The sequence below is a fragment of the Rousettus aegyptiacus genome, unplaced genomic scaffold (assembly GCF_014176215.1).
Source record: "Rousettus aegyptiacus isolate mRouAeg1 unplaced genomic scaffold, mRouAeg1.p scaffold_m13_p_5, whole genome shotgun sequence".
NCBI classification, from domain to species: Eukaryota; Metazoa; Chordata; class Mammalia; order Chiroptera; family Pteropodidae; genus Rousettus; species Rousettus aegyptiacus.
In genome coordinates this window covers 92,062,796-92,206,974 of record NW_023416308.1, presented here as the reverse complement: position 1 = coordinate 92,206,974, position 144,179 = coordinate 92,062,796, and the positions used below count along the sequence as shown (strand labels likewise).

The following is a 144,179-nucleotide window of genomic DNA, read 5'->3' as shown; positions in this document are numbered from 1 at the left end:
TACAAGCCTTCCAGACCCATTTTCTTCTTTCCCAGTGCTCCCTTTCTCCTTACACCATGCAGGGCTTCCATGCAGTCATGTGGCTGCTCCTCCCCACACCACCCAAGGGTGCCCCTACTGAGCCCACCCTTACTCAGGAGCACCTCTTTTCACAATTACCACCTCTCTTGGCATTTATTTCCCTTGGGCTTATTCCATCTAAGAATGAGTACTAAGGCATATCTGAATTAGCCCAGGTCTTGGGTTCTAGCCCCAAACTAGATAAAGCAAAAGACTTTCTCTAAATCTCTATTTTTTTAATGGGAATAATGACCCTTCCTTCTTCATTCTACCTCACAGTAATGGTGCGAGGATCAAATAAGGGAGAATATCTGGAGACATTTTGAAAACATGTAATATAGAATAAAATATGTATAGTTACTAATGATCTGGTATGTTTACATTGAGTTAAATACTTCCTCTTTACCAGGAGCTTCTTGAAGCACCACTACCTTCACTCAACTAGAGAAACCTGAAATCCCTGCATTGGTTTGGCACCTTATAAAGATTTACAAAGCTTACAAATCAAATCTTTCACTTAATGTTTACCGCAATTTAGTGAGCTAGACATTGTTATGCGTGTTTTGCAGGTGAGGATACTGAGCTCAAGAAATGAAGTTGTTTGCTCATAAGTGGTTAGAAGTGTGATGTGCAGTCAAGTCCAATCCTCATCCTATAGTCCTTAACAACTCCTAGTGAAGGGGACCTTTTGGATCACCCAACCCTTTCTATGTTTCTGAAAATAAACCCTAAGTACAGGCAGCTGTATTGTCCACCATTACTGATGAAAAAGTATGATTTTGACATTGATAGCCCTCTGGTGATACATCAAGTTTTTATTTATGTTTCTAGACACATCACAAAGAATTATATTCTGTCAGGAAAAGAGAAAGAAATACAATGAAAGAAAAAGTCACCAAAAACGATGAGAATATAGTCAAAGCTTAAGTTGAATCTACCATTAAAACAAATCTATTGTTCCCTGGGTTGAGTGTATTGATTTCCTTGAGAAAAGAGACTAATTTGGGGATACTTCTGGAATAAGTATGTCCCTAGATGTGAGAAAAAGAAAAGTAAAAAATTGGAAAATTTTGTTTCCTCTTTGTGTATAACTTTGAATTTCAGACAGGGTTTTGAAAGAGAAGAAAGAGAAAAAGTATTATTTCATAAATATTGCGTGTAGTTCTTTCTTCCTACTTTTGGAAGCCAGGGGCAAGTGGATCATCCTGCCTTGAAATCATTATGCAAGGTGCAGAAAGCATGAATCATGTGTTTGTCAATGTACTTTGATCATTCGCATCTGCTCTTGGGTTTGAGCTGTGAATAGATAGCTAAAAAACTGATGAATATGCCAAACTCATGTCTTAACATCTGAAAAGCACCATGATCCTCTAGGCAACCATGTCTCCTCTCCCCCATGTCTTCCTTGGAATTCTTGTACAGAATCTGCTTTCAGTCTTTCCCCATTCCTGTTCAACATTCTGCAAAACAGATCTGATCATCTCAGGCTCCACTAAATATTTCTTCAATTATGAGATAACATTTAGACACATTAGTCTGACATTTAAAGCACTGCACAAGCTGCCTAAATGTCTAATTCAGCCTCAAATCTACTAAGCACCCTTGACAGTCCATCATAACACCTGCTCGCTCCTCCAAACATACCATGATAGCTACAGTGCTATGATCCGCTAATGATGTGGCCTCTGTCTCTATGCTTTTCCTCCATTTAAAAGGTGAACAAACATCTATTCCACTTTCAAAGTCTACTTCAATGTCTTCCCTCTATCTTTCCCTGACTTCCCTTCTGAAAAGAATAATTAATTTAATGAAGAGGATAATATCATTCAGCTTGCTTATGAAATATAACTATTCATTCTTCCATTCATTAAGTATTTGTTGAGTTTCTAATCTATGTTAGGCAGTGGATATAGTATAGAGAACAAAAGACATGCTTATGGCATTTAAGGATTAGTGGAATAAAAATATGTTAATGTTATAGTTTTAAACAAATAAATAAATTGCTAATTGTAAATCGTGATAAATCATATATAAAAGTGTTCAGAGAACTCTAAATTGATATACTTATGAAAGGAATGATTATGAATACATTCCGATATGCAGAATTTGCTGCCCAAATAAGAGATTCTATATACACAAAGTTGTCTTTTAATTTGCTCTGATTACATTCTATACCCATTTCTATTTCTATCTGTATTTCCTCTAAATCAGAAGTTTCTCCAGAACAGAGACCTTTGTATCTTCGTAGTACAATTAATAGGCCTGCACATAGCTTAACAGATGTTGAATGAAGTAATGATGGGCCAATTTGTTCTTGAAAAAATGTTTTAGTACGTTAGATTTAGCTTAGCTGATTAGTATTTCTACATATTAAATAAATCCTTCCTCTACTATATGTAAACCTACTAACATTTAGGTGCTAACAGTAAAATACTTACCAAGTTTTTTCTACCTTAAGATCTTTGCAAATACCATTTCCTCTTTCTGAAACTCTCTTCCTGTCATGCTCTTTTGCCAGGCTCACCTTTGAGGTCTCAAATTATACGTAACATTTCTGAGAAAATTTTCTTCATTCCGTAGACTAGGCCAAATCCTGTTTGAACTTCTTGAAGCACCTATACTTCTCTTTCATGGCATCTATCTCAACTGTAATTAATTTTTCTGTTCATGTATTTACTATCTGCCACCCCCACTGTGTAAAAAGTTCTATGAAGGCAGGATCCATTTAGTCTTTCCCCCCACTTTATCACTAGTACTTGCCACATAATGCATTCTCAATAAATATTCACTGCTTGACAAACTAACTTGCTAAATGAAAAAGTGGTTCTTAATTTCTCAAAAGCACTGTTGTAAACCCCAAAAAGTAATTTCAACCTCAGCTACTAACTAGTTGGTGGATTTTAATCGGCCACTTCTAGCTGTAGCTTCCCCATCTATAAAATGAAGGGACTTGAGCATAGATTTCCAGCATTTCTAATGTCAGGGATTTATAATATATCCCATTAAACTAGTAAAAGTTGAGCAAAACCTGTTATTAGAACTTAGATTCATGGTTTTCGCATACAAGGATTTCAGCTCATTGTAGGATATTTAATTAGTAGAGTTCCATAAAATTCTCAAATCCAAAGTTCTGTAAAAATGTGTAGGGTGTTTCCCCATAAGAGGTAGGAAGAAAAGGGCATCACAGAAAAAAAAAAATCCACCAGGTGGTAAGGATCTCCAATTTTGTCCATTCTGTTACCTATTGAGATGGGTGACTGATTAGAAAAAAAAAAGTCAATAGGAATGCAGGCAGAAAATAAACATTTAGTCTTGTATGTAGTGGAATTCTAAGAACAATTATAATACTTATTCAAGTTCACTTGAGGAACTCAGCTATTTGTCGGTGAGAACAGGGTCAGAGAATTTCAGAGCTTCAGAGCTGAGAAGATCTTTAGAAACAATCAAAGCTAACCAATCCCTTTATTTTCCAGCTGGGGAAGCTGAAGCCCAGAGAGCCGATATAAAGGTGAAGTGGCAGATTTAGATATTGGAACCCAAATGGTTCTGCTTTTTTCTGCTACCCCACCACAAATGGAATTGTCAGAGTAAATATGCCTATAGAATTATGACAACATACTAATTTCCACCCTGCATTCATGAACAGAGATGTGCTTTCTAGGACCCCCTCCCTTTTTTTTTTAATCTTTGAGAAGCAGGCCAATTGACTCTGATGAGATCTGTCAGAAAGGTGGCTTTCATCTGTGACATTTATTCTCATGCACACTTTTATTAGCTTTGTGCAGAAGAACTTCATTTGGATTCATGAACCTGTTCATAAATGTGTAAAATTCTACCTTTCTTTAACTTGATTTTATAAAATAAAATCATTCTTGCAAAGTTGTTGCATTACATTCTATGGCTTCAGAAAACAGTCAAATACTTTTGAATATCATGACAGTATCTTCATTGACAGTCTAAATATTAAAAAAAGAACTAAAGAGAATAAGACTTGTGTTTTCTGGAAAAAAAAATTTTTACCTTATAATACAGAAAAGTACCATGAAAAGTATAATAAAAGGCCATATATGAATTCTAAAAATAAATAAATATTGATATATTCTCATATTTGGTTAATATCTTTTCTAAATTAAAAAATGATAAATTTAAAATTTCTTTTATGCTTTTCCCAAGTTCATTATTTCTTCCTCTCCATATGCAACTACTATCAATACTTTTGTATTCAATGCTTCCAATTCATGTCTTTATCTTCTTACTACATAATATATAGTATTTTATATTTTTATAAATATATAGATTTTATTGATTTTACATAAATAGCATCTTATAGCATCTATTGTTCTATGCCACATAAAATTTATAAAATATAAATGCAAAAATAACTTATCAACCTGAGTAATTTATGGCAAAAATATAAATATCTCAAGATAATTTCCAAAATGGTCCATTGCGATGAATCTGACACTGAAATTATAACTGAGGAGTTAATACTTCACATTTACTTAGCATTATGGGAAAAGTGAAGGAGAAGTAACATTTGTTAAACTCTTACTATTGTGCAGGGTGCTGTGCTAACCACTTGATATTTTATTTAATTGCAAAACTAGCTACCAATTTGGCTTTAGAGTGCCAATATCATAGATGAAAAAAGTGCATCTCAGAGAAATTAAGTAACTTACCAAAGTCACACAGCTACTTAGAGGCAGTGATAAAAAGTATAGGATCTGGAATCAGACAGCTTGTATTCACATTCTAACTTTACTCTATTAACTATATGATTTTGAGTAAGTTACTTAGCTTCCTGTGCCTAAGTGCCTTCATTTAAAAATGGAGTTAACAATAGTATCTAACACAATGGGTTATTTTGGAGATTATGTATATATGATATAAATATATATATATTATAAAAGATAAATTATATATATACACATATATGTATAAAACCCTGAGAACTGTGTCTGGAATTTTCTAAACCCTATAAACATGATTCATATAATTATTATTGGATCCCTATTCACTCAAAAATAAATAACATCTAAACAAACAGTAAAAATCAGAAACTAAATAAAAATAAGGGAGAGAAAACACAGCAACTGAGCCAAAAATATGTTTCTCTAAGCTTCTTGAGAAGGAAACAAAGGAGACATGGTAGCGCTCATCCTTTTATATCTATTTGTTGAAAGAGCTCTAATGCATCAGGAAAGCATGCCTCAAACTCTTAGAAAGGCAGGGATCTTCATCTACTGCATATTGAGCACAGTAATAAAACAGGTCCTCAAATATGATTTAACAAAATTGGAGAGGTTTCTTCATTTTGTTTCCTCTTGGTGAAAGCCGAGAGTTTCACTCAATAAAAGCTGCTAAATTTGGATAAGGAACACAGGAGTATTTCCAGATTATGCAGCTTTTAGGTGCCTGGCTGCATTCAAGGGGGAAAGCTTGAAGAAGCTCGAGCATTTGAAGGGATTGAATAGTATAGACCAATGTTCATAAATAATTTTCGACAGCAGCTGAATTAAAATTCAGGTTTGAGGTCTTGCATGGAAATCAAGAGGAGACAGAAAAAATGATAATTACATCACTACAGGAAGAATGAAATCTCAATAGCCACTATTTGTGGTTAAAACTGAAGGAAGCAGCATATAGGTGAAAGGGAAAAAGCAGAAAGAGAAAATGTATATATAGGTCCTTAGAAACTCAGGGGACAAACAGAAACAGAGCAATTTGAAGAACTGGATGGAAGATACTCTGAAGTTCAGCCCATCTATCTCTGCTGTTGCAGAGATGCAGGCACTGGAGATAGTTTACTGGTCTTCCCCCAAGGCCGAGAGTTCCTGCAGCATGGGGATGTTGGAGGATGAAAAAAAAGAAAGCTTCCTTAACTGAAACTTAGAAAAAAAAAATCAATATGAGGAGCATCTGGAAAGCAGCCCACCTTTGAGAGTGTGGGGAATTAAGAACAATCCTTCCTCGGGAAGGTTAGCAAAGGCCCTGTATTTGAAAGCCTCTTTCAGTCACATCTGTGTGGACTGACTGGGCAGCTGAATCTGCTACAAACACCTTGGGAGGGGACTAGACTGTAGGGTCCATAAGAGCAGAGACTGGATCTGTTTTCTTACCAATGTGTATGCCCAGTGGCTTCCATAGTACATGGACACTTTGGTGATTTCTTTGTTTTTCATAGAAAAAATTCTAGAAATATTTTAATAATGATTACCTCTGGATGTCAAGATTATCAAAGTATGTGTGCAATTACCTTTATTTTCATTGTTTTTAATGCTGTTCTTTAGCTAATGAAGGTCCCCTCCCACCTCATCCTATATTTATAATCAGAAGAGTAATTAAGTGATTTAAAAGCAAAAATAAATTACTCTCTTACTGTGGCCAGATAGTTTGTATTCTTGTTCCAGCCCTGCCTAAGGAAACTTTAGGAAGTTAATTACCCACTATTAGACCCGGGTCCTCTTATTTAGAAAATATAAATACTAATATTAATATGCGACCTTTCAATTTTACAAGGCAGATGTGTGAATGAAATGGGGTAATGCATGTAAAAGCATTTTTTCAAATGGCAAAATACTAGATATATATACTGAGCCAGATTGAAATAGGCAGTGGGATGAGAAGGAAAATATAGACAAAAGGCAGGACAAGAAAGAGAAGGGGAAGATGACTTTGCATTACTACAAAAAAAGAAAATGTGTGTGGATAGTGGTGATATTAGGATACATTGTTAGAGCAATTTTCTACAGGAACTGTAATGTTTATATTATGGAATTAGGGAACTTGCAGTATTAAATTTAAGACATTTTTATTCCTGCCATCAAGTTATGCAAAGATGGCATGTAAGCCACCTTAAGAATTAGGTGTGGTCTCTGGCCCTTGTGTCTCTATGTAAAGGAATACAGGAAGAGAAAATATACTCCCTCACCTACATTCTTCCACCTTCACCCCATACACTGAGATTATGTGAGTGCTGAGTATGGGGTATTGGTTGAAGCAATAAATATTCTTTAATTCCTTAAGCGAAAACTGGCTTAAAATGAAAATAAAAGTAAAAACAAAAGTATAGCTAATCAGGACAACTTTTTTTCTAAATCCATAACATCTTGTGTCCTCCTAATCAAGTCAGTTTCTCTTACTGACCTTCGGTGTCCTGCCTTGTTATATAAGGGATGTCAACTACATCATCCCATGAAGTCCCTTTAAACAGTAAAGTTCTAAGACTCTCAGATATCAGTGCTATATAGTTACAGTCTCCCCTTTCTATACATCTGTGAAGTAGGGAATCTGTGCTAAATGACTGCCCTTCTAGTGACAACGAATATTTAATTAGGCTGCCTTGATAAATATTGCTCACTTCTGGCTGGTTTGGCTGACACGTTACAATGTAATGTCATTACCCTATTTTACCTTGGAAAAGTTATTTAAACTTTCTGAACTTTAGTTTCTTCATTGTAATCTGGGAATTAAAAAAACCTACTTTGGAGGGTCAGTGGAGTTACATAAGATACTTTGTATAGAATGAATAGAGCAATGCCCAGCCACAACATACGTGCAGTCAAAGTTAGGTAGTATCGTTGACCTGACGAGCTTCGAATTTTTTCCTAAATTTTTCTTGAAGCTTAGCAGAAGTTGTGGAAAGACTGTCATTGAAAGATAGAGTTTCAGTAACAATAACACACACACACACACACAAATGATCCAATAAAAAAATGGACAGAGGACCTGAACAGACACTTCTCCCTAGTGGACATACAAATGACCAACAAATATATGAAGAGATGCTCAACATCGCTAGCTATTGGCGAAATGCAAATCAAAACCACACCATCTCACACCTGTTAGAATAGCTGTAATCAACAGAACAAGTAATAACAAATGCTGGAGAGGAAGCAGAGAAAAAGAAACCCTCATACGCTGCTGGTGGGACTGGAAATTGGTACAGCCACTATAGAAAACAGTATGGAGTTTCCTCAAAAAACTAAGAATTGATCTGTCATATGATTCAGCAATCCCTCTAGTGGGTATTTACCCCAAGGACTTGAAAACCCATATCCAAAAAGATATTTGCACACCAATGTTCATAGCAGCCTTATTCACAGTGGCCTGGACATGGAAGCAACCGAAGAAGTGTCCTATGATAGATGATTGCTAAAGAAGCTGTGGTACATATACACAATGGAATATTACTCAGCTATAAGAAAAGATGAAATACTGCAATTTGCGACAAAATGGATGGACCTCAAGATAATCATGCTAAGCGAAATAAGCCAGACAAAAAGTTGAAAATCACATGATATCACTTATATGTGTGATATAAACTTAAAAGCAACAAATGAACAGGACAAACAGAGACTCATGGACATGGACTATAGCCTAGTGGTTACCAGAGGGTAAGAAGTGGGGGAGGAGGAGGTAGGTAGACAGTTAAAGAGGATCAAATATAGGGGAATAGGGAGAAGGTGAAGTGGGTAAAAGAGATCAAATATATGGTAGTTGAAGGAAACTGGACTTTGGGTGGTAAACCCACAATAGAATATACAGTTGTCAAATTATAACATACACCTGAAAATTATATAATTGTATTAACCAATGTTACCCTCAAGAAACTTAATTTTTAAAAAAATGAAATAAAAGGATAGAATTGGACTCAGAGACCTATTTCTTGATGTAAAATTCTATCTACAGAATCATATCACACACAATCTAAAGAACACCATGTTCTTCCACTAAAATCTTAAAGTGACTTAAAAAAATGTTATTCTTGAGCCTAGATTTGACTCTGTTGGAGCATACACAAGCTAAATTCACATTAAAACTACAACTTCAATAAAATAAACCCAAATTAATGTATTATTTTCTTACAAAAGGATAAATAGAGCATTTTATTAACACTTTTTTTTGCAGCAACAAAATGATAGTTCACATCTTTTCATTCAATACAACAAAAGCTATGATCACATTACATCACTGAGACACAAAGCAAAAGTTATTTTCATTTTAAGGTCAAGAATGGTTTGCATTTTTAAAACAAAGTTTATGTTTTGTATTTGCAGCAGCAGAGCCTCCAGTCACTAGCACAATACAATTAACAGATCAAATATCCAGAATAGACAATTAAATACACCAATAATATTTTGAGTTGAATTGGGAAATGCATCATTATCATTTTAGAACATTATAAAGAGGTCTGATGTTAACTTTTTAAAAGAAAAAAAAAATCATTCCAACCACCCAAAAAGCTACCACAAGCAAAAAAAGAGAATATGCGGACAGGAAATTTTATGTATTGCACTTATTGCTTGGTACACAAATGTTGCAATTCCTGTGAGTTATATTAAGAAATGACAAGCAAAGTGCCTCTGCCCCATCTAAAATTCAATGACTCTATGAAAGTAGAAATTGCAGTCCCCTAACCCAACATTAGGTGTATGCTATTTTTGTTTTTTGTGTGTGTGAAGATTGTTTATTATGTTTCTGTGTATGAATATGTATAAGATATACAGATATATAGAGATATAATTTTAATATAATTTATTGTCCTATATATTTAAGACAAATATATTTTAAATGGGACTTTAAATAATAAAATTGTCTACTTACAATCTATTAAATTTAACTTTTTATATTATATATAGCTCTGTGGCACAAGTTTCATATAGCATTTAATTATTAAGGAAGAAGAATATCTAAACCATTTCTATTTCTTTTGTTGTTAATATTGCATTTTCAGGGTTATATTTCCATAGTAAATTTCTTGTTAGATTCTTTATGGTGATTGCATCTTTTTTAATGCAAGTTACAACCTGTACAAAGTTGTAATAAAAAATACATTAAAGTCTATTTATCTTTTTATATTTTTTTTTGCAAAAAAGTTATGTGATATGCTACATGAAAAGTCAGATTTTATTGAAATGTGAAGTGTTATATACTGTTAGGTAAATGAATGGAAGAACATGAAGCATACCCCTCACTTTACAAGTTTTCTTTTACAGATATAAGTGGTTGTGCCTAAGCATTTCATATAAAACACTGCAAGATATTCTTTTTGATACCCAACAAAATATTCCACATTATGTAAGAACAACAATTATTTAGTATGCCTTGCTAGTTGCTAGCCCACAATATTCTTCTCTAACTGAGAGATATCCCAACTTCATGATTTACACTCAATAAACGTTGTCAACACCTGATACAGCCAACATGACAACTTTACTTTTTTTAAAACAGGACTTCTGCATAAGATCTTGCAATACAGTGTAACAAATATATAAGTGCATTTTACATGGTCAAGTAGCTTTGGTTTCCTAACCTTTATATGGTGAAATGTGCCAACTGTTTTAGTTGTGCTTTATTAAATGCTGATGAGTTTCAGCTCATATGAATCCAATGAGTAATTACTTGCTTCTACATTTTTTACCAGTCAACCTTTAAATCATAAACACAAGAATAGATGACCTGGACGGAAATGATTGATTTTCACAACTTCTACAGATTGCACTTGATGGTAACTTCATGAGTTTGTTTTGATTTCATTTTTATAGCAAGACTTGCCTGGTTGATATGTTTACATGTTTACACCACATATTTTTAAAATTTTTGTTCAATCACAATTAATTTAATCACAAACACTAATCCAGCCAATAGCTTTGTTATGAATAATCATCTCGGTCTTTATAGGTGTATGAGTCATGTACTTCTTCTTGTACAAATTCCTCTTTCTTTTCCCAGCCATTGGGCCAACCTCCGTTGGCCTGTGTCGTCGCACCATAAGACTTGGTGGTACCGTAATTTATATAATTTTGAGTAATGTCCCCTGTTTCCTCATCAAGTTCATCCTCATGGATAAATCCACATTTTTCTTCACTTGTTTCCTCAGGGTCTGCCCAGGGTTGCTTCTCTCCTGAGGCAAATATTGCATAAAATATAACTCCACCATAATGGACTAGGGCAGCGATCAGGAAGACATACTGCCACTCTTCACGTGACTGTAGTGACAAAAGTGGCACTGTGAGAACAAACTCCCCATGTTAGAAAAGCCTAACATCTTCTTTAAACGCTCCACCTTCAAGCTTTTCATAAAATTCTATCTTCAGGAGAAATCTTATTATGATTATGTAAAACAAATACTGTGACAGAAACTTTTTATAATACTATAACTTTCATCATTTAAAAAATTTTAAATCTGATTTTATAAAATAAAACTACCTATAAAATATTCACAATTTCTTTTCATTTCTATTGATTTACTTATTTTTTTCTCCCACTCCTTTTGTTTACTACCTTCTGGTAAAACAAGATTTTGAAGCTCGACATATAAGGACAAATAGTTGGTAATTACATTATTCCACTGATAACTGCAGAAGACTCTGAATTGAAGTTTGCAAATAAAACTCAGAAGATGTTTGTTTTCCTATTCTACTAATACTGTAGAAGTGAAAGGTTATTTTTTTTTACTACATCAAAGATATCAGAAATATTAAAAGGTATTCAGAAGCATATTGCTTATTGGTTGGGTAAAAGGGCTCACTCCGAGTTTCTAGAGATTTTCTTCCGAGCCTCAATTATTTTCCTTATTCAGAGGTATGGTGACTGAACCAGAAACGAAATGCCAAAGTGACTATAGTAACCCCTTCCCCAACCATGAGAGAGAATCTTCTACAATCGAATACCCGTTTTGTTCCATCTTACCTTATTTTTGGTCATTGCACCAACAATGATAGGGCAAACCATTCCTGACAATGTTCCAACACCATTTGAAATACCCATTAAGATACTGGCATATCTTGGAGCGATATCCAGATGGTTCACATTGAAACCTGAAATATATACATAAGCTTTGACTAAGAATCCTAAACCTCTTAGAAGAATCTATAGAATATTTTCTACTATACTCACTATACTCCTTAAAAGACAATAGGTACATAGTATGTGCTCAATAACTACTTTTGGATAATCCAGCTCATGGGAATGAAATGAGGTATAATTTCTTATCTAATATACAATATATTATACTCTACAGAGAAGAGATATGTTCGAAGAAGAAGAAGAAGACGACGAAGAAGAAGAAGACGAAGAAGAAGAGGAGGAGGAGGAGTAAGCCAAGAGAAAGTGAGTAGTAAAAAACCTAAATAATGATTTCTAAATGTTTTATTATTTTTGTTTTATTTCCTAGTGGAAATATGTTGAGTGAGCTTTCTCAACAGTCAAAATACTAAAGAGAAAAGTAGAACATAGAAAGATTAATAGATGATAGATAAATCATCTTTTATCACTAGCCGAAATCAGATATCATAAGTACAAATTTTAAAAATGTATATTACCAGATATAGCAAATCCACTGAATCCCACTGCAAGTACCAAGAACGAGATTGCTACCCCTCTAGTGTGAGAATAGCCGACAACCAGAAGCAGTGTTGCTTCCATGCCAAAACCTTCAGAAACAAACACATGACAATACTTCAGAAATTTGTGTCAAATTTTCCAATGAGCCCAAAGTGCTAAAAATGCATATACTAATTGACCTAGCAAACCACTTCAGGGGGGTCCATCTTAAAAATAAAAACATTAATAATTTCTACACAGAGATTACTGAAGCCTCCCTTGTGTTTTAATAAAAACATCAAAAACAACCTTAAGTTTCAATGGTAGGAAGGGGTCAAGTTTGTTATGCAGTTATTTAAAACTAGGAGTTATGAAAATCTTAAGATGGGAAAATGATTATAAATGAACAATGAAGGTGCACATTTAACTGCATATTTAATATGTATAGAAAAAGTTATTTATGTAGATCAAAACTTCGTGAACTAAAAACACATCCTTAACATCTCTTATGCACTTACCACCACAATTCATAATCTTTCTTACTGTAGTAGTGGAAAGAATTTGCTTGCTTCTTAGAAAATCTGCAATCTGCCCTCCAATAGGCACAATAATAGTCATTACTAAGTGTGGCACAGCAGACAGCATGCCAACCTGATGAAAAACAAAAAGAGGAGAAATATACGTGACCATAAATAATGTGAGCCATTTAATGGTCTTAGTTTTCTGAATCCATCATAAACACTTTATGGACAAAGGAAGGAAAGATGCTGTCTCCAAATGACCACTTACTCATTCCTAGAATAAGTAAATAACCTTCACAGAATAAACAAGAAAAGCTAAGTAAATTTACTTTGATCCCTTTTTATCTTCTCAAAGAGGATACTTTTTTTCCTGTGCCACGAGTCAGTAAATTTTGGGTTTTACGACTCTTTTCACAGTGATTCACATTTATGTTCCCATTTTATATTCTTAAATATGTTTGCAAAAATTTGTCATTAGCCAGGGAGGAGAGTGGAAAAGAAAGACAGAGACAAAGACAGAGTGAGAAAGAAGAGAAATCCATTTGAAAAACCTTGAAGAAGCTGTATTTAAAATTCACTTTTAACTCATAATAAGGTTAAAAATTCTTTATTGGGTTTTAAATATATATGAGTGTTATATTTAGTTTCTATAAATTAAGAGCCCAGAAAATACAAATCAATTATTCAATTTTAGGCATTTTCTATATCAAAAGTCAATATTTGGTCACATCGTCATACAGTATAGTTTCTGTACTAATTTCATAGTACATAGCCCAAACTAAACTTTAACCCACCAGCGTCAATTCAACACAAACTGTTTGACCAATAATTATGTGCAAGGCACTGTTCTCTAGGCATTATTGAGGCAGGAAGTATAAATAAAATGCATTTTAATCATTATTACCACATACATGGACTTAGTAAATTTTAAATATAAACATACAAGGAAGTTTTTTGCTAAGTATAATTTGAAGAACAATTCCTGGCAAATTGTAAGTATTGGATAAAAGTTTATCATCTGGTATAAGTATGTCTTTCAACTTTGATTTTTGAAGGTTCAAGAGATAAATATTGTGTTCTATTTTACAATGGTAAATAGTGTGGAGACCCAACCATGAATTGGGGTTGTTGTGATGATTAATTGAGGTAGTGAATGACTCTATAATAGCTTAAATGTCTAAGCAATTTAATTTTCTCTTTCATTTCAGATGGAAGTGTTTTATATTATTATTATAGTGTATTGCAGAGCTTGGATTCAGAACCATATGAGCCTAGATCCAAACCTCATGGTTTATTTCCTCCATCACCTCCTTCACACATTTTTCAGGTAAATCAAGAAACTGTTTTTTAAAACAGTAAATCAAAATCTTCAAGGCAATCTGTTAGTATATAATTTATCCACAATTTGAGCTGAAAACATAAGTGAATCGAATCAATGCATCTGGTTATTATATCATTGCTTTTACTCAAGCATTTTCAATTAATTGGAGCTACAGGGCCAGAATGACCATACAGGTTCATTAATATCAGTTGGCTCCTTCACTCTCCCCTATGAGACCTGACTTTATTAATAGCCTCTCAGTGTCATATTTGTCCTAGATTATGAAAATGGACTCACACCTCCAGCAGCTTTTGTTGAGATGTATAACACCTCTCAGAGCTCCCAAAGGCTACCCTGCAATGTTTGATCAGCTCCATAGAGAAGAGCCCTGTCTAAAGTAGCCATTCTTCTCAGCAATGGAGGAAGCAGTTTCCTTAGAAACAGGGATTACAAAAGAGCTCTTAGAATAGCTACTCCTAAACTCAGGTTTTCTTCAGTTCCAGGCCTCAGATAATCTTTCATGTAGAGACAATATGAATAGCGAGCCCAGCTGGACTTATGTAATGATATGAAGAGAAATGGCAAGTCCTTTGCCAGCATAGACAAGTGTATTCAGGACTCAGCAAAAGGCTTGGTATGGAGATGCTGTTTAACAAATACTTGCTAAATGCTTAAATGAACATATGGTTTACCTGAATTTGAATGGTATAGTAGAGAGAATTGAAACATAAATCAAGGGATCTGGGCTTAAACTTGAGTCTGTCATTTATTTCTAGCTTGGGTTTAGGCAATTTAAATATTCTCCCTAGTTTCTGTTTCCCCATCAATTCAATAGAAATGGCGATAGTTATCTACCTGGTCAACCATACAAGGTTGTGCACGAATATAAAACAACCTATAAATTTCAAACCCTCATATATAGTAGTAGTAGTATGTTTATTTTATCCTTATAGAAAAATCTCAAAATGATTACATTTTCATAAGTATAGTACATGTCTGTAGCATTAATATGTTGTGCTCTAATTGGTAACCTATTTTTTTTTTATCTATACCACCAAGCTATGATCTCTTAAGGACAGGAAACATGAACCATGGATTTTATTTCTGAATCTAACACAAAACTTGGCATATCATGTTCAACAAATCCTTGTTAAATTAATAAATTGGATAAATAACATACAAGAATGTCATCAGGAAATTTTTGCTATCCTGAAATCTTTTAGCCAAGCAGACTTCTGAGAGCATTGAAGAAGAGTTAGATTGTATTTACATAAATAAAATTCCATCTTAATAAGACATTTTTTTACTCACTGTTATATTGTCTTTTCCTGAGACTTAAGGGAAGTTATGTTTACTGGGAAAAGGGTACGTTGCTGCCCACCCAACTGAGATGTAAACTCCATGAAGGCAGAGACTAGGTCTATCATGTCTATATTCCTAGTAACAAAGAACAATTTCTAGTAGAGATCTGAATGGTAAACGCTCAAACACCTTACTTAGTCTTCATTTCCTGAAAGTTATTGTTGAATAACTAAATGAATAACTTAAGAAGTTTAGAAGATAAAATCTTGGCAAAGAAACTTAATATTCATGTAAATACAAAAACAATGGGTTAAATAGAGATAATTTTTACATACCTTGCTGATTTCAAACCCAAAGACTTCCTCAAAATATGCTGGCTGACTAATAAGCAATAGATAAAAAGTCCAACTTCTGCAGAAGTTTGCAACAATTATTGCATAGACTGGCATTGATGTAAAAAATTTCCTCCATGGAGTCTTGAATTTCTGAAATTCCAAAAAAGAGAGCCATTATAACCATTTTTAATGTCTTGTAACCTAAATAGGAATGATAGGGGCTTTGTATTTTCAGGATGTGTATGTTGGGACATGAGTAGGAAGTAGGCAAGAGGTAGTGAATCATTAATTGCAATAGCCTAGTTAAATTTAGCTGCATGAATGATCATTTGAATAGAAAAAAGAAATATCAGTCCCTTCTTTTGATCAAATTGTTTCAGTGTTAAGAATACACAAGATTCTACATTTTTAGAAAACTAATTCCAAAAGCATAGATCTTAGTTTTTAAGTTTTGTTTTGTTTTTTGTTTTTGTTTTTGTCTTTTTTGGCAGTGATAAATCATGGCTTGGCTAAAACTCACTGCCAAATCAGTGACCTTGTTGGTATCCAAAATATTTTATCTAAAATACTGAAAATTCAATGTCATTAGGAGGATAAAAATAAGAAAAATTAATGGTGCAAAAATTCTAGACATTCTAAAGACAATGATACCACTACCAACTGATAAACTCTTAATAGCCAGTGAATATCAGTATAAATTCTGTGACACTGGCATGCAAGGATCTATAAAATCACACAGTAAACATTTAGTTAAAGCATTTGGCCACCCAGCACTCCAGGGGCACATCATAACCACAGTCATGCATCGCATAACAAAGTATACAATATAGATGCGGTGGTCTTATGCGATTATAATGAAGCCGAAAACTTTGTTTTGCCTAGTGACACTGTAGCCATCCTAATGTTGTAATGCAACACATTACTCATGTGTGTGGTGATGCTGGTGTAAACATACCTACCGCATTGCCAGTCATATAAAAGTATAGCACATACAATTACAGTCGTAGGCTGTATCATCTAGTTTTGTGTAAGTGCACTCGATGATGTTTGCACGACAAAATCACCTAACAACATATTTCTCAGAACAAATCCATTGTTAAGCAACATATCACTGTAGTTATTTGATAGTCAAAACATTCAAAATTAACAACCTAAATATCATTGGCTTTGCTTATAACACCCATTAAAAATTACATTTAGTGTTCTTAAGATCTTTATATGCCCAAATATAAAACAAGTGTCTTCCCCTAAGACTAAGTTTTACACCTCAAAATGCCTCTCATATTTTGAAATACTTTCTCAATTACTTTATTTTGAACACCAAAATATTGTTTGGCGAAGAAACAAAAGCCTGAAAGAACTTTGTTTAATGCTAGCTTGGGACATTTTTGCCTGATCAAATTAGTAAAAGAGGAGGCAAAACATTTTTTAAACAGATTTTATAATTATTTTGGATATAAAACCTTATAATTGTTTGTATCAAGAATCTAATTAGGCCTTTTAGAGATCACTTTAAAAATAATATAGTAGGAAGTTATATTGTGATCACAAACACATATGATAATAAACAAACAAAACAAAAACAAAAACCTGTCCTAATAATATATAATGAGCACTATATGGCTTTGGATAAAAATTTCTAGTGACAGTATCACAGGTGGGTTCAAAAAATGCAGGGTTTTTTCTTAAATTAAATATATTCTGGGAAAATGGTACCAGGTGAATATACTTATTCACTGATTTAAAAAATGGTCAAATCCAGGAATGTCTGCATTATAGTATTATGTTTGCATATGAAATAATTTTAGAATATTATTAGAAGTAAATGACCTTTTCCTGCAGGGAAGGCATTTCTTTTATATATACCATCTCTACTAAGAACTTTATTCTTCAAATTACAAAACACTTTACCAAATATAAGTGAAAAGTATCTAATTTTATATCTTTAAAAATTTAGGGGGTCCATAGGAGGGTTTATGGTATTCTGATAGAATGTACTGAATTGGCTGTTTTCTGCACAGGGGTATTTAGTTTGCAAAAATTCAGCACACTGTTTGCTTATTATTTGGTGCATATATTTAATTAATTTTTTAAAGAAATAAGAGAGATTTAAAAGACATTATAGTCAGCTGCAATGTGTGATCCTTAATTGGATCCAGACTTAAAACAAATAGCTACAAAAGACATATGAATATAGACTAGGTATTTGAATTTAGACTGGATATTATAAATTTGAATATGATCTAAGTGTTAAATAAAGTTAGGAAATTATTTATAATTAGGCATTAAATTAGGTATTTTAAATTATATATTAATTAATTATTTTTAGGTATGATAGTACATAGATTGCAAAGGAGAATATTATTGTTTTTCTAAAAATACATGGAAGGGGTTTGTGGATAAAGTTCTTATATTTCATTTATTTTCAAATCATTCAGCAAATAAAAGTGAAATAAGACAAAGAGTTAACAACTGTTGCATCTGCGCTGCGGATATATGGATGATGTTACTGTTCTTGCATATTAAATTTGTTTGCAAATAAAGTTCAAATAAAAAGTCAGAATAACTAAAGCACAAATTCTATTCCCATATTACCTTATTTTTAAAATTTTACTTTGAAGCTACAGAAATGTGTAAAATATTAGTAAGAAATAAATTATTGTGTTTAGAAAACCAGTAAGGTATAAAAAATTGGGAGTGTGAGATTATCTCTGCTGTTTTATTAACCTACTGGCTGTTCTTTTGGTTTTTTTTTTTAGAAATTGGTTTTCATTTAGACTAAATTTCTGATTGTTTTTAAAAACTTATGCTTGATCTAGACATATAATTTTTCAAAAACTGATTAATAAAAGAAGCATATTCAACTATGTAGATACAGGCTGATAAGATTATTTTTGGCTAGAAATCGAAGCTAAATTCTGAACTCACCAGCCTATAGTTAGCTTTTGGTCATGGCAACTCCTCCCCCACATCACCACTTGTTTTCTGAATAGCCACCATTAGAAAGAAGTTATCAATCCATTACAGAAACAGAAAGGAAAAAGTTCTAATGTTAGTCTATTCAGCTCATGGAACAACTATAATGCAAAAATTATTTTTAAGTACTGAAATTTAATTTCTGATTAATATCCAATATGGGATTTTTTCTTATTCATTAAAGGCCAAGATACCTCAGCAACAATGGGTGACAGACCAGTTTACCCAGAATTAGATGTCAAAGACGGCCCTTCTCTAACAAATGAAGCAGAAAAGCAGAGCTGGAATAAAATACAATTAGAATGGGGTAAGGAAGCCTTTAAAAGAACAAGGAGAAACATGATGTGTAAGGGGCACTGGTTCCTCAGCCAGTACATGTTACCTTCCAACTCTTAGAATAATGAAATTAAATTATGCATTAAGTGCTGAATTAACCTGTCTAAATGCATTACTTATGCTTACCGGTTTTTTCCTTTTTTATAGTATCATATGGCTACTTATTGGTTATATTTATGATACATTAATGTCTCATGAACTAAAGTATTTGCATTTTTGACATAGAACTGCCTTTCACTCTTCATAGGTAGATCCTGTCTAAGAAACCAAATCATAATTATAAAAAATTCTTTACAAAATTATCTTATAATACTTGATCTTCATAATAATAATCCTGAAAATTGGTAACATTTTATCAATAAAATGATTATATTAAGAATATTTTCATGTCAGCTATCTACTATTGGCATTCTAATGCTTTATATTTACTAAACCATATATGATATAAATACACATGTATAAACCTACATTTAGATTATTCAATAAACAAAATATAGCCTTTTCAATGACTGTGTTAGGTGATTTGGCATGTCCTACAATCTAAAATTAAAAACAATTTGTTGAATTTGTTTAAATTATGGACCACACGGAACTGTTTTCAAAAACTTATTAGGTTTACAGTCATAGCTATAATCCAGGGCAAAATCTGAAGATATTTAACAAAGATAAAGAAAAAGAAATTATAGATAGAGGAAGTAGCAGTCATGCCTAAGTAAGTTAGGGAATAGGGATGAAGTAAAGAAAATCATGATTCATACCAAACTAGTTTTGTTTAATTGAATAGTGACTTATAAAATAGTTTGGTTGGTTGAAGGGAGATGAGATGGAGAATTAGAATAGAAATGTACACCATAATAAAGTTCTTACTTCCATTGCACCTAAAAGATTTGCACTCTCTCCAATGCTTTCTTCTATGTACCTACGTTCTTCATCTGTAATAGTAGGATGCTTTGCAGGACTCTCGTAAGACACCAAAAGCCAAAACATGTACCAGATCATTCCAAAGCTTCCTGCAAGCCAGAGTTCAAAAGGAGGAAGTCAAAGAAAACCATTATAAATACTGCCATTTAACAGTCATTTGCCAGAATAGACTACAATAGTTTTGTGACAAATACATTCTATTGAATGTGAATTCGAGTATGTGTCTCCAACAGACTTTAGTCATCTCTTCTTGTCTTTTGCCACCAGACGTCAAGATTCTTGAAGGCTCTTCCTGTAGTTTTATCTCTTTGCCTCTATTAAATAATATTGATACATGGAAAACTCACAATAAATAATTATTGAATGGTGTGGTTCAGAACATGTTTATACACTCAACAAATATTTACTGAGTAGTTACTTTTGCAGGCACTCTGCTAAATGAGAGAAATGTGATGAACAAAAGAAAATTCCAGTCCTTAAAGAATTTTTCTAGGAGTGAATCCTTTTACCTTGTTGCCTATCTTAATTATATTAGAGTGGTCACTATTTTAAGAGGAAAGAAATGCTTGTTTCCCTCTACTGTTAGCACTTCCAGGTCTAGTAAACAGACTACTAAATAAAATCTAGAAGATTATTTTACCTTGAGTGGCTACTGTACATTTAAAAAATGGGCTTCTGTAATTAATGTAATAACATTTTAATATGTATAGCATATTATTTTCAGTACACGCTATTACATTTTGGTCATTCTTTGAGCAAATGAAAGTTATAAATTCCAGTACAATAAACCCTTTGCAAGTTTTTTTCATTACCTTCTTTATATAGCACTCTTGCCATTAAAGTATGTCCTTATTGTGCAATATAAATGTGGAAGCACTAATGACAGAAAGAATTTTAAGTGATTTATTCTGGTTTCCCAGCAGCTAGCCATTTCATTTTTGTGTTGTACTGTTCTTTTTCCAGTGGGTAACAATCTGAATGTCCCTGATCACCATAATTCTTGTTTTGTTTTGTTTTTCCTCGTTCAGTCTCTAAGAAGTTTTCCTTAAAAGTACAGCTTCTGATGGTCTATGCTTCTTTTAATTACTGAACACGATAGCAAATTTTGGGTCATGTAGTATGTGAAAATTCGGTATAGTGTAGTGAATATGGAATACGATCTCTCAGAGTCAGCTCCCGGCTGTGTCACTCATTAGCTACATCATCCGATCAGAAACTGAATTCTATAAACTTCCACTACAAAATGACATGATAATTTTTATGAGATTATGGCAAAGAGAAGTTAAAGGAGATGATTATAAAGCCTCTATCACAGTGGATGGCACAAAATAAGCACTCAATAAATGAGGCTCTTGTAATTTAGAAATAATTATCATTACCACTAACTGAATGCATCTAAAGTGCCACTCAGCTAATTGCTTTATGTGCATTATCTTTTTAAACTTAAGGTACTGTATGGGTCTTACCTTGCTAAATTTTAAAATATCCGTATTGAATGTGTGGCTCAAAGACCCAATTTTTATTATACATAGCAAGTACTATGGTATCATACTTTCAGATTATCCAATATTAAAACTTTGTACCATTCAATGATAAGTATTAAATAAGTTATAATTTGAAATAATAACACTGGTTTTTATAAGTGCTTTGTGGAATTAGCATCCTTCTTTTAAATCTACATCATGTCTTCATTTAAGTAATTGATGAATGAACAAATCAAGAGATTTAATGGATGGCCATTGCAACTTTACTATACATTCTATAAATAAATACTTTAAACCTCTTTGAACTATGAACTCTTGAAAATCTAATGAAAGATATGGATTAAAATTTGAAAAAAATGTACAAATGCATATATGGCTTATAATTTAAGCATTCATAAATCCGAAACCCATTCATGGCTTTTGACCAAGGGTAAGAGCCTCTCCTATAAAGTATATTTAGTAACATTTTACAAACATAAGTATTTGCTCTGACAAAAACATTTCAAAATGGAAATGGATCATGGCAGATTTGGAAGCAGCTAAATACTGTTCTGTTCGACTTCATGAATCTTTCAGATTCTCGTGCCCATGTTCAAAAATGGTATTAATCAGTGACAAGACCAGTTAGAATCCAGCTCTCTTATAGTTCTCCTTTCCTCATTAAAACTGTCTCTTAGAGGGAGATTTTAGGGGTACTTTGAAGTGGTGTGCTTTCAGTTTACGGTTAGAAAGTCAACAGAAAGGAAGTTTAAGCTTAAGTTTACTTATTTTTTATTGTCATTTGAGGCTTCATCTCCTTTAATTCTGGAAAAATAAGGACTAAAATGTGATGCTGCTGTAGGTGACTGATAATATTTTATCACAAAACTGAATTGTTTCATTAGCATTAAAAGCACCATCCGGCTTTCTACCCCTATTCAGTTATGAGGAAGCACAATCAGGGGAATGAACTAGACAGTAGCATAAAAGAGGAGTGGGTACAGCCTAGCCCTTTCTCTTAATCAGCTTTAAATCGAGAGCTAATTTCATTTTTTTAAATTCATAATAATCAAGGACAATACTTGTCATATATTACAAAGTTTCCATCAGCAATGTGGTTGCTTTTTTAAATAAGTAACAATGTAAGGAAAATAATAGAGAACATTTTCCTTGAGCTTCTTAGAATATAAGGAGAGGATTCTTTACGGAAAAAAAATAAGTGAGTAAACAGAAGTATGTTTAGTGATCCCTTTGTTTTAGCTTATGTACATTTCTTTTAATTCTATTGCATAGAAATATAACATACCATAGACATAGAATACTGAAGACCAGCCAGTATACTGTACAAGAATGCCAGCTAAAGGCATTGCAATCACAGCTCCAGCATAGGAACCTAAAGTAGAAGGGAGAATGGGAGAAAACTAAGTGAATTCAATAAAAATTTTTGACTTTATATCATGTTCCTTGGTTGGTTTCCACAAATACACACTTGCACACGGGTGCATGTGCACTCACACCCATACACTTCTGAACACACACACATATCTACACCTACATATTTAGCCAGTAGAGGACGGCACAAGTAGATATAACTTACCCAGGACACAACATACATTTAAAAATAATAAGACTATAATAAAAAATAAAAGACTATAATAGAAACCATTCATTAATGTCTTTGGAAACCTAGATGAAATGAATGAACTAGAAAAATATAAAACACAAGAAAAACTAGAGGATTTAAGGAGTCCAATAAAAATTAAGGAAATTAAAACAGTGGTCAAAAAATTCCTCGCTTTCAGGTTGCAGGATGCCCAGATGCCACTCCTGAGGCCAACACCGCTGGGGCAGCGGGGTACGAGGACTAGTCTCTCTTTCAATAAAGTTGTTGATCCAACTTAAAACAAAAAACAAAACAAAAAAAAATCTTTTCCTCATGTACACACACATCTAGACGGTTTTATAGCTTTACTAATTTTCAATTCTTATTCAAGTTGTTCCTCAACTTTTACCCACCAGCATACAGTACTCACCACAAAAGGAGGTGGTCGCCAACCTACTCCTTTCTAGCGGAGGGGCCCATTTGCTCCATATCCCATGACATGCTGGGTAGGTAACGCCCTGTGATAGGGGAAGACATATATCACTGTTTAGGATCCAGGGTCATTGGGAGAAAAGCACATTCCCTTCTTTGATGCTCTTTCCTTTGAATGGGCACAGGGGAACTGCTTCTTGTGGGCCTTTACTGATTCCCTGAAACTATTTTTGAAACTTAGCCCAAACCAGGTAAAATATGACCCCTTTTCAGTGACCTATTCGAATTCTCTCCACCCTTCAAGTCTTCCTCTGATCTCAATTTTCTTCTAATTACAGCAAAATAAAAGATCTTCTATTACTCAGTTCATTTGCAATTCAGAACAGTTTGAGGTTTTGGAAGGTCTTTTGTGTGAGGCATTAAGCTCAGAGATACCCAAATATAAAGAATTCATAAAAAGGAAGGTAAAGCTCACACTCCCTAAAAGTAGTGTCTAGAACTCAAGATGTTTAAAATACAGTCAGCCCTCTGTATCTCCATGTTCTGCATCCACAGATTTAACCTACCTCCAACCTCATGTCTAAGTAATCTGGAGACAATTTAAAGTACACAGGAGGATGTGCATAGGTTACATGCAACAATGCTATTTTTTATAAGGGACTTGAGCACCCTCGGATTTGGGTATCCTCAGAGAGGGGGAATCCTGGAATGAACACCCTTCAGAATCTGAGGAACAACTGTCAGTTTAATTCTATTGATTTTTCCTTCTTTTTGGAGATAGGAGGTGGTTTTCAGTGCCTTAATATTTTATCTGTTTTATCTATTCCCACCATACTTCATGGAAAGAGAAAAGGCAACAGGCAGGCCAGTCCCAAGTTTTTAAATGATATTCTTCCAAAGGCAGTAGGTTGATAGAGCAAATCGTTAGAGTTAAGTGCCCAAAGAATATATTCAAAAAAATATTTTTATGAAAAATCAAATCATGATTCAAAGCCAACAGGGACTTTTATAAAACTCTCAAAAGGTATTAATTAAGGGTTATCACCAACAAAGGGTAGACTCAAACATTTTTATCACAATCCAGTAACAAAATTGCCTTTTCTTTTTTCTAAGTCATTCACTAAACATTTCTTTAATACTACTCAATTCTAAAGAAGGAGAAATAATCAGTAACAGTTGTAATTTAGCATTATTTAAAGACACAATATCTAATTGTCTAACTTTTCCAATTTTTTAACATGATGTAGACATAACCTAATAAGACACATCTATTTAAATCAAGAGAAAAATGCCTAATGATTCTTAATAACATGCCAACCTTAAGATGATGTCATCTTACATTTCCATACCTCAACAAGTCCCTGCAATATTCTAACAAAGATGACACACCCATAATGCACTCTGGCTGCTGATGGGATTAGCATATTGAGGGTAGAGGTAAGAAGTATGGCAGCTCCAAAAACCCTGAAAAAGAAAAGAAGTTAATAGAGCTAAATTCTCAAGTTAATTACAAGAAATTTTAAAGTAGATTGTTTTTTTCTGAAAGAATAAAATATGTTCTGGACTTCATTGCTAGCCATTGCAAACAGACACTTGAACTATCTTGAAATGCTAGATTACTTGAAGCACAAGAAGTAAAAGAAGGAACCAGTAAATCTGGTTATACTTACTTGTATTTATTTACTTCATAGATATAATTGCAAATAGTAAATGTGCAATGAATCATTGCATATTTTTTGGTCTCTGTCTCAATTTATAATATAAGCTGCTTAAGGGCAAGAGCTGGTTTTCAGATACACTATTATACCTTCAATACCTAGTACGGTGCCTAACACATAGCAGATACTCGCAGAAGAGTTGATGAAAAAATAATAAATGGCTGCATGGAGCTCTGCCTCACATCATACAACTATTTGCAACTTCTCTTGATATCTATAAAAATTTTATTAATGTACTCATATTTTAAATCTCATCATTAAAAATACATAATATTCATACTAATCAAGAAAAACAACCCCATAACTGAGTAACTTTAGAAATATTCTCTTATGCAAAAGTTTTGAGACACACTATCTCTAATGAGCTTAGCTGTGTGTTCTGTACAAGTTTTCTCAAGTCAAACATTGTGCCTTTAATTCAGTCAAAATTGGTTGCCTCATAGAAGCTCTAAGTCTTCCACGGGATACATTTAAATGTAACTGTGAAAGACTTGAGTTTCCAAAAGGAGTCCTGAGCGCTATTAATCCGCTACTGAAATTTGAAAAATGACTTTAGAAAGTGGAACGTCTCTTTTTCTATGAATCATAGACTGGGTCAAATACTTTTGTTTACTTGATGCAGCCTTCCATCTGCCTGTCCTTAGTGGCTTCTCTCTCCTGAGATAGTCACTCAGACGGTGAATGTTCTGTTCCATTTTTTCCTCTGTGCTCTTTGCTGAACAGGTATCTTTGGGTTTTTGTCAAGAAATCATTTATTTCCCAAATGGCACAAAATAGAAACTATTCAATTCTAGAAATAATGACTTCCATGAAGATGCCACATACCTAGTGGCATTAAATATCTGCCAAATATGGATTTATTTTTCAGAAAATAAATGCAAAAATTCCATAAATTGTTTTTGTAAAAGAATGCAAAATTGTTATAAAAACTGATTTAAAATATATTTTAATTCTTGATTATTACTTTTAAGTTGAAAGAATGTTTGCCTTTCTTAAGATGGCAAACCAAATGTCCTTGTGTGCAAACCCCAGAACACCTTGGAGGATTTCTTTAAGGCTAACAGGAAATAGGAGAGAGAATATGGGGCGTGTTTCCTGGACCTAGTGGTAAATGGTCCGTGTTCCCAAAGGCCAGTGTGGTCAATATATCTTTCCACTGCTCTGAGAGTTTGAATGTGGTATCTGTGCAACAGAGAGGGATAAAGGCTGAAAGGGTCAATGACACAGGACTTTTGGTCACATGAGTAGGCTGCCTGGGTACCGGCAATCTTATGATGACTGTATCTTTCTGTATTTTCATCTCACTTAGCTTATTATCATCAATAATAATGAGACTGACTGTGTAAGCCTTTAAGGATAAAGAGAACCAGAACTACATAAGGCTACAGGATTTTTAAAAGTGTTTACGTGAGTTATGCATTCAGCCTTTTGAAAGAATTCTTTCAAACTGTCATCCCTGAACCAGTTGCATTGAAATTGCCTGGAGTGTTTATTAAAATGCAGATTTCTCACTCTAGACTTCTTGAATCGGAATGTGCTGTGAGGGAAGCTTGGAAATCTGTAGTCTAGGTGATAATTTTGCATACCTTAGTATGCAAAAAAAAAAAAACAAAACAAAAAAACAAAAAAAAAACACAGTAAATGCTTTATCAGGGTTTATCTAACAGGGGTGTCTTCCAATAATATTTTGAAGGTATGATGCATAAAGTTCATTTTCTATGAATATAACTTTCAATCACTGTTTTATACCTTTTTGAAGGGTTTCTAAATACTGCTATCTCAAGAAACGCTCAAGAGATGAATTTTACCCATTCCCTAGCTTGAGTTTTCTCAGCCTCCACATTATTGATATTTTGAGTTGTATAATTATTTCTTGTTGAGACGCTGTTTTGTGCATTGTATGATGTTTAACAACACCCTGGCCTGCGCTAGATACCAGTAGCGTACACCCCAAAACTGTGACAATCAAAAATGTCTCCAGCAATTCCAAAATGTCTCCTAGGGAACAGAATCACTGACCAGTAGAGCTAAATCAATTATGGACTATTGTTGAGTGCTTAATATAGTTGGCTCTAAATTTAATGAATGCTCAACTTGCTACACACTACGCTAACACTTCATATACCATAAAGTCCACAACTGCCTAATGATATTGGTGTTACTAATATACCCATTTTATATGTAAAGAAATACTATGCCTGAGATAAGTGATATCACTTGCACAAGTTGTTCACCAGTTCTAAGTAGAGCCCTGTTTCACATCTAGTCTGATTCCAAAGCCAGTGGACTTTGCCACTAGGATTTATATCTAATGATGCACATACTCTGTACTTAGTAATGCATTTCAGGATTCTAATTGTAAATTTAAATAATAATTTTCACAAAGCTATTTAAAATCAACCTACTAATCCTGAAATGAAACTTTAATAGATCCCTTTCAATGTTTACTTTCTACTCTTGCCCTGAATAGTATTTCAAATGATCTAATCTTACAACATTTCTAAATACTCCCAACATAAAGTTCCTTAATTCCTGTAACAATCCTCCTATTATTATTATTAGTGGTCATTGCATCATAAAAATGCATTGACTTTTTTCTAATTGTTTTAAAAATAAAATCCATTAAAGTTTTCAGAATCTCATCTTCTCTTTAAATTTAGCATAATTGGTATACAAATGAATATCTAAATAATTGAAATTCCGATTATTTAAATTATTGCTCAATATGAGAAGGCTTTGCACCTTTTCTTTCTATACTATACACAGCCCAATTGAAGCAGCCATTTCATTCAGCATTCATTTATGCTTTCACACTCCACATTGTTATGAGACTATATTTAGAGCAGGGTATTGTGCTGAGGAGGAGAGGGAAGCTAAAATTCACAGAACACTTGCTATACTTTTTACACCTACAGTAACCTAATCCACATGACAACTTTTTGAGTTACACTCCCCTCTCATTTTGCAAATATGAAAATGCAGACAGAAAGTTATACAAGAAAAAATCAAGCAGTGGAGCTAAGATTTGAATCCAGGGCTCTCTAACATGAAAATCTGTGCTCTTTTATCTAAATAATGCTACTAGGCACTCAAAAAAAAAAAAAAAAAAAGACAAGAATAGCCATTAGTGTAGTAGAAGAAAGAAGTAGCCAAGAGGCAACTTATGTCAATGCTATAACAGGACTACAAATGGAAAGAAAAAGAGAAAAAAATCCATTCTAACTGGGGTGACCAGGAGGCAAGCCCTTCATAGGAAACTTTCAAGTTGGGTATTGGAAAATGAATTAAAAAAAGAAGAAAATATTTCCAAAAAGAAGAAATGGATCAGCAAAAGTTCAAAAAATGGAAGAGATTAAGTTATATATCAGAATCTAGGGCAGTATTGAAAATGGCTGGATAGAGTGGTATAGGTGATAGAAATAAGAATGTCAGGAGTGAAATGATGAACAAGAACGGTGTGTGTGTGTGGCGGGGGAGGGGGGTGTTGAGGAAATGTAGTTAGGACAAGAGGGAAAGAGCAAAGTCCTTAAGTCCATGACATCTTGGAAATAAAGGAGTTTAGGGTCATAGAGGATAACAGAAGATTAAGCCACTAAGGCGAAGTAAAATATGAAACTTACAAGAATTAAAAGCAGAGGGATCTATGAGGCCAGAGAGGAAGAAGGTGATCAGGATTCATTTAAGTTCATGTAAGATGATGGCATGAGAGGAACAAGGGGCCAAAGTCACTAAAGGTAGAGAAAAATAAGTGGCGCAATATGGTGTAGAAATTTTTGTAAGACTCTAACTTTGTCACTTAATGAAGATGTGACTGAAAGTTACTAACCTTATAGGCTTCTGATTAGTCGTCTGTAAAAAGGGCTGTGTATGGTCAAGAGCATGGTTTCTAGGGCTAGACTCCCTGGCTTCAAAGTTTGTTTCTGTTACTTATTACTGGGGTTATCTTGAGTAGTTTATTTTAGTATTTATGCTTCATTTCTCATATAACAATGGGGATATTATGAGTTACTACAAGTAAGGCACCCGGAAGAATGTCTGGCAGATCCTAAGTATCTAAGAGGTGTTAGGACTTACACGAGGATGATACTAATATGTTATGTTTCATAGAACAGCTGTGAAGCTAAATAAAATAATGCACATAAATGGCTTAGTCTGGTGCCTGGTGCATAAAAGTAAACCCAGAAATGTGAGTCAGTCAAGAAGAAATAATAATAGCTTATGGTTGTTGAATTGTTACTATTGTAGATTCTTGTTTTAAATTAACAGCAATGTTAGAAAGCTATTACTGCTATCCTTACTCCACAGACAGAATAACCAAGTCCTAGTGAGTTTAAATATCTTGCTAAGGTCACACAGATACAAAGAGGAGAGCTACGGTTTATATTTACTCAGTCTGGTTGTACATCCTGATGCTTAAACACTAATCTCTAGTGTATGTTAATAGCAGCAGGACACTAGCAATGACAGCAGAAGCAGACAAAATGAAAACTTTGAAAGACAAAAACATTATTGAAAGATGGATGGTCATAGCATTGGGGAACAGAACAGGACCCAACCCCATCCCTCATTAAGGGAGGGTTTTGGTCTTTTTATGAACAAAATCTAGGTTTCAAAAAAGAAATGGAAGAAGTAATAGAACTGAGTATGGAAAAGAAGTTCCAGAATATAAAATGTTTAGCTCAGTGATTTTCAAGCTTTATCCTATGTAATAATCATCTCAGGGAGCTTGTTCTAACATGGATTGCTGGGCAGCAGATCTTCTGATTCAGTCGGTTTGTGTGGGATGGAGAACTTGCATTTCTAGAAAGTTTCCAGGTGATGCTGATGTTAATTTTTCTGATTTGAGAATCATGGGTTGACCAGTACTATGCTAGATATTCCCCCTAGACATCACCACAAAGACAGATCTGAGGCAGAACAGGCCTACAATGAAAAAAGCTAGACATAGCTGAACTAAGGGTCTTACATTTTATTACAGAGGAAAGTGGCAAGTGTGGAATGCCACTGAAAGGGAAGATGTCCTTTACAAAATATAAACTGTGATTAGACCATTTGATCAGGATCCAAAACGAAGTTCACTGGCCTGGTTTTAATTGTCTGAATTGACCAAAATGACAGAGCAGCTGCCATGTTTTTCTTAAGGACAAACTGGCGATTGCCAGAGGGAGTGGGTTGGGGGCTGGGTGAACGAGGTGAAGGAATGAAGAAGTACAAATTAGTAGTTACAAAATAGTCATGGAGATTTAGAGTATAGCATAGGGAATATAGTCTGTAATATTATAATGGCTGTGTGTAGTTCCAGATAGATGTTAGAGTAATCGGGGGGATCACTTCATAAATTACATAAATGTCTAACCATTGTACTCTATACCTGAAACTAATATAAAATAATAATAAGAAAAAAAAATACACTGTGTGAATTCAAATTCCAACTCTAATTTCTTACTAGGTATGTTGTTGGGCAAGTTGTTACTATTTAAATTCTCTAAGCTTCAGTTTCTACAGTTGTAAAATGGAGATAATAAATATTCAAAAGATTGTCATGAAGAAGGTTAAATAAATCAGTTATGAAACAGGACAGTGTCTGGTTCATGGTAAAGAGTTTATAAATATCAGCTATCATTACATAGAAATTTCCTAACATTCAATTGAGTTTTCAGAGAATTGTTATTCTTTGTCCTTTTCTTCCAGAATATTTTTGTCCTAAGTAATCTATTTCTATATCAACAGAGTCAGAATTATTCCATGTCATCCTGAAATTCTAGCAGCTTAAGTTCATGAAGGCATACAGTGGGAATTCTATCTCCCATTCTGAAAGCATATATAATTAATCAACATGCATTAACCTCTCAATCTGTGTTGCAATAGTTGATCTAAAATATCACACAAGAAATAAAAATTTAAAAAACAATTAAGAACCTTCTCTAAACCAATTACACCTGTTTTGGTATCCCCTTACCCTTATCACAAATACTTCCATTACACACACACACGCACATGCGCGCACACACACACACACACACACACACACCCTCTTTTCAAGCTAATCTCTTGTAGATATTTCTAAAGCCCAGTAGAGCACTTGTATAAGACTTAACCCAAGGTATCATGTGTCTCTCTACCCCTAAGTTATTTGAGTCTCTTGGAGAATACAGTCCAGATCTTTATTCCACTTCTTCAAACCCCATGATGCTAGCAGAAGGTTTTGTATATAGCATGCTGTTATACTTTTGTATAAAGACTTTAAAGGGAGGGCAATGATAACCTCTTTTTCTGAGGTGATGTAGGTGATAGCAGAGTTTTCTTTTTTGAACCTTCTTTATTCTGATATTTTATTCAATCAACTGGCCATCTATTTGTTCTTGAGCTTTTAATGGGGACAAACTGCTGTTCTGGGTATCCTAACAATCCTAGAAAGCTGAGTTATTCTCACAGAATAACTATAGAATGGCAGCTATAGATTAGAATTTAGAGTACCCCTGTGGATAAATCCTCACTTGAGATAGTTGCTGAGTTCAAGTACATGGCCCCGTCTGGCCTCATCCTTAAGTCTTCCAAACAACACTGTAGAATTTCCTGAAACCAACTACCATTACACTTCTGTTCATCACAACATCCTGGTCAGCCTCGGAAACCATTGTCTCTGAAGCTCTGCTTTCAAAATTAAATTAGATTGTAAAGCTTTAGAGGCAATACATTCTCCTCTTAAAGAATCTCATCTCTTTTCAATACTTGATGTTGTTGCGTATATTGTATCATGCTTGACTGTCATCATTTTTGTTTGGCCTGATTTAACAAAAACAAACAAACATGATCATTGAGTATATTTTTGATATCTCAACATACAGAAGGAAATCGATTATGTACCAAGAAACATTTGATTTTCACATGAGTTTTATTATCCCTAACATTGGTCTCAACTTTGACACATATTTGCATTTCACAGCACTGCTGCCTTGAAAACAATATCCACCATAATAGGTTTTTCAAGTTTATCCTTTTATTTAAAGACTTGTCTAAAAAAGTAAAATCATGCAAATAAATAAACCTTTTAATTATTCCACAGCTCTAAATAACATAGTGTTTTTTTAAAGAGGCTGTAAAATAGTTTTGGGTTTTTTGTTTGATTGTTTGTTTGTTTGTTTGTTTGTTTAAGAACATGCACAGTAAAGCTATTCGACTGGAGAAATCTGTTTAGTAAGAAAGTACATCATTTGAAGTCAGACACACAGGAGTTCATACCCCAGCTTTTCCTCTTACCAGCTAGTAGTCTTTGGGAAAACAACTGTGCTATTCTGTGTTCGGTTCTCTCATCAATAAAATGAATATAAGAATGTCTGCCTTATAGAGACGCTATGAGGAAGAAAGATGGTATATATTAAAAAGTTTAGTGCCATGTATATTTTTATTATTCTAATCAATTCTAATTTCATCTACTTCCTAAAATGGAAAACTAAGACAATTATTAAGACAATTTGTAATTTATATCTGCCCTCTTCCCACCCACAATGAAAATGCACTGTTTAGGGAGAGGTAGAAATTTTATCCCAGAATAATCTACTTCACATTGATTAAATAAGCTCTTCTGATATTCACTTACCCCTGTCCACTTTGCATGGTTAGAGTAGCTCTTCTGTGTTTCTACTCTGTCAAACTGGCTTTCTAATTTTCTCCATTTTAATCTAACAGCAACACTTCTAGACTCTTTTTAACCACAGGAAAGGAGAAGGCATTCTCTCTTCCATTACATAAATTAAGCAATCAGGTTACTGCATGCCTACAGTAGGCATAAAGGGAACATTTGCATGGTTTTTTAGGTTCATTTTTACAATCTTCTTGTTTTTTGAAATCTTACTGTGGATTTTTTTTAGGTGAATTTTTAGTGTTTGTCTAGGCTAAATGTTAGATTTCATAATATCAAATAATTATGTCATTTATCTGAGACCATTTTAATAAATTGGTAACTATAGAATAGAAAATTAAGTATCTTTTCAATACAACTAAACAATTACATATTTGTAAAAATCTGACTTCTGATTTCTAGTCTGGGTTTCAGTTTTGTTTTGCTTTCTTGCTTTTTAATCAATTTGAATTAAAAAACTCACTCAAGGTCTGATCACTACTTCTTCCAAGTAAAGGTAAATAATGTAAGGAAAAATAAAGAAATATACTTTATATATATACTAAAAAATTTTTTAGAAAGAAATAAATTTTCCCAAATAAACATTTGTCCATTTTGATTTTCTAAATTGTAAATCTCAGTTCTCTATATGTCAAGAAGTATCTGTATCAGTATGTTTACATCACTACTATGTATAAAAACAAACCATAAATGAAAATTCTAGCAAATTACACATTTTCTCAGCAATGAACTAAACTAAAATAGTTATTGCTAAACAAATAATCAAATCATATAGTTATGAATTAGGTAGATATTGCTGAACTTGAAGTTCCAAATAGCAAGTTGGATCTCCGATAGAATGATATTTTATTTTGCTTAAAGTCCTTCTCCTTATAATTGGCAGATAAAGTGCTACCTGAAAAGTCTACTCCTGGTGTGAATTTAAGTCAGGGATGAGTGATCAGCAATTAGGCTGAGAGAAAAAAAGGAAACACAAAAAAATGTGCAAACTAAATGTGAAAAATCTTAACTTTTCTATGGCTGAAGAACAGGGTTAGAAATTGATGGGTGCTCTCAATTTTTCAAAGAACATCATTATAACTTCTGTGAAATAAGGGCCATTTGCTTATTAAGATTGCTTTTCAAATGATAAACCACTTGAAAGCTACTTAAAATTATTGTTTTCTTATGATTTCCTCTGCAGAAAATGACATACTAAAATGAATTCGATTTCTTTATTTTCAAGTTGAAACCTAATTTTGACTTGCTTTTTCTCTGCTTATTACACACACACACACACACACACACACACACACACACTTCTTTACTCACCTTTGTCTTACAGTATGAAATAATTATATTTTCTTATGTATAATCACTTTAAAAACACTGATATGTATGTACATTGTCTGTATGTGGTGCAGGAGGCTCTATGTTAATAAACAGATTGCCAAAATTGAGAGGCATACAGTATCCTTAATATGGAAATGTTTGGAAAAACAAACATTGTTGTCGAAAACCTGCAGCACATCTCTGCCTAATGATTAATATTCAGTGTGGCCCAGGGTGAGTTAGCTGTGAAATTCCCAATCATTTCTTTTTTCTATGACCCATAGCCACACACCTCTCTCACATCAAGCCCACCCCACAAGGATTTTCCCAGAAGAGGCAAAAGAAACACTGGTGACTTGTCACTTTTACAGCTTATATCCATTTTCCCTGAATCAATCAATCAATTTCCATTTGGGCAGTGGCTTGTCACTTAACAAGGAACTAGTGTTCCTCCCTCCAGGTGTGGCACTAATCCTCTCCTAGAGGGTATGTAAGAATAGACTGATTCAGGCTGCTTAATCTTTTTAATCTAATCAAACCAGAGCTCCATACCTTCCTTTGTCACATCTGATGCCCCTACTCCCATATTTAAAAAAAAAAAAAAAAAAGCAAGGAAAGAAAGAAAGATATACACAAGCATGAGCCAGCCCTCCAGGTCCCTTGGTACATCATTAAGTTGTAAAAAAATGACTTCATCACTCACGACAGAGAAATTAGACAGCCCCAACAGTGGCATATGGCAGCAAGAGAATCATTCTACCAGCTGCCCACCTGACTCTCTCCTCCCTCAAAATCATGTTTCTCCCCTCCAGAGGCTGCCTCTGCACTGCGGTAGTAGGATGTGGCAGCCACAGGGCAAGCTAGAGCTAGTACAGGGTGAGAGGAAAGGAGAATGGAAGGAGGAAAAAGCTGAGAGAAGCTCGGGTTAGCAAAGCACGTGCAAGCCCTTTAGGGACCCCTCCCCGTCTTGATCCATCTATTCATCTTATGTAAAGGATATTTTCTTTTGTCAGAAAAAGGAAGGCCTCTTCTGCATTGCCCTAGATACCTAACCCACAATAGGAAGGCAGCTAGATGTTTTATAGATGAGTGAGATAGAAATAGTCACCTCTGGCCCTAAAAGACGAGGCGACTATAAACTGTTTTTCAACCATAGAAGGATGGTGGTCCCTTGCAGCATGCTTAATGTTCATAGTTTAAATTATATTCTCACACAAAGAGGAATTTGCAAACATTTCTCACTGGAAGGGTTAAGGAGCCCTAGCTTGCAATGGAGGTTGGAATAGATAGATAAGCAGAGAGGGAAAAAAGATGCTAGATAGATGATGGATAGATGTGAAAGACAGACAGAGAGATAGTGTGTGTTTGGTGATGCGACTTAAAAATTTATTTTCAGTAAAAGCTTATTTCAATAAATAAAGCATGTCTTTATTGTTTTATTTCTATGAAAAAAAAAAGAATCATGGCAGTAAAAGCATTTCTTTCTGGGTTTAAAATCTGAAGATGTTGTGTTCAAAATAGGTTTGTTCCTCTCTTTGTGAAAATCATTCTCACAAGAGGACTTTCCATAACCAGGCTATCCAGAATATTTACCTAAAGTATATTAAATTTCATTTTTATAAATGCAAATGCACATTAGTTGTTTTAAAATCCATCCAGTTAAATTTGTTCATTTTAAATATAAATTAATCCCCCTTTCGTATTAGTAGTATGAATTAAATTGTGTCATTTGAAATCCTAAGGAAAAATCTCTTTTTGCAGACAAAAGGTCCAAACTACCCCCACCTCAGTCATGCTCACACCTCTGCAATCTTCTAGAAGCCTAAACTGAAAAAGCGGCTAGGTAGAAACCATGTTTTCTGTTACAGATAATCATACTATTTAATTCATTATCAAGTTTGAATGTTGCCTTTTGCAGAGAAGAGCTGAATCAGTCATGTTGTGGTCAAATAGTTTGGGAGCCAGTGCACACACAAAAATACAGTATATTTCTCCTGCCACAAAAATCGAAAGATCCCTTGGGCCTGCTAAAGGCTTCTCTCTCTAATTCGTGGATTTTTGTCCAGGATTTGGGACATGATAGATTGTAGGCACTCGTTCAGAGAGCAGATGGCTCAGCCTGCTACTGAAAGTGAACTTTGCAGTGAAACACATAATCAAGCAGAGATATTAAATTTCAAAGTAGATGTAGCCTGTGGTCATGTACTGCTGGACATCTGAGTTTTAGTCATAATCTCTTCTTTCCTGGTCCGTAAAATGAGAGGATTGGATGAGATGAGCCCTGTCCAGCTCTAATACAAGTTCTTTCTGTCATAGGGAGTTCATCTTATGATACAGACACATGCAACCCTCAGTCTTTTATTCAAATAAGGAACTATTTTTTCTTTAGCAAAAATCATTAGAAACCCAAGAAATGCTTGAGAAGACAAAATGTTATCCTAGGAACTGAATCTTATTTAAATAAAGAATAGGGGCAGGGGAAGATGAACTGTAACTTTCGACAGAGAAATCTAATCTCAAACTTAAATGGATTCCTCTAAATGTATTTATAATGCCTGGTAAGAATTCTAACATTGCATACACTGAATTACTAGCACTCTCTATACTGTTGGCTAAAAATATTTTAAAGATAGCTCTTTAAAGGCCTTCAAATGAGATTTACATTTGTGGTGAACAACAAAATTAATCGAGAATAATGTGTATGAGAAAATAATTTTAAAGGCAGAAATCTGACATGTGAAAAGAGGCATTTTTATCACAATAAAAATAATCCTTTTGTATTGCTAATACTTAAACACAAGTAATTCTGAATGATCATAGTTTTTTTCTTTTAATTTCTTTCTGAATTTAAGATTTTTATTAATAATAACAGGAAGTTATTGAGTGTCAAGCACTTTTTTACAGAATTTTACATGTCCTCTTATTTAGATGTCATGATAACCTAACCAGGTAAGTACTTCGATTAGTCTTCTTTTATAGAATTATAAACTGAGGCTCAGAAAGATTAAATAATGTTTAATGTCACTAAGTTATTAAATAGCACATTTCAGGCATCTGAAAACATGCAGTTTTGTTTTAGAACCTATATCTTAACCACTATGCTATGCTGCCTTCTTAGTTTTTTCAAAAGCCCAAAATATTTTGTTATGATGTTCTTTTTATTTATTCAACAAGTATTGATCATCGGCCACTCAACCTCTGAGATGCTAGGTATGTAGCAATAAAAATAACAATGACAAAACTATTTCTTTTTGTCATGAAGCTTACATTTTATTGGAAAAAGGCCGACATTAAACAAAGAGAAAAATAAGTAAAATATTGATAAAACAGGTGACAGTAAAATATTGATATGACAGGTGGCAGGGCTGGAAAATCAGGAGGACAGGAGCTAGATAGGAAAAAATTTTAAATATGGTTTAAGTAAAATTGCCACCAAAACAAAGGCAAGAAGTCTTTGGTATACAATATTACCATTAAAAACATAATGTCGACCAAACTTCCTTTGGTAAATCTGACTTTCTTGGGTTATGCCAATGCAAAAATTCTGTTGTTTCTCTCATTTAATACTTGTCCAGGTTCCTCATCATTCTCTAAATGCAAGGTAAAAGTAGCGCTTAGCAATTCTGCATTTATAAATATCTGGATTTCTATAAGTCTTATACCCCATTTTATTTAAAGACAAAATTAATTTGTCCCCACCACTTTTTAATCACTGTTAAATATGTTATTATTTGAAAATATTACAGATTTTCCTGAGGAGTCTTTCTTTGGCTCTCCACCTACGGCCCTCCACGAAGGTGACTAATCCACCTGTCCAAAATGTGCAATAGTTCTTTAATGAAAGACAAAGGAAAAAATGATGCAAGAGCTCTCCTCTGAATTTCCTCTACCCAGGACTCGCTCTGCTCCTCTGTTCGATAAACAGGAAAGCATGGATATTTATAATTTGGTCAGAAAAAAAACCAAAACTCTATATTCTGACCAAGTATGAGACTGATTTTGCTTAATTTATAAAATAGAGACTCCAAATCATTGTTGTTTGTTTTTCATTAAGAAATATGCCAGGAAGCATAACCAGGAGCCCTTCTCTCTTGAGGAGCTGTCTGCACACATCTCAGTTCCTCTGCTACAGTTCCACCCACAACAGTGAGAGCAAACACTTTCCAGAGTGAACTTCTTTCGTACCTAGAGGGAAAGGAATCTGTCTCCAGTCTCCCACCCAAGGGAGATCTTGTTCTATTATTAAATGATCCAATGGGAGAAGCTGATTTGAATGGGCATAAAAAACTTGTAGTGGAAAGCTGGTCTCGCTATGTTATTTTTACTATTTTTGAAAAAGAATCATAATAGAAAATATACTCCTTTGGAACCAGTTTCAAAACTGTCAGATTTCGTGTTTTAAAAAAGCCTTATAGATAAAATTCTATGTAGCACGTATAGGACTAATTGGACATTCACCAACATCTAACTAATAGGTGTCTCTGGGTGATTAAATTATTTATGATTTTTTTATTATCCTTTCTTATATATATATATTTAAATATGTAATACTTTCATAATACAAAAGGGGATGCTATATATGTTTAAAACAGGAGGCTTCAACTGTATTGTAACTTTTGGTTATATTTTAAAAATGACGTAAAGATGTTAAAATCCTAAGATGCAATAAGGAAGTTAGTCTATAATCTTCTACCTGTTCCTAGTACATTACGATAAAGTTTAACATAATTTTTTTCAGTCTTGTAGAACACAAAACACTGTATGTAAAAATGTTAAGTTTCTGTCCTTTGAATATCTATTTAAAGGTAAAGTAAATTTGGATCCAAATAAAAATTATAAAATTCAGAAATGTTTTCTTTGAGGGAAATCTACCAAAGGATTTGGTAGCATCAGTCTTTTCTTTATGAAAGATAACACAAGTGATAGCAGTGAGCTTGCCCCTTTTTTTTTTTTTTTTTTAAACAGGAAAATCTGTTTATTGACCTCCTACTGTCACAATTAGGAAGGCTGGGGCATCCATGGTGTTTTTTTCCTGGCAGGAAAATGTTATCATTTTAACATTTGGCAAGCTGAAGGCTTTGACTCTGAAAAAAATACTTACTGGCAAAGCCATTATATTTCCACTTTACATTACATTGAGCTTCCTGTGTCGGTTTCAGGTTTTGGCAAATTATTGGATATTTTCCCCTGAAGTGAAAATATTTCCTATATGTATGTTTGGAGTATCTTTCTGGGGGAGTTTATTTTGTTTAAGGAAAAAAAAAAAGATTCGAGACACTATGCATTAGGGATATGAAAGTCAAAAATGTAACATGCTCATCATCAATAATATTTAAGAAAATATTTCCTTCAGACTTTTCTGCCTGATATCAGTTGTTTTTAATTTATCTCATTCATAAAACTGGGCTTTCTACACAGTTAATCATTTTCATTTTAAACAGATTCTTTAAAAAAAAAATGCCTCTTGTTCTGCCTGAGTGCTAATGCTCCATAATGTCAGGCTAAAGATAATATTCCTAAACTATGGCACTCTCATCTCGAACTCTTGAAAGACTGTCCAAAAATCCTCATCCTATAGATATTAAACCTAAAATAAATTTCCTAGAATTCCTTCATAGGCCTTGGAAAAGACAAAGAAATCTTGGACAAGAAGACACCTCTGGTGAATGAGATTGAAGCCACGGGAAGATTTCATTGAGAGCTGAGGAGGGACCAGTTTACAAAAGCAGAGAAGAGATTAAGACTAGAGAGATACCCTTTCTTAAATTACTTCCCAGGTTTTCAAGGGAGGGAGAGGGTGAGGTCATGCGTACAAGGTCTGAAGGAAGACCTGAAGTCTTTATTTGGGGTCTCTATGAAGCAATAGCTGCAGGGCAAACGCATGTGTTCTCGCTCAGTTTAACAATTAAGATTTAAGGAGCAGGTAGTTTTATTATGATACACACAGTGAAGCAAATGAAGCTCTCACCCTCCCAGGGCCAGGCTGTGCTCCTTGACACCATCAGTCCTTAGGCCTCCAATGTCGAGGTCCCTCTGCAGGTGGCGCTGGGGACATTCCTGAGGGCTGGCGCTAGGACCAGGACCTGCAGCCACTACCGCAGCAAGGCTGGAGGCTGCTGGTCGCAGTTGAACGCCTTCCCCGCCCCGCCCCTACTCTGCGGAGCTCATTAACAGGTGGAATCGCCCCCCAGGCTCCTGAAATCCCCCTTGCCTCCATAGAAACAAATCCTTCAGACACAGAGCACCATCTGGACTGGCTCCCCGGCCGTATTTTCGACGTGCCATGCCAGGAGGTCAGCCCTGCAGGGAGCCGGGGCACCCTGGGGACCCGCAGGCGAGAGCGCAGCACGTGTCGCCCCCACCTCTTTGTGCTCCAGCCTCACAGTCGGTGCTTGGTCAGCCCACTGCGGGGCCTCAGCTCCTCCTAGACCTGAAGGCAAGGCGACTATTTTGTGAAGGGCTGGTTGGGCCAGAGAAAATAGGAAGCGACAACTAGCGCCCTCCCAGGAGAGCCTCAATCCTTTTGGGAGCCTCATTACGGAAGGAGGCACCAAGAGTTACCACTTCGAGAAGGAGGTGCCAGGGACCTCGCCCAGGAGTTCCCAACCACCGCATGACTGTCGTCTCTTCCCCCAGCCTCCTCTGCGCCTTCTAAGTGTACAAGCACCACGATGTCGAGCCCCCAGCCCTGCCCGGCGCGTTACCTGTTGGCTGCCAGCCGAGAGGCGATGTAGCCGCCCGGAATCTGGGTGATGATGTAGCCCCAAAAGAAGGAACCGTGGATCATCCCTACGGTTTCTGGGTCCCAGTTGAATTTGGCTTTCTATGGGAGTAGGAAAAAATAAATAAAATTAAAAGCAGAGTGGAGGGAGAGAGCAGTCAGTGCCTGGGCTATGATTTTCGTTCAGTAATTCTCGGGCCAAATAACCTCAATCCTCCCCTTTCCCCCCTGCCCCGCCTCCCCCCACTCTCTCCATTCCAGACATGGGAGTTGCTCAATTTTCGTTTCCTAATAAAGTTGAATCTATACCTTCTTGTAGGGAAGAAATACTTCTTTTAACCGAAAAAATAGTGCTCATTTAAAATCTATTGTGGTTAGTAGCAAATTGCCCACCCCCACCCCCCAACCCGGCTTTGCTCTCAGAAAACTGTTGGGCAGGTCGTATCACTTCATCTCAATGAATGAGGAATCCTCAGGACTCCAGTTTGGGAAATTTGGACTGTCCAAGAAGAGATTCCGTTCGCTGGCTGGGGATAGAGACATCTGGCAGGGTGCATTTAGCCAACGCCTGTCAATGAGGACAGTGGTGTCATCGCTTGGAGAAAGGAACCCAACCCAGGAAATTCCGAGGAGAGAAGGCCGGGACCTTAACAGAAGGTGCGGAGGGGAAAGATGGTCCCAGCGAAATGGGGATCGGTGTGGACCAGAATGGCTTGGAGTAACCTGGAAGATTTGCAGAATCAGTGGAGAGAGAAGCGTGCTTTGGGTCAAGAAAGCGGGAGGGGTGTGTCTGAAGGTTGGGGCCTAACTCTTCCCTCACCAGCCTGAGCGGCTGCACTTGACGAACCTTAAAGTAAATTGGGGTGAAATATCTGCGTCAGAAAGGGAAAAGAGTGCTTATTCCGCGTGGGAAAATGGGGCTCCTTTTTTTCCCCTCTGAATAAAGATTTGAAACCAAACACATTTTACAAGGTCTCTCAGAATCCCCCTAGGGAGTCAGCGCTCACCGCCCACGTACGCAGAGTGCGTCCCAAATTACTCCTCCTAACCCTTGCTCTTCTTGGCTTATGATCACTCAGATCCCTAAACGGAAAGTACGGACCCACGGGTTTCTGTGACCTTGACGTTGACTCTTCTCCCTAGGAGTCACCCAACACACACAAATGTAGGACTAGGGTACTGGACTCCTGAGACCGCGAGACGCGCCTGCGCTGCGGCACCATCTCTCCCCTCCCAGCCAGGTGGAAGGCTCCTGAAGACTCCCTCGCGGGAAACTGTCCATGTCTCGCGGGAAACTGTCCACGTGCGCATTGTGGATTTAATTTGTTTGTTTGTTTGTTTGTTTGTTTTGTTTCATTTTGATTAAGAATGTTTGGCGGGAATTGGAAGAAGTCTGAGGGAAATTATAACACGCTGCTCTATTACTCTGAATAAATGAAAAATATTTCGAAGTAGATTTAGAGGACATTGCTAAGCATCGACTTCTTGTATGAAGTCACTCTTCTCAAAAACCTAGTGAGCTATATACTATTTTCCACTCTGAGGTAAGAAAAGGAAGGCCCAACGGGCAGAAGCGACTTGCTTCAGGTACAAAAAGGGAGATGATAATACTAGAAGGGCCCGTTTTAGAAGAGCATTGCTGGAAGGGGACTGAGTAAGCATCCAGGCCTTCTTCATTCAGTCGGGAGGGGGGGGGGCGGGGGGGGGAGGGACGGGGGAAACGGGGCTCAAACGGGCCATGTGGCTTTGCACAACCACTCTGCCAGCTGTTGCCCACCTCCTTTATGACCTTGCCCCCACGGTGGATGGTGCTGTTGTTGACCATGTCCACGATGGCCACGCCCAGGTTGCAGCGGATGCCGAACGAGATGCAGAAGCCGAGGCCGCTCATGATGGCAATGATGTAGCGACGCGGCAGGCCAAAGCACGTGCAGTCGCACAGAGGCGCCTTTTTCTCAGGCACCTCCAGGGGCTTCCCATCCTCCGTCAGCTCGATGGTCTCTCCGGCCTCTTGCTTCTTCTCCAGCACCCTGCGCGGCAGAGCGGGGAGAGGCAAGGACGCGTCAGGTTAGGCACCCCTGACGCTGGCCAGCTCCCAATCCTCTGGGCCAGTCAGGGCTGAGGGAAGGGGCGCTGACCCGTTCCCCTTCCTCTGGAACCAGGGAGCTAGAAAGACACCAGGCTTCAGGACCTCACGGGCTCTCCAGGCTCTGCCAGTCCTCCTCCCTTCTGCAGCATCTCTTCAACTTTAATACTTTCTGGCCTCTGGTACCCAGTCCCCATTCCCTCGGGATATACCCCTCAGCGCCTTGCTTCACATATACAGGCGGCTTGGGCCTAACTTTCTTGTGCGCTCTGCAGTTTATGAAGGTTACCCTAAAGGCGCCTTCTCAGCACCTGTTTAGGCGCCTCCCACCACAGCGGTTTACCCCGGCGACAGAAAATTTATTCAGCCATCCTGTCTCCCGCAAGCCACTTGGCTTCGGGCGGGCGCAGCCACGGGCCTGCACCCGACCTATCCCTTCCTTCTCCGTCAAGTTGAAGCTTTCCCGGGTGAGAACATCGCTATTCCGCCCCCAAGCCGAGGATGGCGCCCGCGGGGCCTAAGGCCTCCCCAGTCCAGAGCCCATTCGGAGAAGGTTTGCGAACGTTCTCTGGGAGTGTCAGGCACTCTACTGCCCCGTCCTCCAGCCCCAGGGTGCCAGTTCAGCGTTTACTTTCCGGTTACACATTTCACTGCCTCCCTCCCTTTTACTCGAGTTTGAAACAAAGGCCTCCGCAACATATGGCCGCCGACACCTAAGCTTCCTACTGCCAGAACATGAATAATTAATTATTCACAATCTTGCGTCATTACTATCTCGGTTACAAACACCGAAAAATGTCACGGGCCCATTTCCAAAGACTTAAAATGTGAGTCCCAGATATACAAACGTCCCCCAAATTAACTCTGGTAAAACGTTCCAGCCGAGGTGGAAGGTGTCACATTTAGTTTTTGTTTTGTTTTTAAATATGCATAGTATTTCACAAGATTTCACCCGCCTGATTCAGTTCCTTTTAGGCTTTCGTCCTTGGGGGCAGGGAGAAGGGGAGAGCGGAGTGATGGAACCCTGTTACTAAAAGTTGATAGTGTTGTTCTAGTCCACGGTGTATCCGTGAAGCTACTGTTTTAAAAAGGTGAATGTGAACGGTAACATCACCGATGGACCTTTGAGATGGATACTTTCGATATTTAAACAATGAACCTCTCCGTTTACAATTTGCGGGGTATTTCCAGTCCCCCATATAATAATTTTTATGTGTGCTCTTTTAAATGATGTATCTACACACAATTGTTTTCATGCACACGGGCAATGCAAATGAAAATTTCAGATCAATTCCAAGAATGCACAGCTTGAGATTTGAGACTACCAGGAAAAAAACAAAAAACAAAAATGTCAGACTTCCAAATTCTGCAAAATTGTCGCCTGGGAATGGATCATAAAGGTAGTTGTGGCTATGTTAATGCTTATTCCTAAAGCCCAATCCCAATCGTAGAGCACAGGGCAATTTATTCTGGGATGGAAAAACTCATCTAACGAAATTTTATTATTTTCTTACATCGGCTTCATATGCTCATATATGCAAAGTTGAATTCCGCACCTGAACTCCCCACCTGAAGTCAGTTGAGCTGGGGAACAACAGCTCTTTCTAGTGCAGCAAGGGACTGCAGGCCCTTGCGGTACCTACTGCCGCATAGCATGACTGAGCCCACATAAAGCCCCCCAAAACGGAAGAGATTTTGCAAATTAGGAGGCACACTGATCATTTTCTTTACATTTCCTATACATTTCCAAAGTCTTTAATTTCCCAGCTGTGAAAATGAGTGCTCTCTTGGAATCGTTTCTTTTTGTTTCTGCCTTCTCTTCTTGACTTTGCTTTGATTAAGAAAAAGTGTATTCCTATAATTTTCTTGAAGTGATTTAATGTTGAGAAGTTTACCACATAATTAGTACAATGGCTATGGAGAAGATAAAAAATTTAAATAATTTCTAGTACTTTCAAAGTCATTTTGTTGGTTATTATTATGTATTTTTTTAAGTACTGTGCCATCTTCCATGCAAGAAATAGACATCTATGAGAAGTCAAATAATAAAAAATACATTGTACATTGTTTTAAGTTCAGAGAGAAGAACTGCTTCAGCTATCAATTATTGATATATTTTGATTCTTCTTCCTTCTGTACAGAAGGATGATTCTACTGGGGATTCACTACTCAAGTGATTTTGAAGCTAAGATCTAAATTTCTTTTTGCAATTACTCTTTGGAATTTCTTGGTTAATTTTTTAAAGGATTGTATTTTTTTTTTATTAATTTGTCTGCATCAGAGGAATTGCATTTGATGTCACTATAAGCACTAAAGGAAAGGTTCTTTGAATAGCTGCTGCTCATTTTTCAATTGTAAAGAGGATAAATCCTGGATAAGAAATAATGAGAACCTGCAGGTACCGAAACAAAAATCACACACACACATACACAAAGCAGACAGGTTCATTTAGTACAACATTCCTGAATAAATAAGCAAGTTTCCAGAGCAGCCCCGCTCCAGCAATGGGCAACAAAAAAAGACTTTCCGATCATATTACAACCTCTCTAAGCAACCAGGGTTTACGGAAATAGCCCTGCAGATTTTTTCATGCTGAGCCCCAGGCAAATATGGGTTTGCTCTCTCTTACCTGTAGATCTGGCCGAGGGATTTTCCGGCAAAATTCTTTAGCCCCTCTTTTCCTGGGGTCAAAATCCTTTGTTTTACAGACTCCATTCCTGCAAAGACTGGTGTCAGCTCTTGCCAAATTTAAATAGTGATCGCTATAAAAGGCGAGAGTTGCGCATATTGTCTTAACCCTTTAAGGTAGTTGTGGGCTTTTTCTCCTCAGCAGAAAGGTATTGGTGTGCCTCCAGCAAGAGTGCTAGTGAGAGAGGGAGGGAGAGTGAGAAGGAGAATACAACAGAATAGCTGCATGCAACCCACGGGTTTCCTAATAGGAGAGTTGGTAGACACAATCAGAAAGTCTCATTGGAAGGGGAGGATCCGGTAGCAAAGGGCGCACGCAGTGCCATGGTATTTGGGCGGGTGCCGATGAGTCCTTGTCCTGGAAGTCCGTCCACTGAAAAACAATTTAAATTCCCGGTGTTGAACGCCTCATTGCTATCAAATCTTGTGGCTTTTAAATGGAAGGGTGAAAATATCACAGAACCCTGTGTAAGGATAAAGTCAGAATAGCACTTTTTAAAAATGTTGTATTTGCTGTAAAGAGCAGAGAGTACTTCTCAAACTCATGGGAGCATCCTGGGTCTCAGGTGAGCGATGCTGCTATTAGTTTTTCTCCTTGTCTATGATCTCCTCCCATCACGCCGGCGCAACTCTGCTCTGCGGTAGAGTCGAATTAAGATGGAGAAAGCTTGCTGCTCTTTGAGGACGTGAGTAAATAACAGATACACAGTCCTGGTTTGGGCAGCGTTAGGGAAGATTTTGTTCAGCACGGCTGACAGCGCCCTTGTGGGAGCGTCTCGGCAGAATGGTTCAGGACCACGGACAGAGTAAGTTTCAGGAAAAGGGGCAGCTTCTTTTGGCTGACCAGATTGCCAACTTTCTAGGGGAGCTGGGCGGATCTCCCTAATCAAGGACTATTCTGGGGATCTTCAGAAATGGATGCTATGGAGACCAACTGGGAAGATGTCATCATCTCCAGAGTTTGCAGGGAGAACGGTGTATTTAGCTTTGCGAGGAAGGAAGACTATTAAAAATTGACAAGTTACTTCTAGTCGCCTACGTTTTGCCCAGCACGTTGAGATCAAATCTGATGGTATTGTAGGGAAGAAAGATTGCAATATATTTTACTTATGTTCGTGATATTCTGAGGTAAATGAGCTCCCTTGGATATAAAAGATATGTAAACAGAATGCATAATTATATTGTTTGGGTGTTTTAACGCCTAATGAGAGAGGGAGAGAGAGAGAGAGAGAGAGAGAGAGAGAGAGAGAGAGAGAGAGAGAGAGAGAGAGAGAGAGAGAGAGAGAGAGAGAGGAAAAAAAGAAAAAAAGGAGAGAAAGGGAAAGGAGAGAAAGAATAGTTACAACCTCAATGCCCTTGGTTAAATAAAAGTCAGGTAGTTTAATATATATTCCTTGGAATTTTACGAATCTTCACTTAACTAATTCACAGCTGAAACATCAATATACTAATGAAATTTGTGGCTATACATTGTGATTGTCAATAAATAATCACTGATGATATTTTCAATATTCATTTAAAATTACTTTTATTCCTTTAAAATGTGATTATTTTCTTTGTACCATCTTTCCCTAAAATAGAATTAGAGCGATCCACTTAGACTTTTGTTTTCACACACAGGTACAGCATTAATGAATCTATTTCATTCAGCAAAGCAACTATACTAGCTTAATGTTTATTATTAATGCATTTTACATGCATCACACACTTCTTGATGCAATTCATGCAAATGATTACAAAACAGATTGTCCTTGGACTGTATTCTCAAGGTCGAAATACTTGGATTTTATTTAAACCAACAGGGGGAGTAGATTTTTCTTGGAGATCCTGGGACTAAATCTCAGAAGTGTGGATCTAAATGCAGAATCATACAAGAATGTTCTCTGAATAGGCCAAATAATACAAAGGATATGTGTACACAAAATGGATAGCTGAAAAATATTACCAAAAGTGACTAAAACTATCTGCAATTATTAAGTTTAATAGTTGTCATTTATTTTATTATGAGTTGTGATAAAAAGGATACTGAAGATATCTTTCCCTTATTTTTATAAATTTGTATTAAATATGTATATATACACACACATTTATATATCCTATGAAACACTGAACTAAATTTTTCTAAAACCCTGGAATGTCTTAAAATAATATCTGTCCCTGAAAGTAATCAAGCACAAAAAGAAAAAAAAATATTAAATTATTCTCTTCCAAACAACAGATTCGAGCTATATTTATCTCGGTGCTTTTCAAAATACCTATGTTTTCAAACTCTTTAGTGGCCAAATTCATTAAGTGTAATTCATTTAGAAATATCTATGATTTTGAAATTTTGGAAAGTTATGAAAAAATAGAAGTTAAATGAATATCTCTGAGGCTGGACGGTGATAGCAAATGATTCTCCTAAGCACCCCTGCTTAAGTTTCATCCCAAATGTTGAGATCTAAACCACCTGATTACTAAGACTGCACTGTATTCAACTGAGGGGGCATCAAGCAATACAAACTCAACATGAAAACATTGTTTCTAGAGTAAAATAATTACATTCACCTTTATTGCAATAAATGTCATCCGGATCTCTTTTCCATTCTCTTAATAACAGGGTGAGTGCTTGAATAAGAATTACTGCTAATATTGATTTATTCATTCTAAAAATATTCATTTAGTGCCAAGAATTGCACTAGGTTCTAGGAATGTCCCCTGAAAAGCTTCACAAGCTACATGGGAAATAGACACACAAATACAATTACAAATAATTATGGGTGAAATTGGACAAGTTAAGTAACCCAGCCTGGAAATGAAAGTGTACAGAATAAAATTCAGGAAGTGGTGTTTCCTTGTCTGTCTTAATACTTTAACAGAAACTTAGCCCTATGAAGATGATGGCAGCCCAGTGGAACTGAGCGGGGGGGTGGGTTGGTACTTAGATATCACCCCAGCCAGAGGGGACATCTTGAGCAAAGTCATAAACAAGGGGAAAATGTTGTATGTGGAAAATTACAATTGTTACTAGGCCACCTGAGACCAAAGAATGCCTTTTAGGCTATTCTTAAATTAATAGCTACTCCCAATATAAGAGGCATATAGTCAGACACTCTTTACTAATCCAACAAATTTTCTTTGTGTGTTTCCAAAATTCAAGCACTAAACATGCACCTTTGTGACTTTAAGTTCAACAGATTTATCTTTATGCAAGCAGCAAGTGGTCGTTTCTCAGAAATTAAGGTCTTGTTAAGATGCAGATTTTGATTCAACAGGTTTAGAGTGTAGTCCAAGATTCAGTAATTCTGTTTCCACGGCCGCTTGCCCATGGATTACACTTTGGGTGTCATAGGCCTAAAGTATGGAATGTGAAATCACCTGACCTGAGTTGAGGTCCTTACTCAGCTGATTATTATCCCTGGAACTTTGAATTAATCACTTAATTTGAATAAATTTTAGTTTTGTAATTTGCAGAAATTCACCTTTGTAATAAGTGATCACCCCTGCCACTTGTAAAATTCTATGACTTTTTCATTAATTTATTCATTGATGTAAAACCATTCTTTCAACCCTAAGATTTTCCCATTGTATTTGAGCTAAACGGTTAATAATGAACTGATAAAATGTCAGTAGTATAGAGAAATGTGCTCCTTTCTGCAAGGTCTGTCTTGTTACATATTTAAAGAAGAGTACATTTATTACGTATGTTTTACTGAGTAGACGTTAATTTTTATATGCAATTGTTTAAATAATTGAGCAATTGTCATTATAATATTCTTTGAAATTGACTTAAGATATTACCTAATAGCAATGTGATAGGTTTACATTTGTTTATATCCTTGTGTAAGGAAATATTTTTGAGAAATCATTTAAATGTCTTGTAAATGGTGCCCTCTGGTGGAAGGATATAATATTTTTTAGAAGCAAATGCAGTCCTCAATTATGTAATTAAATCTACTATACTGTTTCTGTCTTTTCATTTTTCTCTCCTCTTCCTCCTTCTTTTCCCTATTACTTTTTATCTGCTCCCCTGCTTCTTTTTGTATTTGTTAAATTAAAATCTGTAACTAAAAATATAAAGTATCTTTGTGGGCAATATATTTGCTATTGCCTAACCAAGTACTAAATGTCCTTTAGAAATAACTTGTTTGTTCAAGAAACCCTAAGTTAACCAAAAGTTATTATAAGGAAATATCAGTTCATTAAGATTTAGAAATGGCATGGCTATCACATTGAAAAAATGGCTTAAAATTTCTAATTGCAATAGAATGAATTGTGATAATTTTATAAATATTTCAAAATAGTAATATAAGTTTAATAAGTTTCCTTTCCCATCACCGAGTGAGTGTGTACATATATATATATATTTATATTTATATTAAAGGCATCATATGTAATGCTATTTATAAATTATTGCTAAGGTGTTTTTAAGAAAAATTAATTTCAAAAAGTACTTCATGGTGTCTAATTCTGAGGTAATTTTAAATGCAAACTTTCCTATTTATTATTTTAACAAATATTCACTCAACAGATACTTGCATCTAGTGTGGATTATGTCTTTTTCTGGGGTATAGTAAACCAATTAACTCAGCACAGTTTTATAGCTTTTTATAATAAATGTAGAAAGTGCACATTCCTACAGAGAAAACTGCTTTGAAAAGCTTTTTTTCACAACATGGTTTTATTTAACTTTGAATTTCTAAATCAATCTGCAAGCTAATAATTATACACTTCTTTGATCTTGAGGCTATACAATAAATTCTAGGATTCATCTGTGATTTTTTTCTTATCAAGAATTTTTAAGTGCATAGTTTTTAGTTCAGCTTTATTTGACTTTACTTTGCATTATTAGCCTTAGACACATTTCCAAAAAGTTATCATTATATAATTTCGTGAGAATCAGAAATAGAAGAAGTAATTTAATTTGTTTTACCCACATCTATGTACGTAACCTCCAATACTTTGCACTGCTATATTTAGTGGCCTAGTATAAAATATCTTTTGATTTCTCTCTGATCTATCTGGTTAAAAAAAATGGAAGCAGAAAGTTTTAAATAAATATTTATTGTAATCTTAAGTACATATTTTACCTACCAAAAATGTATGTACATAACCACATATGTAATGTATCCTTCTTTTTGTGTGCATCTTACTCTGTATAATTTACTGTTAGAAAGAAGTATACATCTAATTACGGTCTTTTTTTCTGTATTCAAGGGAAAAAAAGACCCATTCACTACATGCCATTGTGCCTTGGGAAAAATCCAAGTTTTAAAGTAAATAGAGACCAAATGCTGTTCTTTTAATGCGAGAAAAGTATTTCTATTTTTGAATCCCACAGCATGCACAAAGTAATGTGATAAATTACAGACAAACTTTGAAAGCATTAGCCTCTTTAAGGTCTCAAAAAATATTGTCTTAAAGTAAAAGGCTTGACTTTATAAGGAAATACTAGGGGAAAACAAAATAGAAAGGAGAAATAACTTGTAGAGAGAACAAAAGAAATACTATATACTTCAATATGAAAAAGACCAAGGCGGACATCACCATGACTTAAAGTATTTTACAGATAAATAAAGAGGTTAAATGACAAATATATATTATATATATACACACACATATATATGTATATATATTAAATGACAAATATATATATTAAATGATATATATAATGACATATATATATACATATATATATATATAAAATATTACTTGGGCCTTATGAAATCTTGCCTAACTGAAATGTCTCTCTCATTTTGAGTTCTATAGGATTCTAGTTTGTTTTCATCATCCTGGGGTACTGATTCCCTTCCTTTGTGTACCACATGTTTGCCATTCCAGAATGTGGAATACTATCTTCCTTAAATGAAAGCATCTAACATTATTGAAATCTCCCACTCGGCTGCAAACACTTAGAGATTTTCTGTTGAATTTCTTCATACTATTTTTTAAGTTACTTAAGGTAACAGAGGCTAAAGTTGGGGGGATTTGACTTCTAGAATAAAGTAATGTTTTCCAAAGTAAAGATCTAAAAACATAGCTTGGTACTAAGACAGAATATTTAAAATATGGAATATTTTACTTCTGTAAGCATACTTTAATCATAATTTTAGAGAAGTAAAAACAATAACAAAAATGTAATAAAATACAGTGGCAGCTATAGATATTTTCTAACTGCTGCTCTCTAGTGGTGAGAAAGGAAAAATATTTCTTGTTGAAAGACTAAACTTAAAGCAGGTTGATTTAAACTATTTGAAAGTAAGCAGGTAAGTATGTTTCAAGTAATATTCATAATATAAGTGTGGCTCCTTTCATAGCATAAAAAATCAAAATGGCACTGACGAATCATTATTTAAATATTGTGCCACGACTTGCACAGGTTTTTGTGCCTGCCTGGGGGGTTATAATACTGGTAAAGACACTGTCACACCGTGGTGAGACTGTTGCATGGGTAGGCTTATTGTGTAAAATGGAAAGGCTGTGGTCACTCACAGCCACTCTTTCAATATTAAGTGCCAATCACTTCTGTCATTTACTGTGAAGAAACAGAGTCAGAGATTTATCGGACCACACCTGAAACTGCTAACTAGACTGATTTTCCGAATGTTTGAGCCAATGATGCCTTTTAATTAATATTTGAGCCAGTTCAAATTGGAGTTTCCATTGCTTGCAACTGAAAAAATCTAGATATATCACCTTTGAAGTATTTTGTGGATGGATAAATGTATGAATAGGAAAAAATGGATAACAACCAGGATTTAGAATATAAATTAAAAACACTGGAAAGAATGAAAGATCACATAAGAGAAATTATAGAACAAAATGCTAGAAAGATTGAAAGTATTAGCTTCTTTAAAACCTCAAAGTTTAAAAAAAATAATATTTAATACTACACTAAATTTTTCCAGTTCTTCCTGATGCCTGCTCATTGATCAACAACTGGTCTGAATCTACCACTCCAAACTGACTTCCCGTTTTTCCTTTTTAGTGTTCTACACACTCCAACAAAGCAGAACACTCCATTATTCACAAAAGCTTATTCTCTGCTCTTCTCTCTTTATGCTCACCATTATCGTCATCCTAATGTGATTTCCCTTTCACTCCATTCACTGGTGTCCAACAATAATCATCATTCAAGACCCAGATCAAACACATTTTTTAATGAAGTTCCTTCCTTTATCCCCTCACAGGAAATTAAGATCCTGGAAGAAATATACAAACTCGGATAAGGTAATTAAAATTCACTGTACCTCAATTTCTTTATAGGTTAAATGGAATAAATCATAGCTACCTTTAGCAAATTAAATTAAATAATGCATGTTAGCCACCTCTCACAGTATATGGCATGTAAGTATGTAATCTATGACAGCACTTATTATCATGATAGTTAATATTATTACTATTTATATAAACTTCTTATATGACACTTGCCACTTTCTACCTTTTGGTCTTCGAAAATGGAGTCCATATGCGCATCATGTGCATGTTCTATAACTCTTGCCAAAATATCTGACAAACATTATAAACAGTGAACAAGGCTGAATAAATCCATTTTCCTAAGCTTTATTACTAGGCTTCCCTGTGGCAAAGGGTACTGTATTAGTTTCCTAGTGCTGCCATAACAAATCACCACATTAAAATAATAGAAATTCATTCTTCCACAGTTTAGGAAATTAGAAGTTCAAACTTGAGACGTCAGCAAGATTGGTTCCTTCTGTGAGGGAGAAATCTCATGTGTCTCTCCTAGGACAATCCTTGTAGTTCTTTAGCTTTTAGATATGCCGCTCAAATCTCTGCCTCTATCTTCACATTGCTTTCTTCTTTGCGTCCTCTCTTCTTCCAAGGACAGCAGTCACTGGATATAAGGTCCACCCTAAGTCCGCAATGATTTCCTCTCACGGCCCAAATTTCACCTCAAGACCCATATAAGGTCACATCCTGAGGTTCTGGGTGCACACAAATTTTGGGGAGACACTATTCAACCCACACAAGCATATTTAAGGTCCTTTCCACTCACAAAAATTGTAATTAAGAATATAAATTCTACAGTTAGACTGCATCGGTCTAGGCCCTCCCCTACCCTTACTGGATGTGTGGCTTTGGTTATGTTAGCAATTATACCCAATTTCAGTTTCTGCATAAGTGAGATGAGGATTATATAATAATATTTACCTTAAGGAGTCTCTACATAGATTAAAAGAGATGATCTTTATAAAAGGCTTAGTATACTCTGGTTGTTAATAATCAATCAATAAATGTTGGCTTCTTCTTTCATTTTTTTTTTCTTTTTATAGGGCAGGTTTCTCTGCCTGGAAAACTCACTATTCCTCCTACTTCTTACCCAGCTCCTAAAGATTTGCATCTCAGTTTAGGTGTCACTTCCTTAGCAGACATTCTCTGAAAGCCCCAAGAAAATCTAAAAGTTCTTTTTATCCCTCTTTTCAGTCCTTATCACAACTGTATAATGATTAATTATTGCAAGCAAATAATAATTGAATGCACTTTAGGTAACTGACATTTAATATCTGGATCCCTATGAAGCTATATATTCCACAGGGACACGAACTCTGTTTAGTTTGATAAGGATGCGGATTGCCTGGGATTGAACCCTGGCTCCTTCACCCTTCCTCTTTGAGTGAGTTCCTTAATCTGCTCAGGTCTCACTTTTCTCATGTGAGATGGCTAGAATAACCTCAAGTAATTGTTATGAGGATTAAAAGAGATCATGTACATAAAACATACAGCTCACAGTGGCCAGGTACATTTTAAGTGCTTAAAAATTGCTAATTAATACATATATATATATATATATATATATATATATATATATATATATTTGTCCCTGGCATCTAGTTGGTTAAGCAAATGAATGAGCTGGGTAATTGGCCAAATCTAGTAATGCAATCTGTGTCACAGAACAGTGTGGCTATTCCGTAGGTTCCAGGGACCTTGTCCTCATCAGTGATTTTCTCTAACCAAAGGCGCTAGCAAGCCCAAGGGAAGAGCTGCCTGACACCTCTGCCCTCAAATAATTTCCTCTATTATAACCTTTACAATCCCATTTAGAAGCAGAATTTAAAAAAGAAGAAGGTTCAGAGAATTCAATTTGGTGCTCGCCCTGGAGTGGTCTTTTGGAGATGGAGAAAGACTTCCGGGAGGGCAGTGATAAAGGTGAGGCCGGCTCTGGCTCCTGAATGATTGAAGTGTGACTTAGGGCCTCGGGCCTCGGCGCCTTCGTGGGAGGAGGGATAGGAACTCGTCAGGACTGTGCAGCTTTTAAAGTGCTTCCCTACGGTCCGCGGAAAGAACAATGTTGCATGAACATAAACGGCCAGCTTTTGAAATGCAAAAGAAAATTGTTCACTACCCTAAGAATAACTTGGTGTTGGGAAACAAACGTGACCGTGGAAGGGCACGAAGCGCTCACTTGCGCGCTGCCTTCACCGCAGCAGTGACGATTTCGAAGCAGAGCTTGGCCATTAGACTGACCCGGTTTAAAACTCTGGTGGAAATGTCAGTTCTATTTTAAAATGAGTCATGAATCACATAGGTTTGAACTCTACTTTTTGGGGCTGACGGATTCCCTCAGTCCTCAACTCCCAGGGATTGTGACTTAGTATGTCTAAGGTGGGTCAAGGATTTTAAGTTTAAAATATGAGGAAATTTAAAAAAATCTGAGGCAATTCCAATGCTGCTGATCTGCAGACCTTACCTTGAATAATAATAATAAAAATAAAAAGCAAGAAAACTACTGCTGCAGGCAACACTTAGTGTCAATTTAGAAAAGGCTATACACCTTTACATGTGTCCTTGTGAGACATGGCTGGTCGACTTCTCCAGTGCGAGTTCCAACTCATTTCTCCCTGTGGCCTTCTCCTACAGGGCCCCTGTCTCCGCTGCAGCTATAGTTAGCAACCCGACCCAGTTCTGGCTTCTGAGAAATCTAATATGTTCAGCAATAGAACAGAAAGGCACAGGGGCAAACGGAGTGCCGCTGCTCCCTCACCCTTTGAAGCAGACATTTACCAATATTTATGACTGCTCATTTTCTTTTGAATTGCCTGATGCAGAAGTTAGGATCTCGTAACTGGACAGGCACACAGTCAAAGCCCCAGAATGGTCTGAAAGGGAGCACTGTTGGGAACAGGGTTTGTGTGGAGTTCCCATTTGTTACCATAGACTATTGATGGTTGAGGGATCCAGATTTTGGTATCATCAGCAGCAGTGATGGCTGTTTAATAGTGGTAGGGTGACCTACGCAGCCTTGTTTGCCCAGGGCTTTCAGTTTGCCACTGAAAGTCTTGTGTCTCCAGAAAACTGCTCAGTACCAGACAAGCCTGGACAGTTGCTTACCATGTAGCTACGGCCACACTATCGATGTAGGTTAAGTAGTAAACTAAGTTCCTGGAATTTTGTGCTAAGCACTAACTAAAGCTTCTAATGTGTTTTGAGATTTTCTCCTCGAGGCTGAACTGAGGGTCTTTTCTCTCACCTTTGCAATGGTTTCACAAGCTGCTGAATATACTCTAAATTACTTTTAAGCTGAAACTTGCAAGAATGTATTGTTTTCAACTAAGATTCCTAATATACTCTCTTCTTTCTTCAAATGCCATGATACTTAGAGATATAGCAGCCATTTATAACATGAAATGATGAAAATGAGGATAAAAATCAACAGTGAGGAATAATAGAGTGCAAGGAAATAATAAGCTTATGTTTTTGCTCGTATAATTAAAACAATGAACAAGTCCTGGAAATGCCTAACTGTAAGACTTCTTGTAACTGATATGATAAATGTCACGTTTTAAGCCATTTTACCCCATTTAAGTCACTATTTTACCTGATATAGGCTCACATAACTCATGCTATTATGTAACCTGTTTTTTTCCTTTTTCCCCCCCAAATAGTATGACTTCGTATTTCTCTGCCAATGATGTAGATTTGACAGCATCCATGATGGTAAACCCTAAATTTCCTTGGAAGCCCTGTCCTCTTTCCCTAAAAAGCCTTATTCATCTGTTTTGAACTTTTCTAATATTTTGTGTGGTTCTGTCTCATCTTAGCTGCTTGTTACAATTTTAATAAAATCTGAGAGGAAAAATATTGTTATATTGGAATGTATTGATAAACAATAGACATAAATATTTTTAAATGGCAAAAAAAAACATGCTATGTAAAAGCTGGTGGGTAATTTCTGTTGATTTCTGCTGTAGCACAGATTTCTGCACAACTAAAAAAACTATTTTATGTCTTTTTTGTTCCTTCAAAACTTTATGTCCTGACTCTGCAGAATTAGTCTTGGAAGAGACAGCTTAGAACATCTTATATCTCTTCCAAACAAGGAATGAGACAGTTTTCAGTTGTGAGAAACTTTACTGGGTTGCTCTGATCAGATGATTAAAAGAGAGAATAAAAAAAGAGGTTGGGGTGGGGGGAGGAAAGGGAAGGGAAAGAAGGAAAGAGTAAGAGAAAAGCAAAGGAACAAAAAAGTGAAGAATGTAAGAAAAAAAGTAATTCGACTTGAAATTCCAGTATGAACAGCAAATGATTATGAACACACATTACCTACTTGTTTATGAGCTAAACTTCCATTTGTCCTACTTAAAATCTGTTAACCCTGGTAATTTTTATTCCCTTCAATATGTTCATGATTCCTGAAGAAGAAAGGTGACCTCTATCTTCCCAGGAAAAACATTATGCCCAAACAAGGAACAGTCAGCAAGCGCAGTTTCCAGCCCACGTCTCCCTTCTCCCTGGAATCTTCCTGCTGCAAGGGCACAGGCGGTGCAGACATCGAGTTCCCACAGACGAGGAAGCCCTGCTCTCTCAGGATCCATGATCCATCAGAGACTCACCAATGATACTTTCTGCTGGAGCTGTGCCTCTTGATATCTGGAAGCTGAAGCCAACTTTACCATAGACACTGTTAGTCGCTTTGCTTACCCTCAACTTGCTTTATCTAGCATGTTGCCTCTCACTTTCATGGTGTTTGTGAGAATAAAAAATGAATCATTTCTGACCCAGTATGTCAACCTATATCATAAATCTTCCAGGCTCGCCTTCACAGATTGTTTGTACTCCAATTAAAATCCCCAACTATGTAGACTACATTTTTAGTAGATAGCTAACTCATTTCACTTTTGAGCAGTTTTTAAAAAGGAACATTGACTTCATTGTTTCATATTTAAGAAGTTACTATAACTCTCTGAGCCTCAATTTTTTTACATGTGATATAAAGATAGCAATCCCTATTTTAGAAAAACTGTGTTGACAGATAAAAGAAATAGTACGTAATATGTAAAGTGCTTAATTTAACATAGTGCCCAGCACATAACCAAATGCTGTTTCCCCACCTTCTGATCTCCATTATCCTAGCATTGACATTTCTAAGAAAGGCTAGGTTTTGACAGAGTAGGAGCATAGGTTTACAAGTAGTCCTAGAAAATTTTGAGACAAATAGAGTAGCAATAGAAGATTCAAAAGGTCTGAGCCCAGGGACAAAGAAAGTTTCTAGGGATAAGAGGTGCCATCCCTTAAAGTAACCTGTTCAACCAGAAGATAGTATTGTAACTGTATTACTGATTCTTATTCTTCAGGAATCCCTCCAATAAAAAATATGTGAAAGTGACCACAGAGTAGAAAATACAACATAATAATTAAGAACTGGTCTTATTTAGCCCTGAATCTAAATCCTGTTTCTGGCATTTATTAGTAACACACCTAGCTAGGTTAGTTTACTTTCGTGAGTAAATTTCCTCATTAGTTCGATAGGATCATAATATATAAAGTCTAGGAATAAAGGGTAAAATGTGATGTTTAATGGTAAGCACACAATAAATGATCATTATATTTCATTCATTCAACAAAATGTTCTGATGACCTTAACAAATGTCGATGCATGAAGCCACGTAGGGCACAGCCATGTAACTGTCTCCTGAACCACAGTCATGTTTTCCAGAGGGTAACATGTGTGGATGAAAGCAGACTTTTGCTCTTTTCAGCACTAATTTTGTGGCACTGTCACCACCAAATCACTACTTTGTGAGAACCACAAAAGTCTTCTGTAGAGACCAAGACAGATTTAGATACTTTCTAGTTCTGTAGAATTTTTCATCCATCTACATTATCCTTAATATTGTTTTCGGTTAGTTAAAATTACCAATTTAAGAATCAGAAACAGATGTGAACCCCAGCTCTACCAAACACTAGTGAGGAGACCTATGGCTAGATATTCATTGCTTCATGAAATAAATGGTATAATATGTTTTTTTTTTTACTTTAGTTAACGCCAGTGACACAAAAGTTATAGATGTCACCCATTTTAAGTTGAGGTGGATGAATTCTGACAAATATCCATGTAACCACAGCCATGATCAAAAAGTAGAATATTTCCTTCACCCCTAAACCTTTCCTTATGCCTTTTTCCTGTTGATCCCATCTCCACACCTAGCCCTAGACAACTGCTGATCCTGTTCTAGAATTTCATATCATTGGAATCATGCAATATGTACTAGGGTATAATGACTTCTTTCACTCAGAAGAATACTTTTGATTTTTTTCATGTCGTTATAAATGTCATTAATTCCTTTTTATTCTGTTCCATTGTATGTAGATGCCACAGTTGGTTTATCCAGAAATAGTTAATGGATCTTGAAGTTTATAGTTTTGGGCCATTATGAATATTTGAGTTATAAATCTTTGAGTTAGTCCTTGAAGTGTATATGTTTTTTATTTTCTTGGGATTACTAGGTCACATGGCAAATATCTGTTTAACTTTATAACAAACTACCAATCTGTTTTCAAAACAACAGTAATTGTACCATTTTATATTCCCACCAACCACATATGAGAGTTTCAGTAGCTCTATCTTTGCTAACCCTTGGTACTGACAGCATTTTTTTAAAATTAATTTTTATTAGCCATTCTAGAGAGTGGGCAATCGTACCACACTGTGGTTTTAATTTGTATTTCTCTGATTACTAATGATTAAGAGTACATTTTTAAGGGCTTATTGGCTGTTTTATAGCCACAAATGCAGGCTTGCCTCTTCTTTTTCTCTCCTTTCTTAGATATTGGTTTTATATGCCCAAAAGTCTCCTTCATAATTTTCTAGTACTTTCAATCGATTAAAGCAAACTTTTAGCCCATCTTTTCTAGTTGTTGGGGGTTTCAGTGGTATGAACAAAACCCAAACTATTAGTACTGGAAGTGTTTTGTTTCTGATTATAAAGGGGATGAGTCTAATGTTGCATTGAGAATAATGTTTTCTGTATGTTTTCCATTAATTTCTCCAAAATTCGATTTTTCCTTCCTTTCACTTTTTATTTACATTGCTGCTAGCTTCTTTGACAATATGTTTTTTCTTTGTTCTCTTTAATAGCTTAATTAAAGGCTATACATTTCCCCTAAAACAACCTACAAGAAGTTTTTGATGCGCCCGCAAAATTTGAGCTATACAGTATATTTAGTACCATGTAATTAAAATTATTTTCTAAACTCCATGGTTACTTTGGTACATGTTATTTCAATTGCAATATAATTTTCCTGGTTATCTTTTTATTGTTGTTTTCTATTTCATTTGATTGTGGGCAATTATCTGATTTTGGTCCTTTGAAAAAAAAATTTTTGGTCAAATTTTGTAAATATTTAGAATGTGCTTGCAAAAGAAAAATCCTATTCTTCAGTTATTGAGTACATTTTAAGAAGGCAAATTAGGGCTATTTTAAAATCACATTGTACAAATGACCATAGTCCACAGTTGTTTTTTTCCTATATGGTATTTTATACTATTCCAACTTGATGACGCTGGAGCTTCATTTCCAGAAGTCTTTTCGTTGTATGATATTTGGTTAAATTTGCAAAAAAAAGGCAGATGGAAGCAGCAGCTATTTCCCTCTGAAGGTTTGGAGGCCAGAAATTGTGAAGGACACACACAAAGGTATCCATCCAGTGGGCTCTAGCTTGTTCTGTTTTCCACTCCGTGTCCAGATATCTTCCTGGCCAGGAGTGGCCCAAGCCCATAATTAAAGCTTGGCTGACACCTCACAGAAGTAGTAGCTATACACAAGCAACAACTTTCCATAGACTTCCTCACTCTCTTGTCTTCCTGGCTTCATGCCAGCACCTGGGCATCTGTACATGCTCCCATTTGTCCACTTAAGGCAGTGTTTCAGGAGAGCAGGCCCTCCAAATCTCCCTTCCAGACCTTTACCAGTTCCTTCTATAATTTTGAAAGGCCGATTTTCTAAAACAAATCCTTTATAAGAGTCATAGTATTGCTGTCCTGGTAACATCCTATCTAAGAATCCATTTATTCTTTTAAATACTTAGAATATAATGTATTCACCATAATTTCTGGTCAGTGTGCACTTTTCTTGAATATATTGATATAAGCAAGTATCTTATCCTCTCTTTAAAAAATATAAGTAGAAACTACAGTTCTAGGGCTCTTAGGGCATAAGATTTCAATTACTTCAGCATGCTGCAGGATTAGAGGGGTTCTACGAATTTGGAAATCCTGAGTCTCTGTGACTTGATGTACTTTCCTAATGGGTTGGAATGGTAAATGAACGTTTGAGAGCTATTACAAAAAATGCTTTAGGCTAAGGAATTTGGCATTTTTATGAAATACTCGTCAATCTTAAAACCCAAAAGTTAACTTAAATTTTTTTTTAAAGCTCCTCTCCCAGAGTCACTGTTCTTAGAAATCTAGGATGGGACCAAAGGACGTGCATGTCTCACAAGTAGCCCAGATTATTCCAACAAAGATAGTCATGGATTTCTTTTTGAGAAATATGGCACAGAAAAAAAATTCAGAACATATCTCAACATACTATTTGTCTCCTTCGGCCTTTCTATTCATCTATATGTCACCTCCCAAAGTAGAAAAAATAAAGAGAAAAAACAACAAAAACTACCACCATCTCCAAACTTTCTGGACCAGCCAACCTCTTATCTCAAGGAATTCGCATCTCTAAATGTGACAAACATGTAACTTTGTGATTAAACATGTTATATGTAACGTACTTTAATATTTCTAAATGACAAAACATGATTTAAAAATCTTTAAGAGTACTCAAATTCAGAAAAAATTATATCAACTTATACGGAATGAACAAGTTGAATTCATGCCAAAATATAGTTTCAAATTAAGTATTATATTATTCACTAAATGAATTTGAATCTCTTGAGATTTATGTTAACAGCAACTTTCTCTCCATACCTGCATAGCCACCTCCTCATCCATGGGCGTGCACACACGCACAATTGTAAGAAAGAAAAAAAAGAAAAGGCAGAACTTATATTCTTGGTTGACAGCATGGCATATAATCACTCATAGGAAAGACATACGTAGTCAAATATTTTTGGGGGATGAAAGCAGGTATCTCACACACATTGAACCACACTATTCTTTTTAATATTCTCATGAATTTTTACATAATGCTGGAATAACTGACATACTTTAATTATTACACATAAAGGAGAAGAGTGATAATTTGTCTGGAAAAGGATTATCATAACACTTACAGTATGAATCATGGTAGCAGACTTCTAAGCCTGGCCAATGGTACTTCCTGTGATGCCATTTTCCTTAAAACATTATTTAATAAAATAACAACTATTGCTAATTAAAAACAACTAGGAGAGAATTTTTTTCAAAACGATAAACTCTTTTGAAAGAGCAGTACAAATTCCTTGCCCTGAACGGAATTCAATCAACAGAGATCTAGGGCTACATGTTACACCTGACACTATAAAATCACTTTGGAATCAGTTTTACTTTTGACAGAACATTTTCCAACATGAAACTTCTTTGGCATTTCTCTCGTCCTCATTAGATGGCTTAGGAAAGACATTCCTCACCACTCCCCACAGCTGCTCCACACTGCCTCCCGACACCTCTCTCCCCATGGAAACTTGTGGAGGTTCCTAAGAAGAGAACTCAATCTTATCTCCTTTTCCCACTGTCCCTCCTCTTCTTTATCATCTTCTTTCCTTTTTCTCCTTGATAACTTGCTTAATGACTTAGATAAAAGAAGAATGTTAAATCCATGAGGAGTCATGAGATACAGCAAAAATAAGACAGCATTCCATTTAATTAAGATATTCCCTTCTTGATGGATTCCTCTACAATAAAGGGTTTGAAGTGGATTCTGCTTCTTGTGTTCAAAGAAAAAATGATGAAGGCAAGGACTGAAGATGACATTTGAAAAGCGTTAGATATTTTTCGGCTTTTGCACTTAAAATTATTTCAAAGAAATCTCAAATTCTTCCTGGAACATTTCCGTAAACAAACAAACAAAAATTATTAGTTTGATCACATAATAAAAACATCTGCCATGCTGATAAATATCAACTTACATTTGGTAGTCAGGTGCTCTTAATTTAGCCCACCCATAATAAGTAATGGGTTTAATTAGATAAGACAAATCTGAGTTGATTTGGCTTCATATTTTGGCTAGCAAGCTTTTAGGTAAGTGATGAATACTTGTATTTCACTTTAAAATCTGTGAAATAAGGAGAAAGTTTTTGGTAGAAAATTGAAACGAATACAAAATATTTATTGGTATATTAAAAGGAAAACATCTACCAATCATAGCAACTGATCTTAAAACAATTTCCTCTTTGTTTTTCATACATCCTAGAAATCCAACACTTGAGTTGGTTTAAGACTGAAGTATACAGACAACTGTGACATACATATGTCTTTACTTTCTTACAATCTATCTCTATAAATACTGATAGGCCATAAAAATTAAAAGCTATAAGAAACCAATTTCCACACTCTTATTTTTATTAGCACCCAGGAAGGAAGCAATATGAGCTGTGCACAATGTACAACACTTTACTAACACAGAGTTTGAGTTTAACAATCCAAAAATAATGCATCTGTGGCTTATTTCATAGTAATACTGACTAGTTTTTCCGAAGGAAAAAATATATCTCCTTCACATGTGAAATCATGCTTAAATAATAAGATCATTTCAAATTATACAAAAACGTTCATAAGATCATTTACAAATTGTGGATTACAAATTATTACTGCCAATATTGGGGAAACTGTTTCATGGTTTTATAAAATTCTTGATCCTCAGTTCTAAATGCTTCATATTGATTATTAATTAATACCACCTGCCATATATTTAATACTGGCAATTCCACAAAAATCTATTAGCATCAAATAATGAAATGCTACTTAAAAAAAAAATCTTGTGGTAAAGTTTCTTCTTTCATGCACAACTAAAAAAAACACTATTCTTTGGAACTGAAGTGTAATTTAAAACTACAGTTTCAAATAATATATAATAGAACTACATCTCTTTATAGTGTTAAAAATATATATATGAAACTTTTTTTTTTTAAGAGAAAGAACAAGAACTAGTATATATGTGTCATAGGCCTAAGTATGAAAGAAATAATTCAACAATTTTTTTTCCACTTAGCTAGCAAATCTATCACCATACTCTTACTTAGTTGATTCACTTTTGGTGTTAAATTCTGTGATTGATGTTAAACTGACAATTTCTCTAAATCATTTGAGCTGTTACATCATATCACATCAACAGCCTACAACACCACTTGTGTGTCAAAGGCATAGAGACAAGGCACTGAGTATTGTATGAAGAGATAAATCAGTAAGAGGATTGTAAGCTCATGAAGAGATCTGAGATAGCTTTAAACAAAAAGATTGAATTTCATAAACAATTTGTACATAACTTATACAAACAGCTAATGCTATTAACAGGTTTCATGATGCACAACAGGCACTGTAGAAGACAAATAATTTTAAAAAATAATTTAAAGATTTTTTATATTAAGATAAATAAATTAATCAAGATACATTGTCTTGCATTCCTTAACTACTAAGAGACATTTAATGCTCTATAATATCTTTCATTTATCTGAAGACCTGAAGCAATCTAATAACTTAATGCTCTTTTCCAGATAAAACAATCCAGTCTTGAAATTATTGTTACCAAAATGTTATCTTTAAAGAACTGAGTTGTTAGTCTTTTGTTGAAACCCAAACGTTCAGTCTCTTGAAAGATCAGTTCTGCATTTACCTGGAAGGACTACCTGGGATTCTGATGTAAGTTTAACTTATTCAGGACGATTTTAGAAACAAACCTTCACCATGATATTCACCTAATATTTTTAATATGTGAGTTTTCTTATGTCATTTGATTTTGGTTTTTCATTTGTATAGTCTAAAACGGCAGGAATACGGCTCATTTGGCCTCTTCACGTCTTTTATTTTTGTCCCAACCTTTTTCTTGATGGGAAAGAGATGTAAAACAACCCACTTGAAGACCATGAAAATGTGCAGATGCCCTGGAAGGTGAGGGGATAGCCCAAGTTTAATTATAAACTGCAACATTCCATGATTTTCCAATATTCTAATTCCACATGCACTTTTAACGATCATTTCTAGAATCCCAGAAAACAACAGTTAGGGAGCAGACAAGTGGTACTCTTCCAACTTCTATAAAAGTGTACAAAAACTTTGAGTTAAAAAGAAAAAGAAGAAGAAGAAGAGGTAAAATTAACACATAGCTTCTGGCCTCTGGCCCAGGGAAAACTGAAGCCAGACAGGCAACCAGCTGCTAACTCATTACGTTGACTAGATTGTTGATTTAGCCAGCTGTACTTTGTTTTCCTGAATCATGACTTCCTTGACAAAGTCATTAGAATCAATTTTCAAGTTCTCTTTTAATTGGTTAAGCTCAAAGTCATGGAGAATCTTGACAGTCATTAACTTTTCTCGTTTGATTCTCTCCAGAACATCTTTTGAAACATCAGGGATCATCCAGGCCAACAAAAATTTAACTAAAAACACAATATGCTAGAGGAAACAGAAGAAAACCAGAAATACTGTTAGAACTGTCAAATGTTCAGCAGAAAGTTCTTACAAATCATTTCGTTCATTCAGTAAAATATGCTCAACACAGGAGGTACAAGGAAAAGAAAAAGACTTGGTCCCTGTTCTGGAAATTTCCAACAAAGACTAACCAATATTAAACAAATAAACACTAAAATATGTAATACGGAAATTCCAGTATGGACATCATTATTAAATATACTCTTTATCTCTGCACATTCCTGAAAATATAATAAAATATTTCCAAAGAAATTTACAAAAATGGTATAACTTACAAAAACAAAAAGAAAAGGGAGGAGACAGTGATAGGCTCAAGTGAGTAAAGAAAGCTAGCATGTAAACTTGCAACTGGTGATATGGAGATGGTAGAAACCAATAAGACAAAAGCCAATTTTGTTTCAGATCATCAGAAAATTTCAGGAAATAAGGTGCCAAAAACTTTGAAGGCATAAGTGTGGGGGAGTTGAAAATAAGGGGATTCGTTAAAAATTTGTATAAGGAGCAGTAGAATATTCAGAACCCTTCACTCATCTGTATCCAGGTATTACTTTTCTCTAACCTCATCCTGGTAGCAACTGAAATTAGAACAGAAAACTGTGGACTCAGTGACAGTAAAGATGCTGAAGGATGGAGATGTGTCACAATATTGAAAACAGGGCAACTAAATGAATTTCAGCATACTGAATTCTTAGATTCCTACTCTTTTCTGCCTTGCTCAGTTCTCAGAACATAGGCAGCCATGAAACAGCTCAACAGACAGGAGGATAGAGGACTTTTTCCTGGGGAAAATAACTTGTCTGTGAAATTAGCACTATACTTATCAAAATTTTGTAGGTCTCAAATGAAAAGGACCCCTCACTACCTTATCACACTACAGTGAAACCCAGGAAGCGGCATTCCTCATCACACATGCACACAGCTTTTATCAGCATTCATTGCTTCAATCTTAAATATGAGCAAAGTGCCAAGAACCACTTAATATTAATAAAGTATCTAACATGAAAGAAAAAGACTGAAACAAAAATGGGAACTAAGAGGAAACAGATAATGAAGGGAAAGAAAAAACAGTAGACAAAAAAGACAAAGATATAAACCCATCTATTTATAGGGGAATATAAGTGATAATTAAAATTTCAAAAGAGGAAGCGTAACATCTTAATAACAGAAGTCCCAGAAAGACAGGAGAGAGAGGACAAAAAAGAACTTTTCGGAGAAAGAATACAAGCAAATTTTCTCAACTTGAAGGGTATGCTTTCAAATCTACAGGGTTTAGTGAGTGTCCAGAACAAAGAGTACTGTCCAATATTAAAGAACTGTCTTGTGAAGTTTCATAAAAGAACGAGTGACAGAATCATCAAAGATTATTAATATATGAAAGATCATCAACAAATAATAGGGAACGAAAATGGCATTGCATTTTATAATAACACTGGAAGCTGACAGAAAATAGAGTGATGTCTTTAAAAATTTCAATAATATGTAAATAAAGTTGGTTGGAAATTTTTCAGAAAAAAATGACTTTCAATTTTGAATTATATACAAATTAGTCATCTATAAGAAAAGAAATTTTTTAAATTCAAGATCTCAAAAACTGACCACCCATAATTTTCCTCAGAAAATTATTGAAAGATATGCTTCATTAAAATAAGCTATGCAAGAATGGGAGAAACATAGATTGCAGGAAAAATAGTATTTAATACAAGAGAAATTAAAGAGAAGTCCCAGAATGATGGTGAATAAGAGCCTGGGATGAATTCAAAATTAATAATAATCATAAATAAATGAAAACAAAAAATCAAAAGTTCCTGGTGCAGTTTACCAGACTGAAAGGTGATCTAAACTTCTGATGAAAAATGTGAGAATGAATGAATGATAAATTCATAAAGAGAGAGAGAGAGAGGAAAAACATGAGGAGAAATGTTACCTAAGATTGCACTTTTTTATTACGTAGAATTATTTGAATTTTTAAATTAGTTACATGTATAACCTTGATAAAAATAAATTAAACAAAAACTGATTGGAATTTGTGCGTATTTGCATTAGACTTGTCCAGTACTGAGCTTTACTGTAGAGTGAAAAGATGCCTTACGTTGATCTCCTCTTCATTGGCCTTCATGTATTATGATTTGTAGCACTCAAATGTAACTTAGTCAAGTACCACCTGTGTATTCATTCTTTTATTGCATGTGTAATGTCCATAATTGTATTAGATATTCCACAAAAGAGAAAACATAGCAGACAGAACAGAGGCTTGAGAGGGAGATATCTGGCATTAAAACTCAGGTCTAATATTAACAAAATATCTAGTTTGGCTGAGTCTCAGATTTATTTTTCAAGGGTAAATAATAAAGTTTAACTTACAGGTTATTATTATAGCCTCTGGAACTAGCATCTAATAGGTATTCAGTAAAATCAGTGGGTGTTCTGCCTTTTCCTAATCTCAAGGGAGGAGGCCATATTTTTTCTTTTGTCACTTTGGTATCCTCAACAATAGTAAGTGAAAAATAGGCAAGTCATTGTACTGAGAATAACCCTAAGTTACTTTTTATGACAATAAATACTTCTGTCGAAACAATTTGAGATAACATTAATTTTCTACTGAGCAGATATCTTTAGAAATATATGACTAAAAGGAAACAAACTGTAATAAAAGTTAAGAAAGGCTTACCTCCATAACTATGATAAAGGTCATCTTTGCAGCAAGGACATGCCAGAACTGCATGTTATGAAAGTATTTATGATCATGATCAGGAGGATATCTATAATCTCTATACCTGAAAAATAGAAATGCAAAAAATTAGCTATGATTTCAAACAGAGAAACCTAGCATAAATTCTTATTGTTCCTCCTAAGAAACCCTATTAATTGACCACAAAAGCCAAGTCATAGTAAGATAACTGCTATTATAAAACATTTATTTTTCTTGTACAGATAAAAATCATGGGCATGTATAATCTTGCTTATGTATAGGATAAATGTAGCAGAAGACAAACATGAACTCCTCTTCTGCCCTTCAAAGACAAATTTTGCCATCTCCATTCCCTTTCTTCCTACTTCCTACTCCTTAAAGTTGATTCAAAAACATTTAAAAAATAAAAAAAAAAGAATAAGTAAAGTTGGTTCTATTCATCACTCCATTGAAACCAGTTGTCTCCTGCCATTAAATTGAAGGAATATTTTAATTCCCATCTTATTTGATCTTTCAAGAATAGAAATTGACATTGTTGACCATTTCTATTTTCTTGAAACTCTATTTTCTCTTGGCTTATCTGACACTGCATTGTTTTCGTTTTCCTTACTATCCTTCTGGAGTTTTCTTAGTGCTCAACTTTATGAGCTCATTGTTTTCTACAAAGTTACCAGACAATGATGTTCTTCAAAATTTTAGTCCGCCAGTGAGGGAGTGATGGCATCAAGAAGTCTGACACAAGTGCCCGTGCTCTTAAAGACTATGCTATGATTCCTCTAAATGCAAGTATAGAATATAACAATGCTTCGGTCTACCTGTGTTGCAATGTTTTGCCGTTTCTTTGTTGGAATCCCAGATGAAGCAGCTGGTTTAAGATTTAAGTTAAAGAGCATTGGTGTTCTATCTATCTATCTATCTATCTATCTATCTATCTATCTATCTAATAAAATAATTATATATCTATTATATCAAGAGTATATACATATAATCTTTAAATTCTTGGGTAAAAAGATCCTCAGAATATATGAGACACTAAGTATGGAAACAGTAGGTTCACAGATCCAATTTCACACTCCCTGCATGGAAGAAACCCTTTAAGTGGTGTGGATGGTGAAGTAATCATATTTTTATTTCTTTCTCACTCTACTATTTTTTGGTTAAATTCAAGTAAGTTAAATGCACATATAATACAATCATATGCTGCATGATCTGTAGATATTATCACTTGAGATTAAGGGGCATTTATTGGTGCGAAATCTTTCAAATAAATTTAGGAAATAAAAAGTAATTTGAAATTGACATTATCTTTACCCATAATATTCTCTTACTTTGGGACATTCTACTTTTTCCAATTCAGAATCATGCAATGTGTGAATTCTAGAATTGACATACTTTATTTATCTAGAATTTTTACCACCCCAAGTAAATCCTTTACATTGCAAAGCATGGTGGAAATAGAAAACGTAAGGAATACATTTAAAGAACAAAATTAAAACTTAAGAAAAGAGGAAACCTGCAAGTGGCGAAGTCTCGTTTTTCCGAAGGTGCAGTGTGGTTTGGAAAATCAGCTATCAGGAATACTGACAAACTGTTATTTACATATCCTTTCATAGGCTTAACAGCATTTGTTGAGTAGGCATAGTAGTAAACTAAACGGGGAACGATGTCGGATGTAAAAGCAACAATAAAAGCCTAAAGGACAAAGCAAGAGACAGATCATGAGCTAACGATCTAGCTTTCGAAATGTCCTATTTGTACATCTCTCAGTTCCACGCGCCATGTGGATGAAAAATGAATAAAATGCTGTTACAAATCATGTTAATACATGAATCTTTGGCCTAAAACATGGAGTAGTTCATTTATAGTACATGACTAGTATTCTGAGATTTCATAACTAGAAAGTGACTAAGTTGAAAATTGAACCTAAGTGCCTCTGTCTCCAAAAATCATGCTCTTTCCACTATGCCTTTCTATTTCTTACACTTCTTATTGTTCCATAGCATAGTTCTACTGTCCTTAACCAAATTCACTTGCCTGGACCAATCCCATAAGTTAGGACAGTGTGAGTGTGAGTGTGTGTGTATGTGCGTGAGTGTGTGTAGGAGGTTGGTGGGAAGGGAATGAGAGATAGAAGACCATGAGCTGGTAAATTTGTCACAGTGCAGTACAATTAATTTCAGTATTTGATTTAATAGAGATGGTACTTCCCCATCTTTTCCTAAGCTATAAATAACATAAACAACATGTTTCCTTGAGGCTAGATAAGTCAATTTAAACCTATCTGGCTTTGCCATCTATGTTTTTAGTGGCAGATTTTTAAAAACTTTAATATGACTTCTATAGGTACTGGTCCATTTAGGTTTTCTATCAATAAATTTGACAGTTTTTCTTTTCTAAAAAAGTGACAACTTCAAATATATTTTAAAATTTATTGACATAAATATGTACATAGCAGTCTGTCAATTTTCTCATCTGTACCTTGTAACATTTTTCTTGTTTGATATTTTCAGAGTTTGTTTATGTTAATTTTCTTTTCGGTAAGTCAAGTTTTGATTTACTAAGCAACTATATTGGCTTTTCTTTGTTTTTAAATTTTATTATTCCTCATTATATCTTTATTAATTCTCTTACTACTTTCTATTACTTCTGCATTTTCCCTTAGTTTTAAGTTACATGCTGAGCTCATGTTTTCCAGCCTTCTTTCTTAATAATAAGAGCATTTGTTGTTATAAATTTCCTGTACCTGTGATTTTAGCTGATTCCTATAGTGTTTCATTTTAATAATGTACTCTATAATTTCAATTTTGTTTCCTCTTTACATAACAAAGTGAATTTAGAAGAGTGATTTTTAAGTGGCTATTTGTTCTTTTTGACTATCTTATTATCAACTTTACATACTATTACTGTAGGTGAATATGCATTGTAAAATTTCTGTTTTAGAAAATTTAGTGTTATTTTCATTTCTCAGTAAGTGCTCTATAGGGATAACATAAATGTTGTGTATTCTCTGTAGCATACAACTTTACATATAACCAAGTTTTAATTGTATTATGCAAATCCTTTGTACCATAACTTGTTTCCTGTCTGCTTTGTCACATGCTACGAAATTGTATCATGGAATTTCTATGAGAGTGATTTTAGTTTTCTTTGTATTTCTAAGAGTTTACATATCACAGATTTCTCTATGTTGTTTAGTGCATAAAAGTTGAGGGATGTTTTATCCTTATAGACTGTCGTCATGATGAAATCAATGTAAGTAAAGGTTGAGTTAAGCACTATTCACATCCCCCCTTTCTCAAGAAAACAAAATAAAATACAGTCATCCCACTGAAACAGGTCCACTTACATTAGTTGCAACAGAAAGGACAGCCATTCCATTAAGAATGTCTTGCCAAACACCTATGCTATGGGCTTTAGCGGCTACAGGTCTCCTGTACTGCGTAGTAAGTTTCCAGGCATCCACTCGAATCTCTATAATATTATTCAAGAGAGCAAGAAGAGGAGCCAACGGAAAAGAGGCCACAAATAATGTAACAAATCCAAATTGGGTAACTGTAGGGAAAAGAAGAAAAATTCGTGAATTCATTATTGTGGAGAGAAAAATGGAGAACACTCTGCCTAACTCCTGCCACTTCCTTCATTTTGGCAGGATCTATACCAGCAAAACATTCCAGGCCTCTTTCCATCTGCCCACTTTCTCCTCCCCATAAGAAGCATAGTGACTTATCTGCTTACTAGAATAGGAAAGAGAAACAGGGTATGTATAGCTCAGTTCTGCCCTTACTGTTTCTTTTGATATCTGTTGTCTAAGTATCTACTCTTGTTAGATAAGATAGTCTTAAAAAATAGTCTTTTATTATAGGCTATGTTTAGGTATATGGTTCTCTACCCTTTCCCGTGGTATTGCTGTATTTGTAATCAAGTTTTTCTACCTTGCTTAACTATCTACCTTTTGAGATCATGAAATATTACTGATTCATTTGTGTGTTTCCAATGGCCATCACGTGCTGGATATATAAAAGTATTTAACTACAAGCCTATGAATGAATGCATTATTTAAGATTTGAAAAAGCTAACAGATAAAAAGAAAGTGCAAAACAAGATATTCAGAATAACTGGAAAATGAATCATCTAAAGCCTCAGAAATATAAATAAATTACATGCGGGCAAAAGAAAGATACATTTTCTGAAACACAATATTTGTTAAGGTCCTGATCCTCTGTACTAACTTGACATCTTCCTAAATAAGTTTTATTCTCTTTCCTCATTAAGACTTAACATCTGTGTAAGCTAGCTTCTCTCCCCATTTTTATTCTTTTGTTTCTGATTATGCTTGGGATAGAAGAATCCATGCAACTAGCAGTCTGGGGTTCCCACATGACTGAAGAAAAATAATAAGATATACGTGAATGGCTTTCCACTGAAAGAAGAAAGAATCTTCCCCTGGTCCTTTATTGTTAGATGAATCTTGAGTGTTTCTGGATATCAGCTTTTCTCATAAAAATCAGCCTATTATATACTAAGCCAAGTGAACAAATTACCTCCTTTCTTCCCTTCTTTACTGAGCCAAGAGATAAAAAATTCAGAGGAGATATGTAGAAACAGCTTGAATTTTCCAGGTTCAAATTCTAGTTCTTTATTTACCAAAAAACTTTGTGTCCCATGGCAAATTAACCTATCCTCGTTTCAGTATCCTCTAAAATAAAATGCAGTGAATAATGACTAGTTTATAGAATGTTTCAGGATTAGAGATAATGTATGTAAAACACCCAGAATAAATTAATTTAGGTATGCTTTAATAAATGGTAATCTTACAAAAACTTGATTTCATCTTTTAATTGCATTGATAATGTCTGATTCACTTATGTATCTTCATTTGACACTTACACAATTAATTAAAAGTTATAGCCTTATCACCCTATAAATCAAAGACTACCTAATTTTACAGCCAGTTATATAGACTTTTTTCTATTTGTCTTAAATTTACCTATTTCAATTCAGGTATCATATGTATGTATTACAGTGGAGAATCAGTAACAATTTCAGGTCATCCCTTTCATTCCACTGTGACTGTATAGGCCTTAATAATAAGTTAAGAAACTGTCCTCCTAATTCCACCAAAGAAGAGAGAATGTCACAGAAAGGAAACACTCTGAGTAAACTACACAATCAGTACTCATCATTCTCTCGCCTAAAAGTTCACCTCAAGATCTTTTCTTTGTTCTTTAGAATATTTTATTCATTTATTGGGTTCAGTTTGAGTTTCCCTTAAATAACTGCTTTTAACCTTTTTTTCAGCCTGAAACAATGGATGTACACTAAAAGTATGCCAGACTCTGAAAATGTTTTTCAACTTATTCTCTCTCTGAGCTGTTACTAAGGCAAACAGAAAGGTGAAATAGCTACATAAGCTAATTTGAGACAGGTTTTAAAAAGTGATTCTTACTTTTACTTGGTTCAACAATATTAATATTCAATTTATAGGAAAAGTATCTCTAAGGTTGGTGTTTTGAAACTAAACTTCATTGCATAGTCTATTTGGTGGATGATGTAAATATTGAACTGATCTTTTCTATATCCTTCCCTCTATCTCTCACTCACCATCCAATGATTTATTGAACACCTACTACGTGCAAGGAAGAAATACTAAGAGCTGAAAAAACACTTATTTTTCTCAGTCTGACTTTATCATTCAAGACAAGTGATTGAAAATTACCTGTTTCTAAGTATTCATAGAATAGCCCAAGAGATCCAAAAGTTTCAAGGTCATGATCCTGTTCCCATCGACTGTATAACTTTTCAGAATTGGTCCGAGCTTTTCGGCGTCTCCACCAATTCAGAACCAAGCTGTTGGAAGTGATAAAATTAAGCACATGAAAGAGTTAAAAAAAGGTAGCATCACAGAATCAGAGTGTTAGATCTAGAAGCTGGCTGTAAGAGGGGTTAAATAACTTAAGATCACAGAGTAAGTAGAAACATGGCTACAGCTAAAGTCCAGATTAAAATCTAATGTTATTTTCATAACACATGCTGAGGTTGTCTATGGGGTGATGAAGAAAATACCACAACTCTATGGCTTCTGGACCAGATGGGGGAGTAGATAAATGCTGTGCTTACTTCCTCCCAGATCACATCAAAATTACAACTAAACTACAGAACAATCATCATTGAGAAGTGCCTAAAGTCTAGCCGAACATAAGTCCTAAGGATATACAGAAGCCATGTTAAGACTGGTAGGAGATGTGGACTAGGCTGGTCTTACACCATGTATGGTGGTTAAAAATCAGGAGGAATATCTCAGATTTAGAGGTCTTTCCTGAGGAAAAAGAAGTTCTAGTGCCACACCAGGCTCCGAAGTTCAGGGTTCTAGTGCAAGTAAGAGAAGTCTCCATAACCTCTGCCTGTGAAAGTCAGTGGAAATTGTGGCTGAGTAAGACAGAGGGCTGCTGGAGTCCCAGGTGTGCCTCTTAAAAGGCATAGCAATGAACTTATGCTGACAGACTCACTGGTTTTGAGCTCCAGAGCTGGGGCAGCAGCTTGAAAAGTGCCAGGGACATAAGGGGAGGAAGTGAATTGTCTGGCATCAGGGCAAAGGCTGGAGGGGCAGCTTTCTCCTGGACAGAAGTGCTGGTAGAAACCATTGCTTCTTTGTTGAGTCTTCCCCCAACCTAACCTACAAATGCCAGCAGGCACCATATCTGAGTCTCCATCAACATGGCTAACACAGTTCGTCTCCCCTTCTCCCCTTGGTGATACCCTGAGACCCCACCTCACTCAAGTTGTAGGATCACCCCAAGCTACTTCCAGTGGCTTTTCCGTACAAACAGCCTGTCTTGGCTTATGATGAGGACTTTCTCCAAAAATCTCTCAAAAATTCACAAACCCCAAACAAGCAGCATCTAGCCTTGGTGAGCCCTGTACCTCTTGCTAAACAGCCCCAAACCTGGCACAAGCAGCAGCCAGACTCAGTTTGCAGTTTAGCATCTTCCAGGCACCTCCAATCCCCAGCACAAGTGGCAACCATCTGAAGATCACTTTGTAGCTCATAGCAAGTGGTCCCAGGCAGGATACAGGCTAATCTTGAATTGCAAGAGAGCCACTCCCAAAAAGACCCCAAACTAACAAACCCAGTGGCCAGCTACAGACAACACCAGAGCACCACCCAACCACTTCCACAAATGACACACCCAAAGAGCAAATTTAGCAGGCAATGCGGCTCTGCTAAGGCAAACCTTGCTCCACAGGGTCAGCCCCTGAACAGCATCTCCTCCACTATAGTCACTGCCAGTCCTCGAGACCAATCAGTCTGAGGCTCAATCCCTCCCATCGATTTGCCAATAGTAATCAAGACTCAACTACTACAGGAGGGTACACACAACACACACGAGTGACACACCTGGAGCACCCGACTCAAATGACCAGAAAGACTGTTCTGCTGGGCCCCACACAACACCTACTATATAAGGCCATTCTACCAAGCCGGGGAGACATAGTAGCTCTACCTGATATAAGGAAAGAAATACAGGGAGGCAGCCAACATGAGGAGACAAAGAAACACATCCCACATAAAATAACAGAACTAATTTAATAGAGAAAGATAATGTTAAAATGTTTTTAAAAATAAAAAGTAAGTATATGAGAATATCCTTTTGATTTTGGAGTAGGGAAGGATTTGTTAAGATAAAAAATGTGAACCCATAAAGAAAATATTAATCAATTCTAATGTAGTAAAACTATATTGTCCATCTACAGTAGTGGTTCCCAACTGGGAGTGATTTAGCCCACAAGGGTACATTTGCAGTATCTGGAAACATGTTTGACTGTCACACTGGGGAGAAGGTGGGCTACTGGCTTCTAGTGGGTAGACACCAAGGATATTGCTCAATACCCTACAGTGCAAAGGATAGCCCCTCCCACAAAAGAGTTATCTGGCTCAAAATTTTAATAGTGCTGAAGTTGAGAAACTGTGATTTAAAGACTATTACAGAATAAAAAGACAAAAGTTATTTTGGGATAAAATATTTGCAACACATGTAACCAAACGAACAAACAAGAACATGATGACCTGAAGTTACAAACTATTCCTACAAATCACTTAGAAAAAGATAAGACAAGTAGAAAAATGGTTAATCAATACAAACAAGCATTTCATTGAAGAGGAAACACATATAGCCAAAAAATGCTCATTAATATTATTAATCAGGGAAATGCAAAATAAGACCAAAATGAGATACCATTCACACCTTCCACATTGGCAAAAATTAACAAATAAGACAATATAAGTACTGTAGCAAATGTGTATTAAGAAGAACGCTTGTGTACTGTATATCCAAACTGAAACACCAAGAGATATAAGAATGTTGAAAAGGAAACAGAACACCTGAGAATTTTGAGACAATATCAAAGAGATGGACATATGGAAATGAAGTCAAAATGTAAAGGAGACCAGCCAGTTAAAGAAAGAGAAGGGTTTCCATTTGCCCTATTCCAATTACAAAGTCCTTCATTCCCATATAGTAACCATTATCTTGAATTTTATAATAATCACTTCCATACATTCTTAAAAATTGTTTCTCATCATGATTTGCTTTGAACTGATTTTTGAATGATGTATAAGATTTACATTGAGTTTCATTATTTTGCATATGGACATCCAATTGTTCTAGCTCCAGTTGTTGAAAAGACTGTTCTTTCTTCAATGAATTCTTTTTGTCCCTCTGTCAAAAATAAAATGGCCATATTTTTGTAGATTTACTTCTGCAATCTTTACTTTGTTCCACTGATCTCTCTCTATATCTCTCCCTTCATCAATCCCATTGTCTTAATATAGTTTTACAGTAAATTTCAAAATTGAGTAGTGTAATTTCTCCATGTTTATTATTCTTTATAAAAATTGTTTTGGCTATTCTAGTCCCTTTCTATATCAATTGTATAATCTGCTAAATAAATTGTGTATCTACAAAATCCTACTATTTTTATTGGAATAACAAATCTATATAATCAATTTGGTGGATAATTGAGTCTTCCAATGATGAACATGTTTCTCTTCATTTATACAGATAAAACATTTTTTTTCATCAGAACTTGTAGTTTTCAGTATACGAGTCCCATATATTTTTTAGATTTCTACTAACGTATTTTATTTTCCTGGAGCTAATGATTTCTGTACTGACCAATGTTTCTTGCATCCCACACTTCATTTTTTGTTCTCTTCTTACTCAAGTACATCTTCCATTATCCTTCTAATGAAGGTCTAGTCTATGAATGTAAACTCCTAGTTCTTTTTTTTGTTTAAAATGCCTTAATTTCACATGCACTTTATACGATAATTAAACTGGTTCTAGAAATCTAAGGTGGACAATTATTTTCACTCACAATCTTCAAAATACTGTCTTTTGTATCTAATGTTATTACTGAGAAATCTGTTGACAGTGTAGATGACATTTCTATTTCTTTGGAAAGATTTTAAGATTATCCATTTATCTCTGATGTTCTGTTGCTTCATAATGCATCTTGGTGAATTTATCTTGCTTCATACTCAGAATTCATTTTCATATCTGGAACTCATGCTTTTCTTTGTTTTTGGAAGATTTTCAGTAATTACCTATTCAAAGAATTTTTTCCCCACTCTTTACTCAGTTGTCTTTTTCTGGAGCTACTAGTGAATTAATGTGAAAGCCTATTAATATAGCCTCCTGTTACTAATTTTTTAAATCCCTTTGTTGCTCTGTTGCATTGTACAATGTGGGAATATCTCAGTACTGTTTTATAATTCACGAATTCATTCTTCAATTGTGTTCAGTCTGTACTTGATCCATCTATTGTATTCTTTATGTATACAATAGATGGATCTTATATTCATTTGTTCCTGTTTCATTTGCGTGTTTCTATTTAAATTATTTCCTGGTCATTTTTAATGACAGTATAATCTCCTTTTATGTTTTTAGGCTTTGCTAGAATCTTCTAGCTAGAGTAAGTTTATTTTCTAAAACCTGATTTTGTTTGCAGCTTTGGCAGTATTAAATCTCATCATAAGTTTTGAAATTTTGGTTTGCAGGCTTAATTTTACTCGTTTCTTTCTTTCTTTTCTTTTTTACTTCCTTGTTATTTTCCTCTTTTCCTCTCTGTGCATATTTACTCTCCCTCTTGTTTTTGGTTTAGAGGTTACCTCCACTCTGCCATCCAGATTCTCAATCTAGAGTTAGGACTTAAAATATCAGTTTGAAGTTATTCCTCAAAGGCAATATAGGGATATCAAATACTATCTGAAAGGATAAGTCTATATTCTTTGCCAGTACATGAAATACTGCGGAATACTACGGAACTATGTGTGTGCAGAGGGGAGGTAAGAATGAAAAGGAAAGTGTTTTCAACTTCATTTATGAATAAGGGAGAATAATACAGTCCCTGGCTTCAGATACAGTTAAACTGGTCAATCACTTATGTTAAATAAAGCACTTGTAGCCCACTTTATATGGCAGGTGCGAAACTCTGACACTGTCATTTTCTAAGTAGGAGCCCTACAGGATTATAGGCTTAATATATTTTCTCTTTTTGTCCATGGAAATTTTCATCTTACATTCGAGATCAACTGTCATTTTATTTTTCTCTTTTTCTAATGTATTAATTATTTCTATGCTTTTAGAACAGATATCAATCCCTTCATGTACCAGCATTTCATTCATGACCAATTTTTGTTCCTAGAAGTGTCCATGAAAAATGAGTACTTTCACAGAGTTCAATTTTTTATCTTGGAAATAATATGCAACATGTAGAAAATCTACAGAGGATATAACATTTACATTTCTCAGTGGAATCTTCCCAGGAAAGGGGAATGATTACCTTTCCCTCAACTTGACTCAAGCTACAAAGATGCATATTTAAAAACCTGTATTACCTTAATGAATTCTTGACTGTTGATTAAAGGTAAATTATTTTGTCAACTTAAACATTTGCTACGTAGGCACAATGATAACCGAAAAATTCCATCTAATTACAGAGAAATCTCTCATGGTTACTTAAATCAAGCAAAAACTTTTAAGTCATACGTACGGATAAATGGCTTCTTTCACATTTCCGAAGATCTGCTTCCCAGTCATGATGATGGTCAGCTGGGTTGTCAGTTCTATGAGACAGCCTCCAGGGTCACACTAGTCAGGAGCCGGAAGAGCAGAAAGAAATGAAAGATGAGAGATGGAACTTTTGCAACAAAAGAAATCCCAATTCAGACAGAATCTGAAGTTTTGTGTTGGAATGGCTATTAAAGAATATAAAGGGATATTTATCTCAATTGTTCCCAGTGTGATCACAGACCAGTGCCAGGCTAGCTAGCTCCATTAGGTTCATGTTTGGAATGTGTTAAGAGATTTCTGGATCTCACTCTTAGAAAATTATGCTTCCATATGTTTGGGTTAGGGCTGGAAGTTGTTTTTTTTTTCCATGTGATTTGGATGCAGTCAGGTTTGGAAACCAGTGATCCGGTTAACTTTTACTCATGGTGGAGCCCTTTCTATTATTCATCCTTCAGAGGAAGCCTTCTGGAATATAGAACTTAACTTATTACCTTTCATAGGTCACATTTCACTACCATACAATAAGCATAATATAACTTCTTGCCCAAAAAAGAACTGGAAGAGCTATCAGATGACATGGATTTTAAGGACCAATATTCTTTGTGGACAGAGTCACTGTCAGACTTCTCTTGCAACTTGAAAATATCTGAGTTAGTGCTGGACACAAAACGGTATTTAGTTAACTCTGAGTTATTGAAACCACAAGTCTCACCTCTCAAGAGAATCTTACCTCTTCACTTCTCCACACATTAAACAAATATGTGTATTTTCCAGGATAGCCCACAAACTTTCCTTTAAAGAAAGCTACATAGAAGCAGGATGAGTAAAAATTCACAAACTGAAACAGGAACATTTTCAAGGTCAGGCTGCTTTCATACTCCTGGTAAGTTCGAGGAATTTCTGGTTAAAAAAAAAAAAAAGCCACCAAGGTTTAATAATGCGCCTTCCTGTTTCTCTGTAAATTTTGTAATCTCTGGGACAAATAAATATATAGTCATATTATTCTGAGAGCCTGTTGAAATGCTTGCCAATCTGGTCATAACAGACCCTAATATTAAGTTAACTATAGATCTGTGCTAGGCTTTCTGGAGACTTTGTATTAATCTCACCACTGGAGAAGCCCAGGAAGCAGTTATTATTACATTCAGAGGGGTGAAATACTTGCCTGGAGTCACATAGTCAGAATATGGAATTCACCCCCATTTTAGACTGAAGAGCCTTTTTAAAATTCCCATATGCTATATGATATCTCGTAAATGCATTAGATCTCTCTCTCTCTGCTCTCTCGCATCTGTTTTCAATCCAGTTTTAACAAAGTAAACTTATATCGAGGGCAGAGAATGATTTCCAAGAAAAATTGTGTTTTTCTCTTATAAATTAAATAGTTATGTAAATTTTGAAAACGATGTCATGCAAATGGTGGCAGTAATACCACACATTTTCCCTCTCCTTATTGTGATCTATCATTTAATGAATTCGTCACACTACAATAAAGCATCAGGAGGCATACAAAGGTAAAGAAGTATGTTTTTCTGAGCTGATGATCTCTCAATAGCATGAGCGGATCCAACCAAATCCATGACATCTTCAGCAATACTGTATAATAACATATTCTTCTAGAGATACAGATAACACCTCCATTTTAGTGAAATTTAGTTGCATTCCTACACTACTCCTAAGTGAACACAAGTGATTTTTCTCATTGAAGAAAGCTACTATTTTTTAAGTATTTCACTTTTAGATGTTATCTGCTATATATATATATATATATATATATATATATATATATATATATATATATATATTTTTTTTTTTTTTTTGCTGTTGCTTGCAGAAAGAAAATGAAGTAAAATTAAGAGAAAAGAACTCAAAACTGGAGGATAACATTTGGTGAGAGCTGCCTCCCAGTGCTTCCTCCAGTGTAGCGTGAAAATGTGTTCGTTCTGGTTCCACTGGGGATGCTGTCACTGCACAATGGCAGAGATGGCAGAGGGGAGCTCCTGGGCGGAGCCCTCAGAGGAGAAGCTGAGGCCTTGGGTAGCGTCTCTGATCTATTCCCAGCTGTGCTGTGTGCTACTCTCCCTGACTGAATCTGCCCCTTTACCCTCCCTTGTGGCTTTAGGAGAAATTTTAATATTTTACAAAGAAAATAATCCAGGTTCTAAGACATGGCAATTGAAAAGAGAAGGGCTAAACATTATCTTTATTTGGGAGAAGTTGATTGTTTTATTTTTCTCATGATGGTTTTCAAAACCATATACTTGGTGAAAATCATACACATGACATAAAAAGTATCTGTGTCTTGTGAAAAGTGAAGATTTTACTTAGAATTCAACTAAACACATCAAGGGAAATGAGAATACTCAAAAAGATCTATAGTGTCTTAATTTTTCTTTTTAGTACTTCCTGCTTCCACAATAATGGCCTGAATGTAGCTATTGTGGGATTCTGAAGTATCAGGCTATGGGTCTACCTATAGAGCAAAAGTGCCTTAAAATGTGTTTTAAAAAAATTAACTCCCTGAGGGATGATCCAAAATGGATATAGAACATTGATAGGAGCCCCTTTTCAGAGTCACACTAATAAGTTGGTCAGCTTACCCATTTTTGTAATCCAGGCAGACAGCTTTTCATAAAAAAAATTCAAGCACAAGATGACAATAAAGTTCAAGCATGATCCAGTGAGTGATGTGGTTATCTGAGGAGTGAGGATACTTTTGACATGCTTCAAGGATGTTTCACTTTCCATGAAGCTGGCAAATGTAGCAAAGACTGACAGGCGGTATATAATCACAGCTACCATACACGAAACGACAAGAGCCATCTGGGGAAGGAAAACACAGGTTGGTCATTCTGGTCTCTGCAGCGCTGTGCTGCATACATATCTGAAATACATTAGTCTCTTCAACTCATTATATTACACTTAGCAGCTCTGACATGAAAAGCAAACCAAGTCAGCCTCTCACACCACAGATGGCAGGAAATGAACAGCAGTAAGTTAAAAGGGTTAAAAATAAGGCGTATGGTAGCAGCTGAGTAAGCCTAAAACAGAAAAGTATTCATGGCCCATCCTCAAAGCCCATCCTAGAGCAAGAGTTAAGAAAATTAGCCAGAAAACCAAATCCTGCTTGTGGTTTTCACACGGCTCTTGAATTAGGAATGTTCTTTTTTTTTTTTCCTGAGTTTTTAAAGGTTGTAAAGAAAACCAAAGACAGTTATATGCCAGAGACTGTGGTCCAAAAAGCCTAAAATATATCTGGCGCCTTTACAAAAAATATTTGCCAACCTCTGCTCTAGACTATAGTTAAACATATAGTGTGAAGATCACTTACTTTCCCAAGAAAAATACATTTAAAGATAGTAGTCCATTTCCTCTTAGAATGTTGCCATTAGTGGTCTGACATGCCTGATAGTTTAGACATTTGTAAGATTTGCTAGAAATTTTATACATTTCCCATATTGCAAAAACACAAAGGTATAGGGATGGCTTTATATTAATAAACTGGAATATTTTATTCTGAAAGTTGAGGAACTGAATCAAATTGAATGAATACTAGAAATAAAAGAATAATCTTTCTGGGACCACACTCCAGAATATTTCTCAAGGTGTGTTCCAAATTCATTATTACTTGCTTTATTCTATCCTCTCTCCTCAGCGATTGTTTAATCATCTAAGAAAACATGTATTTAAAATAGAAAATAAGTATTTTAACAAGAAATTTTAAAGATAAATTATGGGACAATATGAATTGATGAGGTTAAATATGGTCCACAATTCCTAATTTTATATACTTCAACTTGATAAACTCTCAAAGGGTAATATTATCTCTTTTCCTAAAATTAAAATCCAACTGTAAGAGGGCACAAATTTGGAAAAGGGAGGGCAGGAAATAGATTGTGATCAAGGACCCTATTAGCTAAAAGGCATGAAGAAAACCTGACTCCCTCACAATGAGGTGTGATACTTAAATTCTTGAAGTAGAAGTAACATTTTCTTGTTTATCTCAGTGAGAGAATAAACCTTAATAGTTTGAGGGGTTTCTTTTCATTTTGTAAATATATTTTAAGTAAAGGTAAAGATAAATTAATAATTTTAGAAAACTAACCAAATAATCTGCAATCAAATTGTTTGTTAAACTGGTGTGGTTTCAAGTTATCACCTAATTAATAGTTGGGAGAAGGGAGGGACAGGCTCTAAGACAAAGCTCCTCTACCCCCCACCCCCAGCTATTTTCCAAGGTTTAATTGCAGAATATCCATGTAAATTACAGCTTATTTTACATAGGAGCTCTACTCAAGATAAAAAAGACTGTGGAGGAAAAGGGAAAAGAAAGGACTCAAGAGCCATTTCAGATACAACTATTGAGATAACGCTAATACGACTGCCTGTCAAAGCAATGGTAATGTTTTTTAAAAATGCTCACCCATAACGTTACCGTGGCTCCTGATACAAAGTACCACGGTATACGACGATGTAGAGGCATGTGAGGTTCCATCTCCTGTAATTTTTAAGAAATCACAGCAAAATTTAAAATCTGCCCTCAAAGTTGGGACTCCAAGAAGTAGTCAGTCACAAAAACCAGTTAAAGTAACAACCTCCCGAAAGGGTCCAGTGCAGCTCATGGAAAGCTACATTTTAGCAATGGTTCCTTCTCTTTAAGTAGAAAGCATCAGGGCTCTTAGATGACATATTTTATACATGGTATGAGATATGGGTACACTACACGCTATTTCCTGTGTGTTGTATTAGAGTGGTATTCAGGGCCTGGTAGACAGGAAACAAAGTCAAAACATGAAGGCAGCTGCTTAAGCAGACATGCTTTAATAATGTTACAATTTCATTCTAGCTCAGTTAAATTGAATTGATTGAATTGAATTGCTCTGTAATTGTTCTGCAGGATAATAAATAGAATGCCTTCTTTATATTTATAAGATTGTCTTGTTCTTCACAATTCAGGGGCCCAGACTTTTTTCCATTTTCATGCTTTTAAAGTTATTAATGGGATATGTTAATTTCATCAGCTAACATTCTTAAGCTACCTAAAGAGGCATTTAGATTTTATCCAAAAGAATACTGTCATATAACAAAAAGATAGATATGGTCAGAAATCTAAATCATACCATTCTATCTAAAATATAAGATTTTACATCTTGTGTATTTTCAGGGCTGAGTAGAAATAGGTAGAGGAAGCTGTCCAAGAAGAGCTCAAGCGAAATCTAGGATGCGTGCATGTGATTATGTGCATGTGTGCATCCAACGTGAATGTTTGTGTGTGTGTGTGCGCGCGCGCATATTAGTGTGTGCACATGTGTGTGTCCATACATGCATGTATGTGTTCCCAATAGAGACTCAAATGTGAGCATCTTCATTGTATTTAACCACTGAAGAAGCCCTGAAAGTAATTAAAAAAAGAAAAACAAAACTCTTGATTTCAAAACCATTAAAGCTAAGTGGATGATTAACAGTGAATCAAAATATATTGTTTTTCAATTAGTTTCAGTACATCTGGTTTTTACTGTCAATAATTTTTGGCAAAGCCTATAGGCCGGCTTTTTCTTTTTATCTCTTGAAATATGAATGGCTCTCTTTGATAGCATCTGGTAGCACAGTGATTACAGATTATAGAAAAGTAGGAACTCTAAGAATATGGTGCCAAGAGTCTGGTGTTTGAGGACAAAGTATCTTTCATTTTCACGTGAAAAAAATGTCAAACTACTCAGTCACAGTATATAGTTGGTTTGCCAGTTAAGACTCTCTAAATACAGACTTCCACCCCTAGACAGCAATGCAATGACCTTTCCATTATAATCTATTAAAAGGGGCTCATTGAATAAAATTTGGTCTAATAAAACAATCATTCATAAGCCCACTATCTTGATATGATACTAATATAATTTTTGCATATTAATTTAGTATCATTTCCATGTATACAAAGCCCACCACATAACGCACTCTTTTCCATTTTTCTTTTATTTCACTTAGTATTAAAATGATGCATTTCATGATATGATGCCTTGGATTTACTTCAAAATAATCTAGTGGCAGGGAGGAGTAGCTGTAATACATCTTTATTTGAGAGGTAACCCAAAGCGGTGTGTCCACTGAGATACGCTGCCCATTTCGGTTTCCCAATCTACCTTAGTCACTGGATTCATTTTCCGGTGTTTACACATAGCTTCAAATTCAGGCCTCAGCTGATGCTGCTGCTGTTCCTCTTCAAAGTCCACCAGGTCCCATTCATATTCCAGTCTGGCTTGTCGCTGTTTCCAAAACTCCAAAAACAATGTGACTATAGGCAAATAAACGTACAGAAACAAGTATAATCAAGAGATGGAGAAATAAAGTGAATGAGAAAATAACTGAGTTTTTCCTCTATTTTTAAATACCAAATTGGTTGCATGATGGTTCTTTTGTCACTATTATGATTGATGATAAAATTATAAAATTATTAATGTTGGCATAATATGTAATGCTAAAATAACTCCTATAAAATTTCTAGTTAATTCCTTAGATAGTAGTCCATGCAAAAAACATTTCAGGTTCATTACTCTCTCTCTTCATTAAAATAATTTTAAGTAATATTTAAACTTAACTTTTTACTAACACTGAATTGCAAAATCAGTCTTTTACTGAAATCATTCAGTCTTCTAGGGAAATCGTTCAAGCAGTTATACCTTAGGGAAATTTAAGAAAAACATAAGAGCCATTCCCCAGCACATTCTCATTCTCTCTCTGTCTCTGTCTCTCTGTATATATGTAATATATGTTCCATGTATTACAGCATTACTTACAATAGTCAAGCCATGGAAACAACCTAGGTGCTCAGCAATGGATAAATGGATAAAGAAAATGTGGTAAACATATGCAATGGAATATTATTCAGCCAATAAAAAAAAGAGAAAATCCTGTCATTTAGTTGTGACAACATGAATGGTCCTTGAGAGTATTATGCTAAGTGAGATAAGTCATAGAGAGAGAGACAAATAATATTTAACCTCAATTATATGTGGGATCTAAAAACAAACCAACAAACTCATAGAAACAGGGTAGAGATTGGTGGTTGATGGGAGTGGGGGAGTAGCGAGGAATGGGTGAAAGTGGTCAAAATGTACAAATGTCCAGTAATACGGTTAATAAGTTCTGGGGATATAATGTATAGCATAGTGACTATAGTTAAAATTACTGTGCTGTATATTTGAAAGTTACTAAGAGTGGACTTTAAATGTACCATCACAAGAATAGAAGGTGGTAGCTTTGAGGTGATGGATAGTAACTAAATTTATTTTAGAAATCATTTTGAAATATGTACATATATCAAATCATTATATTGTATTCCTTAAACTTATAAAATGTTATATGTCAACTATATCTCAATAAAACTGGGGGGAAAGTGAAAGTGACCTAAATATCTAACAATAGAGAACTGGTTAGATAAAGTATGACGAATTCATAAAAACAATTCTATTTAATCATAAATACACACATCCACATATTCACTGCTATGGAAGGAGTCCCGTCATTTATTGTTTGTTGAATAAAAAAGTAGGTTTAAAACTACAATATTGTACCATTTATATAAAATTATATGAATGCACATGTCCATACACAGAGTAAAGAATTATGAAAAATTCTGGCCAAAATAAGAAATTCTACTTCTGGTAATTTTAACATTATTTTCTTTCGTTGCTATATACTACTTGAATTTCCTATGATGGGTATATATTTTAATTACCAACAAGCCAATAAGTTAAAAACAAATAAGCATTTCTTACCCTCCAGTACAAAGTACTTTATTTTCAGGCCTCAATCTCTTGGACTAGTGCTATTCCTTTAACCTAGAATGTTTTCTTCACACTTCCTCTGCCAACTAATCCTTTGATTCAGCTTACTTGTTGATTAGTATTTGTACTAAAACAAATATACTTGCAGTTCTATTTTCACAGAATAGGATTCTCAAAAACCAAAGATAAATCAATTCACTGCTACAACAAACTTTTCTGAAAGAACTAATTGACAATAGCACCTCTTGTAGTGTTGCTGAGTGTTCTGCTCTATGGTTTCTCTATTTATGATGAAATATAAAGTCAGTGTGGTACACTATCTCTCTCAATGGAAGTGATCAAAAAATACTACATTTCTTTTAATTTGTGTACCTATCATTCACTTCAGATTCCAATTAACGATGAGGCAGGATATAGCAGCCACATGATGAAGAGACATTCATACATCAACTTACCAAACTTGGGGTTGCTGAAGAATTGTTACTAAGGTTTCTCTACCTTCTATTCTCTTTGAATCTGGGCTGCTTTCTTTAGACCATAGTAGGCAAGCAGAAGTGACAGAAACCCATAAATCCCTCTGCTTCACATATACACCAAGAAATTATGTTGTGTTTTGGCTGGATCAAGCTAATGTTGTCCCTTGCCCAGTTTTTAAATGCACATATTTGTGTTTGTTAAAGACTTTTTTTTTTTAACTGGAAAAGAAAAAAAGCCTAATTTTTCCAGAGTCCCCTAAATTCTGGAACATGTTTTAAAAGTCCTTAGGCCTCTGCTTGCTGAGTTACTTTTATAGAAAATATTTACCTCATTGATGGTAGGGAGAACTTCTTAACACCTCTACTTCCTATGTGAAATGAAAAATATGAAATACTATAACATTTCCCAAATTAAGGGCAATTCTACTTTATATGGAAGATTTTTATCAAATGGAACTGGAAGCTAGAACTAGAATTAGCCACAGGGAACTCAGACTCAAACACTGATTTATTAGCCCTCAATAATTTATTTTGATTCTTACTCCAGTTTGCATTCATGACTCAATATCCTCTAGCCACCGAATAATTATATATATTCCGTCCTGAATTAACTATTTATTGAGACTGTTTTTTAACCATGGGGCTGAGAGACAGTATGAGCTGAATACATATGAAGTTTCAAAAACTATATTTTCTCTCAGAGAAATGAGCAGATGATTAATGGGGGCCTTTCTTGGGCCAAGGACTAAAGAACATTGAAGTGGGGTCTATCGGTGTACTAATCTAGCAAGGACACAAAGATCTGAAATCACCTTTGGTATGTAAGGTATACCATCTATATGTTATACAGATGAGTCATATAACATGTTATATGGAGAAAGTTGTTTTTTATGTGACTATTTACTCACCCCAAATTCCCATGAATATTGCAAAGAACACTGTTGACTCATTATCAAATAAATGGGAGACCTGTATAAAACAAGAATAACATCACAAATAGTATTAGTTTCAAATACAATACAAAAGGAGGAAAATTACAAGTCTTTTCAACATCCCCAAATACATACATACCTTTGAAGCCAAACATGTACTATTTAGTCTCCAATAATCACACACTTGATCACAGAGTGGGCACATGATAATCTGGCCTCCAATATCGGGGTCACAGATTTCAATGCTGCAGAGTGAACAGCAAAGCTATTTTTAACGTGATGCACGTTTCAGTGAAATTCCAAAGCTGTTCTTATCAGAACAAAGCAATTTCTGCAGTAGGTCAAGTCATGCTTTGAGGAACTGGATCTTTAGAACTAATCATTAAATAGAGATTTTTTATAAAGCACCGGGTTAGGGGCAGCTGCTTGGGTCTTTTTCAGATATATCAATTATCTGAAACATTTTTTTTTGGAAAATTACTGCCATAAAGAAACATTCTGAAACAAATGCCAGGGAATTAATAATACCAGTTTCAGTTAGTATAAGATCAAGACAGTTGCTCTATTTATAGGTAACTCAATTGAACTTACCTGCTTGAGCTACCACCCATTGATAATAAGCCATAAATAAAACAAGCTAAGCCAACTACAGCTGCAAAGGACAGCATTTCTGTGTAAAATCCGAGGAAGACAAAATAGATGCCAATTTTTTCTCCATAATAATTCCTATAAAAGAGAATAAAAACAAGAGTCAGAGGTTGGAAGAATAATTCAAGTACAAACAGCCTTGTTTTGTATTCAGACAAGCCTGTATGCTAATTTTGGCTCCACTGCTTTCTAGCTATATAATTTGGTGAAGGTACTAAACCCTCTAAGCTTTAGTTTCCACATTATAAAATGTAGGCTGATGCTTATCCACAGAGTTGGTGTAAGGATTAAAAGAGATAACACTTCTAAGAAGGACCTCTGTGTCCATAATGGAGCTTGAGATAATCACGTTAAGCGAAATAAGTCAGGAAAAGTTAAAAACTACATGGTATTACTCATATGTGGGATGTAAAACTGTTGTTTTTAAACCCAGCACCCCTTAAAGAATCCCTCAAGGAACCAGGGAAGATAGCAGTACTCTTCTTCAGAAAACCACATATTTGTATGTTTGTTCATTTGTTTGTTTTAAATCAGCTTAATCCTTTTCCTTACTCATAGAGAGCGCAGCTCACCAAATCTGTAAAGCCTTTCCATAGTTTCCTAGGCAGATAGATCGGATCCCTTTTTGGTACTAATAGCACGCTACATATAAATAAATCATTGACAGCACAAAATGTTAAACTGTAATTTCAAAAAGGCGACTCTGAACATGAAGGGTATAAGCTTAATCTCCTAACGAGATTTTAAAACACTTTTCTCATATTCAGTATTAATTTCATGGAATCGCTCATTCAGTTTTCAAAATTTTCAATCTTTTCTAACAAACAAGCATCTTCCTGCTTGTACCACCTTCCATTCTTTCCAGTGATATTTTTACACTGTTGTTTTTCTTTGTTCTGCTCTTCACTATAAACTTGAAATTAAATTATAATCATATTCCTTTGTTAATTTGCCATTAACAACTTCCTGAGGTTCATTCACACATAGGATGAACTTGCTCTTTCTCCTTTTTGCTGAAAAACATAGCAATCACTATAATACTATATAACATCAAAATTTTTAAAAAAGAGGAAAGAAAATTTGGTTTTGTGGGATTTATTATCCACCATGTCTATTTCCATTTGATGTTTTAAAAATTAAAGGAGGTAAAACAATATTATCACTATAGATTTAACCTAAAAATTCTTCAGGAATTCATAAAGAAACTGACTATTTCAACATTATTTTAAAAGAATTACATTTTTCCCCCTTTCAAATAGCAAGAATCTTATTTCTTGAGAATTAAAAAAAAAAGTCCTGAAGAACTCCAGATCTTTAATTAGTATTATAAAGATTTTCAAAAACAGAAATTCTGAGGTAACTATTTATTATATATAAAATTACAGAAACTATTTTACTAAACTTGGACTTGAGGGGCTTAACAATAACCAGTTAACAACTAAACTATCCCTTAGGAGTGCAAAAAACAAGAGGCATGTCTTAGATTTGCATTATGATAAAAATGTATGTATTGTTAAATTAAGATTGAGATGTTAACCTAAATTCTTATTATTCATAACAAAGAAAATGAGAGAAATCTAATCAAATGAGACACTCTATAAAGACTCAAATGTAAGTAGAACCCTTTTTTTTGAGTATTTTTTTCAAAATTTCACCTTGTGGTTACACCTATGGTATTTCTTAATCTGTCCATTTTACTTACTAGGCTTTCAACTCATCTGTGGCCCTGTATCATCATCTAATATAGCATCTGATAAGTAGAAGGCATTCATTAATATTGGTTATGAGATTTTATGAGAAGGCATTGGTCTAATTTTGTATTCCCAGACTTAGTACTTAGTCTGAGACCCAGAAAATAATCAAAAGAATGATAAAACTGAACTGATACAGACTTGAGGAATAAATGAAGAAATTCAAACATGCGGTCTAAAGAGATTGATTTTCACAGTGAATTCATGAACATCTGAGAAACTTAGCTTAGTTTGCTTGGCATTTTAACGGCACTATTATATTAACTATAAATATATTCTAAATCTCTTCCTACGTACCCCAAGTCATCCTGCCTTTATTTCTTTTCATCCTCCATATCTAATCATCCACTAGGTCCGATAAATCCTATCACAAAAATTGTTTTTTTTCTAATCCATAGTCTCCTCTCTTTCCTGTTACCAGTACCTTGGGCATGATCTTCAATATCTTTTACTGGAAAATTTTAATAGCCTCGTAAGTTCCCTGACTTCGGTCTTACATCAGTTTAAAGTATCTTCCTTGTTTCCAATAGTCATGATTTTCCTTTTTCAAAGGTTTTGTCCTTTCATCTTAGCACTGTCCCTTGAAATTTTGTTTCTGAATAACATTTAGATCTCACCTGCTACTACTCCTACGTGCAGAACTAAAAACACAAGGCTCTTCCTCAGCCCAGTGCTCTACACTTGCTTCCCTGTTGGAGATATTCTTATCTTTTTTACCTAGCTACCTAGTACTTATCTCTCAAAACACAACTTGAGAATTAGCACTATGAAACTTTCCCCGAGGTAGGTATTTTCCCTCTATGCTCTATTCTTTCATGAGTGTCACTCTGCTGTAATTATTATGCATTTGGGTGTCTTCCTGAAAATATATTCATGTGGGGAAACCATGTTCTAATTATCTTTGTAGCTCTAGCTTATTGCCTGATATCTAGTGATGTTTAAAAAATTCTCATAAAAGGAATGTATACATTCTAATTATGCATGTATGGACAATTCCTCTCTTTCTAAGGATATTTTATTTGTGTCAAGTTTTCCCACAAAACCTTTCCTAAAGACCATACAATCGACAAGAAGAAGAAATAAAACCACACCTGATACAGACCTTCAGTCTCATGACAGAGAACACCATCACCATCAATTACCTGCAAGTAATGAAATATACCCAGTTCTAACGGCACCCATCATCTGCTACCACAAACCTGAGGTACAGAGATCAGTGAAGATCCTTAGGAAATTCTAGGGAAAAAAGTGTAAAGCAGGCTGGAGAATTACACAAACACTGACAAAATCGCCCCCGGAAATAAATGGTTGAGATTTGGTTAATTCTCAGTATAAGCTAAAAGGAAGGGATCTGAAAATGAGCAAAACTGGAAGTGACAGTCTCAGAGAAGCATTGTTTCTGATTAAGAATCAGGCATGAAGGGTGGTATTCCTTAAAAATGTGGCCATATGAGAAAGATGAAAATAAGAGGTACAGTTAGGATCCTGTAGAAATGAAAGAAATAGCACATGACGACCACATACCATCATCCATAGAAGAAACCACATAGAATAGGAAAGAACTAACACAAACATGCACTCTAATCTAGAAACAAATAGAAAAAAAGCAAAATTATATTTCCTAAAAAATGGAAATTTGAAACAAATAATTTCAGCTAATGAAAATTCTCCCAAAAGAATGTGATGAATACTGTGATAAAGCACTACAAACAACTAAATGTTGTCAAATAAATAATTAAAACTATAAGAAAACATCAGAAATATAAAAATAAGAAGAGAGTGGAGGTAAACAGAAAAAAAAAATAAAACAAGAGGTGAAATAATTCTAGAAAGAGAGGAAAAAGAGAAATCATATAAGATCATGTCAGAACTGATAATGAAACTATAAGGTACCCAAGAGAGAATAATGGAAAAATTAAGTGAAAATCTAATAATAGAAACTAAAAACAGGAAACCTATCAAAAAAAATAAAAATGACATCGAGAAGTAAAAAGGGTCTCAGAGAAATTGTTTGATATATGACAGGCAAAAAAGACAAAATATACATATAATTGGAGTCCAAAGAAAATAATCAAAACACTGAAAAATAACTAACATTTTAAAACTATAAATCAAGACAACTTTTCAGAAAATAAACAAAAAAACAGAAGCTACACATTGAAAGGATCCACCAGAAACCAGGAAAAACTGACTTAGAAAAATCTACTCCAAGACATAATGTGTTAAAACAATCAGATTTCAAAACAAACAAACAAGCAAACAAAACTCTCAAAGTCCTGTGGCAAAATGACAAAGTGATGTACAAAGGCAAAACAAATTCCTACTTAATGAGGATACACTAGACATTTCCGCTAAGATCAGGAATGAGGAAAGGATACCCACTATCTCCACTATTATTGAACATTGTTTTGGAATTATTAGCCAATGCAGCTGAATGAAAGAAAGTGATTAGAGACATAAGAATTGGTAGAGAATAAAAAATAATACTTAGCATTAAACTTTAAAAAGTTTCATAACCTACACAAAGAAAACTCTACCTAAAAGTAAGCTTGAACAAATACATACCTTTTTCTTGATTATACTATCTCAATATCATCAAAATATCAAGCCCACCTAATTAATTTACAAATTCAATGTGATCCCCATAAAAATACCAACAATCTTTTTAGTAGAGAGCTAGACAAGTTTATACTAAAGTTTATGTGGAAAAAATAGACATGCAGAATGTACAAGAAAACCCTGCAAATAAAAGCTATGATTAGGCATTAGCTCAATTAGAAAGAAGTCACAGTCATTACAACAGCCTGGTACTGGTGCATGAATAGTTAGCTAGATCAACAGAATAGAACAGAAAATCCAGAAATAAACAGCCGCATATAGAAATCTAGTATATGATAAAGGTGGTACCTCAAATCACTGGGGCAACAATTAAACTTTTTAATAAATAGTGCTTGAGCAAGTAGATAAAAGTAGATCTATCTCTCACACGATATGTAAGAATCAATTCCAAGTGGATAAAGCATCTAAACATAAAAAATGAAAACTATGCAAGTAGAAAAAAATGTGGGTGAGTTTCTCTACAATTTGTGCATATGAAAAAGCATTCTGTAACTAAAAATCCAAATGCAATAAAAAAAGGATAAGTTTGACTTAGATTTTTTGTGGCCATTTTTTCTTTAGCATAATGCTTTTAAGATTCGTTCCTTGATGTTATATGTATTAGCAATTTATTTCTTTTTATTTTTGAGAAAAATCCATTGTATGAATGCATGATAATTTATTTATTCATTTACCAGTTGATGGACATTTTGGTTGTTTCCAGTTTTCTATTATTATATTAAGTTAAGCGACTATGAACATTCAAATAATAGTGTTTCAGTGGTCATATGCTACATTTTTCCTGGGTAAGGACTTAGAAGTGGAATTGTTGGGTCATATAAAAAGGGCATATTTAACTTTATAAGAAACTGTCAAATTGTTTTGTAAAGTTTCTATATCATTTGTATTTCTACCAGCAATGTTTGAGGGTCCAAGTTGCATTCCTGTTAGCACTCATCAATCGTTTAGATTTTAGCTATTCTAGAGGGTGTGTGGTAGTTTCTCAATGATATTTTAATATTTATCTAGTGAATAAAGATGTTATGCATCTTTTAATGTATTGGCCTTTAATAAGTATATTTTTTGTGATAATCTTTTGTCCATTTTTAGTTATTTTGTCTTCTTACAGAGTTGTAAGAATTCCTTAAATATTTTGGATAAGAGTCCTTTATTGATATGTGTGTTGCAAGTATATTTTTCGGTTTGTGGTCTGCCTTTTTATTTTTGCAACAGTGTATTTTAAAGTGAAGACATTTTTAATTTTAATGAAGTCAATTGTATCCATTCTTTAAATTTTGCTTTTTTATGTCTTATCTGAAAAGTCCATGCCTAACTCCAGGTCACATTGATTTTTCTCCAATATATTCTTCTAGAAGTTTTGTAGTTTTACTCTTTACACTTAGTTCTCTAATCCATTTAATGTTAGGATAAATTTTTATATAGGACAGGATCAAGATACATGTTTATCCTATGACTATCCATTTGTTCTACCATGGGAAAGGACTATCCTTTCCTTGAATGAGTAAACAGACACCTTTATTGGAAATCAATTGACCATGAACATGTAGACTATTTCTGGACTCTACTTTTATTAAAGGTCTTATTTGTAAATAATTTAAAATATATAGAAAAGTTGCAAGAATAATTCAAATAACATCCATATATACTTTATTTTACTGTAAAAATATTTTTCCATTTGCACTCTTCATATGTATTTCCTTTAACAACTATGTATGTATAAATATCTTTTTCTGAACCATTTGAAAGTAAGTTAATTGAATACATGATGACCCTTTATCCCTAAATACTTCATTGTCTATCCCTAAGAATATTGTCTTACGCAACCAGTGAAAAGGTAGCCTAGGAATCATAGCCATTTTCTACAATCGCTACCTTTGTGATAACACATTGTTTTCTTTTTTGCCTTTACAGTTACCTAGTTTAAAACTTTATACCTAGTTATCAATTCTTAACATTAAATTTTGTTTAAATATTTAAAATTATTAAAAATTTTCTCATTATTGAAATGAGAAAGCAGTGTAACTTGCTATAAACGGAAAATTACTTTAATCATAGCATAAAAAACTTTAAAAAGTTGTTAAATTTAAGCTTGATATTGTCATCTCATGAAATTTCTGAGCTTCCACTCTGTCATAAAAAATTAGCAAGAGCTAAGAAAGTATTACAGATAGGCCAGCAAAAACCTGAGATGTGTTTGTGTATATATAGGGTTATAAATACAAACCTTTGGGGTACACTTAAAGCAGAAACACCTGCAAACAGTTAAAAATGTGAGTTAAATAAATATTCTCAATATATTTTTAACAATGTAAAATACATAAATCTTCATTCTGACAACTGTTTCTTTGAAGATATACTATGAAAATATTCACCAAAGGCACAATGTCTGCAGATGTTCTTAGCAGCCTTGTTCTTACAGTGAACACTTTGGAACAGCCCAATATTTTTAAATAGAAAATTAGATAAATGAATTATCAACATTTATAATACTGCACTGTGTTCTGTTTAAAAAGCAGGAGCTAGATCTGTGTGTATTCACAGGGATGGGTACCAAAAACATTATTTAGTGAAAAAAAGGAAAATCTAAGCAAAAAAGTAAATAAAGAGGCCATTGCTCTGGTGGGAAAATGTGTTTGTGTGCTTTATCATGCATGCACATAAAAATAAGACTGAATAGATACTATCAAATCAAGAGTAGTTACCGCTATGAGTGCAATAGAGGTGAAATTTCACTTAAAACTTTGCACATTCCTTTATTAGTTAAAATTTTGTGATTAATGTGCTACTTTTAGAATTTAAATAAGTCAGAAAGATGAATATCATATGATTTCACTTATATGTGGAATCTAAGGAACAAAAAGAACAAACTAATCAAAAACAGACTCACAAATATAGTGGACAATTTGGTGATAGACAGAGGGGAGGAAGGTCGTGGGGCTGGGAGAATGGGGTGAGGGGTTGAAGAAGTACAAATCAGTAGTTGATAAATGGTCACAGGGATGGGGAGCACGGCATAGGGAATATAGTTAGCACTAATATATTGGCTAGGTGGAAAACCAGAAGAGAAAAGGAGCAATTAGGGGGATTGTTTTATAAACTATATAAATGTCTAACCAATGTATTGAATACTTGAAACTAATTAAAATAAATTAATTAAAAAAATTTTTTAAGTAAAAAAAAATTTAAATGACCATTACTCAAAACAATACTCAAATACTTAAAATATTCCTCTGACAGAGTTCATATACTGATTTACACAAAACATCAGTTTATATACTCTAGTTGCCTTTTATTCTAGATGTTTCCCCTTATTTGCTTTAAACAAAACTGTTGAGATAACGTTTCAGTTGATTGAGATACATGAATCAAAATCAGTCTCCTAAAAAGGATGCTGTGATGCCGTGCAAGCACCACAGGGGAAGCATAAATCACCAAGTGAACCGTTCCAATCCAATTATTCCTTTACCAAAATCATAGCAGGAGTCTTCTGTCATCCTGTATGCGTGTAGTATTGTCCTGGTTCAAAGCAGGAACCTGCGACCATAGTCTTCTTGGCTTAGCTCACAGGACTGTCTAAAGAAATTACCTGAGAGCATAGAACTCAGACAGGGTCAGGCACTAAGTTTTATAACTGCCTGAGCCAAAAGATTTTTTTAAAAAAGAATTAAGGTTATAGAACCAATGGCTTCACAGCTCTCTGAGATCAATATACACACACAAACACAACAAAACACATCCATACACAACCTTTCTGCTATCTTCTAAATTCCTGAACTGAGAGGAAAACAGAAGTATTATGTATGAAGCACTAAGTCCCAGGCTAGCCCCTATGCTAAAAAATATCTCATTTAATTATCAAATAACTCCATAAGGAAAGTAATCTTGTTATTCTCATTTTACAGATGAGTCTCATAGACACTAAGTACTTTGAATAAATTTAGACAGCTTCTCAGAGGAAGAGTTTGGATTTGAACAAAGTCTACCTAAATACCAAGGCCCAAATTCTGAACCAGCAAGCTATCCCTGCAGGGTGGTTAAGAGAGACAATTCAGGTGACAGCATTCTGTTCCCAAATGAATGACTAAATGACAACATAGATATAAAACTGGGAATATGTGAAGTGTAGTGGGTGAGAAGAGTAGTAAAAAAAAATGGAATATGATGCCATTGTAAATAAAAATCATATCAAGTTTTATTTGGTTTAATCCTGTGTAAAACTTACCTAATTAAATCTAAAGGCTGCTCCTTGTAAAAATAGGAAAACCGAGCCCAATTCTGGCAAAGCGTGTATCTTTCATTGACAGGATTAGGAGGTTCTGATGGCTTCCAATATTGGCCCTACAGATATTAAAGAAGAATATATGTGAATAACAAAGAAAAAGACAAGGGTGAAGTAAACCAACACTGCTTTTATGAGGTCAGTGAATGAGGCGAACGTTCTTTTACTTTTAGACTTAGATTTTCATATTCCACTGATGTGAAATTATGCACTAAAATCTATAATGGGCTATAATAACAGTGATTTATTTATTAAATATTCACACTCAGTTATTTAAAAATGCAGGTTAAAGTTTGAGACTTTGGCTTTCCTCAAGTTGTTCCTTTTACCTGGAATGCCCTTTCTTCTCTACTCAAATGGAATATAAAATTCACAGCTCAGGAATTCATATAACTGTATAACTTGCTAGGACTTTAGCAACTGGCTAACGCTTTTATTGCACGGATTTAAAAATTAAATCCCAAGTGAAGTTAAGTGAACGATCCAAAGTCACAATGCTATGGCAGGACTCTCCTCCAGGGAATCTGTCTTGTCTTCAACTGAAATAACCATTTCCCAAAGAACTTAAAATATATGCAATAAACTTTGGCTCTTAAGAGCCTCAGCATTGTTTCACGCATAAGTTCTTTTCCCTCTATTAAGTACTAAGTAGTTTTATTAATGTCCTAGCAGAGCACTGACTACACACAGCAGCTTAATACATTCTTTTTAACTGTTTGATGACAACACTGAATAAATACTCAATTTAAAATTAAGCACATGTGAAAATCTCTATTTCATAAAGTATAGGATTTTATATCCTCCAGATTCCAACAGTTTTCCTCTTCTGTAGCTAGTCCTATTGAATCTTGAGAAATGAAATAGAAAAAAATAAATAAATAAATAAATAAATAAATAAATAAATAAATAAATAAATAAAAAGAGCAGCCTATATTTGTTTATCTGGAAAAAATGACTCTTTAAAGTACATAAGGGAAAATCTAGTACCTAAACTTGAATTCAGGAGAAAAAGAAGTAAAAAGTAAAATTAACAGTACATTATAGGTATCTGTAACAACCGTTCACTGACACTGATTCTAGCAAGCATGAAGGACTCTACTGGAAGGCTAGATGTATGGATAAAATTTCTGGTGATTGAGGATATTTGGTCTTTTTAGGTTGGCTTTGTAGCCTAGTGTCAGTAAGAAGAGAATTAATGTCCTAAAAACAAACAAACAACCCTCAACATCTTCAAAAAATGGAACGAGCTCTTTTGTGAAGAAAAGTTGACAAAGAATGCAGTGTTTATTAACCCACTATAGATCTACTTCATCATATAGCCATGGCATTATTTAGAATCCATAATCTCCTAGAAATTCTTTTGCCAGGAGAAAAAATATGGGGGAGGGGGAAAGAATATGGGTTGGGAGGAATGATTTCTCTAAGACTTAAGTTAAATTCATCTGACTTGATACTCCTGTTGAAATTTGCAACTCATTTTGGAAAATTCTGCTATATCCTTATAAGAGATATATCAAACATAATCGACTAACCAGTGTTTAACTGACTATAGTCAATCACCATACCGTTGAATAAATATTGACAGAGGAAAGCTAGTACAATAGTTTAAATCTTGGAAAAGAGAGTTTGGTTTTGGGCTTTTGAAAACCATTACAACAACAATACCTTCAAAATAATGGGCAATGATTTAGATCCCCACTTGTTTAAATGGAAATACTTGATTCTTCTATATTCCTAAAGAATGTGTTTCTCAAAAAGAGAACACATCATCAAAAATCTTTCATAAGTATAAAAGTACAAAACAAAAATAAAAGTAACAGAAGTTCCAAGGTTAGATCTTAGTTTATATATGTTCAGCCACATGATGTCTACTGTGAATGGGTGGTGATATTTCAACACTGAATAACCAAAGGGAAGGTTTCCCTCAGAAACCCCAGAAGCTAGGCTACTGAGCTTTCAGGTTTGGTTAAATGGATGCATCACTCAAAATGTCATTTCTTGTCTGACTCTTTCTTAGGACTGAAGTCGTTAGCTTATTTTGCAGTTGTACACGTGCATTATTTCCCAGAAATTCCTAGTCTATGAGCTTGGATTCCTGGTTATGTTCCAAAAATACCTAACAGAATGCTTTACATATAATTAAAACCAACTATGCCTTTAATGAATGAATACATGAATGCATTTAACATATGCATGCAATTTAAGTCCTTTATAGCAGGAGTCCTTGAGCCCCATGCAGTAGACTGGTACTGATCTGTGGCCTGTTAGGAGTAGGGCTCCACAGCAAGAGGTAAGCAAAGATTCAGCTAAATACAGCTGCTGCTCCCCAGCCATAGCATTACCACCTCAAGTCCACCTCAGATCATCAGACATTAGATTCTCTTAGGAGAACTGGTCCCTAGTGCCTAAAAGGTTAGGGACCATTGCTTTACAGCTTCGAATCTTTATAAATGAGAAAAGATCTCATAAATTCAGATAAAAATTTCTAAATATTATGTTCTAAATTTTTTTTTAAAAAATATAACTGCTATTCTCAATATGGGTCCTACAGAAAATCATATGCAAATGTAATAATTTTTTCAAAATAAACTTCCACCGAAATCTTTGTGTTTCAGCACAGCTGGTAAAGCTCTCAGCTTGGAACGAGGGAGTTTTGGAGAATTTCCCAAACATGTAAGAGAATTAAGCAACCTGTAATGAAAGAAGAAGCAAATGGAAGATTCTCTCTCCCAATAAGGCACCCTCTGAACTTGGGAGAGGGAAAAGAGCTCAATATTTCAAGCTTATACTTACATCATGGAGTGGATAGGCAGATGAATAAGTGTGAGAATTTAGCAGTCTTTCAATCCCAAACCTTTTCTTCCCATCTTCCATGCTAAAGGGACACCGTGAAAGTATATAATAAACCTACAAAGTGAGCATAAAGAGACGTGCATTTCAAAACTTTATGCTTTCCATTCTTTTTTCAATCACAGCTTAACCAAGTCCACTCAGAATGATTACATTAGGAACATTTCCTTCGTTGTTTGGTGTGAGATCTGGAGAGGGTAGGGCTATGTGGAGTCCGCAAGTATTTCAGCTCTTGGGTATGAGAGCTCCATATTCCCTTGGGGAGGAGGGGAGAATGAACCATAACTTATTTTGTTTCTGCCTCAAGCTCCCCTGGGGTCTTCTGTGCCAGAATTCCTACTATAATAAGGGCTCAAGTTGGAATCCAATATCAATGCTATTAACAGTTCAGTTAGGGGAACATGGGATAGAATTGATACTTGGACAAGTTGTCTTGAATACTTTTTCAATGAATTACTCTCATAATTTAAACAGGGCCTCCTCCTGCTATCTAAATTTATTAACTCAACATTATCATATCTACAACTACTTTGCAATCACTTACATCTTTATATTAGTTTTCTCCTCCATATAATTTGGGCTTGGTGTCCACAGCTCTTGTATTGCTGTCAATCTTACCTCCTTTTTGCGTTCCAGGCAACTTCGCAGAATTTCTGCTTTTCTGATTGCTGAATTTGGTCTTTTTAGCACTTTTTAAAGATGTATTTCCCTTCACTCCCTTTTTTTATATTTCACCATTTAAGGAACTGTTGATTAAAATGGCTGTTGTCCTTGACCATTATCTAATTTGGTTATTCACTTTATAGGCAAGCTTAATATTCTGACTTGGTAAATAAATCATAATTTATGTAAAGTTGTTTTTATTTTTATAAATAATGTGATAAATATTAACTATTCTATATACTTTGAATTATTTCCTTAAGAAAGAGTCACCAAAATAAGAACTCTGTCTGTGGTGTTAACAAAGTGGAACATTTTACTTTACCAGATATTAAGATTTATTATAAAACTATGGTAATAAATACAGCATGGTATTGTCAAGTCAAAACAAATCCAGACATAGGAAAGAAATGATTCCATTCAAAAATATTACTCTAAGAGAGTGAGGGAGACTATTGCAATAGAGGGATCTGCAAACATCTGTAAAGTTAGGCAAAAAAGAGCTTTTCTTTAACAGGGAGAAGAAAGCCAGGTTCAGAAAATGTCTTTTTTTTTTTTTGGTAGTAAAAAAGGGCAATTCTACAAGCCAATGTTGGCTCAGTTGAGAGTAAGTCCAACTTTGGGGTCCTGTGGGGAAAAATAAGTTTAATTAAAGTTTGATTAATTCAGCTAACGAGTACTCTGTTTTTATCAATGGAGACAAATAATTTTGGCAAAATATTTGTGAAACAAAGAATGGAAAGGTGGAAAGCCTGAGTCTGACCCTTATTACTATAAAGTAGTAAGTGGGGAAAATCATAAGGGTAACTATAGATGTAGAAGAATTAAAATTTCCCCTAAAAGAGAATGAGACTTTCTTTAACTCCCTTTTCTTAGCACATTTCCTATAGAGTGATTGTAATTATCAGTTCTTTCTCTATGCCTTTGAGATGTACGTAAGTCTTTTTGAATGCTAAATAAACCTCTTGCCAGTTTTATAACCCAGGAGTGCTTTCAAGTTTTCTAGCAGTTGTTTCTTTGTAAAGTTAACATCGGAGAAAAAGACAGCATTCCTATCTTCCTGTCTCTACCCTGAGTGTAGCCTGAGCACCTGTCTCCAAGTTGTAACTTTCTGCTTGACACAGAGCTATGAGAAGTTTTATTTTTTATTTTTATTTTTTTAGATAAAGACAACTAACTCAAATGAACAAGTCAATTACAAGATGAATTTAGGATGAACTATGTGGCAAAAAGTGCTGCCAAGTCAGACTGGGGGTGGAGGTTATCTATGAATATACTTTAAGTCACATAGGGAAGGGTGATTCTTTACAGTAATCAGTTTCTCAGAATGAGAAGAATGGGAGATTTCTTTAACTATCCCTGTTTTCCAGGACTACAGAACCCAGGTAAAGTTCAATACTGGTAGTATTGACACAAAAAATAGACAAAGAGATCAAAGCAGCAGAACCAAGCCCAGTAGTAGTCCCATGAGTATACAGATACTCGAATCATGACACAGGTAGAATTGTAGAACAGTATAAAAAATTATTCAATGTTTTCAGTAATTGGTGCAAGTTGAATGACTATACATATGGGGCAAAAATGGCCACCATTTCAAACCATGCACAAAAATTAATTCAAGGTGGATAGTAGTTCTTAGTGTGAAAAGCAAAATAACACAACACCTGGAAGATAATATATGAAATTAATTTCATGATCTTAGTGGTAAACTTTGAGAAAGTGAACTATATTACAATTAAAAACATGTTTATCAAAAGAAACTATTAAAAGAAAGAAAATAAAAGCACAAAGTAGGAAAAGATCAGTAAAATATATAATGAATAAGGGACTCATATAAAAAATAATAAACAGTTCTTACAAAACAAGAGAAGACCTAATTGAAGTGGAAAAGAGAAATTAATAGATACTTCACAAAGTGCATTAATAAATGCCCAATAAACATTTATAAGGAGATGAATCTCTTATATCAATAAAATGCAAATTAAAGCAATAACACATACACAAATAAATTTCCATATGCAGCAACACAAATGAATGAATAGCTCATACAGAGCTAAATTAATCACCCAAATAAATGCTGAGCCAAAAAAGCCAGACTCCAAGAAATATATGCTACATGATTCCATTTTGAAAAAAATTAAAAACAGGCTAAATTAACCTCTGCTGTGAGAAGTTAGAGTCAACCTCTGCGGAGGAGAATGAGAACAGTGATTGGGAGGAGTCACTAGGGCTCCTGGGATATTTGGAAGTTTTTCCCTTTCCATCTGGCTAGTGGTTACATGACTATGTGTTTTGTGATAATTTAGGGGTACGCGTATGACCTGTGGCCCTTTCTCTATTTATGTTGCTAGACTTGAAATTAGTACATCTTTTTGTAAAGCATGATTGTATAATATATACATGTAAAATTTTAAATGTGCATGCCTTTAGATCCAGAAAGTTTGTATGTGGTATCCATTTTGCTGAAAAATTTACATATATGCTGAAATATGTAAACACCAGGTTGTAAACTGCAGAATTCTTTGTAAAATCAGAAAAGTTAGAATACAAATTCAATAGCTGTTTTAATAAAACATTTATACTACATTTAACAAAACGTTATATCATATCTATATAAGATGTTATAAGATATATATCGTGAGGTATAGATGTTTTGAAAAGTATGAAATTCTATACCAATGTAAGATGTTCTTGTAATACTGTTCGATTTGTACATAGATAGACTGTACTGTTCTGAGTGCAGATAGGAAGGACTTTTCTATGTTAATCTCCCAAATACTTCCTTAATAGAGCAAGAACAAAATTGTTCTACCATGAAGGAGGAGAAATTATTGATTTAATGCTGAATTAACCTAAGATATTGATACTCTTCACAAAGAACAAGTAAAACTAAATGAATACTGACATTTCTATTCCTGATCAAATTCCTAATTTACAGTTTGCAGTGTCTCCTGTATATTCTTTCATTTGATTCTCTCGATAATACCAGTATTATCATTATCTCTATTTTAAGAGAGATCATTTTATTTAGAAAGTAGCAGAGTTATATTTTAAAACCACACTTTCTGATTTCATGTCATGTGCTCTTTATTCCCTTACTGGCTGGTTTGTTGTTTTTTAACCTGGTAAGAAAAGGAAGGCAATTTTTAGTTGGTGGATTCACGTTACATTTTGTTTGATATGCCTCTCAGTGAATTTTTAAAAATAGATGTAGGAACTAATAGAATCAAATAGGTTTCTTTTCAAGTGTACAAGTCAATAATATGTCACATGTATAATGCATTGTGTGTTCACCACCTCAAGTTAAATATCCTTCTGCCACCCAAAAACTTGAAAACATTTATCCGCAAAGATATATGCATCCCAATAATCATAGCAGCATTGTTCACAGGGGCCAACAGATGGAAACAACTAAAGTGTCCATCAATAGATGATTGGATGAAGAAGATGGAGTATATACAGACAATGGACTATTACTCAGCTATAAGAAAAGATATTATTCCTATCGTAACGTGAAGAAACTATGGCACAAAAACTGATTCTTTGAGAGGTTTTTAATGGTAAATTTAAAGATCCTAGAACTATAAGTGGAGAGGAAATATTATTATTCAAAAGACTGGTTTTAAATGAAAAGAAAAATCTCTGAGGTTTCTCAAATACTATCTACAAATAAAGAAATTAAAACATCCCATTTCCATTTGGAATGACAAGTAGTGCTCCTACTATTCACTGAATTAAAAAACAAAACAAAACAAAAACAAAACCCTCTAAGATCATAAAGCCATTGTACAAAACTCTTATAAAATCAAAGTCCTGTCTTTCAATTACATTGCTTTTCTCATATTGCACAATGCTTCTTTCTTCACTATTTCTACAATGTCAACCATTGATTTTTAAACAAGTTTTAGAAGTAGGAAGGTTAACAGGTTTATGTGGTCCAAGTGGATTTTCAAAGCTGTTCAATACCACTAAATAAATTATCAAAATTTACACAGAAACACCTTGCAGACATAGTATTGCACATGCACATGTATAAAAGCACACACACAAACAAACATCCCTTACTTGAAGGGATGTGCCCAAAGTTCTTCACTACCTACAATTCTATTTCTTGATGAGGATGGGAAGAAGGTTGACTTGTCATCAATGAGGAAGAGTTCTTGGCGATGTCTGGTGAATTGGGCAGTGAAATATTCAGGATGAGGATGTTTCACATTCCTTGGAAGCTTCAGAGGCCCAAGCACATAGCTAAAGGGGATTGTCTCAGGTCGGGGAATATCACTCTCCTTAATAGGCATTTTGATTCCCAACACTTCAGCATAAGTAGCTAATACCTCCCAAGGGGCATGGATCTTGACAAAATAAGTTTTTCCATCTTCAGAGTTCTATATAAAAAAGAGGTAAAACGAGAAAGCTTACTGATCTGTTTGTTACTGGATTAAAGAAAAGAAACAAAATTGTATAAAATCACAAAGATGTCACAACACTTTCAATTTATTGAAATTTTTCAGCAAAACTTTTAGAAGAGCAAATGCTTGGAACAGATATATACTGTATATTATATGAACAGATACATATATATATGTTTTATATATGTGTATGAGAGAGATATACAGAAAGACATAGAGAAAGAGACAAAGATACAGAGAGACACAGAGAGAGGAAAAGAGATAATATATTTAAAAATAAATTTCAGGGGCAACATACAATAGCCTGAAATTAACAGATACATATGTTCTTCTGGGAAAACTTTTAAGTGTTTAGTTAATAGCTATGTGCTCAGAATTGTAGGTGAGGTACATGAGGGATACAAAGTATAAGATGCACTCACTTTTTTTACCCAGCTTCTACCCCTAGAGGAAGAACTTTAGATAATAAGGGTTCATTAAACAGGAGAATAATTATGTTATTGATTGTGTGGTACAATACATACTTATTAATTTAGTAAAAATAGGGATAAGAACCAAAGAATATTAATTTAACTAAAGAGTATTAGCATTTCATGGACAGAGTGGGATCTAAAATAGGTCTTTATAAACAATTTTGAAGGAAATTCTTGAAAACTAGTAAATGGCAGGAGGTAAAAAAAGAAAAAAGAAAAAAAACTTGGCATATTCATGAGGAGAAAAATTACCTTGGCTTAAATAGCAGTTGTAATACAAAATAGCCAGCTTAACTAGTTAGGGTGCCAGATTATAGGCAGCCTTCAAAATGAGAGAGATATAAAACAAAAACCATGTGTTCACTTTCTTTGCATCCTGAATAGAATTATTTATAGCTATTTTTAAAGTGTTCCATTCATTATTGTGTGTGTGTGTGTGTGTGTGTGTGTATGTGTGTGTGTGTTTTAGGTGAGGCAACCTTTGGTTGACATCACAGATTGCAAGGACCCTTGTCAGCTTACAATCCCTTATTTTTTATTTCTTACACCCACAGCACCTGATCTTCCTAGATGGTCTCCCATCCAAGTACTAACCAGGCCCCACCCTACTTAGCTTCCGAGATCAGATGGGATTGGGCTTGTTCAGGGTAGCATGGCCATAGACTCATTATCTTAAATTTAAAGCAAAGACCAACTTATCTGAACAACCACAGGCATTATCATTCTCAGTGTTCATATTTGTAGTCAAAAAACCTATTGTATTGCTTCCAAACACAAAGTTTATCCAGTCAAGAGGCAGAATAGGAGAAAACAACACTTGAAACACCAAGATTCTGGTACAAATTAACAAGTACTTTTACCGTTTTGTCTTCAATTTCCAACTCAAGACCTGTTTTCCTGAGATTTTCTTCAAACTCTTTTCTTCTTTCCTATGGAAAAACAAATCAATAGAATTATATAGAACACTTTTATTCACACAATAGTAGACTTGCTACACAATGACTGTGCCTCCAGATGATCCTCTGCCCTTCTCATGGTTGCATATAAAAGTGCTCTATTTATTAGCCCCATCTTCATTCCATGTATTGCTTTCATCTGGACTATAATTCACAATATAACTATAAGAACCCAATATACCTTGGAATAATCTCCAGGAAATGTGCAAGATCTCTATCAGAAAAAAACTTTACTAAATAACATAAAAAAAACAAACAAACTTGATAAACAGAGACATATCATGCTCCTTCTTAGTTGGGAAAACACTGTATTACAAAGATATCAGTACTCTTCAAATAAATGATATATTTAATGCAATTTTAAGCTAAAATACCATCATGGTTCTTTAATCTTGAAGAATAGAATAGCTTCCCTCAGAAAAAAATTAAATTAAATTAAATGCAAATAGTCATATTACTCGTGGGATCCAAAACAATAATACATTGATTGTCAGAAAATCTTTTGGTTTTAATAATGATTTAAGTGTGAAAAATTTCATAATAACTGAAATTTCAAAAGGCTTCATTAGGGTAAGACAGTCATCTTCAAATGCATGTCTACCTTGAGATATCTTCAAAGTTTACAAGGAATAAAAGATATTTGTAATGTGTTCTTTTTCTCCACTTCCAATGTTTACTACATATGGGAACAGATCTTGATAGCGGTGCAAGTTCTCCTTTCTCAGCTACCCTTTCATAGCAGCCCTTCTCCTATGTTACCAAAGTAAGGTGCACAGGAAACCAGAAAAAGGAGAGAGGAACATTAACACTATCTAATCGGTACTGAAAAAGTGAGTAACTCTTCTCATTGTAGTAACAAATATTTTTGTAGGCAATTGTCAATTCTGAATTCAACAAAATTAAAGGCAAGGCTAATAGGATTGTTAGTTTACAGACCATTAAATATTACTTTATGATGAATCTCAATTTGTATAATTGAGGAGTTCAAAAAAAGATTAAAACTGCTAAAACAATACTCTATTCCAATCTACTTATATATCTGAAAAAGCTTTATTTAGACTAACATATATAAAAACAAAACAGCAATTATGTGCTCATACAATTGTACAAAAACTCAAAATGGAAAAGTGTAAGGCTTAGACTGTTATAGTTAAAGAAACTAAAAACATTTCAATGTAAATACATATATTCAATGTAAATACATATATTAGTAGGAACTTGTGACTAAACAAAAATAAATAACTATCAAAGATAAAACATTTACATTAGGAACAATTTATGTGGGGAAAGTAGAAAGAAAATTTTAGGCGAAGGAGAAAAATAAATGATATAAAATTTCAAGTGTTAAAAAGGGTTTCTTCACATAATTCATTTTTAAATGGATGATGTTGGGTGTCAAATTTCCATGGCATTCACTTTCGATGGATATATGCTAAAAAGTGATTTAACTGGATCATTTACAATAAAGTATAAGTTATACACTGTGCTGTTAAAACGTGTGATGAATAATACTAGATGAGGAAGACTTTTAGATGGATCAGGCTTTTGGCGCAAATTCAAGATTCATTTTAAATCTGCCAAGTCTGAGATATCTATGAGATTTTCAAGTGAAAATGCAGGATAGTCATAAGGGAAAAAAGTACGAACTGGAAAGGTAAACTTTAAGATTAGTACCCACAGGGTTTAAAACCTGTGAGACAAGATGTGTAGTCAAAAACAAAACAAAACAAAACAAAACAAAACAAAACAAAACAAAACAACGCATGTTGAGAAAAGAAGAGGATTAGGAACTGGGCTCTAAGCCAAGACAATAGTAAGGGATCAGGAAGAAGAAAAGATTGAGAAGGAGCAACTAGTGAAATAAGAGAAAAACTAAGAGAATGTGGGGTCCTGGGAGCCAAGTGAAGACACACAAGATACAGAAGGGAATGATAAACTGTGGCAAATGCCGCTTATAATAGTTTAAGTAAGATGAGGGTTGTGACTTAATCACTGATTCATTTATATGAATATCAGCAGAATGGTTGAGATAGAGCCCTGATAAAAATGGTTTTAAGAGAAAACTGATCAGAAGGAATTTGAGAAATGAACAGCAGATGGCAGGGAAACTGACTGAGAGAAGGTTTTTGTTCTTTTTTTTTTTTAATATGGAAGAATTAACAGCTCATTTGTTTGTCCAAAAAAAATGGTCCAGTAGAAAACAACACACAATATAAAGAGAGGAAAGACTTGTAGGAGCAATATTCCAAAGCAGATATACAGAAAAGAGTTAATATAATAGTCTTGAAACTGCTATCCTTAGAAAGCGAGATTGGCACTGGTGTCTGGGAACCTCATTTCATGGAGGGTTCCCACCATTCCCAGAAATGATAAAAGTCACTCACTTTACCTTAACTGTATAAACAACATGATTTATGTTAAACAACTAGGATACATTCCTAGCAACATACGATCACCCAAGACCAAGTCAAGAAGAAACAGAAGATCTAAACTGAATGATTACCACCAATGAAATCAAATCAGTAATCAAAAAACTTACAAAAATAACAAAAGTCCTGAACTGGATTGCTTCATTGGAATTTTACCTAATATTCGAAAAAGAATTAACATCTATATTCTTCTCAAACTTTTCCAAAAAATTCAAGAGGAAGGAACGCTTCTTAATTCTTTTTATGAAGCCATTACCTTGATTCCAAAACCAAAGACAATCCAAAAAAAAAAAAAAAAAACTATAGGCCAATATCCCTGATGAACACTAATGTAAAAATCCTCAACAAAATATTAGCAAACCAAACTCAGCAATATATTAAAAATATTATACACCATAATCAAGTGGGATGTATTCCTGGGATGCAAGGTTGGTTTACTATTTGCAAATCAATTAATGTGATACACCACATTAACAAACTGAAACATTAAAATCATACAATCATATCAATAGATACAAAAAAGCATTTGACAAAATCTAGTATCCATTTATGATAAAAAAATTTTAAGCAAAGTGGGGGCAGAGGGAACATACCTCAATAATAAAGTCCATATATGACAAACCTACAGCTAACATTATACTCAGTGGGGAAAAGCTAAAAATGTTTTTCCTTAAGATCAGGAACAAGACAAAGATGCCCACTTTCATCACTTCTATTCCATGTAGTATTAGAAGTCCTAGCTACAGCAATCAGACAAGAGAAATAAAAGGCATCCAAATTGAAAAAGCAGAAGTAAAACAGTCATTATTTGCAGATGATGTGATACTAGAGAGAACCTTAAAGATGTCATCAAAAAGCTGTTAAAATTGATAAATAAATTCAATAAAATAGAATGCAAAATTAATATTCAGACTTTAGTTGCATTTTTATATGGCGATGATGAACTATTGGAAAGATAAATTAAGAAAACAATCCCACTTAAAATTGCATCAAAAACAATAAAATACCTAGGAATCAAATGAATTAAGGAGGTAAAAGTTCTGTTCTCAGAAAATTATGTCATTGAAAAAAGAAACAGAAGAAGGTACAAATAAAAGGAAGCATATATTGTGCTCATGGGTAGGAAGAATCAACATCATTGATATGGCCATACTACCCAAAACAATCTATAGATTTAATGCAATCCCTATCAAAATACCAATGTTATTTTTCTGTGAACTAGAAAAAGTAATCTAAAAACTTATATGGAACCATAAAAGATCCTGAATAGCTACGACAATCTTGAGAAAGAAAAACGAAGTCAGAGGTATCACACTATCTGATATCGAACTATACTACAAAGCTATAGTAATCAAAACAGCATGGTACTGGCATAAAAACAGACACATAGATCAATGGAACAGAATAGAGAGCTCAGAAATAAATCCATGTCTACAAAGTCGTTTAATATGATGAAAGAGACAAGAAAATACAATGGTGTAAAGACAGTCTTTCCACAAATGGTGTTGGGAAAATTGGACAGATACATGCACAAAAATGAAACTGGACCATTTTCTAATACCATATACAAGAATAAACTCGAAATGGATTAAAGATTTAAATGTAATACCCAAAATGATAAAACTTCCAGAAGGAAACATTGGCAGTAAACTTTCTGATATTGCTATTGGTAATTTTTTTCTGATATATCTCCTCAGACAAAAGAATCAAAAGAAAAAAATAAACAAATGATATTACGTCAAACTAAAAAGGTTTTGCACAGCAAAGGAAATCATCAACAAAATGAAATGACAATCTACTGAATGGTAGAAGACATTTGCCTACAATACATCTGAAGAAAGTTAAGATCCAAAATTATAAAAAACTCCACACCAAAAAAATCAAAAGATCCAGTTAAAAATGGGCAAAAGACCTAAATAGATATTTCTCCAAAGAGGATATGTAGAAGGCCAATAGACATATGAAAAGATGCTTGAGGTCACTAATCAGAGAAATGCAAATTAAAACCATAATGAAATATCACCTTAAGCCTGTCAGATTGGCTATCATTAATAAATCAAAAATAAATAAATCAAAAAACAACAAATGTTGGCAAGGATGTGGAGAAAAGGGACCCCATGTACATTGCTGGTGGGATTCCAAATTGGAAAACAGTTTGAGGTTCCTCAAAAATTAAAAATAAAACTACCTTTTGACCCAGCAATTGCAATTCTGAGCATTTATCCAAAGAAAACCAAAATACTAGTAAAGATCTATGCCCCCCTGTGTTCACAGCAGCATAATTCACAATAGCCAAGATATAGAAGCAACCTAAATGTCCATCAATAGACGATTGGATAAAGAAGAGGTGGTATATATAAACAATGGAATATTACTTGGCTATTAAAAAAATAAAATCTTACCATTTGCAACAACATGGATAGACCTAGAGCGTATTATGCTGAGTGAAATAAGTCACACAGAGAAAGATAAATACTACATGATTTCACTTCTATACAGAATCCCAAGGAACAAAAGAAATGAACTAAATTAAAACAGACTCACAGATACAGAGAACTGATGATTGCCAGATGAGAGAGTGGTGGGGGGCTGGGTGAAAAAGGTGAAAGGATAAAGAGGTACAAATTAGTAGTTACACAACAGTCACGGGGATTTAGAGTACAGCACTGGGTATATAGACAATATTACTGTAATGGTTGTGTAATGATAGATGGGTACTATAGTAAATTGAGGGGATCACTTCATAGATTTTATAAATGTCTAACTTCTAAAATTTCAAATAAATAAATAAATAAATAAATAATGAGTAAATGAATAAATAAATAAACAAACATCTGATTTCCTTTGGGGACTATGAAATGTTGGTGTGTGCTAGACGGATGATGACGATGTGATCAGCCCCGAGTAAAATCCTCGGGCACTGAGTCCTTTATGATCTTCCCTAGTAGATAACACTTTACCTGTTACCAGAGGAATTAAACACATTTTGTATGACCCCACTGAGAGAAAACTCTTGTAAGCTTACTCCTGGTGTCCTCTAGACTTTGCCCCATGTATCTTTTTCCCCCTGCTAGTTTTGCTTTGTATTATTTCACTGCAATAAAACACGGCCATTGAGTAGGACTATGTGAGTACCTGTAATAAATCGCCCAACCTAGGGGTGGTCTTGGGGACTCCTGAATAGTAATAGAGTGATTACATTTGTTGACATGAGATTTAAGCTGGATAAGCAAAGGGAAGAGATGGATATGGGAGCAGCAGTAAAAATGTGGTTAAGATAATTGTATCTTATCAGGTCCTGGAGCAGTTGAAGAAGGGTATTGGTCAGAAAGATTTGAGGGTTTGGTCAGACATATAGATGCCTGGAATGAGATTATAAAGAGTCACAGTTTTTACTAATGACAAGTTTTAGAGGAGTGAATGGCTGAGTTACAGACTATGATAGTTACAAAAGGGAGTTCAAGGTACAGAGAGGTTAGGATGCCCAAATTAATCATCTATATATGCATGGGACTACCACTCATTAAAAAAGAAATATTGGTATAGAGAGTAAGAGTGAAATAGGAACTAAAATGGAAGATACAGGGACAGATTAAGGATAGCAACAATGCAGGGCAGTGACAACTCAGATGAGATTTAAAGCTCAGAAACTTTAGAGATAAAGGAGAAAGAATAGACTGTAATCAACAAAAAGATATAAAAAGGGCAGGCATTTACTAATCTCCAGAAAAAGGCTGTGTAAGGAAAAAATAACCACCACTTGAGAAGACTGCTGGGGAAGACAAGGAACCTCAATGAAGAGCCAGGTGTGGATAGGACATTCAGAGAAGAGATAAAAATTAGGAGAGTGAATAAATTTCAGAGGCCTGGTAGAAGAGTTTCCAGGGAAAAAGTGGAAGGAACAAAATTAGTAAGTAAAGGGTCTTATGGGGATAATATCTATAGTTTTTAATTTTTATTTTATATGATATTTATTTATTATGTTTCTGAGTAAATGTGTATATATGCTTACACATATGAATTAATATATTAATTCATTATTTGAAATATCTAATATTTATTGAGCATTAATTATGTTTCAAACATTGTTCCAGGCATTTTAGTATACAGCAATGAACAAGATAAAGTCCTTGGTCTTATGAACTTAATTTATGGTGTTTGACACAGTAATCAAGTATAAAAATAAGTAAGTTCAGAAAGTGACATGTGGTAGTGAAAAGATAGAGTATAAGGTAAAAGCTATTTCAGATAGAGTAAATTAATAAAAATTGATATGAAAATTGCATACAAAAGATACATATTATATTTAGATATACAACTCAAATTTTAGAGGTCACATTTAATATTTAACTATATAAAAATATTAAAATATATTAAAAAAAATACATCAGTATCTTGGAAGAAGAAAGTTAGTGTCCGAAATGTCCAAAAAATAAAACGGATTTCACACATTCATTCTTAGGCTGCCTATTTTGTAGTGGCCTCATTCAGTTTCAGCTTTCAGTAACACTTCTGAAGTCCCTGATTTTACAACATAATTCAATGGGAACATTCCTCTTAAACTACAGAATTTGCTCCTTTTTATTATTCCCATCTCTCATGTAAGTACTTACCGCCTTTACATCTGTGTCTCTCTTTATTTCATCAACATAGGAAAGCACAAAATCAATTTGCCTAATTCCGTCTCGAAAGAAGATAGAATCTTTGCTCTGTTTATCTTTTCTAAACTGCAGGAGACATAAATGACACAAGCTTAAATTATAGTTTTATTTTCAAATGGCAAAAACCTAATAAGGATTAGATAAATTTGGTCACCAACAAATTTTTCTCAGTTCTGCAATGACAGGTGAAGACAAATAACCAGAGTTCTCATTAACAGAAAATTATGCTCATTTTAGAAAATAAAATTCCATAAAGGATATATATACACATACACATTAAATAATACTCAAGACAAAACTATTAACAACATGCACACACAGCAAAAATGATGCAATTATACCAAAATAGAAAATGAATATAGGTATATATTGATCCCAAAATGCATATTCAGGGACTTGTTATCTTCAATAGACAACATGCCAATTAGTTCAAAAAATAATTCATGGTAACACACTACTTTGGGGATGTAATTATAGAGCAATTAATGAATAGCACTATAAAAAGTAAACTTGTGATTAATGCTTTTACCAAGATTTCATGAGATTGCCATTTACTAACTCAACTTTTGAAGGGTTAAAATAACATAAACGTGCAGTTAAAAATTAGGAAGCAGGTAGCTTTCCACTAACTTCACTACAAGTAATCTCTCATGCAAATCTCCTTTCAACATTAATTTCTTAAGTGAGCCAAATTGATCCCTTATTTAAATTTGTGTGATCAATTCTCTCAGAATCAGACTTGCAAATTCAATGTTCACGTGTTGTATAGGTCATTAGTTCCTTCCCTTTCAAAATTGCAAAAACATTACAGAGTTCCAGAAAGAAGGAATTTCATGTTTGTGTGATTTGGTCTTCTTCATAGTTCATATGTAACATATAATACTTAGTACCTGGAATTGCCCCCATATAATACTTAGAACGATGCAAATAGAGTATGTAGTAGATGTCAGTGATCTCTCTAACTCTGTGATGTAAAATTATAGATAACTTTCCAATTGCTTGAATGGGGAACTAGATGTTTTAAATTTTCATAACTGGCAGTTATATTAATTTATGAGTTTATTTTATGATACTTTATGCTGTTTTTCACCCAAGTCAAGCACAGCAGTTCTCCCATAAAAAGAGAAACATTGCAGAACAGTCATGTACAAACAAGACAAAAATCTCATGTATGATCTGTGGCTTATGAACAGAGTAACTGTATTTTACCTATGTGAATGCACAGAGGGTGTGTCTCAGAAAGAAGTGGCTACCAATGCACAGGAGGAAATGAGTGGACAAATGGACAAAAAACATTTAGAGAGTCTAATGATTAAATATTAAAATACAGTAACTCAAATTTTATGTCTGAGTTCTCTGTACCCCAGCCAAAGGACACAAAACTATCTCCCTTTTCCTAAAGGAAAGTAAAAGAACCTGAGAAAACTCAAACTGTTATGTTATACCTTGATTATAAATCACTAAAAAAAAAAAGCAAAAGTAAAGAAAACAAAAAATAATTTGAGTTCTCTTGTAAATCATAGTATTATATGAAATCCATCGAAATGTGTGGAAGCCAAGTAGGGTAGGGGAAAAAAAACTAATTAGACTAAATGTAATCAAAGCAAAAAATGAGAAAGAAGAAAATAATAATTGTTTAGCTCTAAGTCTGTGAAAGCCCTATTTTGCATGCTAGAATATTTCATAAAAAAACAACAGATTTACATGTGCTTTTACTGTTTGGACAAGCTAAATCTAGGTCCACATAGAGTTCTTATGACAGAAGATGTGCACATAAAAATAAAAATAAAAAGTCACATTCAAAGTATTTGACTATTTAGGAATAAACAAAGTACCTAGAAGGCTAGTGACTCCAATAATTTTCCTCCTGAGTGTTCAGTCAAAACGGGTATGTATACTTCCCTTCCCTTGAAAGCCAAAGGCTACCTAGGAAAACCCAAACTACTGTCATTATGCTGTGCTCTCACTATAAACCGTAACATTTTTTAAAATACAGAAAAACCACTGGTGGCCTTACAAATCACCATCAAGTGCATGTCAGGTCTGTTTAGAAAAGAACAGCTGAAGCCAACGGGGGCAGAAAAACTTGATAATTTTGTTACATATATCTGAATACTGTGAAAACCCATCATTCTTTTGTTTTGCCCAAAACATGACATTAAGTTCCTATTTTTCAATGTGTATATGAGTTTGTATTTATATTTGCTTTGTTCTTATAAATGCCTGTTTATAATGAAGCAAACATCCGGGTGGCTTTTCTTTGAATGAGGTAGTTATTCTGACGTTCACAGACCTGGATTCCTGATAAGGGTTTATAAACCTCTAAAACTGTATATAAATTGCTAGTGTGTATGTATATATGTGTGTGTGTATATATATGTGTATGATACATACACATAATTTTTTAGAAAAACGTTCCATAATTTTAATTGGATCCAAAAAATATTAAGAATCACCATTCTAAAACCTCAATTGCCTGTGGATTAGAAATCGATAACAAAGACCCCTCAAATCAATATTATTAGTTGGAATAAAAATGACTCAGACTGTCACTGCAGCCATCCAGAGCATAAGCAGCATCATTCAGCACCGATTTTACCATAAGTCGTCGCTTCAGGAACAAATTGTATCGGTTTGCAGGCTGTGAAGCAACAATCAATAGAGAATTAGAAAATCCTGCCCAGGATTAAAGATTCCCCACAAACAGACACGCAAACAAACAAACCCTCAGTATAATCACTCAAGTGAATATGAATGTGTATGTGTGTGTGCAATATTTAAAGTTAGAGGATTGGAGAATTTAGAAAAAAAGGAAAGAAGAAAAATAGAAAGAAAACAATAAAGAATAAAGGAAAGAAAAAAATGGTGATGGGAGGAAATTTAACTTCGGGTGGTAAACACATAATGCAATATACATATATTATTGAATTGTACACTTGAAACCTATATAATTTTAGTAACCAATGTCACTCCAATAAATTTAATAAAAAAAGACTTCAAAGTAAATTTCTTTAAGTAATTTTAAATAATACAGCAACTTTAAATAATAACATTTGTGGAACTAAAGCAGAAACGGGAGAGATAAAAGAATAATAAAGAAAAACACAGAAATAATGGAAATATAAAGTAAAAGAGGTATTGTGTTAAGAATGCCTCTCTCTCTCTATATATATATATACACACACACACAAATATACATATATATATGTAAACACACACATACACATATACGCATATATGTGTAAACATACACACACATATACATATAATATATACATTGGGCAAAGAAAGCAAAATTACTATAATTATAATTATGCTGGCACTATATATGGTGTAGAAAGTTTATCCAATAGTGTAAAATATTTCATAGCCTCTCAAAATATTAGGGGAAAAAAAGAAAAATCATTCAATTATTTAAATGCTGAGTTGTCTTCAATCTTCAGTTACCATGGCTGTTATTTTTAAAACACCAAGGCAATTACCTAAAAATGTCTGGAATAATCAATAATATTGGAAAGAAAACCAAACCTATGGCACAAAAAAGAAAGTATAGTGTATATTTTTCAGTATTATAAAATGATAAGTAATCTAATAAAATTATCAATAAAGACTTTCAGTTCTTGTCATGCAAAGTTTTGCTTAGATTGTTGTTTTCCTGGAATAGGTTAACGATACCTAAGCAGCTGGAGACTATTGCAGCAAAACCCCTGCTCTGTGAAGTGATGAGCCTACTATGTATAGGTGAGTTAATACTGCTGTTATTTAAAAACACAACAGATACAAGAAAGATGTTGGTCATTGTATAAAGCATATTTTAAACTGTATTCTTCTGTTGGGCTAAATTTTTTCACCTCAGCACTTTTATTTTCTTGGGATCTTTCATGAGATTCACAAGTTTACTGTTTTCCTCAGATGTCTTCCTTAAGTTCACTACAGAATTGTTAAGGTAGATGAACAAACTGTACACTAAGGAGCCAGTCAGGGCCACATTATGATTTTTATTGGGCCCTGGCCTGTTAGCCTTCATGGACCCCTTCCTCCATTAAAAAAAAAATATATATATATATATATATGTGTGTATATATATATATATACACACATATATATATATACACACACACACACAAATATATATAATAGTATAACATGTTAATGGTATAAAATATAGTATATACAATAGAATATACTATATATAATATAGTATAAATTATAATATGTAATATATAAAATATAGTATAAACTCATTTTTTAAATTCTGATTTTAAAAGAAATTAAAATGAAAGCATTTCTGTGGGCTCCAAAAAGTATCCTTGGCCCTAGTAGGCACTGTGTCTCCTGTGCTTAAAAGATGTCGGCCCTGGGGTCATGGGTTAACTAAATACCACCACATTTAAGAGCTGCTCAGAGTGCAGGGTATAAAAAGTTATCTAGATGATTAGTAAAAATGCTTTTGTGATAACTACATCTAATGTCAGGTTAGTTCGCAGCTTTTCCAATGCACAGGATATCCTCACACTATAAAAACTAATTGGCTCAACATCAGCAGCTGGTCCTCAAATAGCGCCAATTAGACAGTTAATATTTTTTAAAACTTGATTTTGACTATATTAAGAGAGTATCACCAAAGGACTTGATACAAAAAGATAAAATTCTATAGACTAAAATTTTAGAATAACATTATACATAGATTTCCATTACGTATTGAATATGTTCACTTTTTATGAAACAATGAGTAACACTGAAACTAATAAAAAGGTATTTTAAAAATTATTTCTATTTCCTTGTTACCTCAGTAACTATTAGGTATGTTTATTTCGATTTTTGTTAAGCACTGAATTTTTTAATATGGTAAGCGACTATATTTAATGTGCACATTATTATCACCATTTTTCACATTATAGTAAATTTTCATATAGTAGAAACTTTTTGTAAATATAATTTTATCTATATAATTTCACTTCATTAAATTTAATCTAATTTACTTGTAAGAATATAATTTAGAGTCTCTTCTCTAGAAATAGAGTTGAAAACCTATATTATTGGTGCTACATAGGAGTTGCCAATAGCATCTTTCTCTTATCACATTCTTATTATATTCACTCTTTATTCTTCTTCCTGGCTGTGTTTCTTTTTTCTCCCCTGATGTCTTCAACAGGCCTGGCACTGACCAGCATAGGCACTACTGTGCTTTAATAGCAGGCAGCACTTAAGAGGTGACTGACTGCAGCTCCTGTCTCGGCTACTAGATCATCAGTTAGAGATGAGTGGAGAAAATATAGTATCATAGACATTTTCAGACTGTACATTCTGAAAGAATGGAAATCCAAATAATTCATAGAGTTATACCACAAACCATTTGATGCTCTGAATTTCTAAGCAATAATAATAATAATAATAATAATAATAATAAAAGTCCAATGACTCTTGAGACTTGGATTTCATATTAAAATCTACATTAATCCTTTATGCTAAGGAGGTAGATTCTCAATCTAAAAACTATAAAACCCAATTACTGAGTGAACCTTACACAAGTCCTAAATTTAAACAAAACCACAGCAATGAATTAGCAGCTAGCATATTTTGATTGCTTTGTGCCAGGTACTGTGTACTCTGCATGCTTAATAATATTATCAAGTAGATCCTGTTAACTATCAGCAAATCACAATGAAGAAATATAACCAGCTTGGCACACCAAAGACTAGGTAGTAGGAACAGTGTACCCTTGGTGCATGCAAAAATAAAATAATAAAATCAACAAAAAGTCAGTTACCAGCAAATTCTAAACAACATCGTTGATATCATTGATATAACAGCCCTGTTCAAGTCCTAAACAATTGTTGAGCTTCTCTTGAGTTTTAATAATCTATATATAATTTTCAATTTAGTAAATGTAAATTTGGAGAATCTCCAGTATGTGTGATCCAATCCCAATATGCTGATGCTTGTGGGTTCAGCAATAGACTTCACTTTGAGAGTGTATGTGTAACTGCCTTGAGGATTCATGCTTTGGGTAGATTTCATATTCTCAGCCTCTGTGGTCTACATATCCTTATATTTAGACAGTAGCATAGAAATAAACAATAACAGCTCTGTGAAATGTTCCTTTCTATCTATTTTCTAGTGTGAAGTATTAGATGGGTTAATCAGACACAAAAATATTTGCAAATACTGCAAAGAACCTTGAAGAATGAACAGTGAAACATCAAGCTTTATGACTGTTCCTTGAAAATCAGTGCACAGAAAAATGGTGAATCCCGTTAACTACATAGCAAAGAATTTAAAGAAATAGATATTTGCAAATAAAAAGATTTCAATTTATGAAAAGAATGTCTGAAAATTGACAAAAGATGCTACATCTTACATGACCAGAAGAAATCAAAATTTTGATGTCTGAATTCAGCAGAGCTTAGAGTATCTTATACTACCAGAAAGTAAAAGAATGCTAAAAAAAACAAACCAAAATTAACAGGGGTACATCAAAGGGATACAGGGGGTCAATCAAAAAAGCTCCCAATAGCCAAAGCTAGAACAACTTGAGCAGCAAAATAAATAAAGTAGTATTGGGTTTGTAACACAAAATATAAAATAAATATCCATGAATCCACATTGACATAAATAAATACACAGATAATATACAGATAAATGCAGGAATAAATAAATAAGAAGAAACAAATCTCCAGTGCAGAATTCCAAATAATCAATTTATCCTTAAGGAGGTGGAACATAATCCCCAATTCTTAAGTGTGGTCTACACACAGTAACTTTCTTCCAAAGAGTACAGTATGAAAAGGGACAATAAAAAGCATAACTTTATGGTATAACAACCTGACAAACATGACTTCAAGCCAGGCAATCAAGGTTAACATCAAGAGTGATGTCATGTTGGTAGGCGGTACCCTTGATATAATGTGATAAAAATAGCACTTTATTTCTATTGTCTTCCCCCACCAAAAATAAAAAACAAAAACAGAAAACATTACCCTAGTCTAATCATGAAAAAAACCTCATAAAAGTCCTAATTGAGGGGCATTCTACAAAATATTTGACTGATATTCCTCAAAACTTTGAAGGTCATCAAAAACAAGAAAAGTATGAGAAACTGTCACAGCCAATAAGAGCCTGAGGAGACATGACTACTAAATGCAATGTGTTATCCTCTATGGGCTCCTAGAGTAGAAAAGAATATTAGGGAAAAACTAAAGAAATCTGAATAAAGTATGAACTTTAGTTAATAACAACCAATATTGGTTCATTAATTGTGAGAAATCTACCATACTAATATAAGATGCTAATAATAGGAAAAAAATCAATGTATAAGGAACTTCATGTACTATGCTCATAATAAATGTATAAATCTAAAACAATACTGAAATAAAAAATTTACTTAAAAAGGAACTTTATTTTTAACAACTTGCTGTTTAATCAAAGACAATATTATCATAAAGGATAAAATATCATAACACTTTATAATGATTTGGAATTTAAAATTTCAATTATTAGTATATGATATTACTGGGGAAATTATTTATAACTTACATCATAGGCAAGAGAATAATAAATATGTACACAGTTCAAAAAATCAAGAGAAAAAAACTTAACAGCTTGACAGGAAAACAGACAAGATATATGAACAGAATGATCCAGCAAAATATTTTAAAATGACCATCAAAGCATAAAAAATGAATATCTCACTCATATTGAGAGAAATGCAAATTTAAGCAACACTAAGATACAGACCTAACTGGAAAAGCTCCCAATAGCCTTTATCTACCTCATTATCAGATAGGCAAAATTCTTAACTCATGACAACATACTGTTAATGAGGCTGTGGGGAAATACCTACCCTCATAATTCGTTAGACATGTAAAATGGAGGGGAATTTGGCAAAACTACATAAGCTTATATTTTCTGATACAGAAATCCTATTTGGAAAAATACACTGGTCAAAATATTATAAGACTGATACCCAAGGTTATTTATTGTACCAATATTTGTAATAGCAAAAGATTAAAAGCAACTCAAATGTCCATCAGTAAAGGGACTGGATAATACACTGCTAATCCCCAACAATGGAATATTATGAAGCATACAAATGAATAAGAATGAAATCTATATACACTATAGAGTGAACTCCAGGATATGTTTCTAAGTGAAAACAAAGGAATAGAGCAGTATATAGTACACTTTCTTTAGCGTAAGAAGCAGGAGGAATACAAATATACATAGGATGTGTACACATGTATATACACACACACACACACACACACACACACGCATGGAGAAAAGAAGACACATTGGAAGGATAAACCAAATAAAAATGGTCACTAAAGGATTAAAAAGAACAAGAACGAAGAAGTTGTTTTCTGAAAAATGCTTTGTCTCAGTTTCAACATGAGATAGATTTGCCTTCAAGCTAATAAACTCTAAGTTTCAGGGCCTCTTACTGACACCAACACCTCCAATGGGAGTCTAGCCCCTTTAGGAAGAACTCTAGCAATGTGTTGTTCTCATGGTCAAATATGTATGTCACAATTAATGAACCAAAATAAATAAACTAAAATTTTTAAAGTAAATTACTGTTCCATTATTCTTCTTAAAGAGTGACACCAAACTTAAGGCTCTACTAAACCTTATTTGGTCTATGGTTTTCAATGTCGGAATCATGTAAATGTTTTATATGATCAAAAAATAAATTATTAAAAAAGAAAACAAATTTTAGTATAATTTTATTTTACCCCACAACCTTTATTCTGGAACAATAAAGTACGGAGCACTAGTGAAAAGCAAATCATCATCTACATGAAAATTTTCAGTATAAGAATATAATTCTGATTTTTCTAAACTACCATTTATTTACTAAGCAACTATGAAAAAATTTAAATCCCTTTGAAAAAATCTTACTTGATTTTTTTTTTTATGGTGACATTGGTTAATGAAATCCAGTATCAGTTGTACATTTTAACAGTAAGGCATATATATATATATATATATATATATATATATATATATATATATTCACGCAATGTGTTCACCTTCCATAGTTAGATTTCTTTCTGTCACCATATATGTGATCCCTTTTATCCCATCTACCTCCCCTTCTCTCCCCTACCCTCTGGTAACCACTAGTCTATTGTCCATGTCCATGAGTCTCTGTCTGTCCTGTTCATTTGTTGCTTTTAGGTTTATATCACACAAATAAGTGATATGTGATTTTCAACTTTTTCTGTCTGGTTTATCTAGCTTATCATGATTATCTCGAGGTCCATCCACGTTATCACAAATGGCAGTATTTCATCTCTTCTTATGGCTAAGATTCCATTGTATATATGTACCACAGCCTCTTTATCCAGTCATCTATCGTAGGATATCTCGGTTGCTTCCATGTCTTGGCCACTGTGAATAATACTGCTATGAACATCGACGTGCAAATATCTTTTTGGTTATGAGTTTTCAAGTCTTGGGGGTAAATATCCAGTAGAGGGGAAAACTAGATCATATGGTATATCAATTCTTAGCTTCCTGAGGAACCTCCATAGTGTTTTCCACAGTGGTTGTACCAATTTGCAGTTCCACCAGCAGTGTATGTTCCTTTTTTCCTGCATCCTCTCCAAAATCTGTTACTACTTGTTCTGTTGATTACAGCTATTCTAACAGGTGTGAGATGGTATCTCATTGTAGTTTTGATTTGCATTTCCCTAATAACTAGCAATGTTGAACATCTTTTCAAATATTTGTTGGCTATTTGTATGTCCTCTAGGGAGAAGCGTCTGTTCAGGTCCTCTGCTTATTTTTTGGTTAGACTGTTTTTGTTGTTGTTGTTGTTATTGAGTTGTATGAGTTCTTTGTATATCTTAGATATTAGGCCCTAATTGGAGGCATTACTTGCAAATATATTTTCCCATTTGGATGGTTGTCTCTTTACCTTATTGAAGGTTTCTTTTGCTGTGTAGAAGGTTTTTAGTTTGATGTTCTCTCATTTACTTATTTTTGCTTGTACTTACCCTGCCTTTGAGGTCAAATTCATAAAATCCTCTTTAAGTCAAAAGTCCTTGAGTTTTGTTCTTAAGTTTCCTTCTATGCATTTTATTGTTTCGGGTCTTATATTCAGGTCGTTAATCCATTTTGAGTTAATTTTGGTGTGTGGTGATAGACGACAGTCTAGTTTCACTCTTTTGCAGGTGGTTTTCCAGTCTTCCCAGCACCATTTATTGAAGAGGCTTTCCTTTCTCCACTGTATGTTTTGGCTTTCCTTGTCGAAAATTACTTGCCCATATAAACATGGGTTTACTTCTGTACTCTCGATTCTGTTCCATAGGTCTATGTCTGTTTTGTAGCCAATACCATGTTGATTTGATTATTGTCACTTTGTAGCAAAATTTGAAGTCGGGCGGAATGATGCCTCCAGCCTTGCTCTTTTTTCTCAGGATGGCTTTGGCAATTCATACTAATCTGATGATTTTTCTGTTCTTTTTTTTTTTTTTTTTAAATGCTGATGAGATTTTGATGTGGATTGCATTAAAGCTGTAAAACGCTTTAGGTGGTAAGATCGTTTTAACTACGTTGATTCTTCCAATCCAAGAACACGGAATATCTTTCCATTTCTTTGCATCTTCTTTGATTTCTTTTAATAGGGTCTTACAGTTTTCATTATATGCGTCCTCCACATGTTTTGTTAGATTTATTCCTAGGTATTTTTATTCTTTTTGTTGCAATTGCAACAGAAATTGTTTTTTTCACTTCTTTTTCTGACACTTCATTATTAGTGTACAGGAACACTATGGATTTTTGAACATTGATTCTGTATCCAGAAACGTACCATATTTGCTTATTTTTTCTAGTAGTGTTCTTGTAGAATCTTTAGGGTTTTCTATATAGATCATGTCATCTGCAAATAGTAAGTTTGACTTCTTCATTTCCTAATTGGATGCTTTTATATTTTTCTCTTGCTTGATTACATTAGATAGAACCTCCAATCTTATATTGAATAACAATGGCAATATTGGACTGCCTCGCCTTGTTCCAGATCTTAGAGGGAAGGTTTTTAGTTTTTCACCATTAAGTATAATGTTGACTGAGGGTTTGTCATAGATGGCCTTTATTATGTTAAGGTACTTTCTTTCTACACTGATTTTGTGAAGTATTTTGATCATAAATGGATGCTGTATCTTGTCGAAGGCTTTTTCTGCATCTATTGATATGATCATATGATTCTTATTTTTTAATTTGTTTATATGGTGTATCACAGTAATTGATTTGTTTGTTGAACTATCCCTGTGCCCCAAGGATGAAGCCCACTTGGTCGTGGTATATAATCTTTTTAATATGTTGCTGTATTTGGTTCGCTAGTATCTTATTTAGGACTTTTGCCTCTGTGTTCAAAAGAGATATTGGTCTATAATTTTTTTGTTTGTGTTATCTTACCAGATTTTGGTATCAGGGTAATATTGGCCTCATAAAATGAGTTAGGAAGTACTGCCTCCTCTTCAGTTCCCCTCAGGCTCTGCAGCATTTGGTCTCAGAGGATGTGGGGGGAGGGGCCCTTTTGGTTGGAGAATGGGGGCTGCGGTTCAGCCTCGAGTTTTGCAACCATGGCTGGTAAAATTCAACTGTCATTTCTCTGTCAACTCTACTTCTCTGCTTTCTGCCCTGGTGCCTGGGCACTGCTGCCAGCTGCATGGAGCTTACAGCTCTACCAGGCAGGGCTGTTCAGAAAACCTCCCTCACCTTCTCCCCTCCTCCTCCTCCTACAGGGAGCTCCTGCAGTGAGCTTCGAGAGGTAGCTTCTTTGTTCCCCTAGTCCACTGCCCGACACCCAGGGTTCTGACCTGTGGTGGTTCTTATACGCAGACCCCATGCTCAGATGTGCTGGTGTGAAGTTTGCATGTTTTTTTTGTTGAGTTTTAGATGTTCAGCTTATTGTTGTTTCAAAGGAAGAGATTTGGGGACATCTCTCACTCCGCCATGTTTCTGACATTACCCTCTTACTTGATATTAAAGTTTGATTTGTATAAATTGTACTTCTTCACGATTATTCTTAGGTATGTATTTATGGGTAAGAAAAAATGATGTATGGAGAAATAACGGTGAACTAGTCCTCAGAAACTTGAGTTCTAGTCAAGAATCTACCCTTTAAACATATTGATGATTTTGGTCAGGTCTTTAAACCCCTTAGATCCTTCATTTTCTCATTTGTAAAACCGAGAAATTAAATTGCAAGCAAAGTGCTATGCTTTATGTGACTTTCTCATCAATATGTCTGATGTTACTTTTCCCCCTCATCAGAAGCTGATTTTTTTCCAAAGTAATAAATTCTCAAAAATCATGTATGAGGATCTGAAAAATAACTGAACTCAGAAAGAGAGCATCACCACAAAAAGATACCCCATTTGCGTCCATGCAAGAAAGTACAGTAGTGATTCCTGCTTACCGTTGGTTCTTCATGGATGAGCAAGCTGGTCTCTCTGCTGCCCAGGCTCTGCTAATGGTACCATGGGGAAGACACAACGTTGTTAATAATGCGAGTGGGGAGCATATAACTTTCAACAACAAAAACTCTCAGTTCTCTTTGTAGAAATACTAAACCTGCAATTCAGGGGAACTATGAAATATCTGAAATGGAATGCAAAACTGTGTATATATGTGTATACATGTGTATGTGTATTCATGCACGCATTGGTATATATATATATGTGTGTGTGAAGAGAGAGCTTGGGAGAGAATAAGAATTTCGGAGGTAGCTTTATTAAATCATAAAAAAAAAAAAAACCTGAGACACAGAAATGATTAAGAACTATATTATGGAGAAATAACAGGAAGGTATATATTTAATGGTGTTGACTCCTGAACAAGACCAAAAGGAAGGGCAGAATTAAGTGGCTATTTTAGGTCTTTCAAACATTTGATGAGAATTATTAAAGTGAATACCTTGGAAAATACACTGCCAGAATTCTTAAGGATTTGTACTTATAACCCAAGAAAAAGCCACACATGGATATAAATACACACAAACCACTTGTAATTAAAGCAATAGTGATGCCTCACTTGGTGTATAGTTGATTTTATATCCTCATGGTCCCTAATAGATGGCACTCCACAGCAAACGCTCCTGAGAAACTTCTCAGCAGTTTCCAGTGACAGGTATAGTAGCGTGCTGTGGAGAGGTAGCAGCTAGCAGAAATGACCTGATACACATGCCCAGACTGGGAATTCATTTACTTGTTTCTTGGAAAATCACAGACAATATCTCATTACACCCAGGTGGTGCTGGGCAGGTCAGTTTTGAAAACAGGAGATAAAACGTACACTGGATATATTTTTTAAAAAAGAATTTAAAGGGCACCTTGGAAATACACCCAAAAGTTAAGTCTCAGAATGTGCCACAATAAAGCAGCAATTTATCTGTGTTCTTAAGGAGAACAAGGAAGAGATAACATTGAGCACATATCAATTTTCATATAACAGAATTCAATATAAATTCCGAAAAAGGATAAATGTCATCTATGGTATTAAAGTTATACTAGCCTGTGGGAAGAGCTGTGGGAAAACTGAGTCTATCAGTAAATAAGTGATCAAAATCCTATTTCACTGACACGTGATTCTATCTGCCTGTAGATCTTAAATGAATTCCACTAACTCACCAAAATACATCAGATATAAAATAAATAACATCTTGATCATTCGATTCTAAAATAGTAGCCTCTGACAATAAACTGTGCATCTACATTTCTGCCTTTAACACAATTTATAAATGTATTACTTCATATTATATTGATTCTTCATAACATAATGTTTTCAATTATGCTAGAGAACAGTCAGTTGTTTTAGTTATAGGAGCATACAAAAAATATATATTAAATGGTCCAATAGCAATCACACTAGGAACTTTACAGTTTCCCACTCTAGGAAAAATTAGTTTGCTGTGACTTTCCAATCAAAGGCTGTGGTTATATCTTCAGTTTGCAAAATGTAAAATAAAATAACATAGGTTCCTTCATGCTTTTTGCTGAGTAGTCCATTGTCTCATTTCTCACTGACCTTGGTCTCAGGCAAAAAGAAAATCTGTTCTATTCTCAAACCTACATTTCCCTCTTCAGTGGCCATGACTTTCATGTCTCAAGATGTCTCTTTCTCTGACCCTAATCATAAAGGAATTGAATGAAATGGTGCAAAATGAATGAAATGAGTCACTGGATGAAGGAATGATGCAAACTTCCACTAGTAACAACATGTGACAATATTCAGAAGATCTATAAATCAACATAGAAAAAGAGTAGCCATTCTGAATGCTCTAAACATAAGTAGCAATGATTTGGAGATTGGAATTCAGAAGAAAAAATACTTCTGGACAGGGTTCTTAAAATGGTATTTTAAAGAAGTAATATTGGGGTGGGGGGAAGAAGTAATATTGTAGTGATTAAGAGAGCAAGATTGCCTGGGTTCAGAATCCCAGCACCAACACTTTGTAGATAAAACAATAATCCAATTTATATAGTCTCACTTTATAGACTCCTCATAACCTTTTTTTAATTATGAAAAACTAATTACTTTCTATATGTATACTTGAGCAAGTTAACCTCTCTATGCCGCAATTTTTTTACAATGAGATTAAATAAGATTAACGCATGGGAGGTTCTCAATAAATGTTGGCTTTTTAAAAATTAATTTTTGTTTAATTTCTAGTGGTATCAAATATATTTACCATAACTTTTTAATTCACATGCATTTTCTGGATCTCTAAAATTATATTAATGTTAAACGACGACCTACATTAATTATAAATCAGAGGTAACACTCTAGGATTTAGTCCCTTTAAAGTTTAAGCTATCATGAAAGCACAGAATATCCTTTGACAGTATAAAACAATTGTGAAATAGTGAGCCTGGAATTTCTACATATTCTTCTGTCTTGTAAAAAGGCCCATTCATTATAACTATAAAATTCTAATGGACTAAATTGAATGATTCTAGTCATATCTGCCTCAATCCAAAATCTGAATGGATATTTTGTATTATCAATATGTCTGTCTTCAAAAACCGACTGCAATGTTTTTTTTGTTTGTTTTTTGTCAGCATTTGAGTGTGAATAAAAGAAAATCCAGTAGGCACTGAAGAATGTTAAATAAATTGCATTCATTTCTTTTTTTCCATTTTAAAATAATTATAGATTCACAGGAATTTGCAAAGATAGTACAGAGGGATCTTGTGTATTCTCCACCCAGTTTTCCCCAATGGTTACGTAAGTATAGTACAATGTCAAAATCAGGAAACTGACATGAGGACTATGTGTGGGTGTAGTTCTATGTCATTGTATCACATGTATATTCGAGTAAGAACCAGCCCAATTATGATAAACAGCTATTCCATCGCAAAGATTTTCCTTGTGCTACCCCTTTAAAGTTACATCTACTTTCTTCCCTCTCAACATCCATTACCCCTAGCAACCACTAATTTGTTCTCCATCTCTATAATATTGTCATTTGGATGATGCGGTCTTTTGAGATTTTTTTTTTTCTTCGTTCAGCATAATGCCCTGGAGATTAGGTGTCGTAGGTATCAATTTGTCCTTCCTTTTTATTGGTGGGTAGTATTCCATGGTAGGGCGCCACAGTTTGTTAAACCAGTCACCTACTGTAGGACATTTGGGTTGCTTCCACTTTTGGCTACTACAAAAAAAAGCTGTTGTGAACATTTGTGCACAGGTTTTTGTGTGCATATAAGTTCTCATTTTTGTGTGATAAATGCCTAAAAGTGTGATTACTGAGTCATATGGTGTTATGTTTAATTTTTAAAGAAACTACCCAACAGTTTTCCAGAGTGACTGTACTATTTCACATCCCCATCAGCAATTGTGAGAGATATAGTTTCTCTGCATCCTCACCAACATTTGGTATTGTCACTATTCTACATTTTAGCACTTCTAATAGGAGTATAGTAATCTCACTTTGGTCTTATTTTTTAATTCTCGAATGACCAGTGATATTGAAAATCTTTTCATGTGGTTATTTGCCATCTATATATTCTCTTTAGAGAAATATCTCATGTATTTTGCCCATTTGGTTTGGTTGTTTTTTAATACCACTGGGTTTTACCATTTCTTTATATACCAAAGATATGAGCTGTCAGACACACGATGTGTAAATATTTTCTCCCAGTCTGTGCTTGTCTGTTCTTAACATGATCCTTCACGGAACAAAAGTTCTTAAATTTGATAAAGTCCAATTTATCAAATTTTACTTTTATAAATCATGCTTTTCTATCACGTCTAACAACTCTTCACCAAGACCTAGTTTCTAAAGATTTTCTATTTTTTCTTCAAAAAGGTTTATAATTTTATGGTTTACATTTAAATCTATAATGAACACTGAATTAATTTTTGCAAAAGATGTGAGGTTTAGGTTGAAGTTCATAATCTGGCCTATGGATAGTCAAATGTTCTGGCACTCTTTGTTGAAAAGACTATCCTTCCTTCCACTGAACTGCTTTTGCACATTTGTCCTAAATTGTTTGGCTGTGATTGTGTGGGCTATTTATGCAGTCTCTATACTGTTTCATTAATCTATGTGCCTCTCTCTGCAAATATCACAAAGTCTTGATTAGGCTGCAGCTAAAAAGTAAATCTTTAAATTGGGTAGAGTAATTCCTTCCACTTATCTCTCCTTTTTTTCAAATTGTTTTATCTCATCTACTTCCTTTACATTTCCATGTAAACTTTAGAAAAATCTTTATTTATATAAAGTCTTAATGAGATTTCAATAGGAATTGCATTAACCTATACATCAATTTGGGTTTCCATGGGTTCACTGCTCAGAAATGCAATTAATTTTTGTATGAAATTCATTTCTTAGTTTTGGGTGGGCCATGTTTTTTGTTTTGTTTTTGTTATTGTTTTGGTCTTTGTTTTCCTGGATTTTGAGGGATTTTTCTATTTAAACCATCATGTCATCTGCAAATAATAAAATAAAAAATAGGAAGAGTTCCATTTATTCCTTTCTAATCCATAATCTTTTTATTTTCTTGCCTTATCGCAAAAACTTTCAGTATTATGTTTAATAGGAGTAGTAAGTGAAGACAGCCTTGTCATGTTCCTGTGAGTTGTTAGGCCTTTTTTATAATTCCATTTTGATTTATTGAAACAGTTTTTGAGTATATGTCTTTGTATAGTTTTTTTTTTTTAAATGTGGGTTTTGAGATTATATTTTATGTACATATTATTTATCTCAGCCCACAGTGTGTATGTTTTATCCTTAGCCTCTATGGATATGTTTTAATGTAAACCTCACTTCCCTTTACACACCCAAACCCCTTTGCTTATAAATGTCTTAAAATTTTCTCTGCATATATAGAGAACTGCATCAGATATTGTTAAAATTTTTACTTCAGCTGCCAAATGTAATTTTGAAAATTCAAGAGAAGAAAGTCTATTGTATTTATTCATATTTTTACTCTTTCTGTTTTCTCTTTTTCCTCCTTCCCCATGATACAAAATTCCTTATTTTATCATTTTATTTCTGTTAGGGAACTTCCTTTGGCCAATCTTTTAGGGTAGATGGGTTGGTGAAAATTTTCTTTAGTCTTCCTTCATTTGAAAACGTCTACATTTTTTAATTCATTCTTGAAGGGTATTTTCACTGGCTATAGAATTCTAGATTGGCATTTTTTATTTACTTATTTATTTTTTTAGCTTTTGAAACAATTGTACCACTTCTTTCAGCCTCCATGATTTCTGATGAGAAACCTACTGTCATTTTAATTACTTTACCTTTACGGTTCAGGTGTTTTTTTTCCCCCTCTCTCATTGCTTTCGGAATATTTTTTTCTTGAGTTTTCTGAACTATTTTTAGTTTGAATGATGTGAATTTCTTTGGATTTATACTATTTGTGTTTCTCTCAGCTTCTTGAATGTGTAGGTTCATATCTTTTAACAAATCAAGATATTTCCAGCTACTATTTATTCAAATATTTCTTTAGCCCACTCTCTCCTCTCCTAGGATTAACACAAATGTAAGATCTTCTGTTATAGTCCCTGAGTCTCTGTTCATTTTTTTTTTCATTTTATTTTTCTTCTGTTTAGATTGGATAATTTTTATTTATCTCCAAGTTCAGTGATTCTTTCCTCTATCCATTTCACTCTGCTGTTGAGTTTTTTATTTCAGTTATTCTATTTTTCAATTCTAAAATTTCTAATATGTTCTTCTTTAAAAATTCTATTTTATTTTTGCTGAGACTTTCTATTTTTTTTAATTCATTTCAAGAATGTTCACAATTGCTCACTAAAGCTTTTGTGTGAGAGTTGCTTTAAAATACTAATCAGATAATTCTAACCTCTGCGCCACCTCAGTATTGATATCTGTTGTCTTTTCTCATTCAAATCAATATCCTTCTGGTTCTTGGTATTATATGTGATTTTCTATAGAAATCTAAATTTGTGGGACATTGTGTTATAAAACTCTAGATCTCATTTAAATCTTCTGTTTTAAGCAAGTTTTCTCTGACTTGTGGGGTAAGTGGAGTGATACTTTACTACCCGGTAGTGGTGGAATTCCATGCGCTCCTCTCGGCCTCTGTGAATATGAAGAGATTCACATTGCTTCTGGGTGGGGATGGGGTGGAAGTTCAAGCTTACCTAGGTTTTCACTGATCCCAACCTGGCTGGAAAGGGCAAGGGCACCTCCTTACTGTTCCCTACATGGCTTCCACTGTCAACACAGCAGGAAGGGATATGGAGGTGGCCTCTCTACTTCTAGACAGTGGTGAAACATCTCACTTTCCACCAGACTACTTCTGATACCAACCCAGCAGAAGAGGATTGAACATCTTATTACCACTGATGAGAGTGAAGGTTCAGGTTGCCCACATGTTCTCCATTGACGTCATGCTAATGAGTGTGTGGGAGGGACACATTTTCACCCAGTGGGTATGAAAGACCTGGGTCCCCATTCAGCCTTTTCTGACACTAACTCTATGGGAAGCTGGACACCTTGTTACCACCAGGCAGGGGTGAAAAGTCCAGTCTCCTCAACTGAGCTCGTTTTGAGGGGATGATGGTAGGACCTTCCCCCCACCCCACCCTCGTGGTGTTTGGCTATAAACAGCAGTTACTGACTAGAAGTTTTCTATATTCCTAGGTTACCCCTTCTGTGGTCCTTTAGCTAGAGAGAGTAGCTTATCTTGGTGCTTTACTTGTCTGTGCCAGTTAGCATTTTGCATTACTGGCTCCTCCAGCATCCAGTCTACAATATATAAAGCAGAGAGAAAATTCAGGAAACTAACTTCAGTGCTGTCCCTTAAGTGCCAAGGTTGCTAGCCACTCTGTCTTCTTCTTTCTAACTTTCAGAGTCCTCTTATGTTTATTTTATATATAATGCCCAAGGTTTTTAGTTGTAGTTAGCAGAAGGAACAGAAAAAATTTTGTCTATTCCATCTTTCTGAAAGCAAAAGCTAGTCACTTTTAAATTGATTAATTCAATAATATATTCATTTAATAACTCCAAGCTTTACAGTAATTCTTCTTCTTTGTTTCAGACAGATGCTGCTTTTGCTCCAAGACATTCTACATTAAAAAAGATGTGTTAGCCGTAACTTTAGGTTGAGTCTAAAAGGGAGTTTGGTATGACAGTGCTATACTCCCAGCACTGAATTCGTTTCCCTGTCACCTGTCACTTGTTGCCTTCCTACAAAATTTTTCAAAAATCCAAAATCTATGACATATATTTTAAAAATACTATGGTTGAATTTAACTAAGTAAATTTTTGAACTTGGTAAGCCAAAAGTAAAGCCTTAAAAGTCTGAGCAAACTTGTTTCAAATGAAGATCTATCTGAGGTTAAAGACAAGGAAGCAATAACTATTGCTCTTAAATGTGCAAAGCGATAAGGAACAGCATAAATATGACATGAAGTTGTTTTTCTGTTATAAAAGTTTGAGATATACATAAATATGAAAGATATACACAGAAGCAAAGAATGTGAACTATAATTGAATTTAACTTGAGCAGTACATAAAAAAATTTGTGAAGAGTGTATTATTATGTCAATATGAACAAAATAAAAATGACAATATATTTATTATCATTTAAATTGTGTCACTCAAACTAAATCTTTCCTCAGTATACTCCAAAGACATGAAAACTTTAATTTTCTAAATAATTACCATGATTCACTTACTCAATAAATATGTTCTCTGTGTCACATTACATCTCTTTAGTTGTGGGGACTCTATGACAGTAGTTTTCAAACTTTAATGGCAATAAGGACCATCTAGATACTTTTTTAAAATCATGACTCCTTAACCTTATCCCCAACAGTACTGATTAGTAGTTAGAGGTTGGGCCCAAGAGAGCCTGCATTTTTAAGAACTTCATTTATTCTTAGTGGTCTACAAATTATGCTATAAAAATTACTTGACTAAATTATTTTCATAGGCTTCTCAGTTCTCGTGTTCTTTTTCTCTCAGCATTTTGGTCACTAAGAATTTAAGGAAATCTCACAACTTCTGAGAATCTTAAGTCAACCAGCTTATCTAGCCAATTTTTCCAGGCAACTAGCACACAGCCAACCTATTCTGATAGGTTGTATATCCCAAGGTGAGAATTTCAGTCATTCCTAAAAAAGTATTTTTAAAGATTTTTTATTTTTTTTTTAAATCTGGGTGGACACTCCTAACCCAATTCAAGGACATATACCTCCATGAGTACTGCTCTGGGTCAACTAGAGTCTACTAGAAAAATTATTTTACTTGGCATACTTTCAAAATGCTTATACTCTGTATATAAGAAATCTAAATTGTTAGTATCTTTTTGTAAGTTTTAATAAAATAAGGTCTTTTGTCAAGAAAATTCTGTATTTTTACAAGTAGTATTTAATTTAAATTTTATTAAATACAAGTAGTATTTAATTTTAATTTTATTATTTATTATTTTATTATTTTATTTAATGCTTGAATGCTGGCATAGTCATCAGTAAGCACTAATCACAGACTAATAACTGTAACATAAAAAAGCTGTCATATATTATACCTTCATTATACTAGCAAAGCGTTAAGCCAAACACTATTATTCTGCATATCAAGTCTCAGCATATCTGAGTTTATTCCACAAGAAGCTTCAAATCAAATCTAAGCTTGTGTTTGTTCCCTTATAATGTCTAAAAAGATCCGATATTAAATCTGCCTGAAACATGGAATTTGCTTTACTTACTAAACAATGAATAGGTTAGAGGACAAAACAGAAAGAATGTAATATGAATAAATAAAGTACAAATACCTTAGTATTCATAGGAAGTACATTTCTAACCTAGTCCGATTTTTGTTCTGACTTATAGGAAGCTAATATATATTCAACTTACCTCATTTGCATCAAAAGCATAGTCTGCTTCCCTACCAGTTCTTCCCTCTAAATTAAATAAGAAAGAAAAAAAATGTTTAAATGACCAATTGATCAGAATATGTTAAAAGTCTGCATTTAGATAAAATAGGAATTCAAAAATCAAACCAAAGTTTAAAGAAAAAAATACTGGAAGAAAACACTCATGGTCTTCCTGGAGCTAAATGGTTCACAACGGCCTCCAAAAGAAGTCACCAACTAAGTTAATCTCACCTACTAAGAAATAAATTGAACTCTAATAAATGCAGTTATTAATCCACAGACACAAAACTGCTGAGAGGAAAATATCCAATAGGGATGTCCACTGCTATCTCTTAGTTCTTACCATGTAAGATTTAATATTCTATCAGAGTGTTTTTCTGGAGTTGACCCAAAGTGGTTGCAAGTAAAGCGACTTAAGAATATGACAGAAATTCAAAGCTATCAGATATCATATAAATGGCATTAAGGCTTATCTCATAAGGTTTGTGCAAGCGAATGAGATAAATGAGATAATGCATGTAAAGTACTTCATGCAGTCATAGGCACAGAGAAGGTCAATGAATATTAGTTATTCTTGTTGATATTACTATTATTATTAGGATGTATTCTATTCTTTTGGTAACTATCAAAATTGTTTTAAATTCTTTGGGATAAGTTTTAGAGAGTCTGAATTAAGAGAAAAAAATTTCTTTTGTAGTCAGATCTTTTGGTTATAGGATCTGTTATTTTAAAAGTTAATAGTTGTTATAAGAAAAGCACAAAAACAGACCGTGCCTAAGAGAGGAGGCATCTGAAAAATGCAAAGCAAAGGGCTTGTAGAAATGCCCAACTCAGCCGGTTATAGATTAACCACATCTTATCGAAATAGGACTAGTGTCCAGAAATTCCTTCCCCCTTGTAGCCCCCATCGGAAACTGCCCCCTCCATCCTGAGTCAGGAAGTACATGTAGACCCTCAGACAAGGGAATCACACACCCCATGCATGGAGCTTGCATGGAATAAGCTGTAAGAACTCAAACCGGAACGAACTTGTGCCTTTTGTGCTGTCTAGAGCCACGCGCGCTCCACTGGCCTAATAAACTCTCCTTCCTCTAACAAAGTTGTCTGAGCATCCAAATTCCATCATTGGGTGTTGCTTCCTGCAACATGCCCATTGCTATATCACTTAACATTTCTGAGTGCAGTCCTTCTAATCTATAAGATTAAAAATATAAGTAAAAACTATTTGAAAAATATAAAACATCATATAGTACCACCATGAGTACTGTTTAGATGTATAACTCAAAATACTACATCTCGACCATCTCTCATTGAATTTTTTAATGAAAACTCTTCTAATGAGTAGATAAAGAACTGGATTCTAAGAAATACATGCTTTATCTCTTAAAGTATGGTGCTTGAAAATTGACTTACGGAGACCTTCATTTTTCTTGAGGACAAAAACAGGCACTATTAGGCAGAACTAAACAGAGTTCCAAGTACAGAGCAAACAAGTGAAGTTATAGAGCATTTTATAATTCTAACTTTTAGAAGAGAAAGTTGAAAAACTGCAAGCACTAACCACTCCTTCATCTAGTTTTTTTTGCTGCATTTAACATGTAGTTGAAAAAATATTTTCAAACTATCTGAACTTGATACAAAGTATTTATATGAAAATGGGAAATGGGATGACAGATTTCCTCCAGATTATCTCCAATTAGATTACCTACTACTTCTCTTATGTTTTCATCTTTCAACTTGCTGCTTCCTTTCTTCTAGCTAATTTCTTTCTGGGCTAATTCTTGCTTATTTTTTACATTATATCAGTTTTGACATCCTCCTTCCAGGCCTCACCTGAAACCTTATCTGCCTCCTAGGTGAGCCTCCTAGCTGCTCCCATTCCACCCTGGATATAGCCCTTTCTGGGTACCTAGCCCAATTATACATCCCTCCACAAGGCTGCAAGCTCCCTGAGAGCCAGGTGGAGCATACTTTGTAAACTGCAGCCTTTTGTGAAAAGAAGAAAAGTTAAAGAGGATAGAAGTGCTTCACATACTATGCTCCCTCTCACACATAAATGCTTACTAGCTCTCTCTCACAAACACAATCGGATGCTCACAGGTGCTGTAGACCCAGACACACTTTCACACTCCCAGAGGATAAGGCTATAATAACTATACATAATCACCAAACCCCTGACAAAACAGAGGCCTATCTGAAGAGGCAGGATTTGAAGTCGACAACTTTAAATCAGCTTCTTTTTATTCTTCCAACTTCCTCTAAAATCAATGGAAATGACTATATGAATCCTAATGGACTAGAAATCAGAAATATGAAGGGCTTAATGCCAATCTTCGTGGCAATTCATAAAATATGAGCTAGAAGTAAAACCAACCCAAAGACCGAGCTTTGAGTTTTCACTGAAAGCACATTGCTAAGAATACACACTCCAGCAAATCCAAAGCCCAAAAATAGCACTTGCATTTACCAGATGCTCCGATCAGTTTACACTCTGTCCAGCAGCATAAAATAAAATACGGTTGACCCTTGAACAATGAAGAGATTATGGGCACTGATTCCTCCCAACAGTCGAAAGTCCTCAAAACTCAACTACTAATAGTCTACTTATCGACATTACAATACATATGTAATACATATGTATATTATTGATATTGTATTCATACAATAAAGTAAGCCAGAGGAAAGAAAATGTTATTAAGAAAATCATAAGAAAAATACATTGACAATATCTATTGAAAAACACATTCGCGTATAAGCAGACTCTCACAGTTCAACCCTGTGTTGTTGAAGGGTCAACTGCATATGCGATCAAATATTCACATTACCAAAGGATAGGTGTACATGTAAATCAATTGTTTAACTTTCTCATATTTATTCTTTAAAGGTAATTTAGGAAATACATAACATACTAAATCTAGGCTTACCTGTTTTGATAAATTTACTGTAAGAAATCTGTCTGTATTTTAAAACAGAAATAAAAGTAGCTTCTAAAATTTAACGCTGTGTAACCCAGTAATTTTCATCCTTCTTCAACCATCACTTTTGTTTTCATAGCTGTGTCATTAAACTCCAGGAAGAAACATATATTTAGAACTGAGCTTCCAAAATCCACTGGATTATAATGTTAAAAAATACGTCCTCACTGCACTTTTCGCATAACCCTAGTAATAACAAAGGTCTCAATAATGGGCAGTAAAAGCAACCCAGCAAAACAACTGACATATTGAAAAACATTGAGAAATATGTCATCTGAGTGGCCTGGACCATCCTGCTCCTTAGATGCCACTCTCGCTAATCCACACTACCCTGTTGTGCTTGGATTCTGGATCTATGAACAAAACAGGAAACAGGAATTTGGGCAGGAGGCAGTCATCAGAATCAACCATCAAATACATATGGTATTTCACATCAATATCCTTTCTCTAACCTACATCCAAATCATAGGGAAAGGTTGGATAACAAGAAGGAATATATGAAAATCACAAAGGCCCCTGCTATTTGTAATGGCAACTAGGGAAATTTACTAAAAATCACTCTTTTCAGAGAAAAAAGAAAATTGACATTCTTTTGGGAAAAGTTCTAAAACCTTCCTGGGAAGTATTCAAGCTGTAGTATGACATATGCTCAAGTAATACTAATTTAAGTGGACATTCTAGCAAGCAAAATTATCCTCAGGCTAAATTAGATCATACTTCTAATATCTGAAATGTCAATCTCTGTCATGCTATATTAAAATGTATTTTTTTCATTATCTATAAACAGTTCATATATCACATTTTTTTCTTCTACTCTTTCTTCAATTAAGAATATATTTCTGTACCTTCTCATAGCTTTACTTCAGAAGGACTGATTATAAGGAATTACTGAATGCTTTAAATAAAAAAAAATTCTATTAAGACCTTCAGATTACTGAAATTACAACAAAAAGTAATTCTCAGCAATGGAAGAAACCACTAAATAAGTATAGAAAGGGACTTCTAATTTTATGCATTTGAAAGTCACTAGATTTCTTTTGCAGCACTTAACATCAATCATTTTCCCTAACAAATAAATTTACTGCAAATTTAGCAGAGCCATGAGTCAAAGTTAAGTTTTCAATAGTTTTATTTCCCTGTATCCTCAAATTATTTTTTGACTTAAAAGGGGGGCAGTTGCTTCAAGTGACACCATCAAGAACATACAAAGACAACCCAAGGAATAGGAGAAAATATCTGCAAATCATATATATAGAACTTTTTTAATTAAAAAAAATTTTCTTTTATTTTTTAGGCGAGACAATCTTTGGTTGATCTCACAGATTGCAAGGACCTTATCATCTTACAATCCCATATATATATTTTTATGCCTACAGCACCTGGTCTTCCTAGGTGGTCTCCCATCCAAGTACTAACCAGGCCCAACCTTGCTTAAGCTTTTGCGATCAGATGAGATCAGGCTTGTTCAGGGTAGCATGGCCATAGACTATACAGAGCTCTCATTATGCAATAATAAAAAGACAAATAACCTAATTTTTTTAAATAGGCAAAGGAATTGAAAACACATATATCCACATAAGATATGTGAATGGCTAACAAATATTGGAAAAGATATTTGACACATTAGTCACTGGGGAAAATGCAAATCGAAACCACACTGAGATAATACCTCACAAATGTTAGTGAGGATGTGGACAAATTGGAACTCATACATTGCTGGTGGTAACATAAAATGATACAGACATTTGGAAAATAGTCTGGCAGTTTCTCAAAATGTTCAATACAGAGCTACCATATGATCCAGCAATTCCACGCCTAGATATATATCCAAGAAAAATAAAAACATGTTCATAAAAAAAACTTGTACATGAGTATTCATAGGAGTATTATTCATGATACCAAAAAAGTAGAAATCAAAATGTCCACCAATTGATGAATGAATAAAATACGGTATATCTATACAATGGAACATTATTTGGCAATAAAAAGAATGTTGCACTGACACAAGTTACAACATGGATGAACTTCAAATTCAGTATGCTAAGAGAAAGAAGAAAAGTCAGTTACAAAGGCCACACATTATATGAGTCTGTTTCCATGCAGTGTCCAGAATAGGTAAATCTGTAGACAGTAAATAAATTATTGGTTGCCTATAGCTGAGGGGTAGGGAAGGAGGGTGGGAAGTGACTACTAAGAGGTTTCTCAGATTAAGATTATGGTAATAATCGAAAAACCTTGTAAATATACTAAAAACCATTGACTTGTACACTTCAAATGGGTGACTTTTATATTATGTAAATTATATCTCAATAAAGCTGTTAAGAAAGTGGGGGAAGTTGCAATAATGCATTGCCTTACAATGGGTGCCTAATAAGAGTGACTAGTAAAACTGCTTAGATATTTTATCACTTAAAATTTTGTTTCCATGTTTAGATCTAATACTAAACAAGACGTGATAACAGTCATTGGAGGTCTTGGAGACAGAAAAAATACGTGCGTTTTTAGAAAAATGTGTAGTAAAATAGATCCACAGAATGTAAGTATGTGCAAAGGCCTTAGCAAACAAATATTTAGCAGAGATTTCTCAACATAACTAAATATTCAACGAAAGTTGGCAAAACAGCAACATTCTCAAGTGCGGAAGAATCTCAAGCTGATGGACCTTTGGGTATGCCCCTCCCATAATTAACAAAGATCTCAAAGCTTGAGCAGTAATTGGCGAATAAAGAAAGGCAAGCATTTAAGGGTCATCTTCCTACACATGGGTCCTCTGTCCTGTACTCTAAGCTGGGGCTCTCTGAGGGAGGCTTTCCTCCCAGTGCCTGGGTTCACAGGCCTGGGCACCTCAGCTCACACGCCCATGCGCTCACCTCGCCTCCCAGCATGATTCCACTGCTCCGCCGCACAGAGAGTAGGACCGTGGTCTCACAACCGCAGGGGTTACGGGACAGAGGTCCAGGACTCGTCGGAGCAGCAGTGGAAATCATGAGGCACCGACACCCACCCACCCACACACGGCAGAGTCTGTTAGTCTTGCAGTCCCTGTCTCGCGCATAGCACGCCAGTCTGCTGCGAAGGTCCCTGGGCGCCAGGCTGCCAACGTTCCCCGAGGTCTCTGCGCCCTGGGTGGCGGGGTCCGCGCAAGGAGCCCGACCCTCCCCCCGCGCCTCTCCGCTGGCTCCTACCTTCCTGCCGCACCATTTCCAGGACGTTCGGGTCGCCCATCTTCGCCAGCTCGTTAATGACACTGTGCGACGCGCGGCCAGTTACAGACCACAGCGACGGGCGGGGAGGTCTGGGGCAGATACTGAATCTGACCTTGGGCAACGGGACTTGAGGCTTCAATTCGCTGACCTCCGAGGATATTTTCCTCGCCGGCGTCTCCACCGCATTCGGGCTCTTCAGGCCGCCGGGCTTCTTCTCCAGCGGACGCTCCTGCTCCACCTGCTCGGCGCCCGCGGCCGCCCGCTTCGTGGCCCTCTTCCGGGGGCGCTCCTGGGGCGCCTCCCAGCGCCCTCCCGGGAAGCCGCCCGACTGCTGGTCCGCCGGCCTCCCCGCTGCGTCCTCGACTTCCCCCGGGTCCTTTGCAGCCTCGCTCTTGCGCCGCTTCCCTTTCTTCGCCGCTCGGTGCGTCTTTCCCCGCCTCTCTCTCCTCCCCGCGACCTCAAGCCCCGCGGTCGCCCCGCCCCCGGGACCGCCGGTCCCCTCTTCTCCGCTGGAGCGGTCCGAGTCCCTCGGCTCCTGCTCTGCCGCTTCCTCGGAGCCGGTCTCTTCCTTTCCCTCCGGGGCGCCCGCCGCCACCCGTCCCGCCTCGGAGCCCGCCGGCTCCGTTCTCGACAGGCCTTGCTGGTCCCATTCCGCTGGGACGGACCACGTCCAGGACTCCTGGTTCTCCCCGGCTGCCGCCTCCCCTCTCTCGTTACCCTCCTCCTCCGATCCCCGCTGACCGGCCGGCTGCTCCCTCGGCCAGTTGTCCGAGCCCTCTTCCATCTGCCTAGCCCTCCGCCTTCGGAGGGAACCTCCTCCCAGTTGGGGAGTTATTTTTTGTCGGGTGAGAAGAAGCCCCCTTTCTTAAGGGGACATCTCCCCTTAATGCCAGCGCGTGGACGGGGTGTCCAAGATTCTAGCAGCCCCCTCCATCCTGTGTCTGGCGCGCGGGTAGTCACTTTTCTTCTGGCAAGGCCTGCTTTCTGCACGCTGAACCGGATCTCTGTCTAATACGATTGCGGGGAAAATCATACATATTTTGTCTTGAGTTCGAATTCAGCCTCTGCCCCTTAAAAGTTGGGTAGCTTTGGCCAAGTTTCTGTAAACTTCAGTTTCCTCATCTTTAAAATGATAACAGTAACTACCTATCTCTTAGGGGTGTTGTGAGAAATACAGTATAGAGTGCTGACATAATGTGTTAAAAATTTACTTGCTATAAAAACTAACACATTATTTTGAGCCTTGCTTCACCCCAGTGTCCCAGTGCCTTGAGGTCTTCATCTTCAGTGAATGGTCGCACTCTTTACAGGCTCTGCATTCGTTCTATGATGTTGAGATCCTAACAGCTGCCAACTCCCCAATAAGTGGGAGATATGAAGAATTACTGTCTGATGGGGGAAAAATACATGAGTGTTGATGAATTTAGGGTAAGGTAGAGGTCTAACCCGAGGGACTTGAGAGTACTGAAGACAGAGTGACTTTGAGTTTGAGGCAGAGATTAGATGATTTAAGAATAAAGAGGAGATAACCAAGGAAGACTTGCCTTTTCTTCATTTTCATGCTATCCTATTTTTTCCTTTCTGTTGACTTCGTAAAACTAAGAATTACCTTTTACAGATGAGGAAACAAACCTAGAGAGAAGTGCTTCGATGAAGGTTATGGTCGACAGGAACTGGAAATAACCTTTTCGTTTTTTTTCTATAGATTGTTATCTGTACTCTATAAACCTCTAGGAATACATCAGTTCTGGTCAAGTGATTTGAGACAAGAAATTCCTTACTTGATGTACTTTAGAACTGTGTCTGAAATGTGAGTCAAGCGATAGACTTACATGTATTATAATAAATCGCTAGTTAGAAAGCAAATATTTGGGGTTTTTTTACCTCTTGATTATTAATCATTGCATGATTCTAATAAAATGTTTACAGCATAATTTGTTTCATGTTCTTCCTCTATACGGGGTACTCTGCTAGGTGCTGTGGATATTGTGATTTAACAGATGAGAACAATCTGTGCTTTATGGAAATTAAAAATAAATAATAATGTTATTTTTCTCTGATTTATATAATGACTAGTTTATATTTCTTGATTCTGCCCCGTATTCAAAGTGACATGTGAAAAGGCATTTAATGCTGTTGGTTTTGTACAAAATTAAATGGAATATTTTGATGCTAAATTTGCTGATATTTTGTCAACTTCCTGTAAACTCTGTAAACAAAAGTTGAAGGCTCCCTGTGTTCTTAGGATAAAGGCTATATCTTATCCAAAACTCTTTAGTTCTTGAGAAATTTTCTCCGTATTCTTATCACTGTAATATTTTATCCAGTCAAAA

At 34.7% G+C, this 144,179-nt stretch overlaps 2 protein-coding genes and 2 pseudogenes across 7 annotated transcripts; all 4 read right to left on the bottom strand.

Moving 5' to 3' along the window:
- Positions 1-9,707: 9,707 nt before the first annotated feature.
- On the bottom strand, positions 9,708-45,994 carry SLC17A6 (solute carrier family 17 member 6). The gene is made up of 12 exons (XM_016138470.2): positions 45,705-45,994; positions 42,767-43,019; positions 40,973-41,091; positions 24,947-25,061; positions 23,596-23,683; positions 22,869-22,955; positions 20,046-20,188; positions 15,867-16,016; positions 12,906-13,038; positions 12,387-12,497; positions 11,755-11,882; positions 9,708-11,051 (listed from the first exon to the last, which is right to left on the bottom strand). Exons 1-12 carry the CDS (start codon positions 45,788-45,790, stop codon positions 10,716-10,718), a joined length of 1,749 nt encoding a protein of 582 aa, XP_015993956.1. The 5' UTR covers positions 45,791-45,994; the 3' UTR covers positions 9,708-10,715.
- Positions 45,995-62,137: 16,143 nt separating this feature from the next.
- Positions 62,138-142,645, bottom strand: ANO5 (anoctamin 5). 6 transcript variants are annotated; one of them, XM_016138483.2, is made up of 22 exons: positions 141,826-142,645; positions 135,646-135,692; positions 126,734-126,784; positions 116,906-116,947; positions 114,259-114,372; positions 107,121-107,189; positions 105,479-105,763; positions 100,662-100,775; positions 97,812-97,927; positions 89,163-89,297; positions 88,711-88,816; positions 88,548-88,608; positions 85,520-85,671; positions 83,806-83,880; positions 81,983-82,205; positions 80,113-80,282; positions 79,363-79,460; positions 74,027-74,157; positions 71,657-71,862; positions 69,824-70,002; positions 68,290-68,395; positions 62,138-65,585 (listed from the first exon to the last, which is right to left on the bottom strand). In XM_016138483.2, the coding sequence occupies exons 1-22, from the start codon at positions 142,628-142,630 to the stop codon at positions 65,364-65,366; spliced, it is 3,507 nt and encodes a 1,168-aa protein (XP_015993969.2). In that variant the 5' UTR covers positions 142,631-142,645; the 3' UTR covers positions 62,138-65,363. The 6 variants fall into 6 exon arrangements, with proteins under 6 accessions (XP_015993969.2, XP_036076696.1, XP_036076697.1 ...); XM_036220803.1 differs by having other exon boundaries at positions 126,734-126,781; XM_036220804.1 differs by lacking the exon at positions 116,906-116,947.
- Positions 106,806-106,924, bottom strand: LOC118603394 (annotated as a pseudogene).
- On the bottom strand, positions 140,008-140,127 carry LOC118603505 (annotated as a pseudogene).
- Positions 142,646-144,179: the final 1,534 nt, after the last annotated feature.

Bases quoted from the DNA above. Each gene is read 5' to 3' on its own strand.
- ANO5 (XM_016138483.2), bottom strand. From the start codon at position 142,630: ATGGAAGAGGGCTCGGACAACTGGCCGAGGGAGCAGCCGGCCGGTCAG. The intron at 82,206-83,805 runs GTGAGCATTTTT...TTCCTTCCCCAG, and splicing joins GAGCCACGGTAACGTTATGG to ATGGCTCTTGTCGTTTCGTG. The intron at 71,863-74,026 runs GTAATTTTCAAT...TTTTCCCTACAG, and splicing joins CTATGAATACTTAGAAACAG to TTACCCAATTTGGATTTGTT.
- SLC17A6 (XM_016138470.2), bottom strand. From the start codon at position 45,790: ATGGAGTCTGTAAAACAAAGGATTTTGACCCCAGGAAAAGAGGGGCTA. The intron at 16,017-20,045 runs GTAAGAACTTTA...TTGGAATTTCAG, and splicing joins ATCTTTTAGGTGCAATGGAA to AAATTCAAGACTCCATGGAG. The intron at 12,498-12,905 runs GTAAGTGCATAA...TTGTTTCTGAAG, and splicing joins AAAGATTATGAATTGTGGTG to GTTTTGGCATGGAAGCAACA.